This window comes from Papio anubis, chromosome 7 (assembly GCF_008728515.1).
Source record: "Papio anubis isolate 15944 chromosome 7, Panubis1.0, whole genome shotgun sequence".
Classification (NCBI taxonomy): Eukaryota; Metazoa; Chordata; class Mammalia; order Primates; family Cercopithecidae; genus Papio; species Papio anubis.
This window is the reverse complement of record NC_044982.1, coordinates 74360561-74504739: the sequence shown is the minus strand read 5'-3', so window position 1 is coordinate 74504739 and position 144179 is coordinate 74360561. Positions and strand designations below refer to the sequence as shown.

The window sequence follows — 144179 nt, the reverse complement described above, 5'->3', positions numbered from 1 at the left end:
ATGCTGACATACAATGTCGCTGCCCACACACCACTCCTCACTTGGCCTGGGTAAAGACACAGGCTCGGGAAATAGGAGATTTGCCTCTAGTTTTGGAATTTCTGCTGCTGGTTACTTGACTTAAGCAAACCATTTAATATCTGGGCCTCTCATCTCTAAAACAGGGACATTAGGCTAATTCATTATTTCCCAAAGTATGTTCAGTGGTACACTCATGTTACAGGATGTTAATTAACAGGTACACCTGGGAAGAAGGGGTTTTTGTGGCCCAATAACATGGGTATATGGAGCTAAAAATAAGTTATATCAATTTATTCCCTGAAGGATATCTCAGTCTTCTTAATATATGACTGCACAAAATCCTTTATTTGAGAAACATCTCACAGAAGTAGGTTAAGTAGGTTGTTTTTTATGTTAATATTTATTGAGCACATACTATTTGCCAGGCATCATGGCAAGAACATTTCATATGTTAGTTCATTCATTTATGTATTTTAAAAATATTTGTTAAACTTGGCTATGTACAGCGCATTGTTCCTGGCACTGGGGAATACCTCCATGAAAAAGATAAAGTTCCTGATTTTTACCTTGAGGGCGAGGTAGAGGGAAGACGGACAATGAACAAGTAAACAAATACATAAACAAAAAAAAAACTGGCTACATTATCTTATTCTCACAACAACTAGCAAGACAGGGGACTGTTTTATCATGCTTTGTTGTTGTTGTTTTGAGACGGAGCCTCGCTCTGTCTCCCAGGCTGGAGTGCAGTGGCGGGATCTCGGCTCACTGCAAGCTCCGCCTCCCGGGTTCACACCAGTCTCCTGCCTCAGCCTCCCCAGTAGCTGAGACTACAGGCGCCTGCCACCACGCCTGGCTTATTTTTTGTATTTTTAGTAGAGATGGGGTTTCACCATGTTAGCCAGGATGGTCTTGATCTCCTGACCTCGTGATCCGCCTGCCTTGGCCTCCCAAAGTGCTGGGATTACAGGTGTGAGCCACCGCGCCTGGCCTATCATGCTTATTTTATAAATAATGAGACTAAGGATTAGAGAGGGTACCTTATTTAAAAATCAGGAAGGTGGAAATGCCAGAGATAGGACAATATCTGCGTTAAAGTTTACAAATGTTTTTGACATCATGTTCATGGAACTGGATTAATCAGTATCCTAGGTCCATTGCAAGCCTTGTAATTGATCCATCTAAAGCTCATGCCCATAACCAATATGGTCTCAGTCACTCTGATCTATGTCTCTTGCAGCATCCTGAAGACTAGTACTCTGCATAACACCAGTTTGAGAAACAGTGCCCCAGAGAGTCTGGAGAAAGAACCTCTGGCCCTAATAAGACAAGCAGTCGCAAAAGATTTCAATCATACACAGGCTGGACAATCAGAACTCAAATGATTGAGAGGTGATGGAGTTGCAAAGTACTGCATAATGAATGTCTTGTAAATTATGCCTGTCAACAATTCTGAATAGTCTTACATTATTATTCTCTTCTTACCATAACAATTAATTTTTTTCTATAAACAGTAAATGATGTTTATGGAAGTTCTTGCAACTTTAATAGTCTAAAGAGTGACTTGTCAGTGATAAGCTGATTTTAAAAGTGTGTACTTTATCTTGACATCTCCCTTTGAAGAATATAAAAAATCCAGGGCCCAATTTTGATGATCCTTTGGTCTATGTTTTCACTATCAGAAATAATAAAGTAGGGAAAGGAGGATTATACTTTCTGCATATGGCCTATTGAAATGGTCAGGATTGTGGAATGTTAGAACAAAACATCCTTTGAAGGTATAAACCATTTGTATGTAGATATGCTTTAATGAATGCTTTGTTATATTTAGCATTGAAAGACTCCTCTTAAAACTCAATGTAGATCTAATTTGACTTTAAAACTTCCCAACCATAAGGAACTTGGGAGTGTTAAATTTATGTAATATTCCCACAGAAGAGAGAAACATTACACACACACACATGCACACGCACATCATTATTTTTCTTCCACTTCCACTGACTGACTTTCGGCTGGGTTATATTCTTTAGGCATGCATTAGGGAAATGAATGGGAAATGAAAAAAAAAAAGAGCAAGAGAGTCAATGTATTGATCATCTACCATAGACCATGTGTTTTTAAATATATCATCTTGTTTAATAGAGCTGAGGCAGGATCACATGTCTTTGATTTCTGACTGAGACACAGTGAAGCTGACTTAGAATGTGTTAGAGGCCTTGCTGAGAGAATGTCAAAAGCCAACATTTTTATGACTTGCTACTAGCCCCTAATGCAAGCCTCAAAAACTAGTTCCCTGCTTCCCTACAAGACAAAATTGAAATCTGTGTCCACCTATTTTTTAAAAACATAGGTTCTATCAAACACAGAGTAAGTATACAATATTCAAGTAGACGATCAATGGAAATGCATCCCCTGTTCTAAACAGAGCATAACAGAAAGCTAATTGCCGATTATTGCAAAAAGAAAATAGCAAGATATATGGATAGTGAAATAGAAAAACACGTTATAAAGAAAAGGCCATCTCATTTAGTCTTTGACATTATTGATTCGGGATTTCCAGGCCCTGGTTAAGAGGGAGTAAGCATCAAAGTCTTAGTTCTTATCTGGAACAAGGAGAAGACCATTTGCTACCTCTACAAAAATTCTTTGGATACTCACCCAAGCCAGAAAGAAGGGGACAAACCCTTGCAAAGGAAACATTCATCCTAGTAGAATAAAATCAGAATTAGTCCCAGCACATTGAGAGACCAAGACAGGAGGATCATTTGAGACCAAGAGTTTAATACTAGCCTGGGAAACAGAGCAAGACCCCACCTCTACAAAATAATAATAATAATAATAAAAATTAGTCAGGTATGGTGGCACATGCCCAGAGTCCTAGCTACTTGGAAAGCTGAGGCGGAAGGATCACTTGAGCCCAGGTTTGAGGCTACAGTGAACTATGATCATGCCACTGCACGCTAGCCTGTGTGACATAGCAAGACCCTGTCTCTAAAACAACAACAACAACAAACAAATAAATAAATAAATCAGAACGAGAACCATTTTCCAGCCATAACTGGGATAATAGAGATCTGATATTCTCTGCTTTAAAGGAGATTTAATCCAACTAGGCCTCCTATGCTTTGATCCTTTCTACCTCGTTGCCACTAAGGTTAGACCTCCCCAGGGTAAGACACCTACTTGTAGTCTGAAACAACCTACATTTTCATCAGGATAACACAAACACAACACTTCCCACTCTAAAAGTCTCCCTTGTTCATTCAAAGGAACTAATGGAATGACCTGTGATAGTTACAGGTGGCTAATTTTTCCCTTCATTAATTCATCAGACATACATTGAGTAGCTGCCATGTCTCTGCTAGGCCTTCCTTGGGAATAGCAAAGTGAATTAATCCTTACCCTCATAGAGTTTCAGTTTAGTGTGGGTGGTACCTAAAATCATAGGACACCAGAGCCTGGTAGTTAATCGGGGGAAGTCTGGGAACCCAGAGGGGGAGACGCTTAAGAAGACCTTAGGAAGTCGGTGATAGCTACTACAAGTTGCCAAGCAACAATGAGTTGTGAAAAGATGATTCGGAATGGAGTAAAATTCTCCCCTTTAGGCATGTTGTTCTCTTGGTGTCCAAGTGCACAGAAACCCCTTTTAGAAGCCTACCAGATTTTTTTCCCTGACTACCACCACCCTGTCCTGTGGTGAGCTAGATGACTCTAGCCCGAGGACCTGCTGGTGGCCCCTTGCTTACCTTCATTTAGTCTTACAGGTCACATTGGTGGCATGCTGCTCTGCCTCCTTTTCCGGCTTGTTACAAAGCAGTGCTGGGCATAGGTCCAGTTGAAAAGCATGGCCTTCATTGTTGTCTTTTAACCAAAACACATCAGCTTTGTCTCTTTTATGATGCCAAGAGCCTGCACTAATCAAATATAACATTTTTGTCTTTCCTTTTATTTTCCAGTGCTATCATTCTTTTGCTATTTGGTTACCTACTTATTCAGAAGAAACAGTTTTTATCCATGATGGCAGAAGTGGTAGTATAAAATAAGGTGATTGCAAAAGATTTATCTAAATGAGTCATATGAAAGCATTTAATATTAATGCAACAAAAATTGAGTCTATTATGTGCCAAGTATAGGCAATTTAAATTTGGGATACATAATTTAACATATATGCAAATAAATGAATGGATGGATGGGTGAAAGAACAGTCAGATAAGGTAAGTGCCCCAGCCCTCTAGAATCTCACCAAAAGGAAAATAATTCCCTCCCCTCATGGGATATATGCCATAACTACGGTTGCCATGTTGTCTAAATCAAGACTGCCAAGTACTGGCATGCTTATGTGGATGAGCTGACAGGATATTTGAAACTGAAGTTGCCAGAGAGCTAGGTCTGAAGTTCATTCTATCTATAACACAAGACAAAACAAAATCTTAAAAGAACAAAGTAATTCTGACCAGGAAAAGAGTGATGTCTTTACAAGGGAGTTGTTGCTATGTGGGTTGTCTCTGAAGGGTTAGTAGGATTATTCCATTGAACCAAGAAGGACAGAGCATTGAAGCAAACACTTAGCAAGGACATGGAGCTCAAAACACCCGTTACACAGTGGACTGGAGGTTGCAGGGGTGTGCCCTAAGACACTGGAAGCCAAAGCTCGAGAGAGGGATTAGGGCTGTTCTGAAGGAGTTTTTGCTCTGTGGAAAATGAGGAGCCATAGGTGAAGTGGTGCTTTAAACTTAAATGGGAAGGACAGTGAGGAAGTTTAACAATGCATGTTGAGCTCCAGAAGGCCAAAAACCAGGTCTTCTAGTTCAATTGCAGAAGCAAACATTAGAGCTGCAAGGAAGCCTAGGTGTGATCTAGTGTCGAGTCCAATGCCCCTCATCTCCAAATGAGAAAACTTAATGATTTAAATGACTCACCTAACTACTTAAATGACCTTCATATTACTCAGTGATAAAACCAAATTCCTGCCTTTGCTACTCACTGTCTCTGTGGCTTTAGGCAAATCACTTAACCTCTCCAAGTCTTAGTTTTCTCATCCACGAGATAAAAGGCTATTTTGATAACTCTGTGATAATGTATGTAAAGTGCTTAGTCTGACAAATGTCTGACAGATATCTGCAAATGTCTGACATAAAGAAAACTAATATTAACAAATACTATTAACAGCAAAAATAATAACTATAATGTTATTGAAGTTCCCTGATTCTGTCCAATGCTCTTTAATGTATACTGGTAGTGCCCAAACCTAGCTGAACATCTGAGTCACATGGAATGTTATAAATTTCCTGGCCTATCCCAGACCAACTGAATCCAACTGAATCTGAATCTTGACATGGTTGGGGAATCCAAACTTTTAGAAAGCTCCCTAGATGGTCCTAACCACAAGAACAATAATTAGAAACAACTGTCCATATTTACTGCTGTTCAAACTTTATTTTCTTAGTTTTTGAATGAAAACATGAAATTGATCCAGTGGTTAGTCCTTTAGATGTAGGTACAGAAGCTAGGGGTGGAGGGAGAGGTATTTTACATAATGCTGCCATCCCAGAAGGTCAGAAACACACATATCTACGCTCAAAAGAAAGGGAGGATTGGATGCCAGTATTGGGAAATGGGATATTTATCATTGGTAGAAATGATTAATTATGCCCAATTATATGTAGTTTTGCACATACATTTGCATGCTTCTTAATGTAACATATGCAAATATATCTCTAATAGCATGACTTGTTTGCCAATGTTGAGTGCTAACTGTAAATAATTTCTATTTTCTGTAGTGTTTAGGAAACTTCAATATGGCACTTGCTGGCAGACAGTTCCTGTCTTCTGGATTTAGCAACATATTAAATAATCATTACAAAAATATTTTTCACTTACCACTAACAAAAGCAGTCTACACAACAATTTGTGGTTGTCTATAGAAACAGAGGATAGGTAAGACAGAAAAAAATTTAAGTCTATGGAAATTTTTTAAAACATCGCCTTCAGTTTCCATTTTATTTTCCTCTACTAATTTTTGGCTAACGCAGAGTATAACAGATCATTAGAAGTTTCACCCCTCACTTTTTTTTTTTTTTTTTTTTTTTTTTTTTGAGACAGAGCCTTGCTCTGTTGCCCAGCCTGGAATGCAGTAGTGCCATCTCAGCTCACTGAATCTCTGCCTCCCAGGTTCAAGTAATTCTCCTCAGCCTCTTGAGTAGCTGGGATTACAGGCAGGCACCACCATGCTCAGCTAATTTTTGTATTTTTAGTAGAGATGGAGTTTCACCATGTTGGCCAGGCTGGTATCGAACTCCTGACCTCAAGTTATCCACCTACCTCAGCCTCCCACAAGTGATCCACCCACCTCAACTTTCCAACGTGGTGAGATTACAGGCGTGAGCCACTGCGCCTGGCCTCACCCCTTCTTTTAAAATTCTCTTTACCTTTCCTGGTGATGTCATCAACAGCCAAAAAAAAAAAAAAAAAAAAAAAAAAAAGACAGTAGAAGGACTAAGACAGAGAAAATAACTAGGGACTCAAGTAGTCAGTGCCTGGAAATACTGATCTCTGAATATCCACCTGTTGATGTCCTGGCTCCCCGCCCACCTTGTTCTCTCTCAATCTGTAGAAGAATGTAAGAAACTCTTGTTTGACATGCAGATTCCTAGGCTCTACTTCTAGAGTTTCTGATAACAGTATATCTAGGGGTGGACCAAGGAATCTGCACTAATAACCCCTTCACTCCCCCAAACAACCCTATGATTTTTTTATAAATGGTCCTCAGGATATACTTTGAGAAACACTCCCCTGGTTAATGTAGAGCCTTGAAATTCAGTGTGGTTCCTGGGTCAGCAGCATCAATATCAACATCACCTGAGAGTTTTGTTAGGCCTGTAGAATTTCAGCACCCACCCCAGGCCTGTCAATCAGAATCTGCATTCATAGGCACCTTCAAGTTTAAAACGCACTAGTCTAGAGGAGGTATCTTCTTCCCTCTTTGCATCCTTGAACATAATAGTTTTCCCCACAGCATTCTCCTCTTAAATAGCCTAGGATTGATTGCTTAGTTTCTCAAGGTGGTCCTCAGATCTACTGGGTCAGAAACTCTTAGAGGAGGACCCAGCAATGTGTGTTCTAGTAAGCCCTCCAGTCCAGGTGATTCTGATGAATGCTCAAGTGTGTGAACCACGGGCACAATAAATACTATTGGCCTGCATTTAAAAATGAAGTTCACCAGGATACTTAGTATATGCTGGTGTGAATAACAAATAGGCCAATGTCCCCAGATGTAGAACAAATCACATGAACTCTTGCTTCATATTGTCAATCCCCCAGAATCAGTTGATCCTACAAATATCTGTACCTACTGCTTCACAGGTGAAGAGGATGCCTTGTCAAATGAAAGTGTAAGAGGCATCTCTTGTAGTAATCAATGAAATGCCAGGATCTGAGAGCAACCGGGCATATGTGCTACATAATCGTGTCAAGGATGAGTAGCTCAGGCTGTTGAGTTTTCAAAGGAAAAATAACTTCCTGATCCAAATATCTGTGAGGTTATACGTTAGTATTCTTCACTCAGTAGAGACTGACCTGACTGGAACATCATGAATGAAAACTCCAAGGTTGGATGCTGCTGCTCAGAAGAGAGACCCTGAGCATGAATGGAGGGCACAATGTGGTGAAATGTCTGGGAAAATTGACTGGACCTCTGAGCAAATCAGTTTCAGCTGAGTACATCCATCTTCTTTTCACTGTTTCTTGGATTTCCCAATAGATTATTACACTCAAATCCCAACCTAACACTAACTAGCTCTACATTAGAAGTTTTAATTCTCTCTCTGCACCTCTTTCCACATCATCTGTCTTGGGCTCTCTCTGCTTCTCTATCTCTCCCCCTTGTCTCTGTGTCTATTTCTCTCTATCTCTTCATCACAGTCTACATCCTCTGAATCGATTTCTTCCCCCCCGCCCTATTCCAATCTCTTTAATGAAAAGATCCAACATACCTCCCAGGGGATGGGGGTGGTCAGGAGGATTTCAAAAGGGACAAAAGCAAAGAGGCTGCCAATAAGTTTTTGTTGGTACTGTTGATTACTGTTTCTGATGCTGGAGAGTTCTGTGTTATCCAGCTATTTGCCTCTTTTTTAAAATTTGCACGTTTGCCGTAGATTGTTATCATGCTATTTCTCATTGGAACTGGAGTACTAGTTTGTCAAAATGTCAGCATAAAGACCAAAAGTCAAGCAAATTTGCTGCAATAAGGAAAGACTGTAAATTTGCTGTCAGTTAAGAAATCCCTTCTAATTCAAAGTGCAAGCCCAACTGAAAGCATTTTTTAGTAATTGTGACTGAATGAGTGTGAAGTTAGCCCAGTGTGTGTGCACTTTGATCTTGTGCCTTATTAGATTTCTCAGTTTTAATAATTGGGGCCATTGTTTATGCCATGATTCCAGAAGCTATCAGGGAATACTTAAAATATTAAATCAGGTTCATATTGCTAATTTCATTTGTTGAAACTCACATCTATCCCTCTTTTATTCTTTTGGAATGTAAATAATGACGTACCTGGAATAATTTTCTTCTTCAAGTCTTAATTCTAGTTTGGTTGAAAAACTGAACTATTTAACATTGAAAATATTTGGCAAATAAGCTTAAGAAAAATTTTATGCAAATTCTTATCATAATGTCTTGGATATAAGCACAAAGAGATGATGCACATGGAGAAAGACCATGTGACGCACATGGAGAAAGACCTCTTAGAATGTTAAGTCTTTTTGTAATACATGCAACAATGGAATCACAGAAGGAAAAAAAAGATTTCCTCAAATCTAATTATCAAAAAGCAATTCATCTTGCTTGAGTATCTCAATCAACGTATCCCTGAAGCCACTTTCTTACTTCACCCTCCTATCTGGTGTATGAATTTTTTTTGTGTGTATGTGTGTATGATCATTTGGTGAAACCTCTTAGCATATGGTGGGGGAAAAATGCTGTTTTTCTAATTTTGTTTTATTTTTTAATGATCTACTTATCTGCAGCAGCTTTAGTGGAGTGCTTCAAGCTTGGTCTGATTTGTGTGTGTGTGTATGTGTGTGTGTGTGTGTGTGTGAGAGAGAGAGAGAGAGTCCTTTACTCTGTGGCAGTGACTCAGCTGGGATACAGCCAATATGTTTACATGATGGGGTGGGTGGCGGGGAATGCAGCAGCCTCTGCTTTTGCTGCTTTTGCAGAGAGCTTACAATTGTAGACACTCAGAATAAGTGGTATCATTAGTGGGCGTAAAATGCACTAAGGGTATGGGAGTGATTTAGAGCTCTGGGATTCGGCAAAGAGAGAAGCTAGGGGCTCAGGTGTCAGAGGGAACTGGATCCAGAAGTAGCACTGAAATGTGACCTTGGATAAATCACTTGACCTTGATTCTTCACCTCTAAAATAAGGCGAATATATTTTATTGAAATGCTGCAAGTTATCAGGGCAGTATTTGCCAACCACATGGAAATCTTTTCACTTTAAGAGAATTATTTTAGATTGGGTTTTGCAAAAGATTATTCAACATGTGTAGCTTCACATCTAAAATTCTGTATGAATTGTGTGTGTCGTAGAGGACTTCAGCTCCTAACTGAAGGGGTCGTTGACAGAATAATTATTGCGTTATCCTAAAAAGGAAAGATGGGCTTGGCTTTTTGGAAATTTGGTCCTCCAAGACCAAAGTTAAAATTGGGTCAATGATTTAATCAATCAGTAACTTGTAGCCTAGGTCAAAAGATCATGCCACATTAGGTTTTCCATCAAATGTGAAACCCCTTGGTGAATCAATAATACAAAACACAAGTACTCAACGAAGTTCTTTCTGTGTAATCACTGGGTTGTGCACTGCTGGGTTTCCAGAGCTTTAGCTATAGTTCTTGCCCTTGTTTACATTTTAGACAAGCACTCAATAGAACTTTCTATAGCGAAGGAAATGCTCAATAGTGATGCTATCCAGTATAGCTGACACTAGCCGTGGGAGCACTTGAACTGTGGCTAGCGTAACTGAGAAAGTGGTTTATTTGTTTGTTTGTTTGTTTTGAGACGGAGTCTTGCTCTGTCACCTAGGCTGGAGTGTAGTGGTGCCATCTCGGCTCACTGCAACCTCTGCCTCCCAAATTCAAACAATTCCCCTGCCTCAGCCTCCTGAGTAGCTAGAATTACAGGTGCCCACCCCATGCCTGGCTAATTTTTGTATTTTTGGTAGAGCCGGGGTTTCACTATGTTGGCCAGGCTGACCTTAGGTGATCTGCCTGCCTCGGCCTCCCAAAGTACTGGAATGAGCCACCGCACCCAGCAAGAAAGCACATTTTTAATTTCATTTCATTTTAATCAATTTAAGTTTAAATAACTACATGAGGCTACTAACTACTTTATTGGATGACCATTTTAATCAAAGACAAAATTAATGCCGATGAAACTATTTGTGACCACTTAGGAAGAAGCATATGAAGCAATGTTGTTTTGGATGGAGGAGAACTTGAACTGAGCCTTGCAGGCTAGGGTAAGACAGAAGGTGAAAAAGAGAAGGGAGGATGTTCTGGGCTGAAGGGATAATACACCAGTGATCCTGAGGCAAGAAGAGCCTGGTGCTGTTACTGAACAGTTAAAAAGTCACCTTGATGGAAGCTGAAGGTTCTTGCTACACCCAAAGAAAAAAGCGTACTTGGGGCTGGGGTGTGGGATTAATGACAATACTTATTTTGTACTAGGCACTTCACATGTATAATATAATTTAATCCTTCTAACCAACTGATGAAGTAGTTACTACTATTATCCTTATTTTACTCTCAGGAAACAGACTCAGAGAAGTGAAGTAATTTCCCCAAGACCCCACGACTAAAGGGAGCCAAGCTTTAGAATCCAGGCAGCTTTCCTCCAGATGCTGTGGTCCTTAACCACCTCACTTCACTACAGTAGTTGAGAATTTAGACTCTGAAATTATCCAGCTTCTGTCTCTATTAGCTTGTGACCATGAGCATCTATAAATTGAGGACAGAAAAAGTACAACATTTAAAGTTGCTGTGTTAGAGATGCATAAGATATTGCATGGAGAACACCTAACAGTGCCTAGCACAATAAATCTTTGCCTAATCTTATTACTATGTCAGAAATAGACTCAAATGGCAGCAAAGAAATTGGGGGTTGCATGAAAAGGCATTTGGCAACAATTACAGCTTCTTGAACTGACGGATTGATATGTTGAAACCATTATAAAGGATATAGGACAGGAGGGAAAAAGGGGAGGGAAGTTGGTATCCAAGAGTCTCCAAGAGGCAGTTGGCATCTTCACTAGGTCTGGAGGCTCACATTCAATATATGAAAGGAATGCAACTTTATTTTCCCCATAGAAACAGAAATAATACCTGTTGATTGGGAATCATTTTAACGTTCCAGAAAAGGACAAGGAAGAAAATTAAAATCATGAATAATACCATCTCTAAGAGATAATCACCATTAGTTTTTTTGGCATATATCCTTTTATGTTTGTATCTGCGTGTGCTAATTCACTTTTGAAGTTTACTGTATTTACTTACAGTAAAATTCACACTTTTGGGGTACCATTCTATGAGTTTAGATAAACACATATATGCTGTCGTGCAAGTATCAGCACAATCAAGATACAGAACAGTTCTATCACCCTTAAAATATTCCTTTTGCTTCCCTTGTAGTCAAGCCCTGCTCTTATTCCTACTTTCAGCGCCCTGGTGACCAATCTATTTTCCATTCCTATAACATCCCAGAAGTGGAATTATACAGGATGTAGCCCTTTGAGTCTGGCTTATTTCACTTAGCATAAAGCATTTGAGATCCATCCATGTTATTGCACATATGAGTAGTCCACTTCTTTTTATTGCTGAGTAATATTTCATTGTATACATTTTCCACAGCTTGTTTCCATTTGCCAGTTGAAGAACGTTTGCATTGTCTCCAGTTTTTAGCAATTATGAATAAAGCCACAACAACAATCAAGTAAAGGTTTTGTGTGGAAATAAGTTTTCATTTCTCTTGAGTAATAGGAATGTGATTGCTGGATCATATGTTAAGTACATGTTTAATTTTATAAGAAAATGTCTAACTGTTTTTCAGAGTAGCTGTACCATTTATATCCCACCAGCAAGTATAGAGTTTCAGTTGTTCCACACCCTGACCAGCACTCAGTATGATCATTTTTTAAAAAACAATTATAATAGATATGAAGGAATATAATATGGTGGTTTTAATTGCATTTCCCCCAATAACTAATATCATTGAACATCTTTAGATGTATTCATTTATCTTCAGAGAAAATTGTATTATTTCAAATCTATATGCATTTATTTTTTTTCTTACCTTATTGAATTGGCTAGGACCTTCAGTATAATGTTGAATAGAAGTGGTGAGAGTCTTTATCTGGTTTCTGTTCTTGGGGGGAAAGCGTTTAGTCTTTCACCATTCAATATGATGTTAGCCATAGGGTTTTCTGTGAACACCCTTTATTAATCAATAAAGGTTAAGTAATTTCTGTTTGTTTTCTAGTTTGCTGAGAGTATCATGAATGAATGTAGGATTTTCTCAAATGCTTTTGAATGAATATTGAGATGATCATGTGATTTTTCTTCTTTAGTCTGTTGATGTGGCAAATTATATTAATTAACTTTTCAGTGTTAAACCAGGCTTGCATTCCCAGGATAAATCCCACTTAGCCATCATATATTATCCTTCTATATGTTGCTGTATTTGACTTGTATAATGTGTATTTTTTCAAACCAAAAATAGAATGGTACTATATATACTGATTTGTCATCTCTTTTTGAAAAGTCATATTTTTTTAATCTAAAAGAAATTCATAGTTGTAAGAAAAGCTCTTTCTGATTATGCCAGTAGATTTATTTCTTCCCTGTGTTTTCTTATAATAGGGGAGTGGTTCAGGTTCATTAAATTCAAAAACTGGGATGAGAAATTTTCAGCCCCCACACACCAACTCTTCTAATTAGCTGATAAACTCTGAAATAAATTATTTGCATCTTTGACAAACTGTGAAGAGGAAACTGCTGTGAGTTTTGAAGGTCATTATAAATGCTAAGAGCAAGGGGGTGAGCACCAATCTTTGAAATCCAGGCACTCACTCATCAGATGTCTGGTGAGTCCAAAATCTCTGTCTTATGATGATAACCTTAAGTAATAACCTTAAATATACATCAGATAGCTCTGATATTTGTAAAGAAAGTTTTCTTTCTTCCATCAAAAAATACTGTATAGAAAGATATAGATGTGTGTGTATACACACACACTCACACACACACACACATATGGAGAGACAGCATTAACAATCTTTTGAAAACTTTTATGTTGAAACATTTTTCGTTGTGAGGTGTTTCTTCCCTGGACAAGTAAATCTTTTCTTTTCTTTTCTTTTTATACAGATATATGAGTTTTCCCTACTCCAGAAACACGCATTCAAGATTGATTCTCTCTAGGTAGTACCCACTTAAGGCTTATTTTTAGAATTCCAGCAATCTAATTTTTTTTACCCCCAACTTTTACTTTAGAAAAGGCAATCTACTTACTCTTCACATCCTCATAAGGAAATGGACATTGCTTTATTTTATATCTGAGCCAGAGCTTGAGATAATGATAAATCTTGCCAGAGGCCTCAAGGATACTAAGCATGAACTCTGGGAAAAAATTTTTTGTTTGTTTTGTTTTTGGAGGGTGTCCCTCATTCCCAGCCTTGGGTTAAGATGATTCTGTGTTTCTCAAAATGTTTGTACGAGAGGATGAACTTCAATGTTTGCATCATTTCCCCTGTTTTATACTCTCCTCGCATAGACCACAGCTGAGAGTTTTAGAGAAAAGGCGCTTTCGGCAAGTGCAAAGTGGTATTGTCATGTTGCTACTGGAGCTGTCTGTGAGAGCCAAGAAAATAGGACAGAATCAAAAGGAAGTAAAATAAGTCATAGTGAAACCTTCTCCCTTAGAGGAAGGAAAGCAAACATTGAAATATTGCTTTTTTCCTGGCTACTTATTAAAGGAGAAATTTGCCTACTGTGCTGGAAGAGTCTTTTATTCATCGTTTTGTTGATGGGAGGTATCCAACTTGAGGTTTGTTTTTGTCTGTGTAATCCATTCTGTTTTTTAAGGTGAGCTCTACTGAGATAGGTATTGAACAGATTCAGCATTTCTCTGATTAGAAAATATGTTGATTTGCCATAATCATTCAATAATTTAAACTAGACCCAATTTTCTGAAACAGTTCAATTTAAGTGTTTGCTGCAAATCAATTCACATTTATGAAATATCTGAAGTCATTATTTATATGAGAGCCTTATTTTACTTCTAACATGGCTCAGTTTGTTTGCAACAGTATGCTATTTGGATCTTTTGTGGAACTTACATTGTTTGGTCACTTTCAGAAATGTTTAGGTTCAGGGTATTGTAAATTAATCAGCAAATATAAAAATCTAGAGTTTATAGGTATAGAGTTGTAGTGGAACATTATGCAATTAAATACCCCACATCCTATTTTCATAAGTCCGAGGTCATTGGTCTAAATTACAATTATATGATTTCTGTTATGATTGTTAGTGATTGCTATAATTTGACTAATTATTGCCTAAACAATGAAAGTTGGCTGGGACCCAAATTGCAACAAATGCTTTTTTATGTGAGGAGAACAAGGAAACTGAATGCTTTTTTCTTTCGTCATTCGTTCATAGGGACTGCAATTAATCATAAATATTGCACGGGACCGGGGCACGGAGAGTAGAAAGCTTCCTTTATTTTCCAGGATCATCTTTCTTGAATGGGATGGAAGGCAACCCTCCAGAGAAAAATAAATGATCATGTTTAGAGAAACATCATTTTGACTAATTGGAAGGATAGTGGAAAAATCCCACAGGAAATGGTCCGAAGCCTGTGACTTTTATAGTCAATACTCTTCTTAGGCAGAGCAAACATTGTATTTAAATTCAAGGTACCATCTGTCCAACCTTCTAATCTGACCACAGGTTCAAGAAAACCATTGCCAGATAAGGAAATAATAAAAATGTTTCATGAAATATAGGCTGAACTTGTGTCTAGACAATAAGAATGTGATTACAAACAAGGATGCTATCTTTTGAAAAGACACATGCACTTTTAGGCAATTTAATATATTACATAATTTCTGAAACATTCTTAAGCTTTCTAGCCTTTTTCAGTAATTTCTTTGTCTGTTTTGACCACAGCTTTAAATGAATGGATCATAAGAGAAATTGGTCATTGTCACTTTTTGAAGCTTGAGATCTGCATGATTGCAGATAACACAGAACCCCAAAATTCAGAATAGAAAGATTGGGGAAGAAAATAGTGTGCACTGTTTAACTGTGCCCCTAAGATGTTAGGAATTGCACAGGGTTCCTGGGATTCCTTAGCATCTCTTCTCAGGCTGAGAAACACAGGTCCTTAAAGGTGAGGGGTGGACTGCAAGGGTCCCACTGCTGAAGAAGTGCTGCTGGGATATCCCAAGCTCCCTAGTCAGAGTTGGCAAGTTTATTCGAAGCACCTTGAGGCAGTGAGATTTTCCCAGTCAGAGTCATATGAATGAGAATTCTATTTGTCTTATGGCCAGTTCCCCCAAATTTTAGGTAGAGAGTTGCCCTGTCTTCCCCAACCCTTTGCAAGGAGATTTACACCTTGAAATGTGTTCACAGAGGCTGTAATTCCATGCCCCAGAATTCTAGAACCTCAGTGCTAGAGAAATATCTATCAAAAAGAGTAACAGATTGAATAGGGCAAGTAAGCCTTCAATGATAATTTCACATTCCAAACTTAATAGAATGGCTTCTGAAGTACTGAATGAAATAAATTGCCTTTAGTAAAGCACAATGTAGCATAAACTAAAAATATAAGTTCCTTATTTAAATCTCATTTGAACATTTTATGATGCTTACCTTGGAGATTGTCTCATGACCTTGGCAACTAATGATGCATAGGCAGAGATAAGCTAACTGTTGTAGAGTTGGACTTACGGAAACAGAAGAGGAATTTCCTTTCTATTCTTCACTTCTCGAAGGTAGTAAGTATATCATACTTTTTAAACATGTCAAATCTGGAACCCAGATGCCTGGGTTAAATTCTGATTCTGGGCTGGGTGTGGTGGCTCATGCCTATAATCCCAGCACTTTGGGAGGCTAAGAAGGGAGCATCGCTTGAGCTCAGGAGTTCGAGACCAGCCTGGGTAACATAGGGAGATCCCTGTCTCTACAAAATAAAAATAAAAATTAGCTGGGTGCAGTGGCAAGCGCCTATAGTCCCAGCTACTTGGGCGACTAAGGCAGGAGGTTCACTTGAACCCAGAGAGTTGAGGCTGCAGTGAGCCAAGATCATGCCTCTGCATTTCAGCCTGGGTGGCAGAGCAGGACCTTGTCTCAAAAAAAAAAAAAAAAAAAAAAAAAAAAAAAAAAAGCTGATTCTGCCATTACCAGATGTGAATCCTTAGACAAACTGCTTCACTTCTTTTAGCCTCAGTTTACTTCTCTGTAAAACAGAATATATACTTATCCTTAGCTCAAAGGATTGCCATTAGGATTAACCAAGATCATTCATGTCAAAAATTTGATAAATTTTAGCTGCCATTATAATTAATACATTTTATCTACTTTGATAGTCCTTCTTCTTTCTTCTGGACTTTCAGACACCAGAATTATTCAGAATTATTCTTCAGAATTGCTTCGTCTACCAATTTACAAAATAGACACATTACCAACAGAGGCCTGTCTCTGTGTTTCCCTCAACATTATAGAATATCCTTAGACCATAATTATATCCAAAATTGTTTAAGTGGGCCAGAGTCTCTAAGAAATTAGGTAATTAAATGCAAATTTTGCAGGCCAAGTTGCATTGCAGTGATTTCTGAAAGTCATAATTATAGAAGTCCTTGGTCCACTGGGGACATACTTATCTAATTTGTCTTGGTAAAGAGAGCTCTGCAGTTCCACAAGCCCCTTTCAGGCTCACAGAATTGTTTTCTCACTTTAGAAGATGCAGAAAAATGTGAAGGAGGAAGGTGCTTAAGCATCTACAGAGCCCGGTGCCTCACTGGCCTTTGATGGCTTGTCAGTGGTTTGATTCTGATGTTTCATATTTTAGGTTGTGTGTGAATTAGAGGTTATTGGCTGAAATTTTTTTTTAAGTCAGAAAAACACCCAGTTCCTTTGGTTTTTTAAGGCATAGAATTCATGGATGTTATTAAAGATTAGTATACTTATTTTAAAAATTGTTTTTCTTAGAATTTTTGACCTAAAACAGTAATGTTTTCATTTTAACTTCTGAGCTTACTTTACAAGTAAATAGACTGTAGCAATATTATCCTCCTTAGCTGCAGCAGAAAACATTTTATCTTTCTTGGATGCTGCAAAATCATAAACTGAAGAAGTCAAAGTCAATTTATGAACTCTCCAAGATCTTGCTAAAGAAATAGCTAGAAAATACATAGAAAAAGTATATTTATCCCTGTGATACATGCAAAATAATCTCATTACACTTCCCTAAATGACTCTAGTATGCTGTACAGGCTATGTAAGATTATGAATGCACTGAGTTTACTTAATAGAATGCTTTTGGGAATGTGGTATAATTGAAAGCTTTGGAGATAAAACTGGCATTGATTGAGTTGAAAAGTTCCTTTTTAAATAAGAGCTGTTAAATTATACTGCAAAATGTTGGAGGAAATATTACACACTATCTAAATGTGAAATTAATGTTTTTCTCAACATTGCTGTAAGTAGTGCATCTTAACTTAGTTCATAATTGAGTGAATTGTTTCTGTTGTTTCTAGTGATTCAGATTTCCTATGTAATATTACATCTTTTTATTGTCTCTTTCTGCAACCAAATTCTGCTGCCAAATTAGTGTGTTTGAAGAAGCAAATTAGTGGCTCCTGGGAAGGTGTTAATACGTCACAGAGCAAAGAGGAATATTTCAAGGGAGGTAAATATATACACAATTTTCTGAAGGTGCACCAAGTTCACTTTGTGGTTTTCCTCATTGATTTAGAACTATATATTTTTTGCATCAATGGCCTTCCTTCTCCTTTATAACTTGTGACTTCATTTGTGGGACTCATTTCATTAAGTTTGTCTCCATGAACACTAACCACCCAATATGCCATACTGTGAGTATTTTTGTCTAAGATATAAATAAAAAATTCTTAACCTGTGCTTTTAGCATCTAGTGGTGTATTAATATAAATGAAGGGGTACTTTAGTTTTTTAAAAACAAGCTCAAAATAGCTTTGAACTTCAAGAGACTGTTGAAAATTAGAATGAATGATTATGCAAAAACTTGATTTTTTTGCCTTTTAAAATTTTTTTATTTCATGTAGGATTTTGTTTTTTGTTTCTTAAGATGAATAAAGACTTGAGTTTTAAGATTTGAAATACCATATACTTGAAACTTTCTTAGTTACAGGTGCAACTACCAGATTGAGGAAATCCATTGCTAAGCAAACAACAGAATTGCCTTAATGATATAATTTAAGTTATATCTGCTTCCATCTTTGGATTCCCATTTCCTTCTCCCAAACCCATGATATTTGGAAGCACTTTGTTGATATTACAAATTTATAAATAAAGTAGACTTTGCTTCCTACATGTCACCATTGAGATGTTTAGGCTCTATAGATTGTTATTTAAAAATTTGGCTTACTTCAGCCAAATAAAATCATAGGTGTGTGAAACACTTCATTTTACATGTGAGGAAACAAATGCCCACCAAATTCAAAGAAATTATTTGAGTTTTCCTAACTTGTTAGCAACAGAGTTTTACCTATAACCCTAGTCTTCTTTCTGCCAGTGTTTTTTTTTTTTTTTTTTTCCTCAGCTACACTAGACTATCTCATTGACAAAGCTTCGTATATGTTAGAATGAACTGGTTGAGGCAAAGGAATAGTACATTGAGAATTCACAATTCGGGGTAAGGTCAAAGTATGATCTGAGGATCGCCTCTGTTAATCACATGGATGCCTTTTGAAAATGTAGATTCCTAGACTTCCTGGAGTCCCAGACAGATTGAATCTCAATCTCCATGAGTGGGACCGAGGAATATGCCATTTAAACAAGCTCTCTAGATAACTTTTATGTACACTAAGGTTTACATTCCATAGGCCAATGATATCCTATATATTCCTCTAGAATGTTATTTAATATGTTTTAAACTGATGTGTTAACATTTTCCCATTTGGAGAATTTGTACTGTTTTGCACTAGATTCTAAGGACTGGTACAGAGGAGACCTATGGTGAAAGTGAAGGGCATTGAATCTGGGTTCCAATCCAGGCTAACTTTGCTATGTGGGCCTGGGCAACTTACTTACTGAACACTCTAAGTCTTCAATTTTTCTTCTTTGAAATAACTATAATGCCACCCTTGCAGAACTGCTGGGAGATCATAGAAATAAAATATTGTGCAGGCACTGTGCCTGGCCTATTAAAAGCATGCAACTACTAATTACTGTCATTACCTAAGCTAATATAACTATTATTTTCCTCTTCCCTTACCTTGTAAAGTGGAAATACACTGAATTCTTCATTGTTTCAGACCTGGCAACTATTTGTGGATTATTCCTATCTTTGGCTCCTCCTCCTCACCTCTGTGGCTTCCTGCCTACCTCTTGGCCATTTCATTGTTCATTAGTCACCTCCACCAGAAGGAGGAAAGAGAAAATAAGAAATGCAACTCAAAACATCCATGTTCTTCATATGTTATTACTCTTAGTAAAAGACTTGATTTGAAGTGACGAGGCTGAATCACTGGCCAAAATTACATTTTTGTATTTTCTAAGAGTTTAATTTACCTGTTTTTTTAGACAGTTTCCACTCTGGCTCTTATAATGAAATATCCTTTCATTATATCCTTTAATCAACATTGCATGAGAAAATGATATACTAAATGGATCATTTTGAATCTTGTTTCCTTCCTTAAGTTTTAGGGGAACTGAGAAGATTTGGTTGAACAAAGCTCATTAAGATCCTACAGAGATGGAATCTGAGTATGAAGTAGGTCAAATTCAGTCTCCCTGGTAGTGCCCTCCAGGCATTGCTGACGTGGGCTTCTCGCTCAGCAGACGTGGGTTGTGTGTGGATGGATTCCTAGACTGCAGCATGGGCTATAACCTAATAAGAAGGTGCCAGCACAGGGCCTGCAGCCAGAAGTCCTGATTTTCATGTAAAATGCCCTCAGTTCCTTCAAATCTTCAGATTTTTCCTCAGGTAAAGCTTTGTATCCTAGGTACTTGGTATTAGGCATCTGCTGGTTGGAAAGTAAGAGCCACACCCGCAACTGCAAGAGTTGGGAGACTCCAGCGGCAGTAACAACCCAGGGGATCACACAAAGGTGAACATGACAAGAAGGGAAATTTTTTTTCCCCTCTGGCATCCTGGTGTGCCAGGAGGGTGCAGGTAGGGACTGGGGGCTGTCTAGAGACCTGATCTTTTCTCCTCCCCACTCTTCACCTGTTGCCAATCCTGGGTCCTGGAAGAATGTCTGACATGTGCCCTCAGGTTGACTGACAATCTGATGTGTGGCATGACCAATGCAATAGATAGCATCTTCCTGAGGGCAGGTCTTTTTGTCTGCTTTATTCACTGCATTTGGAACTGGGTCTGGCCTGGAGTAGGTACCCAGTAAATATTTATTGAATAAATAGATGAAGTAAACATCAGGGTTAAAAGATGCTCATTGAAAGAAAGGAAGAAGAGGGGAAAAATTGAAAGAGGGAAATCAAATCATGGAATGATAATTGGCTTGATTGAGCCAGTCTGATTATCTGAAGAAAATGCCCTTTTCAGATAAAAGAAGATACTTCTTTGGGAAAAGGCATATGAGTTTCCTGCTATGGCTACACCCTCCAAACAAGGTGTTAGGGCCTACCCCTGGTAGTATTAATGTCAGTCTATTTGAAAAATAATGATAACGGTAGTGATGGTGAGTAACAAAAATAGCAACAGGAGCAACTAACAGTTACATGGCACTTACACCATGTGGATTATCTTCCCCAATCCATTTGTGAAGCTTAATGAATGATAATAGAAGTGTAATGGCACTTTGTCACAGCAATGTGAAACTTAATATATTGTGGTATCAAGGACATTCAGTCACAGGAATATGTTCTTGCAAACAGGTCTTAAGGGCAGCAGGCTAGTATGGTTTCCCTAAACAGACACTGTGTGTATGTGCACATACAAATGCTTTTGTCTGTGTGTACATACATATGCAGATAAATGCACAAAACCTATTCAAAATCATTTTGGTAATAACTTTGATTTTGGGAGTTGGGTGCTATGTAAAGCTAAGTGTAATTTTTGCCCTAATACCACATCCTTTTATTCAAATCATAGTTTTCTGGGAAGTTTCCAAAACAACTAATGCAAATGACATATTCATCTGTAGAAATTTCCCTTTTAGGAGGATGACAATATGCCAACAAAGGTGAAATATAAAGCATATTTTTAAAAGGAGCTTTAACTAGTCCTGCATTTTATAGATCTGTTTTGTGACCCTTATTTTATCATGTCCGTTTGCTGCTTTAATACTTTGGCTCTTGAAGGCAATTTATTTAAATTCAGTGAAGGCAAACTGGAATGAATGGAACCATTAAATCGTAGTGTCCTTGAACATGTTCTCTGTGGAAAGGCCATGGACTTTGGAGGAAGACAGACTTGGATGGTTTAGATTTCAGCTCAGCTAGTGATCACATATATGACCATAGATCACCTTCTTAACAATCAGATTTCTCCTCTGCAAAATAGAGAAAGAAATAACTTCTTGGGGTTGTTGTGAGGATCAACTGAAATAATACATGTATAAATGCTTAACACAATAACATGGCATGATAAGGTGTGAACATAAACAAAACTTCCCTTATTACCTAGTTTTATTTGCCCTCTTAGCATCTAGTTCTAGTCCCCAGAACTAGAATCTCAGATAGCATATGGGTAAACCTTGTATGCTAGCCAGCATTCTACATTGCTGTAACCATTATTTACACATGTGCACACACTCACACACACACAATTATATATACACACACACTTTAAAAAAATAATTTAATTTAATTTTAAATTCCAGGATACATGTATGTGCAGGACATGCAGGTTTGTTACATAGGTAAACGCGTGCCATGGTGGTTTGCTGCACCTATCAACCCATCACCTATGTATTAAGCCCGGCATACATTAGCTGTTTGTTCTGATGCTGTACCTCCCCCACCACACCGACAGGCCCCAGTGTGTGTTGTTCCTTTCCCTATGTTCATGTGTTTTCAGTGTTCAGCTCCCACTTACAAGCGCGCGTGCGCGTGCGCGCACGCGCACACACACACACACACACACACACACACACACACACACACTTTGTATTCTACTTGCTTAGTTTTTTGCAGCTTAGAAGATAAAGGCCAAGCTCCTTGTTGAAGCATGCAAATCTTCTACATCCAGCTTTTGGTCTATTGATTTCTTACAGATCCTGAACTGTTTCTTCAACACCTCTGTGCCTTAGCATATCTTTTTTTGACAGCCTGGAATGCTCTTCCACTCTTCTCCACCCAGTGAATATCCTCTATTCTTTCAAAGTAGAGGTCAAATGTGGTCTCCTCTGTAAAGCATCTCTGGACTGCCTGGAAGCCAAGTCCCCTTTAGCCCTTTCTGGCTCCTACAGCTATTTGTTTATATTGCTATTACAGTAGCATCCTGTAGTAATTAAAATACAAACACAGTTAGCAATGCCACTCTCTGGATGTGTGATCTTGGGCAAGTACCTAACCTCTGTTGGCTTTATTATCCTCATTCGTAAGATGGAGACGATATTAGTATCTACCTGAACAGAGTTGTTTTATGTATTAAATAAAATAACCCACGTAAAGCACATAGTACAGTGTCTAGAACATGGTAACTGTGGTTACTGCTGAACAGTACCTCTACTATCATACAATAATCTCTTTGTAGGCCTATCTTTGTTAGACTCTGAGCTACTTCATCTTCGTACACATAGTATCTAGCACAAAGCCCAGAACACAATAGGTGTTTAATATATGTTTGTTGTAAGGAAAGAAGGAAGCAGACAAAGTACCTTTCATCTATATTTAAAAAGAAGAGAAAATGTTAAACTATATTATAGTTAGGAGGAAGGTTCATTAACTGTCCTTTCTTTCACCTTTGAGTTAATACTCTTAGCTCTTCACTTTTACCAGCTATAAAATGCCAGCCCCAGCTCCCAAAAAAGCTTAGAAGATATAATATGCAAAAAATTACAGGGCCTTAAGGCATCTGGATACTTCTTGGCTATAGAAACTATACCAATACTGCTCCCCAAAAAGAAGAAAAAGTATCTCCCATTATAAGGATGCATATAAACTGTGAAATTAAAAAATGTTGGTAAAATGGAGATCAGATAAGCCATTTGTGTTAGTCTGTTTTGCATTGCTATAAAGGAATACCTGAGACTGCATAATTTATAAAGAAAAGTTTCTTTGGCTCATGGTTCTGCAGCCTGTACAGGAAGCATGGCACTAGCATCTGCTCAGCTTCTGGCGAGGCTTCAGGAAGCTTTTACTTATGATGGAAGGCAAGGAAAGCTAGCATGTCATACAGTGATAAACGGAGCAAGAGAGAGGGAAGAGGGAGGTCTCAGAATCTTTAACAATCAGATCTTACATTAACTGATAGAACAAGAACTCACTTATTACAGCAGTGAGAGCACTATGCCATTCAGAAGGGATCCTGCCCCATGACCCAGACACCTCCCACTCGGTCCCACCTCCAACATTGGGAATCACGTTACAACATGAGATTTGGAGAGGACAAATACCCAAACTATATCATCATTCAACAGCATTTCTAGCATCCTCTATTTTCCATATAGAGTGTCAGTGCTTTTGTTTTCAGGAAAATGTAGTTACCCAATTATCAATACATTTCTCTTCTTAATTAATTGTTAATAAAATGATACTATTGTCTTCTTATACTTGAAGTACAAAATTAAATGATTAAAACAAATACTGTATTTCCTTGTAATGAACTATAGCAGCCTCTTTCTGTCTGTCCAAAAGTAAGTTTTGACAATGTGTTCTAGTTCAGGAGCAAGTGTTGACAAGCCAATTAATCCAGCCAGCCAAGTTTATAGTTTACCATCCTAATAGTGCTGCTGATTATTTCTTAGATGCTTTGAAATTTTGTTAACACAATTTAATATTTTTGCAATTCAAGTTCCTCTTTTGCAAAAAGAAGGTAAAAATACTTACGTGAAGGTATGGAAGTTAAGTGTGAAGGTTAAGTGAATAATGTACATAAAACATCTTAGGTTCAGAGTGAATGGTGCTATTAATAATAAAAAAACTAACATGGTGTGTGGCATGCCAGATTAATATTATTCTCTTTCTCATCAAGATTTTGTTTATGACACCATGTTTTATTCAGATTCACCTGTTAACATATGTGGCTACCCACTGCAATGTAAACTCATCCAAGGCAGGGATTATGTCATATTTATCTTTGGGTTCCCAGTACCCAGCATACTACTTGATGCATAATGGGTATTTAATACATATTTCTGGAAAGCAGGAAGGCAGGAAGAAAGGATAGGATGTGATATGGTTTGGCTGTGTCCCCACCCAAATCTCATGTTGAATTGTAACTCCCACAATTCCCATGTGTTGTGGGAGGAACCAGGTGGGAGGTGATTGAATGATGGGGGCGGGTCTTTCCTATGCTGTTCTCATGATAGCGAGTGAGCCCCATGAGATCTGATGGTTTTACAGGAGTTTCTTTGGACATTCTCTCCCTCTGCCTGCTGCCATCCGTGTAAGATGTGACTCACTCCTCCTTGCCTTCCATCATCATTGTGAGGCCTCTCCAGCCATGTGGAACTACAAATTCTCCATTAAACCTCTTTCTTTTTCTTCCCAGTCTCAGGTATGTCTTTACCAGCAGAGTTAAAACAGACTAATACAGGAGGGAAAAAAAAAGAAAAAAGGGAGGAAATGAGGGAATTAAGTACTAGGTACAACTGGGTACCATGGAACAAAAATCCCTACATAATATGTTATTATAGTTTAGTTATTTATGTATTATCATAATACATCCAATAATTCTAAGAAACGACCAGCATTATACAATATATAGTTGAATACTCCTTTACAATTATGAATGAAAAAAACTGTTATATGTCTCCTTTTGTTTTATGCAAGTATACATGAACAAGCATTATTGAATGAAAATTGCTTGTCAAAAATGTGACAAATGTGAGATGGGGCCATGATTTTGATGGTAGGTGTCATTTATGTCAGCAAAATGTGAGAAGTGTCACTAAATTTCAGAGCTTTTACATGGCACTTAGAAAACTCTGCAGTATGCAATCTACTTCTTCTGTGACCTAGTCAAGGTGATTTATCATAGGTAAAATGCATGTCTTTTATGACTTTTCAGTGACATACTTGACACATAGTACAAAATGATACAATCTGTATAGTATAAAGTTACAGTGCATACCAAAGCAGAGATGTTATGCCTTTGGGTTACCTAATTCAGTGTTTGCAAGTACCTTATCTGATAGCAAGAAAAGAACAAGAAGCTGCTACCAAGATAGTTTTCAACCTTTTCCAATAGACTTCTAGTACCCCTGTCCTAATGTATGCTATGGAACCTAACTCTCTTTATTTTAGGCTTTTTGTTACTGTTGTTCTGTTTTGTTTTGTTGTTGTTATTATTATTATTATTAATAGAGTGAATGTCGTACAATGTTGTCCAGGCTGGTGTTGAACTCTTGGCCTCAAGCGATCCTTCCACCTTGGCCTCCCAAAGTGCTGGGGCCAGTTTGGGTTTTTTTGAACAGATTTTAGGGCAGAGCTCTGGCCTATACCCTGATGTGTTATTGAGTCTAAACTAGACTCTATTCATTCATTTCCGTTTATCAGTTGGCTATTGACTTTTTTTTTTTTTTTTTTTTGAGATGGAGTCTCGCTCTGTCACCCAGACTGGAGTGCAGTGGCATGATCTCAGCCCACTGCAAACTCTGCCTCCCAAGTTCAAGTGATTCTCCTCCTTTAGCCTCCCGAGTAGCTGGGACTATAGGCGAAAGATGCCTGCCATCACGCCTGGCTAATTTTTGTATTTTTATTAGAGACGGGATTTCACCATGTTGGCCGGGCTGGTCTTGAACTCTTGACCTCAGGTGATCCACCTGCCTTGGCCTCCCAAAGTGCTGGGATTACAGGCGTGAGCCACTGCACCCAGCCTGAATTTTTTCTTTTTTCTTTTTTTTTTTTTTTTTTTTGAGACAGGGTCTCACTCTGTCACCCAAGCTGGAGTTCAGTGGCACAGTCACACCTCACTGCAGCCTCTACCTCATAGGCTCAAGTGATCCTCCTATCTCAGTCTCCAGAGTAGCTGGGACTACAGGCACAAGCCACCATATCCGCTAATGTTGTTGTTCTTTTCTCTTGATTAATAATTGATGCATACTGGTTTGGTATGTTTTCTTTCTTTCTTCTTTCCTTTTTTCCTTCCTTCCTTCCTTCCTTCCTTCCTTCTTCCTTCTTTCCTTCTTTCCTTCTTTCCTTCTTTCCTTCTTTCTTTCTTTCTTTCTTTCTTTCTTTCTTTCTTTCTTTCTTTCTTTCTTTCTTTCTTTCTTTCTTTCTTTTTTCTTTCTTTCTTTCTTTTCTTTCTTTCTTTTCTTTCTTTTCTTTCTTTCTTTTCTTGAGATAGGGTCTTGCTCTATTGCTGAAGCTGGAGTGCAGTGGTGCAATCATGACTCCCAGCCTTGGTTGTTTTTGTTTTATGTTTTTTAATTTTAAACAAGCTTTAATCATAAAAACTTAAAAGTGTAAAAGCCTAAGTTACAAATTCCTCTTTGCCATCTCCTTACCCCTTTTCCTTGCACTGTATCCACTTTCCTCTGCAAGTGTGCATCCATCCAAACCTTTTCCCATATATTAAATTTATAGATATATGTTCATATACATATACTTACATAAATGGTTAAAGGACATACCAGTTTTTTGAGTGCCACTTTGAACTGTCTATTGCAACACTTAGTAATAATAGCTCTTTGTTTTGTTATTCTTCCCTGTTTAATAGGAGGTTGGAATTCTACCCTGGTTTAACTGATCCCTCAAATACATTCAGATGTGGTCATAAAGAAGCTTTGGCTTCATAAAGAAGGAAGACAAAGGAATTGCCACTTCTGTTAATTTAATCAGAAAGTTTTAATGATGTCTTATTATTTGGGTTTTTATCATAATGATTTGTTTTAATGCTGAATTCAGTTTCAGTTTTATATTTGTTCTATCTTCTGCCACATCCAAGGATAATTTAACTATTCAAATGAAGTAGTCCCTTAAAAAATTATCCTATGGAATGGATTTGAAGGGGCAGGCAAAAATGGAATAAAGTACTTTCCAGTAGATTAGACAATTGCAATCTAGTTCTATTGAAGCCCCATGACAGGATTGCTGCTAAATTTAATGTATATTTTCTGTTTTTTGTTTGTTTGTTTGTTTGGTTTTTGTTTTTGAGACGGAGTCTTGCTCTGTTGCAGGCTCCAGTGCAATGGCGCAATCTCAGTTCACTACAACCTCCACCTCCCAGGTTCAAGTGATCCTCCTGCCTCAGCCTCCTGAGTAACTGGGATTACCCAGCTAATTTTTTGTATTTTATTAGAGATGGGGTTTCACCATGTTGGCAAGGCTGGTCTCGAACTCCCGAGCTTAAGCAATCTGCCTGCCTTGGCCTCCCAAAGTGCTGGAATTTCAGGGGTGAGCCACTGTGTCCAGCTTGGGGTTTAAAAAAAATGCTTCCATTATTTCATTTCTAATGGATAAAGAGAGACATCTAAGAAGTCTGGAGTTTAAAATGTTGAAAAAATGAGACATTCAGGCTACAACTATAGGGGTCATGTTTTGAATTGTGTTTTTAAATGGCATGGAGTTTTCTAAGAATGGGGATGTATTGCAACCTTTCACATGGAAAGTTATAACTAATGTTCGAAGGGGATTGGGGAACCAGGGCCATAGAATTTTGGAAAAATATTGGAAGATGACTTAACTGTGGGCCATTTGACCATGCTTCCTAGACTTCCTCCTGTATTATCTCTGCACCCTCTCCTACCTAACCTGTTTGCTATAGTCACAAATGCAAGTTAATCTTCTTTATCACTTTTATCATTAGGCCTGTGCTACAGCTTCAGAAATTAGAAAATTTTTAAGTGGAAAAGGGGTCTTTGGAGACTACTGACTCCTTTCCCTGGTCTGAAGCAGTAAAACCATGAGCTAAAGTTCAGTGCAATCACAGTTCATCTTTCCAAATGCTTCCTACTAAGTTTCTTTCTTTTACCTTTTTTTTCATTAAAAAAGGATAGATAATGAGAACAGAATGAAATTAAATCAAAACTAAAAACTGCCCCCACCCTATACCCTCTGGATGAGTGCCTGTCCCTTGGCCCTTCCCTACTCTGTTCACTGTGATGGCTCTTTCTCCTCCTTCAGACTCTGGCTAATCTTCATCTCCTCAGGGAGGCCTTCCTCAGTGCAGCTTCACGCCCAGTGAAAAGTGTTCTAGCATGATTAACACCACAGTTTGATGTTCTCCTGTTTGCCTCTCACATTGAACAATGAGGATAGGGGATTTGTCTCTATCTTAATATCTTCAGCACCAAGCACAATATCCAACACTCAGTAAATATTGGTTACATGGATGGATGAATGAACAATTGACTGAGTAAATTAATTGGACAAACAGTTCTTTCTTAGATGTCATATGTGTATTTCAAACTAGAGGAAGAAGGATGGTTTAGAAGTCCCTGTCTGAATCCATATTAAAGCTATAGTCATTTTATTTATACCTTTTTAAGACTTTGTGTAGAGGAGAATAACCGTTACTTTGGAAAATGACTTCTGCATGATCTAGTGATTGCTGATGGACCAAAAGGCATCATGACAGCAATTGTCCATCCATCGTTTGGTAATTTGCTGGATTCCCCCTCAGCCCATAGAAGTGATTCCAGAGGCTTATTGCAGGGTCCTCTGATCAATTGGACTGGGCCAAAATGATGTATAAACATTTTCTGGGGCACCTGTACCAAGAAGCATTTCAAAATTTGTGTGCGATCACGTTTAGGTTTGATTGCCCTTTTTATTTGTTAGGATGATTATAAGAATGATAAGATCTGTATCAGAACTAAGTATGTTGTAAAAACTGCTAAACAGTGACATTTGGAAAACACGATTAAGTGTGTGTGCTTTTTGTAAAAGTGATGAAAGTAAAACAGGATTAGCAAAAATTGGGGATTCAAGATTAGCATAGAAATTAATTTCTGAACAAACAAGTTGTCTTGTTTCATTTAATTACTTCCTGTGTGATTATATAAAGCTGAAGTTAATTTCTGAACTTTCTTTCTTTTAGTCTTTAAAACTATAGTAGTGTTTCTCAACTAAAGAGTTGAGAAGTTTTATTTGTGTCTATGTCTAGAATCCTGTTTGGCGTCCTCTTCATCGTGCAGTGGCCAATCAATGCCTGTTTATACCCTTGTGAGCTTCTAATGAGTTGCTTCTGACCCTAATTATCTCATGCAGCACTTTCCAGTTTGTATCTCAACCATTCCCTACTCAGTATATTTTTGAAGAAAATCCTCCTCTGCTGATTCCGCCAAGCAATCCTGGGAAAGCTTCTTGAAGAGACTGCTCAGCAGCCTTAAATCTGCAAGTGCTTAATCAGTATGCAAAACTTGCTCCTCTGGTTTGAAGAGTCAGTTTCCATAAAAGCATCTATCTCCACACAGCAGGGTGACTGTGAAGGGGGCTGACCCCTTATAGGGCCTACAATGTGGTCCAGTCTTTCTACTTCATTCAGAAATGAGACAAGGTAAAAAGAAGGGCAGGCTGAGATGACAGATGTCTCAATGCCATACTCCCTGGCTTTGCGGAATTGTTCTAGGTTTAAGTTCCTCATTTCTGAGGCTCTATTTTTCTCCTTGCCATGGCCAGCTAAACCCCTGGACCTTTATCATGCTTATCTTAGCTTGACATGACTTCTTAGCTTCGTAATGCAATGTTTTATACCTGGGTGAAATATAAACACACTAAGCCCTTGTTAAACTGGTACTGGTTTATTCTGGACAGTAGTTCCATTGCTCCAAATTGAAAGCTACTCTTCTTCCTGGTACAGTGAGTGCTCAGGTGCTTTTAAAACACTGTCTATCCCAAATTTCTGAGTAGAAATCTCTTCGTTTCTAGACTCCCAGTATTTTAAGACAAACATGTTTTCCTGTAATTAGGTTTTACAATGATACAGTAAATGTATTCCTATGGCTGTCTGAATATCCATTGAGAGTACAAAATGATCAAGAAAAAGGAGAAATCTGTGCATGGCATTTAGATATTAAATATGTGTGTTTGTGTATAAAGTCATGTTGGTTTTGTATATAAATACACTTTAGGAAAAACGTGGTCAAAAGGATAAAATAAATGCTAATGATAGCTCTGGAATTGTATTACTGAAGGAAAGTAAACATATCAAATAGCTCTATAAACATTAGCATTAAATGCGACTTGATATTTTTAAATTAAAAAGTGTAATAATTCATTGAAATTTACTGAGAAAGTACTTATTAGAATTTTATAAACTCATTTACTCTCAAAATTTTCTTGCAGATGCTATTTACATAAGTAATAATAATATTAAATCAATATTTTAAGGTATAATTCAACTTCAGTGTTTAAAAAACAGACAAACTTCGATATAGCAGTTACTATATTTTAATCAATTATAATCAAATAGCATAAACTAGAAAAATACTGTGTTAATAGTAATCAGTAATTATGAAAGTGTTAATTTTACAGAAGAAAATCACCAATTATTATTTCAATAATTTATTACTATGAAGAGAGCATAAACAGATTATTTTAGTGTTCTTTGCAGAAATTACTTCCTAATGAGAGCACTGTTCTGGTTTCTGTCACTGACTTCCTGTGTGATCTTTTGGATAGACTTCAATGTTTCCATATAAAATATAATGATAAAAATGTTGAAACCTAATTTTAAGATGTACTGACTGTTATGGTCTGATGTTTGTGTCCCCTCAAAATTCATATGTAGAATTAAGCAGTGGGTCCTTTTGGAGGTGACTAGTTCATGAGGGTGAAATCCTCCTGAATGGGATTAATCCCTTTATAAAAGAGGCCCAAGGGAGCTTGTTTGCCCCTTCTGCCATGTAAGGACATAGTGAGAAGGTGCTATCTATGAGGAATGAGCCCTTATCAGGCACCAAATCTGCTGGCATCCTGATCTTGGATTCCCAGTCTCTAGAATTGTAAAGAATAATCTGTTAGTAATTATCCAGTTAGTAGTGTTTTTGTTATATTAGCCCAAATAGACTAAGACATTGCCTAAATGAAATATAAAAGATAAAGCATTAAGAATAGTCATGCTTGGCCATGCGAGGTGGCTCATGCCTGTAATCCCAGCACTTTCAGAGGCCAAAGCAGACAGATCACTTGAGGTCAGGAGTTCAAGACAAGCCTGGCCAACATGGTGAAACCTCATCTCTACTAAAAATACAAAAATTAGTAGGGCATGTTGGTGCATGCCTGTCATCCCACCTATTCAGGAGACTGAGGCAGGAGAATCTCCTGAACCCTGGAGGCAGAGATTGCAGTGACCTGCGATCGTGTCACTGGACTCCAGCCTGGGAGACAGAGCAGACTCCATCTCAAAAACACAAAACAAAACAAAGCAACAAAAAAAAGAATAGTCATGCTTAATATTTATAATGGGTTCACTAAACATAAATGTATAGGAATATTGATAGCAATTTCCCTAGCATGAAAAACATTAATATTGCCACATATTGACATTTACATCCACATATGACATTTAAATTTACTGTGTGTGGTTGCTAAATAAAGGGCTTGATATAATCAAAGAAATTTTAGAGCTCAAAGGATTCTGAAAGAGCAGCCAGTCCGTTCAACCTCCTTATTTTATGGATGCGAAAATTAAGATTCAGAGAGAAGATATGTTCATATGTGTTCAGGGAGTTACTGCAGATCCAGGTCTCCTCAGCTCTGGGTGTTATTTTGAACCTGTTGATCCAGATCCCTGAGACTTTTGCTAGGAATCCTTATATATGCCTGCCGAGCATTGTCTGGAGACTTCACATACAGTGTCCCACAGGCACTATTTTTCAAATGTACCTAAATGTCACTAGAATGAACAAAATCTGCTCATTTTAAAATGATAAGAAATTTGTGAGTTTTTTTTGTCATTTTGTATTTGTCCCATATTTTGTCAAAACACAAAATAGCACATGGAAACTACTGAAATTTCTTGAAGTGAATATGAAAGGTTTGGTAGCCATGGCACAGCATCCCTTCTTCTGCCTGTTTATTAAACTTTGGATGATTCAAAATGTTACAAATATGTTGTTACCTGAGCAGGTGTAGGTTTTAAAAAAAGTTACAAATATGGAATGGGATGATGACTTAATCCTTCATTTATTATTATTATTTATCATTATTATTATTAACTATGGGGACAGAGGACCTGTAGTACTGTTGCAAAGATTAATCTGAGACCAAGGACTCAGACAGAGAACCCAATGAAATGTTATAATATGACAAGTACTTTGATATCGGTATGTACAATGTGCCACTAGAGCACTATTTACCATGAGCTTATACCAAGTGAAAGGTAATTTCTCCTTGTTTTATAGGTATGTTAAGATACATTGAACATTTGGTTTTAATGGCATTTTTCACTTAACTCCATAGGAACATATACCGTCTTTTATCCTGACTTACTAGCAGCACACCTGACTTTCTCTGATTTTTTAAAACACCTCTAGAGAAGCCTACAAAACCCTGTGGAGTCTAATCTTTACACTTAGCACTGTCAGGACATTCTTTTTTTCTTTTTAACTTTATGGGAGTCTAAGCTCATTTCCTTTTGTTCATCACAGCATCCGTCATATTCTTAAAAATAGTCTTCTTTTTCTCAAGCAAAAGAATTCAAGTTACTCCAGTTCTTACAGAGCATATTTCCCATAATTTAGTGTACTCAGAAGTATTTGTATTAAATTGTGTTTAAGTCTGGGTGCGATGGCTCACATCTGTAATCTCAGCACTTGGGAGACCGAGGGTCAAGGATCACTTGAACTCAGGAGTTCAAGGCCAGCCTCGACAACATAGTGAGACCCCCATCTCTACAAAAAAATTAAAAATTAGGTGTGGTGGTATGCACCTGTGGTCCCAGCTATTTGGGAGGCTGAGATGGGAGAATCACTTGAGCCCAGGAGGTCCAGACTGCAGTGAGCTGAAACTGTGCCACTGCACTCCAGCCTGGGCAACAGAGCAAGACTCTGTCTCAAAAATAATAAAAATAAATTGTGTTCAGTGAAGAGACAGTGAGCAGCAGCATATCACTACAACAAAACATCCTGCCATGAGCCTGTACAAAGACAGAATTGGAAAAAACATGCCAACGCTTTTTCCCAGATGAAACGAGGACCAGAATAAAACGCTTATTACCATTCAGCAAACCAACTAGACAGTCACAATCAGAATGTTCTCAGTGTCTCCTCTGCTATTATATTCTGTGAGTTCCATGCTCGCCTTGATGTATGTGCTTCATAACCATTAATTTTCATGAGTTTAACTATCACATCAGAAGAGACTGACTCCCGTATGGGGAGCTGCCATTAGCGAAATTTCTCAGGAAACAAGTTGCCGCGGGAGTAATGTTTTATTGAAATACAGCCAGAGTTTTCTTTTTTCTTAATTAAAATTTTTTTTTTTAAGTAACAAGGTCTCACTCTATTGCCCAGGCTGAAGCTCAGTGGTATAATCATAGCTCACTGCAGCCTTGAAACATGTGGGCTCAAGAGATCCTCCTATCAGCCTCCTCAGTAGCTGGGACTACAGGCATACACCACAGCACCTAGATAATTTTATTTATTTTTTAAATAGAGATGAAGGGGTCTCACTTTGTTGCCCAGGTTGGTCTCAAACTCAGGCCTCGAGCGATCCTCCCACTTTGGTCTCCCAAAGTGCCAGAATTATGGGTATTACCTACCACACCAAGCCAAGGTCTTCTTTAAGGCTTTCTCTCCATAGCAGAATCTGTCCCTCAGTTTCTCTTTGCATTAATTGAGACAGAGTCTCACTCAGTCACCCAGGTGGGAATGCAGTGGCACTATCATGGCTCACTGCAGCCTCGACCTCCCTGGGCTCAAGTGATTCTCCTGCTTCAGCCTCCCAGGTAGCTAGGACTACAGGTGTGCACCACCAAACCCAACTAATTTTTTAATTTTTTGTACAGACAGGGTTTCACCATGTTGCCCAGGCTGGTCTTGAATTCCTGGGGTCAAGAGATTCTCCCACCTTGGCCTCCCAAAGTGCTGGAATTACAGGTGTGAGCCACTGCACCTGGCCTCTCTTTGCATTTAAAATGTTTAGAGTGCAGATAAATTTTTGCACTTAAAAGAAAAACAGGTTGGGTGCAGTGGCTCACACCTGTAATCCCAGCAATCTGGGAGGCTGAGATGGGCAGATCACCTGAGGTCAGGAGTTCGAGACCAGCCTGACCAACATGGTGAAACCCCATCTCTACTAAAAATACAAAAATTAGCTGGGTGTGGTGGTGTGTGCCTGTAATGCCAGCTACTCAGGAGACTGAGGCAGGAGAATCGCTTGAATCTGGGAGGAGGAGGTTGCAGTGAGCCGAGTTCACATCGCTGCACTCCAGCCTGGGCGACAGAGTGAGACTCTGTCTCTCACACACACACACAGACACATACACACACACACACACAGAAAATGAAAGAAAAACAGATTTTTAGGCTAAAAATTGGGGAACACAGAAAAAGAGTTTTTGTTTAAACTGAGAAATAGCACATATTATTAAAGAATTATGACTATTACTTGTATTAAATCAACCAACACATATACAAGTGTTGATATTTTTAATTCTGAAATTTCCTAAAGTCATTTAAAAATTTGATGTTTTAAGTGTTTGACTATATTATGATTTTTATTTTCTATACTACTATCACCACTGATTCCGCTGCTACTACTGTACTGTTAATACCACTAGGAGGACTTGTGGATGAATTCTGTGTTTTGCTTGTCTTAAAACACCTCCCTTCATAACTTTTCTTGGAATGTCCTGCTAAAAATTTTAGTTACATTGAAAGAAATGGAAACAGTATATGAAGAAGGGATGGCTGTTAGGAAATGGAATTTGTGGAATGCTCTTATGTTGGATGAGTTGCAGACATTCAAATTCCACAGAAACCCAAATAAAAATAGTTACATGCCAGTTAAAACAATATTTCACTCAGTCTCAGAATGGCCTGTATGTCATTTGGTGGCATGGCGCTAACCTTAATGACTACAAAAAACAAAACCATGAGTCTACAAATCTGACAGTAGAAAAGAAAAACAACAGAGTTGATTCAAAGTGCTTCTAACATTCAGAATGTGAGTTTTGAAAACACACTAATCACATAAGTAATTTGAGCAAGTTAGTTGGTCAATTTGATAAAGTATTATTTTCTATTCAAATTTGTCACTCTCCAAGACTCTATTATCTATCTATCTATCATCTATCATCTCTTTTTTATCATGCTTGTCATGTTTAAAATGATAAATTGTAAATGATGAAGCTATTATACTGTAACAAATATAATCTATGGGCCAGTTTCTCAGTTAAGATCCAATCCTAGAACATGAAAATGAGCTTGTTGCAGGCAGGCATCATGGCTTTCATCTTTATGCATCTGGCTTGAGCATAGTCTTTGTCTCATAGTGGGTGCAAATTGATAGTTGTTGAATCAGAGAATGTCTCCAAGTAATACCCTAAAGAGAAAGTCTACCTAGGATTCCAAAGTCATGTTGATTGTATTCTATCAATCATTGTAATTTTAAGGAATGTTTTAAATGAGAAGACATGATTAACATGTGCAGCATTAAAAAACACCCTCTTTTTTAAATTCTAAAAAAGTATAAAGATGTATAAAAACATATATATGAAAGTAAAATGAATATATAAGAAAATATATAAGCTGAATATATTTTAAAGAAAATTACCCAGAGATAGTCACTGTTAATATTTTGATATATTTCTTTCCAGGCTATTTAACCTTTTTTTTTCCTTTCCTTTTTTCTTTTCTTTTTTTTTCTTTTTTTTTTTTTTGAGACAGGGTCTCACTCCCATAACCCAGGCTGGAATGCAGCCACGTGATCTGAGCTCACTGTAGCCTCAACCTCCTGGCTCAAGCTATCCTCTTACCTCAGCCTCCTGAGTAGCTGGGAGTACAGGCACGCACCACCACTCCTGACTAATTTTTATATATTTTTGTAAAGATGGGGTTTCGCCATGTTTCCCAGGCCATATTTATTTTTAATATTTGTATAAATTTGGGACCGTATGGAATTTCCAGAATATATAAAACCACAAGTAGATCTCATATATAAAATAATGCAGAATAAACTAAAACAAATCACCCTATTACCAGTTTATACTTAACACATACCACTTTAAAACAAGAGCTCTCAACAAAATTAAAGTAAAAACTAAAACTAAGTAAGATCTGGATCAACGTAATAGGACTTGGGGACTGAGGAGTATTCCTAGAGCTCTAGATTGTCAGTATTCCTAAAGTGTTTCTACTTTGTAGGAAGACTCCACTTTCAAATGAGGACATTTCCTTTTAGTAACTTACAGAGTATTCTCTGAGTTTTAGGAGAGTTTGACAGACAAGAGTTTTCACTAAGTTGCAGGTGTACATAATGGCAGCTGATCAAAAAGTACCTTTGCCGATATCTATTGTGATGATTTAGCTAAAAATGCTTATCGGAATGGTGGATTGGGACAGTTGATTACACTGAGTTAACTGATGAGGCGACTAGTGGAGAAGTGGGGTAGGGTGACGAGTTTTACCCTCAGGTAAATTCAAAGAATTGTCAGCAGCCTGTTCCATTACAAAGCAAACATACAGAATACTGGCAAAACCAGAGCTCTTTTATTAGAATTAGGATGGCACTTGGGATGCTAGCCACAATAATATGAACCTGCAGGCCACACTGCAGATGTACACACAGTAAATCAGAAGTGAGTATCCAAACTGCAGTAGCCTCTTTTCTTTCTAATTCCTAAATCACTGTGGCACATGATTTCTTTGGGGCCAAGAAGTTGCCTCACACCACAAAATATTAAAAGGCATGGCATTATTTTGAGGTATCAAATGAAAAGATAACTTTTAACTACTACTAAATTTGTATTCTCTTGGCTTAAAAGAGTTAACTCACTTTCAGAGACATTTACTAACTGAAAATGAATTAGGCATCAAGGAAAAGAAGGTTAAGGGTAGTCACTCAGTTTTGATTGATAGGTCCCAAAAATCCTGCTCAAGGCTCATGTTATTGAGATGGAGAATCCAATTGTAAGTGGATCAGGTAGCATATTCCTCACTGTTTAATAGTTCTTCGCCTGGATTTTCTGATAGAATGAATGCACTGCTTCTACAACAAAATCAAATAGGGTAACTGGCATGAGGCTATCCTGTTTGAGGAAGGAAGAATAAGGGAAGGTCTAAACAACCACATGTTACTAGTGAAGTAGAATGACTGTAATAATGCCCTCAGAGAGAGTATTCTACTCAATGCCATTGTATCTTTAATAACTTTTTGCAATTTGGGGAAAAGAAGTACTGCTAATGCAAGAAAATGATTCTTGGGAAGTGGTACAGGGAACATATTAAAATAAAGTCATCTGCCGGGCACGGTGGCTCACGCCTGTAATCCCAGCACTTTTGGAGGCTGAGTGGGGCAGATCACCTGAGGTCAAGAGTTTCAGACCAGTCTGGCCAACATGGTGAAACCCCATCTCTACTAAAAATACAAAAATTAGTTGGGCGTGGTGGTGTGCACCTGTAGTCCCAGCTACTCCAGAGGCTGAGGCAGGAAAATCACTTGAACCTGGGAGATGGAGGTTGCAGTGAGCCGAGATCGCGCCACTGGACTCCAGCCTGGGCAACAGAGGGAGACTCCATCTCAAAAAATAAAATAAATTAAATTTTTAAAAAAGTCATCACTGCATTAAGAAAAAAAAAATTTTAAGGATTTGTTTTAAAAATTCAGTCAAAGAATTTGCAATTCAAGGAAGCTCAGCTCAATTATAAGACTGACTTCCCAATTTTAAAATGGGCAAAAGATTTGAATAGATAACTTATCAAAAAAGAAATACCAATGGCTAATAGTCACATAAAAAGATGCTAAACATCATTTGTCATATAGGGAGATATGAATTAAAACTACAATGAGAGGCTGGACGCTGTGGCTCACACCTGTAGTCCTGGTACTTTGAAAGGCTGAGGTGGGAGGATCACTTGAGGCCAAGAGGTCGAGATCAGTTTGGGCAACATAAGTGAGACCCTGTCTCTGCAAAAAAACTATTTTTAAATTGGCCAGTTGTGGCAGCACATGCCTGTAGTCCTAGCTAATCAGGAGGCCAAGGTGGGAAAATCACTTGAGCCCAGGAGTTTGAGGCTGCAGTGAGCTATGATCATGCCACTGCACTCCAGCCTGGGCAACAGGGGGAGACCCTGTTTCTAAGATAGATAGATAGATAGATAGATAGATAGATAGATAGATAGATAGATAGATAAAACTACAATAAGATACCACTTCATATCCACTAGAATGGCTATCACAAAAAAGATAGACAACAACAAGTGTTGGCCATATTATATTATAGATTATAGAGAAACTAGACCCCTTATACATTGCTGGTGGTAATATAAAATGATACAGCCATTTTGAAAAAATGTTTGGCATTTTCTAATAAGGTTAAACATAAATTGACATAGGATCCATCAATTCTACCTGTAAGTATCTACTCAAGAGAAATTAAAACACATGAACACAAATATTTGGTTGCTCAGAGCAACATTATCCATAATTGCCAAAAAGTGGAAACAAGCTAAACATCAGTTAAGTGGTGAATGGATAAACAAATTCTGTATATCCATGCAATGGAATACTATTCAGCAATGAAAATGAAGGAACCACTGAAGCATCCTAAAACATTTATGAACCTCAAACATATTATGCTAAGTAAAATAAGCCGGATCCCTAAGATCACATATTGTATGATTCAGTTTATACAAAATATCCAGAATAGGCAAATTTCTCAAGACAGAAAGTAGAGTAGTGGTTGCCTGAGGTTGAGGATGAAAATGGGACTAGCTATAAACGAGCCTAAGGGACAAAAGATACGGCCTGAATAGATTAGTAAACAGAGTTATATAGGGGGCCCAGGATGGATTGTTGGATGCTCTGGATTGTACTGTTGGGGTGGGGTGAGGGGGCAAAGTGATGAATAAATTTAGAAAATTTAAAGAACCATGGGCTTAGAAAGTACAAGGCAACCTTTTGGCAAGGAAGGTCCAGAATCACCGGCTTTATAACATGAATGGGACAGGTTTGTTGTGGGAAATCCGGAGATCCAAATCTAATGAAATAGACTTTAGGTGTGGGATTTGGATGAATATCAATTTACTTGGCTTCATGTGTATAGTAATAAAAAATTATCTTTGTGGAGGGGGATGGGGTAACGGTCATAGACAAAACCAAAGGTGGAGCAAAAGGTAACAGATTTGTTCTAGGTGTGGTAGTGAATATAGGTGGGTGTTAAATTTAGGGTAAACCAGGAAGAAGGGAAGCCTTGTCTTTGGGCAAAATCAATTCAAACTAAATAATATTAGAGCTTCAAAGGGACCATTTTGTGGATGAGGAAACCAGCTCAGGGAGATTCAGTGACTTCTGAAGATCACACAGTATTTGCATTTGAAGAAAATGCAGAAATGTGAATTGGCAAAACAAGTATTTACCATCTATTGTAGCTTAAAATAATAGGGAAAACTAACAGAGACTTAACTGTGAAGTGATTAGCCACCTAGCCACCACTATCTCAGGTTTCAGAACCTGAGATAAAATTCAGGTTTCTTGATTCCCCAGTTCAGTGGTCTTTCCACTACAGACTACTGTGTATGTAATAATTCCTTTGCACTGTAGTCAGACAGTTTTACCTTTTCTTTAAGCTGGTAATTGACTGTGCTCTACTAAGGAGAATGTAGTAGATAGAGGAGGAGCTCTACTAAAGAAATGCCCCAACTTGGAAACGCAACCATTAGTTACTGATGTGGTGGAATTCAAAAGTAACTCAAGTGTCAACAAATCCAAATGGGACACATTTTATTATAAACCTTGTGGTCCAAAAAGGAAAGACTAAAGCAGGTGGAAAAATCAGCTCAGCTTTATCAGCACTGGAGAAAACTACCTATTGTCTATATCTGAAAACTTTTCAACACAGTTACAGTGAGACCACCTACAATATAGGCAATGCCACTAATTGGCACATTTACATAATTAAAAACAAAAGGATAATAAAATGTATGTTCTTTGCTTAGTATGTTTTGCTTTGAAAGAATTTTTTAAAAGGTCATTAAAGTCAATACAATCCAGTGGCGGCAAGAAGATGTTTGCATAGACCATTTCATGCCAGGCAATATTACAGATATTGTGCTGCAAACAGAACCAGACAATACCTAATGTGGCCTGTAAGAGGCCCAAGAGATAATTAAGAGAGAAGGAAAAGAAGACAGATAATTAAAAAGTAAAAGGAAAGGACGAAGGAAAAAACACCTAAAGTAGGAGTAAGAGGGGGTTAAAAAAAGAGAGGAAAAGAGAAGGGTAAAAGAGAAAATGGAGACATACCTGGTAGGCAGCCAGTTGCTTCAAGACAATTTACCTCATCCTGCCTTACACAGTGTCTCTTTGTCTTTCTCAACTTTCAACCCTACTGTAATTCAAATTTTTATTGTACAAGGAATACCATGTTCATTGTAGAAAATTAGAAAACACAGACAGGGAAAAAAATAAACATTACCTATAATCTCACCATCTAGTTAAAATCTCTATTAACGTGTTGGTCAATAATACTGTCATCTTGTTTTCAGACATTTTCTTTTTATAAGAATCATACACCTTTTAAGGCCGGGAACGGTGGCTCACGCCTGTAATCCCAGCACTTTGGGAGGCCGAGGCAGGCAGATTACGAGGTCAAGAGATGAAGACCATCCTAGCTAACACGGTGAAAACCCATCTCTACTAAAAATATAAAATTAGCCAGGCATGTTGGTGGGCGCCTGTAGTTCCAGCTACTTGGGAGGCTAAGGCAGGAGAATGCCGTGAACCCAGGAGGCAGAGCTTGCAGTGAGCTGAGATCGAGATTTTGCTATTGCACTCCAGCCTGGGTGACAGAGCGAGACTCCATCTCAAACAACAAAAACAACAACAACAACAACAACAACAAAAACATACAGCTTTTATTGCTTTGTACTATTTTTTTCCACATAAAGTATTATGGCTATTTTTCTACCTCAATAAATACATGCTTCTAAAATATCATTTTAAATAATTGCTTCCTTTTAAATTTAATTCTATAAGAATTTAATTTATAGGATACATATAGCTGTTTATGTAGCTTTTGCTACATCAGTTTTACATTATTGTCATGTTTGTAAAATATCAGAATAACTAATATTTTGTGGCACAGCATAAAAAACAGCTATTTAATGTCTATTCCTATAAGAATTAGAACCAGAAACAAATGATGTATGTGATATAGGCCTGTCCTGAGCTGTGCTGAAGAGGAGTAAGAAGCCTAGTTGGAGAAAGAAGGTGACTATTCCTATTCCTCACTGTATAACAGATGTATATGAAAGAAGCTATGTGTTCATCAAAAGAATCACATTGTAATTTGAGACATACAGAAATACAGATGCACCTCAACTTATGATGGGGTTACTTCCCAATAAACACATCATAAATTGTAATACTGTAAAGTCAAAAATGCATTTAATACACCTAACCTACCAAACATCATAGCTTAGCCTAGCCTAACTTAAACATCGTCAGAACACTTACATTAGCCTACAGTCAGGTAAAATCATCTAACACAAAGCCTATTTTATAATAAAATTTGTTGAATATTTCATGTAATGTATTGAATACTGTTCTGAAAGTGAAAAAAAAATGGTTGTATGAGTGCTTAAAGTACAGTTCGTACCAAATGCCGTCACTATTGCTTTCGTACCATCATAAAGACAAAAAATCTTAAGTTGGACCATCGTAAGTCAGGGACCTTCTGTATTTAGAAGTATGTACGTATTCATTGAACTAGAAAAATAGTTGTATTTTTGCCTTTTTGAAGAAAATGCAAAGTGTGAATTGGCAAAATAAGTATTTACCATCTACTGTAGTTTAAAATAATAGGGAAAACTGATAGAGACTTAATTGCGAAGTGATTAGCTACCTTACTGTTGGCTTCAGAAACTATACTGCACCAGTTCTTTAGAATGCTTCCAGGTGTTTCAGACCCATAGTTATTTGTTGTTAGTAACACACATTTACCTACTAGAGAGATGTTATGTGGAGATATGTCTATTGTACTTGAAGAAGGACATCTAACTCAACGTTCACAGGTGAATTCAGTGATTTCTTTAAATGATTTGTATTTTCCAAAGTGATTATCTCAGCTGGCACTTCAAAATATAAAGCCTTCTGTTAGCAACAAATCCACAGAAATCCATAAAACCTAGAGTGTTTCATTTTATATTATCAAACATTTTATATTATCAAACATTCTACTAAACATCTTCTAGTTATTATATAGAGCCAAATATTCATTTTGTTATTCCTACGTAGAGAGACTCACAATCTAAATTTGGTCTAAAGAGAGTGGGAAATTCACAAAAATTATGTTCATGAGGTTAAACAGTCAAGCAATGCAAGTTCCTGTTTCCCATTGTAATGATTTACAAATGACAGTGGTAACAATCTCAAAGAGAGAATTCAAATCCTTCAGTTAGCAACCCTTGCAATTATTTTTTTAGCTTTATGGGGTTAACTTTATTGGGGTTGATTAAATTCAAGCTGTGATCTTTCATAAAAACTCAATAGAGGGTCCAGATGGCCCAACAATACCTCTTTTTGTGAGACGAAATAACTTGAAGATTTTTGTCTAATTAAAGTATTTGTGCTGGTGGGATCTGAATGAATTGTTTTTCCTTTAAAAGGAGTCTGCATTACAAATAATCTTTACAAAATACTAATTATTTAAAAATAGTGTGCTGCTTTCACTATTTCAGTTATGTCCTAGGACTAGAGTTGCATGAGAATGACATTTTGAAGCTAGACTCTGATACCATCTTTGGGATTTCAGTCTGAAAATACAGTTCTGGAATATCAACAGAACAAGGCTCTGTGGAACAAAATGCCAAGAAGGTCAATGCACTACTTTCCTCCTGTTCCAGTCCCATGCTCACAATTACCTTAACTCTTGTCAAAATATTTTCTACAGTAATAGCCAAGACATAATTAGCACCTTTTCTTCATGTTGAAAATATCATTGGTAGCCATAAAACAAATTTGGGGAAAGCCCTTAAGCACCTTAACACAGCAAATGGCTATTGGGGATTGATACACCATTATTAGACTACCTGAAGGATTAACATCCCATCTTATCCTGCCTTTTTTTCCTCCCCCCAAGTAGGCCTAATTGTATGAGATAGAAAAAGAGAAGTCTAGGCAGGAGATGGGGATAAGGTAAAGAGTGGAAATACAGTTGGAAATTAAGCAAATATCTTAAAAGTGTTTTGGCTATTTAGTTATTTGCATCATTATTCTCCATCCTGTGTATTTTGTCTGTAATCAAGGTGATATTCTGAGATAGGTTGTTCTCCAAAAGCCTGTCTTGTATGAGACAGGCTAAAGTATTGGTCGATTCTGTCATGAGTGGTAAGGCCCTTTTTTGGCTTTTCATATGTTCTTGATTGAGACTACAGAAGCCAAAGTTGTTATGATCAAAGATTTCCAGCAGGGGGTGTAGCCGCCTCTATAGGGTAAGTTCTTTTGAAGCCACATCATATGAAACATTTGAATACTGCAGTATTACCACTAATGGTAGAAGCTGGGATTATGATAACTTTTTTTATGACTGTCATGTCTTTTGATCTCAAAAAGACCATGCATATTAATACTTTATCAGGATATGATGAAGAACTAGAGATTTATGAAGAAAATTTAAATTAAAAACCTAAAATGTCTGACAAATCTTATTCTAATTTTTTCAAAGTAAATGAGGAACAAAGAGTCCAGTTATTTTAATCATCCGGTACAGCAGAACAGTGGCTTAACTTTTTTATTCTAGATAAGAAGAGTAGTTGATTTGAGAGGGCTCGTTAATATTTATTCCATTTCTCTCCCATATTTCTGTGTGCACGCGTGCATGTGTGTAAATAAGTTACTTATTTTCTTAAAAATTCTCCTTTTGAGTAGGGAGGGTGGGTGTTTTAAAACTTTTTCTCTGAAGTCTTGGCTCCTGATCAATTTTTAAAGATGCCATCTTATATATTTTTCCTCCTGCTCCTTAATGCCTTTCATTTATAGATATATAAGCATTATTAGCTACAGAATTCTGGCCCCCAATTCCCATTTCAGATTTTTATTGATATAGAAAACTCTATTTTTTGAGAAGAGCAAATTACATACAATAACTTATTTGTACTGGTAAGCACCTTTAGACTATTAGTATTGATAAGAAACAAAGTCCTACATTTCCAGGCTCCCTAAATCAAGATAAAGAACTGAAAATAATGTCGACTATGAAAATCATTGTTTGGAAATCGTGATCTTTTTTTTTTTTTTTTAAAGTCTTCTGGTGTCTTCATTATAAGAAAATAAACGAGATTTCAAGTCTTCCCCGCCTCCAGTATCATGACCTATAACTGAACATTACACCTTTTTAATGTTTTCTTTAGAAGCCCTGATTTATTTGGCTTTTGTTTATGTTGATACATGTCCATGGTTATTAAAATTTCTGATTATTTAGGACATAATTTTTAAAGTATCTTTAGGGTATACACTGTATAGTACTTAACATCTTATTCAGGTTATGACTTTGAACTACATCATTATAACACTAAAAAAGCAACCTTGGCAAACTTCAGTACCTTACATAACATAAGAAATAAAGAATAGCTTGAATTTAAAATACTTTCTATATGTTTACTTCAGGTATTCTTAAGGGCTTTTAGTACAAAGATAAAAACATGCGTTGGAGTGCATTAACTTTCCAACTTATATAAATGGTGTAGATACCTATGGCATTAATACCACATTTTGATGGTTGGATCACCCACCAAATTCCCTTCTCTCCTTTTTTACTTTTTTCTGTTTACTTTCATTGCAAGTTTCTTTCCGTACCCTTCTTTCCCACCTACAATTTGTAACTGAAAGAAAGAAGTAGCTACAGACCTTACCTAACCTACACTTAACCTACTTGGTAGGGAGGATTCAGATGCTAGAATAAGGGATTTTAGTCATGCCTTTTAGAAATTAGGGAGCAAGAGATATATAGAAAAATTAGAAATGTCTCTTCTACCTTTATTAAGTTTACCTTTGAGAAATATGAAGAGGGGCAGAAGGACGGAAAAACGAACAGAACTTCTGCTGGAATATTGTGACAGATTTACTGACAAATATTTTCTAACAGATTTTTACCAACAGGCAGTTTTTGTTTTCTTTACTGACAGACCGTAAATGTACTTCTGGTTGGCAGCAGCTGCATCATTATAACACTAAAAAGCAACCTTGGCTAACTTCATTACCTTATGTAACGTAAAAAATAAAGAATAACTTGAATTTAAAATACTTTTTATATGTTTACTAACAAACTATTTTCAATGCAGGAAATAAATCTTTCCCCAAAGAGGAATCCCCCCTCAATTACTTTCTTTTAGACTTAACAAATTGGCGTAGATGTGGTTTTGCTCATTCTTTTATCTGCTGGCAACTATTTTAAGTCTCCTGTGTAAGGCAGATTCCGATGACCTCGGGAAAGTCACAGGACCTCAGTTTCTTCAATGGTAAAAGCAAAGGCAGTGGTTTCGACCGTCCTTTCTCACTGCACCATTCAGCGCCAGTGCCCTCATGAGAAACACACCCAAAGCCCAGTGTGCTCTATCTCGAGACCTGTGAAATTTCTAGAGTCTCAAAGTATGTTTAAGGCGGTATAATAAATAAAAGCCAGGTGGCCGACAGTTCCTAAAGTTAGGCTGGTAGTGGCGTGAACAGGGTCTTTTGGGCCACCCTGAGACCCGCCCCAAGTCTTGGCTTCTCGCTCCACTTCCACAGAACGTACTGAATCAGGGGCCTGCATCCCCGCGTCGTGCCGACGGAGAAATGGACTCCTTTTCTCGCTCCCGTGGAGTTTCGTCTTCTGGGTGAGTGTGGCACCGGGTCCTGGGCGAGTGATGTCTGTAGTTGGCAAGCGATCCTCAGCCAGAAAACTGGCCGCGCACACAGGCGCAGACACGCGAGCATGTTCCTGCGAACCAGCTTCGGCGCATGTTTTCCTCCCTTGCATTCTCTAATGCTCAGAGACCGTAAGGGGATTTATCGAGAAGCATTCGGTGCCCATGCCCGGTTTGAAACCGCGAGCACAATATCTGGTTCCTTTGCAGTACGGTGGTTTGCTCCTGAGTTACGACCAGAAACCGGAACAGAAGGAAAGGGAGAAAGCAGGGGAGGTTCAGGGACGACGGCGCTCCGGGCAGCAAGGCAGCAGCTTCCAAAGCGTGGAGGATGGGACTAAGGAGGAACGGAATACGGAGAAAGAGGGAAGCTGAGGAAAAATACTCACGCCAATGGGTAAAAGGGAAAAGGTGAGAAGGAATGGAGTAGGAGAGGGAACCAATGGTGGGAGAGGCGGAGGAAGAAGGGGGAGGGGCAGAAGCCAATGGGGGAGCGGAGAGGAGGGGGAAGCAGAGGGGAGGAGGGAGCGGGGACGCGAGCGAGGACGCGGTCCCGCGCGCTCGCCCCCTCCCTCCGACTGGATCGCTCGCGCCTTCCCAGGCTCCCGGGAGACCAGGGCAGGGGCGGGGCCGTGCCGGGCGCGCGGCGCGGGAGGCGTCGCGAGGTGAGGGGGCGGGGGCGGGGGATTGTGGGGCCGGCAGCGCGGGTGCGCGCGCGCGCGCGTCCCGTCCAGGCTGCGCCGCCGCTCCGCCCCCGGTCTGGTGTGTGGCTGCGCGCGCCGGGAGAGATGCTGAGGTAAAGTTCGGGGAGAGAGGGAGAGAAATCCGTCAGCGCGAGGGAGCCCGAGTGGCCGCCATTACTGAGCCCGGCGCGGCGGCGGGCGCTGGGGAAGGGGGGAGGGACGGGGCCAAGGCTGGTGGCGGGAGGGCGGGAGGGAGGGTGGGTGAGCTGGCTGCGGGAGCCGTGGGGCTCAGGGTTTCGGGGCGTGTGTGTCGGGGAGGGCGGGGGGAGGTGGCTGAAGGGACGCGCCGCTCGGTGAACGCGCCGGGGAAGAGAGGCGAGCAGAGAGTGGAGGAGGAGGCGGCGGCGGCGGGAGCGCTCCCCAGGAATGTCGCTGCCGCCGCCACCGCCGGGGCCGCTGCCGTTGAGGTGGAGACGGAGGAGACCGACGTTGTTAGGTAGGACCTTGCGGCTCCCGCTCCTCCGAGCCTGCCTGCCCCCTCCCGGACGGGGACCCTCCTGCGGCTAGCTTCCCCGCTCGGTCGCCGCTGCCGGTTGTAACCAGTTGAAGGGGCTGGGGCCCCGCGGCCGCCGAAGGGAGCCTGGCGTTGCATTCGGTTTTCGCAGGCCGGGCGGGCAGCAGCTGCAGCGTTAGGGATACGGTCGGCGTGAAGGGCAGAGAGGCCGGGGGAGGGGCTGCTTTCTCCACAGGTGACGGGGCCAGGGTCGGCGGAGGCCTGGTGCTGGCCGGGGATCGCCGGCCCCGCCAGGCGTCCGCTCTCGCCCGTCGCCTCACTTGCTCGGGTCTCGGGTGGTCCATCGGGAGGGGAGGTGGCGGTGTCCGTTGGCCGGGTTGCTGCTGTTAACGAGTTCCACCTGGAAGGGGGTACACGGGGCGGGTGGAGATTCTCGGAAACAGTCTCGGTTGCAAACTTAAACGCCTTGTAGGGGGATCGGCCCTTTCACTTTCCCTCATCTCCCCGACTCCTCCCTGGGTTCTCTTCACCAATTTTCCATCCGCTTTGAAGCTTGGAGTAAGATCTGAGAAGTTGTACTGCGCAACCAGAGCCCAGAGTCCTATGGACTGACTGCGACTGGGTTGAGGCTTTGATACTGAGTTTTCGCTAGAATAACCTCCAGATTCTTCTTCTCTTTCCACTAAAGAAAAGTATCGGGATGGGGGTGGGGAGCCGCGCGGGAGCGCGCGCGCACTTATCCACACAGAAATACTCCCTCTCACCCTCCCTCTCCAGCGTTATTAGAAATGCAGGAGAGCTGAAGGCACGGGGGTAGCTGAGGTTGAAAGGTGCACGGAAGTAAGGGCAAACTGTTATTAGGACATTTAGTAAAATCCCGAGAAAGTTGTAGGGGAGACGCTTATACTTCTACCATGTGATAGAAATTCGGATTTGGCCATAGCTTAATAAATGGGAATTCAAATATTTTGAGACAGAGCAAGATACGCATATAGATGGGTTTGTGCTCACGTTTTATGTTTAAATTCTCATCGATCATTTACTTTTTCCTTTGTGATAGGTAGGAAACTGAATTTTTTAAAAAAAATATTCAGGTGTAAAAGAGCAAAATGCTTCGCTGTATTTACTAGTACTTACTTATGTTGCCTTCTACAGGTGGCGGGTGGCGGGGGGGTCGAGTTTGTCAGTTCCACTTAAGTCCAGAACCAGTATTCAGTTAGAACAGTTAGATGTTAGGTGGTGTTTATCCGCCTGAAGGATCTGGTTCACTTCATGGGAGATTGCTCTACATTTCCATTTAAAATGGTTCTCCTAACAAAAATTTCATCTAGATGCAACGATTAGACATTTGGAATAATGTTTGGTTTAAAAATATGTTAATGAAACCTTTTGCTGTTAATTCCAGTTTATTTGTACTTTAATACCATAAAACGGTATTCTTATTCAGTGTTTGTAGATAACCATACTAACCGTATAGGTAACCTACTGGACAGTTTTCTGAGTAAGATTTTGCTTTCATTTTAAATTCCTTTCTCATTTTTTGCTTTCATCTATCCTTTGTATACTAATTGACCTCCATTACCTTTATCTATAGTACAAAGAGTGGTAAGTATGTGTCACCAAAAACTTGCAAAGATACTGGAGCAATTTATGACTAAACACACTGGAGTGAAAGGCTGCGCATACCTATGCTTGTAACTTTCAAGAAATAGCACTATTGATCTAATTGACTTAAAGCAGAATCAGACGGTACAGATGATTAAATAACTATTGATTTGGTTGTCTTGTGTAGGCTACGTTTTTAAACCCAGATCAACATGTCTTATTTTGCCATTCCCTGTGCATTAATTATTAAGAGTACTGGGGAGTGAAGTGGGTTACCCTTTGATGTAAGAATTGTGGCAGAATTCTGTTATCTTTATGAGTTTTGTAGTGCCCCTCCCCATTTAAACGACCTTAGCAATTTTTAAAATGTGTTCCAAAATTATTACCTTAATTATGTCACAAAATCCTTATCTTAAGTGTTTTGAAAACCATCTTCCCTTCTTTCTTGTGTTTGAAAAGCGTATTAGCACATTTTTTTGGAGAGTTATTTTGACCTTGAAAGGTAAGATTATTTAAGGAATGAATATTGTATTTGCATTCCATTTTTGGATTTGAAGTAGCGATACAGCTTATAATAAGTTTTCTAACTCACTTTTTTAATTGAAGAAAAAGGTCTCATAAAGACTTTACTAAACTTTTCCATCATTAGCAGGATGTAAGATGAGTGTTGGCCTTTAGTGATCACTTCCTAAATATGAAATGGCATAATAGAGATTTTCTTGGTAGCTACAGAATAAGTTTTGTCACAACTCTAGTTTCCATAGATACTATTTTAAGAACTATTTATTTGGGTTGTATGGTCCGCAGTTTTTTCTTTGCATACCAAGAAGGTGTGCAGTAATATAATTGGCTGAAGAAGCATTGTACAATGTTCTGTTTTAGTGATGTCTATGTCTCTAAAAGATACTTGTAATATATATTTAAAGTACACCAAGGGAATTTAATTTCTAAAAGAACTCTGAAGAAACATCAATAAAGTGATTCATCATTCAGTAATTTGAGTAATCAGGCTCTTAAGTGCAGGCTTTTGTCGATCATTTTATTGAAGTAGGAAAAACCATATTAGAAATTAAGAAAAACGCTTCAATGCTAAGAATTTTAAGTACGAACTTTAATTGGTTTTCAAGCTCTGTTCCTTGGATTCCTGTGGGTTTTTTCCTAGATTCCTTGAGACTTCCTATGACAACCCACCCTCCCAAACCAGGACAGCTTTTGTTTTTATGTATTAAATGTATTGTATTTAAATATAAGAATATTTAACTTAATTAAATATAAGAAAAATATTTATTATTTAAATATAAGAAAAATAGCTAATGGGTACTAGGCTTAATACCTGGGTAACAACAAACCCCCTTGACATGAGTTTACCTTTATAACAAACTGCACGTGTGCCCCTGAACTTAAAGTTTAAGAAAAAGCCCCTAAAAAAAAAAAAAAAATCTACATTAACTTTTTTAAAGTCTCTGTTTTGTTATTCATTAGTTCAGATTACTTTTATTTAGCGCTTACTATGTGCCAACCCTGGAATTACCAAGATAAATTAGATACAGGTATAATAGCTCAAGCTGTGTAAAGGAGTAAATAGTTAAAAGTATTAAGATGTGAAGAAAAAAGAATGCCTGTTTTTCTCAGGACCTCTGGGAATCCTTCATAGAAGAAGAAACATTTTGAGTTTTAATTGCAAGTAGGAGTTTAGATGTAAGAGAGAACCAAAAAGGATAATCTTTTTTTTTTCCCCCTACTGTGTTTTGGAAGCTGTCTACAATACTTAGATTTGCGGTGAAATGAAACAGATTGTTAATGCTTGGTCATATATGTATGTTTTACTTCGTAGAATTATTACTTGGGAAAAAGAGCATAACCTTGTAATTTCATGGTTAAAATTTGACTAGTATGTCACTTGCTTAGAGTCTCAAGCTTTTCATCATGAAGAGTTAATGGTAAAAATAGATATTCATTTTTCTAGTGTTAGATTAGCCTTAGCCTGTTTTATTATCCCTGACCAATATTTTATTGAGCAGCGAGGCACTGAGTGATACAAAAAGTATAAAATATTACTCCCTTAAAAGATCTTTTAACTTTTGTGGAGAGACAGCGAGCATGACACTTTAAGAATTTGAGGTATATACAGGGAAATACATACTGATTTAAAAGTTAGTAGAAAGGAATTTAGCTAAAGGAAGTATTACTTGGATTACATACTGATTTAAAGGTTAGTAGAAAGGTATTTAGCTAAAGGAAGTATTACTTGGAAGTAGCACACAATTGGGGTAGTGAAGGGGGAAAAAGACATTTAGGTAAGTTAATGACAGTGTGGACTGAAAGCACAGATAAGTAGAGGACAGATTAGCAGATGGGAAGAAAATATAATATAAAAATGTGTAGTCCCAGCTATTCGGGAGGCTGAGGCAGTAGAATGTGGTGTGAACCCGGGAGGCGGAGCTTGCAGTGAGCAGAGATTGCGCCCCTGCACTCCAGCCCGGGTGACAGAGCGAGACTCCGTTTCAAAAAAAAAGGTAAAAATGAAAGAGCATCAGTTTTGTATCTTATGAGCCAGAGTGAAAGATTTGGGGAAGGTATCAATGCAAGAGTGATAGAAGGGGTGATGTGGAAATAAACACGTAACATTGGCATAACTATTTGTCTAGTTACTGTATTTGGCTTGTCAAACAGCCTTGGAAAAACTCTTACCTTGGCTTCTGATATGGCATAATTTGTTTATTTTCTTTCTGTTGATCATGTTCTTTTACTGATTCAAAATTGTTTGTTTCTTTTTATACTTACCTTTTGAGAGCCACGGTAATACCTCTTTTAGAGAACTAATAAAAAATTAACATTACTATAATCTAGAGCCGCGATCCTTTTTGGTACCAGGGACTGGTTTTGTGGAAGACAGTTTTTTCATGGAATTGGGGGCGTGGTTTTGGGATGAAACTGTTCCACTTCATGTCATCAGGCATTAATTAGTTAGATTCACAAAGGGAGCAAGCAATCTACAGTTCTTGCTCCTCTGAGAATCTACTGCTGCTGTGGAGGTGGAGCTCAGGTGGTAATGCCCACTTTCCAGGCCACCCCTCACCTCCTGCTGTGCAGCCCAGTTCCTAATAAGCCACAGATGGGTACCAGTCTGGGGTTGGGGACCCCTGATCTAGAGAATTTAAGATCTAGATTTCTACTCTTCTGTATTAAACAAGTATCTAATTCTTCATATATTTTGTTTAGAAAATAAGAGTATTACACCAAATGGTCTCATAGGTAATTTTCTAAAGTTTATGATGCTGAAATTTGTGTTAATAATCCTAAACTTGCCTTGTTTCATTACCGAAGTTTCATCTGTCTTTGGAAATAACACCTGAAAGTCAAATGAACCACCATCTATTGCTGAAACTGATTAGTTTTTCATTAAGAAACACTGGCTTAATGTGTTGTCTTTTATTTCTTATGTCTAGTAGCCAGTTCCCAAGCTCTCTTTCTCTTGCATTGCTCATTTATTTATTTATTTATTTGAGATGGGGTCTTGCTCTGTCACCCAGGCTGGAGTGCAGTGGCGCTCAGCTCACTGTAACCCCCGCCTCCTGGGTTCAAGCTATTCTCCTGCCTCAGCCTCCTGAGTAGTTAAGATTACAGGCACATGCCATCACACCTGGCTAATTTTTGTATTTTTAGTAGAGATGGAGTTTCACCATCTTGGTCGGCCTGGTCTTGACCTCCTGACCTCAAGTGATCTGCCCACCTTGGCCTCCCAAAGTGTTGAGATTACAGGCGTGAGCCGCCACGCCAGCTGGATTGCTCTTCTAAATTCTATGATAGTTCGAGAGCTTTTAGCCTGTAGTATTTTTCTGTCTCTTGGGCTGTGTGCCCAGTGTTGTATTCCTCTTCTAGACTAATCTGTAGTGCTTCTCTATTGCTTATGACAAGGTCTAACTCTTGTTTTCCCTTGAGACCTAGGGTCATAACTTATGTGTTCAAAACAGTATTTCTTTCCAACATGGGTACCGTGCTCAGCCATTCTACCCTAATTGTACACCTGGAGAGACGACTTTACAATCCAAATCTCGTCTGTTTTTTAAGGCTTACTCAAATCCTTCCTCATCATTGAAACCATTCATCTGTTTCAGGGATCTGCAAACTATGGCTTCTGGGCCAAATCTTACCTGCTCTCTATTTTTGTAAAATGGCTTTCTGCATTTTGAAATGGTTGGGGGGCAAATTAAAAGAATAATATTTTGTGATATGTGAAAATTACATGAAATTCAGATTTTCCTAAGTAAAGTTTACTATAACATAACCATGGTCATTCATTTAAGTATAGTCTATGACTGCTTTTGCAGTATGACAGCAGAGTTGAGTAGTGTGACAGACACTGTGCAACATGCAAAGCCTAAAATATTTACTGCCTGGCCCTTTACAGAAAAAGTTTTCCAAACCCTGAGTTGTTTCAACTTGCACTTTCTTTTCTTTGAATTCCTGTTGCATTTATTAATACCATGGTATAACACATTGCCTTTATCTCCTCAGCTATGGTACTATTTATTATTATGCATTTTAATAATATAGTGTGGAAAGTGCTTTTCAGTTTTTTGGTTTTTTTTTCTTAATGCATACTTACTTTAAAGCTTATACCTCTTGTTGATATTCTTTTTCAATCAGGTGCTCTCATTTTAAAAATTGTTAAGCCTTACCTAAAGTTGTTTGTATAATGAAAATGATGGTTCCTCTAGTATATGGCATTGTAATATTGCATGTCAAATTATGCCCTTCTCCCCACTTCTCAGTTCTCCAAGGTGGAGAGAAAAGGACCCAGACACTGGAAGGGAGGTGAACTACCAAGCCATAGTTACTGGCTTGGTAGACTTTCCTATATGTACCTTCATACATTGGAAATCCCTGACAAAGTTAAACTGATAGTAGCTAAGCACAGTAAATAAATACTACGGTTGTTTACCTAGGTTGATGAACATGGGATGACCTTTGGTCCTTCTGTTTTCCATACTGAAATGAAAGAATTTAGAATGACTTGCACACCAAGGCCTCAGGGAAATAACATGTTATCAGAGTAGGGTGTAGATTAAATAATAGGGTGGAAGTTAATGTGTTTGGGAATAGTTTTGGTCATTGGTTTTTTGCATATTTTCAGCAGTGAAGTTTTTTTTTCCAACAAATTGAAATATCAGAAGATAAAAATAGGTAAAAGCAGAATTACCTTTGCTGTGTGGGTTTGCCAAACTCCCAGAGTACTTTCCAGTTGGACCCTCGAAGTACTACAAACCTTTAGGCTTACTGTTTATATACCCATAATGTGTGTTAATGATCACATTATAGTCTTAGGGGAAAAAACTGGACTTTTTATGTTAGTATATTTTGCTGTACTAGATGTAATGGGCCCAAAGCAGTACGTAATTGTTGTTAAGTGTTCAGGATTATTTAGTGGTTTGGAAGCTGAGTATTCTTAGTCTGGAGATTAAGTCATTTATTCATCAAATATTTACTGAGCACTCGCTGTGTGTCAGGCACTGTTGCTGGAGATATGATTCCAAAACAAAAATCCCAATGCTTCTAGGTTATTTAGTCACCACATAATTTGTTCAAAGTTTTGACAGGTTGGTTCTCTCTTCATTTGCCTGATTATATGTTTCAAGACTAATTCATAGGAATAATGACTTTTTAGGGCGCATTTCAGCATAAAAATTGTGTGTTTTGTGGTATAAACTGTGGTTCAAAGGTGAAGTATTATTTTGAATTCAGGACTTTGAGACCACAACATAGTGAGACTCCCTACAAAAAAATTTAAAAATTACCTATGTGTGGTGGTGCACATCTGTATTCACAGCTGCTTAGAAGGCTGAGAAAGGAGGATCATTTGAGCCCAGGCATTTGAGGCTGCAGTAAGCTATGATCCTGCCACTGCACTGCACTCCAGACTGGGTGACAGTGAGACCCTATTTAAAAAAAAAAGAGAGATTATGGAATATGAGTTCCTCTCCTACAGGTATTACATTGTTGAATTACTTAGCTATTTTATGTGTGTTAAAATGACTTTTTGATTTCTTCTCACTTTTCACAGCATTGATAAATTTACCAGAAATAGCAACATTAAGAAAAGGCAGGCTGGGAGGTGGCTTACGTCTGTAATCCCCATACCTTGGGAGGCTAATGGAAGAGGATTGCTTGAGCCCAGGAGTTTGAGACCAGCCTGGGGAACATAAGGAGAACCCCTCTCTACAAAATAATTTTTAAATATTAGCTGGGTGTGGTGGTGCATACCTATAGTCCTAACTAGACAGGAGGCTGAGATGAGAGGATCACCTGAGCGCAGGAGTTCAGGGCTGCCGTGAGCTATGATCATGCCACTGCATTCCAGCCTAGATGACAGATTAAGAGGCCTATCTCAAAACAAACAAAAAACAGAAAAGTAATGCATCAGTATTACACTCTGTTCATCTTTTTTTGTTGTTGTTTTCTATTGCTGCTGAACAAATTACTCATCTTTTAGTGTGCAGTTGATTATTTTATTCTTCAACTGTTTCTGACAAGTTTGCCTAAGGTTGTAGAATATATGATAATCTTTGGGCTTTGTTCTTGTTTCTTTTGAATATTTGTTTACATAAGGGATATTTATTTGATTTAAAGAAGATAGAGCATGTAATTACAAAGTTCCTTCTGTGTAATTAGGTCTTGGAAATGTAATTTCTTATCATAAATTTTGTGATTCTGCAAAAGTCTATAAATAGCCAAAAATTTTGAATTAACTATATTTGGGGTTGCACTCAACTTAACTTTTGAAAAAAAATTTTTTTAAGATGTCATAAATTAAAATTAGATTGTTATGCTGGCTAAATACATTATTATAGATTATAGTTAGCTTTCGTTCTCATGGTTTCATTTTTGACTAAGTATTTGAGTTTAAATTAGGATTTATGCATTGAATTAGTAGCTATTATGTGGGAGGCACTATTGTAGGCTTTTGATATACTGGTGAAATGAAGATTTGTGCCTTGTGACTCTTTTATTACGAGTGGGATGCAGAGAGGGATAGAGTTAATGACATAATAAGGTGTATAGGAAGTTAGGAGGGTAAAGAGTTACCAGTGGGGTCTTTGGGGATATTGTGAAAAGTTTAGTGCAAAGGCAAGAACATGCCTTAGCATGTTGTCTTCCTCCAGTGTGATTGAAGCAGAATGAGAAGGGTAGAATAGTATTAGGGGAAGCCAGAGAGGTAAGAGAGGGTTGGAGAAGATCTTGTAGTAAGCCATTGAAAGGACTTGCTTTTTATTTTTAGCAGTACTCGAGAGTTTTAAACAAAAGAGTGGGAAGCTCTGATTTATGTTTTAAAAGGAGCACTCTGGCTGCTCTGATATGAATAGACTGGGAACAGGGAGCAGGAGTGAAGGAGAGGAGTTAGTTTAGAAGACTTTGGAGTAATCTTGGGCCAGAGATATTGATGGGTGAGAGCAGTAAAAGTAGAAAAAACTGAAAAGTTAAGGATATATTTTAAAGATAGGATCGTTAGGAATTTCCTGACATGGTATAATAATTTAAAAGCATAAAATATTTTTAAATACATACCTTTTATTAATGAATGCATCAGTTTGTGAAAAGGTACGTATTTTAGTTTGTTCTGATTTATTGAGATTTTTAAAAAATTTTTTTTGATTCCTTGTAGAACTTTTTTTTCTTGATTTGCAAAGGACGATGCGGTGTTTCAATGGTCTAGTAAAATATCTTAGAAAACTTAGTTGTGAAGATAGTTTCATTTTGACACAATTTTAATTTCTATAAGGAATTCTATATAAATAATTTCTATAAGATTATCCTAAAGATAATCTTAAAGGCAGAATGAGAGACTGTACTGCAAGCTATTAAAAGCAGCACTATTGCTTAAAAAAGTAAAAGATTGGAAATAAAGAGATTTTCCTTCTAACCTTGTAATTTCTAATAGGTTATTGCTACTTTTGTCTTGGTTTCTTCATCAGTAAAAATAAACATGATGCTAGAAGAGCAAGTTGCATGAAAGTAAGCTTATGTCAAAAATAGAAAAGATGTGCATGATTGACATAGATATTAAGACTGAAAGGAGTTTTTGAATTAACTCAAATAGCCTTCATATAATTGAAGACACTGGCCATTAGTTTATTAATGGGAGCATGAAAAAAACATAATTTTTTTTTGTTCTTAGCACTGAAAAAAAAAATTGCTTGAAGAGGACAGTTTTGATCTGGATGTAAGGGGCCAATGGATAATTTGTATATATATATGAACTATCTCAGTGTTTGAAATGAAATTCCCTTAAAACGTGTTACAGCCAACTTCATGAGATCCTTTGTCCATTGAGGTGATAATACCATACTCATTCAAACAAATAGCCAAATGCTTTTGAGGGCAAGATGACAACAATTTTTTTTTGTGGTTTCTCAAACTCTTCTACCCACTCCCCTACCTTTTTTTGGTTTTGTTTTCAAACCAAAGCCTCTTGAATTAAGTAAACCTATAAATCAGATAAGGAAGGCACCCCTCTGGTGAGAGCTGGAAAGACTCTTCCAGCACCCTTCCCACATCTAGGTGGAAGAATTTTTCTGTCACAGTTTGAAAATCACTATATGGTGACTCATGACATAAGCTCTGGAGTTGATTTCAAAATACCAGCAGGTAGTCTGCTTAACAGCCTTGTTAGAAGGATAAGGATGTTCCTCCCTGTATCTAATGGGCATTTTACTGTGAATTGTTGTGGAAACCATAGAAGTCATGTGAAATTACCTTATTTTTAATTTAAACATGAACACTTAAGATTCAAATTGCCAGTGTCAAATGAATGAGGATGTGTTGAAGCCTTAGTATTAAATTTTAACCTCATTATAGTTTTTATTTCTGTCAAATAAAAAGCTTTCCAGTTTTCAGTGACCAATGAAAGAGTGATGACTTAATGCCTCCATTCTTCATTTAAGACCCTTTTGTTTCTGAAACTTTAAAAATACATTTTATGAGAGAGTATTTTCATTTCTGCTTTACCTTTCTATCTTAACATATAGAGTATATCTCAGTGTTTTGGGGTTTATGCTATTGGAGAGCAGAAGTGAGTCTTAATCAGTAATAGTATTCAGAATTACATTATTTGGGTAAGCATATATGACTTGAAGACAAGGGATGGTTTTACTTTTAAAAACGTCTTTGAATTACTGTTAGTTTTCAGAATAGATGTTTGTTTAATAAAGAGTTGTATTTCATTATGTAACTGTAGTGTTTTTACTGTACTGTAAAAATTCCCCAAAGTAATCACCAGATAAGTCTTCTTTTGATAAGTATATCATCTGCAGGTTTTGCTTTTCTAATGAAAAGGAATAGATCTTGTATTCGCTTGTGTTTTCAACATTTTGCAATTAATTAATTGTTAGGTATGGAATCATTGTGCTGTTTTCCATACTAAGTTCCCTTTATGTCACTGTATATATAACTTTGTTGTCCAGAATACACTATGTTTTCTTCTCTGTAATATCCATAAATAAAGTGTTCACTTGTTCTTTTACACAGTTCAGGTAAAGAATGTTAAAGTTGATGCTAGGTACAAATTTTCACTTTGGCCAGATTAAGATTTGTAAAAATTTTACTTAATAAAAAAAGTTAATAGGATTGGATGGGACTGCCCTAGTTTCCTTTACTACATGTATACACTGCTGTCACATAAATATTTGTGAGTCACAAGTCTCATCACATTATTTTTCATAAATCTTAAGCAGCTTCCCATGGTTCCAAGAATCAAATAAAGACCTGGAACTAATATTTATTAAGCCTCTTCACTAGGCACTTCACATTTTAAAAAATGATTTATAGATATAGCCCTGTTTTATAGATGAAGGAACTATGTCTTAAGAGTTTTAGGGCTTTACTGTTGTCATCAACTAGTGAATGATAGGAGTCCGATTTTGAAATCAGTTGTATTTACACATAGTTTCCACTTCCTTGTATTGCTGCTTCAATATAGTAATATTTACTACAAAAGTGAACCTAATATATATTTTGTTTGACTGTCAGATGGCTATTAAAGTTAATATTTACTTGAGATTGATGGAATAAGCTTCTAAAATGCGAGAATAAATCTGAAATTTTATTTTTAAAAATTATGTATTATAATTTTACCAGAAATATTAGTCAAGATTTTAAATTATGAGCACAGTTTATCTTCACCATTAGTTAGTATAACATATGTTCGGTGTAATTGAAATAGATGTTTACTTACAACAGAGGTCAGTGGACTAGCAGGTATTTGTGGGAGAGGGGAGGAAGTGGTCTTTTCTTACTTTTCTTAGATTTTTTTTGTTTGTTCTTTGTCTGAATTGAGGATACTTTTCATATGTGCTGATGTACATTGCTAGTGATTTTTTCCTATCTTGTGAAATTTGGCGGTGGAAATGATGTAGTTCTTTTAATTTGTTCTCAAAAGAATGTGAAGAATCTCTTAAAAACTTTTTTAAAAGACCAATTTATTACCTACATGAAAAGTAATCAAAATTGAATTTTATGGAATTCTTACAAGTTATCTTGTGTTGCTAGCATATCAAATAATTCTAAAAGATTGTCTCAGATATATCATTTTTAAATTATTTGGCTTGGTGCTACTCAAAATGTGGTCCTTGTGCCCTTTGTAACTATTTTGAGAGGAAATATATCCAGGAATTAAGAGCATTTAGGATCAGTTTGGCAGTTTTAGGTTTCTTGAATCTAACAAAAATCAAGGCTTCGATGTAAAAATAAATTTCATTATATTTTGCAGTTGGTCTTGTAGATTTGAAATAAAATTTGGTCCTTAGAGAGTTTAAGAAGCAGTGATGTATGGAAATGCCATCATTATTTGTATTGTGTTCACTCATTTCTGTTTTCTCTGTTTAAGTATTTAAATAGTCAATTTTTGGGGGGCATAACATTTGGTAGTTTTTTTTTAAAGACTATTGAAATTTATTGAAAAAAATTTTATATTCTAAAATCTTATCAAATTCTTATGAAATTCTGTTTTAAGGAATAAGTTTTGAGGAACCCTGTAATAGAAAAAGCAGGTTGTTTTGTATTTTTAAGTTGTGAGGGAGTTGCAAGGCAACTAGTACATTTTGGTTATTACCAGCATAGCCTCCAGTGACAGAAGGCAGGAAAATTAAGGGAGTGGAAAGGACTAGCTGTTTTTTCAAACTCACAGGAAGGGGTAATTAGAGGCTAAATGTACATTTAGTTTAATAGAGGTTTATTTTAAAGTTTGTGAGACATTACATTAGATTTTGTATTTTGTTAGGTTTGCCTTATGTTTTGAGGTCATCGTGTATTTATAACAGTAAGTCATAAACTGTTTATGTAGTTACCTCTTAAAATACATGTATCATTATTATTAACTTGTATGGTGCTTTGTTGTAAACATCTTTGTTATTTGTAATTCAGTGTATGTAATTTGTGATTAAGATTTGTTTTTTCCCCCCCCCTCTTTATAGGAAGATGATCCCTATGATCTTGAAGATGTTTCTGCACAGAAATGAGGGAAATACAAAGAACCAAATACAGTTCTGAAATTTGGGATCTGTATTTTGAGATGATTTTATTTTCAGAATGAGAAGCATATCTGGTTACCTTTATGAATGTAGAGACATGAGAAGAGAGTTATGATGGCAAAAAACAAAGAGCCTCGTCCCCCATCCTATACCATCAGTGTAGTTGGACTCTCTGGGACTGAAAAAGACAAAGGTAACTGTGGAGTTGGAAAGTCTTGTTTGTGCAATAGATTTGTACGCTCAAAAGCAGATGAGTATTATCCAGAGCATACTTCTGTGCTTAGCACCATTGACTTTGGAGGACGAGTAGTAAACAATGATCACTTTTTGTACTGGGGTGACATAATACAAAATGGTGAAGATGGAGTAGAATGCAAAATTCATGTCATTGAACAAACAGAGTTCATTGATGACCAGACTTTCTTGCCTCATCGGAGTACGAATTTGCAACCATATATAAAACGTGCAGCTGCATCTAAATTGCAGTCAGCAGAAAAGCTAATGTACATTTGCACTGATCAACTAGGCTTAGAACAAGACTTTGAACAGAAGCAAATGCCTGAAGGGAAGCTCAATGTAGATGGATTTTTATTATGCATTGATGTAAGTCAGGGATGCAATAGGAAGTTTGATGATCAACTTAAATTTGTGAATAACCTTTTTGTCCAGTTATCAAAATCAAAAAAACCTGTAATAATAGCAGCAACTAAATGTGATGAATGTGTGGATCATTATCTTAGAGAAGTTCAGGCATTTGCTTCAAACAAAAAGAACCTTCTTGTAGTGGAAACATCAGCACGATTTAATGTCAACATTGAAACATGTTTCACTGCACTGGTACAAATGTTGGATAAAACTCGTAGCAAGCCTAAAATTATTCCCTATTTGGATGCTTATAAAACACAGAGACAACTTGTTGTCACAGCAACAGATAAGTTTGAAAAACTTGTGCAGACTGTGAGAGATTATCATGCAACTTGGAAAACTGTTAGTAATAAATTAAAAAATCATCCTGATTATGAAGAATACATCAACTTGGAGGGAACAAGAAAGGCCAGAAATGCATTCTCAAAACATATAGAACAACTTAAACAGGAACACATAAGAAAAAGGAGAGAAGAGTATATAAACACTTTACCAAGAGCTTTTAACACTCTTTTGCCAAATCTAGAAGAGATTGAACATTTGAATTGGTCAGAAGCTTTGAAGTTAATGGAAAAGAGAGCAGATTTCCAGTTATGTTTTGTGGTGCTAGAAAAAACACCTTGGGATGAAACTGACCATATAGACAAAATTAATGATAGGCGGATTCCATTTGACCTCCTGAGCACTTTAGAAGCTGAAAAAGTCTATCAGAACCATGTACAACATCTAATATCCGAGAAGAGGAGGGTAGAAATGAAGGAAAAATTCAAAAAGACTTTGGAAAAAATTCAGTTCATTTCACCTGGGCAGCCGTGGGAGGAAGTTATGTGCTTTGTTATGGAGGATGAAGCCTTCAAATATATCACTGAGGCTGATAGCAAAGAGGTATATGGTAGGCATCAGCGAGAAATAGTTGAAAAAGCCAAAGAAGAGTTTCAAGAAATGCTTTTTGAGCATTCTGAACTTTTTTATGATTTAGATCTTAATGCAACACCCAGTTCAGATAAAATGAGTGAAATTCATACAGTTCTGAGTGAAGAACCTAGATATAAAGCTTTACAGAAACTTGCACCTGATAGGGAATCTCTTCTACTTAAGCATATAGGATTTGTTTATCATCCCACTAAAGAAACATGTCTTAGTGGTCAAAATTGTACAGACATTAAAGTGGAGCAGTTACTTGCTAGTAGTCTTTTACAGTTGGATCACGGCCGCTTAAGATTATATCACGATAGTACCAGTATAGATAAAGTTAACCTTTTTATTTTAGGGAAGGATGGCCTTGCCCAAGAACTAGCAAATGAGATAAGGACACAGTCCACTGATGATGAGTATGCCTTAGATGGAAAAATTTATGAACTTGATCTTCGGCCGGTTGATGCCAAATCGCCTTACTTTTTGAGTCAGTTATGGACTGCCGCCTTTAAACCACATGGGTGCTTCTGTGTATTTAATTCCATTGAGTCATTGAGTTTTATTGGGGAATTTATTGGGAAAATAAGAACTGAAGCTTCTCAGATCAGAAAAGATAAATACATGGCTAATCTTCCATTTACATTAATTCTGGCTAATCAGAGAGATTCCATTAGTAAGAATCTACCAATTCTCAGGCACCAAGGGCAGCAGTTGGCAAACAAGTTACAATGTCCTTTTGTAGATGTACCTGCTGGTACGTATCCTCGTAAATTTAATGAAACCCAAATAAAACAAGCTCTAAGAGGAGTATTGGAATCAGTTAAACACAATTTGGATATGGTGAGCCCAGTTCCTGCCAATAAGGACATATCAGAAGCTGACCTGAGAATTGTCATGTGCGCCATGTGTGGAGATCCATTTAGTGTGGATCTTATTCTTTCACCCTTCCTTGATTCTCATTCTTGCAGTGCTGCTCAAGCTGGACAGAATAATTCCCTAATGCTTGATAAAATCATTGGTGAAAAAAGGAGGCGAATACAGATCACAATATTATCATACCACTCTTCAATTGGAGTAAGAAAAGATGAACTAGTTCATGGGTATATATTAGTTTACTCTGCAAAACGGAAAGCATCAATGGGAATGCTTCGAGCATTTCTATCAGAAGTTCAGGACACCATTCCTGTACAGCTGGTGGCAGTTACTGACAGCCAAGCAGATTTTTTTGAAAATGAGGCTATCAAAGAGTTAATGACTGAAGGAGAACACATTGCAACTGAGATCACTGCTAAATTTACAGCATTGTATTCTTTATCTCAGTATCATCGGCAAACTGAGGTCTTTACTCTGTTTTTTAGTGATGTTCTAGAGAAAAAAAATATGATAGAAAATTCTTATTTGTCTGATAATACAAGGGAATCAACCCATCAAAGTGAAGATGTTTTTCTACCATCTCCCAGAGACTGTTTTCCCTATAATAACTACCCTGATTCAGATGATGACACAGAAGCACCACCTCCTTATAGTCCAATTGGGGATGATGTACAGTTGCTTCCAACACCTAGTGACCGTTCCAGATATAGATTAGATTTGGAAGGAAATGAATATCCCATTCATAGTACCCCAAACTGTCATGACCATGAACGCAACCATAAAGTGCCTCCACCTATTAAACCTAAACCAGTTGTACCTAAGACAAATGTGAAAAAACTGGATCCAAACCTTTTAAAAACAATTGAAGCTGGTATTGGTAAAAATCCAAGAAAGCAGACTTCCCGGGTGCCTTTGGCACATCCTGAAGATATGGATCCTTCAGATAACTATGCGGAACCCATTGATACAATTTTCAAACAGAAGGGCTATTCTGATGAGATTTATGTTGTCCCAGATGATAGTCAAAATCGCATTAAAATTCGAAACTCATTTGTAAATAATACCCAAGGAGATGAAGAAAACGGATTTTCTGATAGAACCTCAAAAAGTCATGGGGAACGGAGGCCTTCAAAATACAAATACAAATCTAAAACCTTGTTTAGTAAAGCCAAGTCATACTATAGAAGAACACATTCAGATGCCAGTGATGATGAGGCTTTCACCACTTCTAAAACAAAAAGAAAAGGAAGACATCGTGGAAGTGAAGAAGATCCACTTCTTTCTCCTGTTGAAACTTGGAAAGGTGGTATTGATAATCCTGCAATCACTTCTGACCAGGAGTTAGATGATAAGAAGATGAAGAAGAAAACCCACAAAGTGAAAGAAGATAAAAAGGTAAGGTTAACTTAAGGTCAGTGATGTTTATAAAAATGCTTGTTGTTGCGTTTTTAAAATACATCAGTGTTAGAATTTAGTCTTATTCATTCCATATGTGGAATTATTAGCCCTTTTTAATTTTCTGAGTATTTTGTGGGGATAAGTGATTTTTTGTTATTTTTGTGCTTTATTGGGATAGAGTTTGATTTCATATTCTTCAGCATAAAAATTCTGGGTGAATGTGTTTTTTCTTTTTACAGAAACCCAGATATGAAGTGATTTTGTTCTTAATTTTTCCATTTGTAAATCATCCTATTTTTCTGTTTTTCCCTTTTGCCCTACCATTTTGCAGTGTTAATTTGGCATACCTGTCTCACTCAAGGATATTAATAATACAATAAAATTGTAACAGTTTATAGTCTTGGATATTTATTAACTTTTCCAGGCAGCTTCTTTGCAGATGGTGGTATACTGCCTGAAGGTGGACAGAAAGGTTTCTGAAATTTGAATTGAAGAATTCTAACCAAATTAAAAGAAAGAAAGCAAGCATTCTTTCATCTTTTACATTTTCAGTAGGTGCTAATCCATCTGATGGTATTAAGCATTTGAAACCTAAATATGAATGCTGTTAAAGTTGTATTTAATAATTTTGACTTTTATTAGATATTTTTCACAGTGGTATTTTAGCAACTTCACTTCTAATACTGTTTGACACTTAATTGCACACAAACTTTTATTTAAGGATTTTATGGTCTCAAGATAGCATTCAGTAGGCTTTTATGCTAATGTACTGGTAATTTCTTCATAGGTTAAGTCCATAATCTTGTAAATTGTCAATACTTATTTTCTATAGCTGACTGCTGTTTATCAGACCCAATTAAAGATGTGGATATTTTGAGTAAGCTTAGTCTAGGTAATTTTCCTAAATATAGTAACTCCCCATTATAGTTGGATAGACTCTGCTTTATTTTCTAAGTTTAAGTTAAAGTATTATGTTTTTTTGTCATTAGCAAATTTTCTGGAGGAGGCATGTAACCTTTTTTAAAATTTTTGTTTTTGAGATGGAGTTCCACTCTTGTTTCCCAGGCTGGAGCGCAGTGGCACGATCTTGGCTCACCGCAACCTCCACCTCCCGAGTTCAAGCGATTCTCCTGCCTCACCCTTCCTGAGTAGCTGGGATTACAGGCATGTGCCAGCATGCCTGGCTAATTTTGTATTTTTAGTAGAGACAGGGGTTTCTCCATGTTGGTCAGACTGGTCTTGAACTCCCCACCTCAGATGATCCGAGGCCCGCCTCAGCCTCACAAAGTCCTGGGATTACAGCCGTGAGCCACCGCGCCCAGCTGTAAACTTTTAAAAATATACTGATCTAGACTTACAGCACATACTCAACTCATAACATGCTACTCTCTGGCATCTCTTCACACTTACCCTATTATCACTAGTTCCATTTTATCACTAACAAAAAACTTTAATGTTTTTCTGTTAATTGGTTTATATTATTAAAACTACTTAATGTTTATTAACAAAAATAAAACACAGCCTTTCCATTTTTAAATTGCTTTTATTTTTGTGGATTTTTTTTCCATTTTTGTTCACAAGCCTAATTGCTTTGGTAACCTTTTATTTTGATGTAATTTCAGTGAAAGTTGGAGGAATAGTAAAGGGGAATCCATATATCCTTTACCCATATTTGCCAATTATCTACATTTTGCCCCACTTGATGGAGCTGTGTGTATGCACGTGCGTGTGTGTGTGTGTTTTTGTGTCTATTGGTTTGTTTTATTTTTTTAAGCCCTTTGAGATTAAGTTGGAGATAATGGACTCTTTTTGCTATTAAATATTTCATTGTGTATTTCCTAAGACCAGAAACATTCTCTTTAATAGCAGTAGTACAATCATATTTTTCCATACTGCCACATAGTCCTTCTAATTACAGTATTAGTGTAATTTTGTATACTTTTAGTCAGGAGGCAGATGTAGGCATTCATTTGTAAAGTAGTAGAGTTACAGAGACCATGTGAAAAATAAAGGCTAAAAGCTGATTTTATTTGAAAAGACTAAAAAATAGAATAGACAAACCTCTGGTAATAGTGATGTGAGAAAAAAGAAGGCATAAACAAACACTGAATAAAAAGGAGAACATAATTACAGATAGATCAGATTAAAAGATAATAGAGAATACTATCAACAATTCCGTGCCACAAGTTTGAAAGTTTAAACAAAATGAATAAAGTGCTGGAAAAATGTAATTGACCTAAACAAAAATGCTTCAAATAATCCTGTAAGTATTAAGTAAATTGTGAAGTAGTAGTAAAAGCCAAAAAAGATTAGTATTACTAAAGTAGTATTTATCTACTGATAAATTATTAGTTAACAAAATAGCTTGATATAAGATCAGTAATCAAAGATAGGTTGCATTTCTATATATTAGCAGCAGAAAACTAGAGAAAGTCATTACAGAAGACACCATTTACAAAAACATGGCAGATTATCAAGTCCCCAGGAATAATGAATGTGTAACCTCTGTGTTGGAAAAGTATAAAATGTTATTGAAAGACATTAAAAAGACCTAAATAAATGACAGAGCTATTGTCTTCCTGTCCATGAATATGGCATATCATAGAGAAGTCACTGTTCTTCAGACTGAGCTCTAGATTCAGTGTTGTTTCATTGGAAGTTTCAAAAGTTTTTAAGAAATTTCACATGCTGATTTGATAGCATGGACACTTCTGAAGAAGAAAGGCAGGGTGGAATGGTGGTAGTGTGTATGCTCATTCTATCATATAATATAAAACTTCAAGACAGTGTGTTACTGGCACAGAGGTAGGCATATCGACCAATAGAATACAGTCTGGAAACAAACAGACCTCTGGTTTACTGCTGTCTTTCAAACATGTTAGCCACATGGGGCTATCGGACACTTGAAATGTGGCTAGTTGAATTAGGATGTGTTAGTCTAAATGGTGAGGAAAGGCCTTCTTGAAAAGTCATTTTTAGTCAGATCTGATAGCTACATAGTTAACTGGGGGTTGGTGATATGTAATGGAGAGTATTTAATGCTGAATAAATAGGATGTACATACGGTGGGAGAGGAACATAGTATGTTCTTAAAGGAGGTCAATGTGTTTAGTCATTGATCTAGGGCAGACATTGATAAACTTTCTGTAAAGGGCCTGATAGTAAATGTTTTAGGCTTTGAGGGTCCTATAGTCTGTTGCACCTGGTCATATCTATTGTATTGTGAAAGCAGCGATAGACCATATGTAAACAGATGAACATAGCTGTGTTCTAATAAACCAAAATAGATTTGTAGTCTATTACAGTGAAAAAAGAAGTACTTTTTTACTTAAAATCGGAATTAATTTAGTAACCTACTAGTGTTCAAAAAGCAGCCCTTTAAGAGAACTGCTTGAAATTTCCTGAGAAAATCTGAGTTGTATTAATAATAAAATTGCCAGTTTTTAACACATTCAAGGAATGTGTTAAACACCTGTGTTTAAGTTGGTTTGATTTTTCTTCAGTATCTATTTTGTCTATTTTATTTTTAGCTTGATTCAGATAAATAGTAAAGTACTTGAATTTTATGGTGTATTAGTATAAGCTGGTATTCAGATGATTTTTTTATTTTTAACTTCTTTTTAAATTGTTTTCATGTCTTATTCCAGGCCCTGAATATTTTCCTCCTTTTTGTATTAGTAATTACCAACTTGTATTCCTCCTAGTCAGTGTTTTTTTCTTTGTATTTTACTGCTCTCTTCTTATCTAAATCCACCATCAATTAGTGTCTTAAAAGATTTTGCTGCTTTAGCCACTGTAATGGGGTTTGGAGACTGGCAGAAGAATAAAACCAAAATAAGTATGTTTTAGATAGATACTAATATGTATATATTGAGTCACAAGGTATTAATTTGATATTAGCAAATCATAACTTCATACCATGCTATTTTATTAATGTAGTAAATCTTAGGTTTAGCATTGTTTGACTTCTGATTTCTAGAACCTCACTCTATCTGTAAATTGTTCATTCCAGATATAAAAGTAATGAAATATATGGAAATGTTTCTGTTGTCATTTGTCTATATCAGAATGCATAAATAATGAGAAAGTTGTTTTTTAGTGTGTATCATTTAACCTCTTGACAGTCATTAGGTTGACTGCTGGTGTTCACATCTGAGAGAAATCAGGTTCTTGAAAGAATTTTGTGAAGGCTAAAAAAAAAAAACTGGATATAAAAAAGCTTACTATATAGAAAGAGCAGACAGGGTGCGGTGGCTCACACCTGTAATCCTAGCACTTTGGGAGGGCAAGGCAGGCGGATCACTTGAGGTCAGAACACAAGACCAGCCTGGCCATCATGGTGAAAACCTGTCTCTACTGAAAATATAAAAATTAGCCACGAGGGGTGGTGTGTACTTGTAATCCCAGCTACTCGGGAGGCTGAGGCAGGAGAGTCGCCTAAACCGAGAAGGTGGAGGTTGCAGTGAGCCAAGATCGTGCCACTGCACTCCAGCCTGGGTGACAGAGCGAGACTCTGTCTCCAAAAAAAAAAAAAAAAGCTTACTATAGGAAGGCAGTACTTACAGATCTGAAGGGATAGGCTTACACTTCGTTGAATGAGCAAAGATTCTTTATTCAACAAAGTCTTGAACTGCTTGAAAATTTCAGATTTTCTTTTTTGTACTTATTTTCTTGCTTAATTTCTTCAGAGTTGATACGGAATATTCATTGTATCCATTGTTACCTTGAAAACATCCCCTTAGGGAAGAAAGTGAGAGTCACCTTTGTACAGGAAGTGTGTTTAGGAGAATGAGAAAGGTTCCTTTGTAGAACCTTCAACCAGCATCTTTTCTAGTCTGCCTTGAGTTAGGTCCTGCATCTATTCCTAACCAATACAGTCTGTCAAGGGGAGTAGAATTATCCAACTAAATTTAGGTCCAACCCACCTGGGCAACATAGTGAGACACCATCCGTACAAAAATGTAAAAATTCAGCTGGGCATAGTGATGAGCCCCGAAGGATCACTTGAACCCAAGAGTTTGAGATTGCAGTGAACTGTGACTGCACCACTGCATTCCAGCCTGTGCAACAGAGCGAGACCCTGTCTCGGAAAAAAAAAGAAAAATGAGTTTAGGTTTCACTCTTTATCCTGAGAGCTCTGGGTGAAATTGGCTTTCTGTGAAATTGAGGTAATTTCTAAGGTAGGAAAACCACAATGTCTACTGCAGGCAAGATTTGTATCTTGTTTATAGTTGATCTCTGTGGCCTAGCACAGTACTCTGTGTTGTACTGTGATCAGTTGAAGTCAGCATAAATGTATGGCCTTTGTTTTTGTAAAAGAACTGTTCATGTGTTTAATTACAATTTATTTTGACTCAAGCAAATTCATTTTATTCAACAAGCATTTTGGTAAATGCCTGCTATGCCTGAACACTGTTAGAAACTAATATGGGGATGACTTGGTCATTCATGGCTCTGCTCTCAAGAAGTTCAGTCTAATAAAATTGATTTTGCTGAAAATTAAATATGTTTTATATTTTCAACAAGTTTAGCCGGACTTCTGGTTCTTTCTCTTATCTCATCTCGTGTGGAAAGAATTTACTTAGGCTTTCCTCAGTACTGTTTCTATTGCTTTCTTCCTGGCTAACCAGCTAAATTGGTCTACCTGATTAACTAGATCTATGGTGTTTCTATAATTTCTCATAAAGTTAAAATTTGTTTCTTCAGCAGCATTTTTGGTGCTGGCTACACCAATTTATGGTAACAAGTGTGGATATATAGTGCAAGTATTTCTGGCAGGATTTTACTATTTGCCGTTTCTTTGAATTCTGTGTTGTTCATTTGACCTTGATTTATTGCTTTTCAAATTCAGACAGAAATGTAATTGGATGGTTAATTTTTAAAGTATATTTCTGATTTATACATTTTGTTGAGATTTAATTTGAAAAATTATGTTGGTGGCATACATTTTCGCTAATTTAAATTTAGCTTTCTATACAAACTTTTTCTTAGTGTTTATAGCAGCGTACTGAATATTTAGTAAAAGCATAGTACAGATTATTGAAGTTACTCATTTCTGCAGCGGATTAATAGTAAATGTTAAGTATGTTTCATGGAGGCACTTCTATAACGTAGATAATTGTGTTCTTATATTAATGGACAGTTGTTACTATTGCAAGACTAATAGGTAAATTTATAGGTTTGCTAATTTATGTACACCAAAATTTTATGTACTACAAATTGTGTCACTCCTAGAAGAGGTATTTTACAGTAGATGCAGTGTTATGATTTCTTGCTCTGTAATGTTTTCCTGTCGTCTCCGCTAATATGTGGATGGAGTACTCGAGTCAATAGGGCTTAATCTGTGACTTTTAAAGAAGAGAAACCCCAGAGCATAGGAGAGTTGCTTTTTAAAAATAGTAGTAATTTTTGATGTTTAGAATCCTTACAATAAAACATAAGGATACAACAAAAGAGATCTTATGATTGTATCTTAGTCAAAATAAAGGGTACAACTTGCATACATTGTATAACATGATTGTTTTGAACTTTTTGGAAATTCCTCTTAGCCTTGGAAGATCTGAGTAAAGGTTTGGGTATTTTCCCTAGAAAAATGCACATGCACAAAATGTTACTGGAGTTTTAATGCTTTCCAAATACTTCCTAAAAGCCTGTGGACCCCAGTTTAAGAAACTCCTTTTATAAGATGAGAGGGAGGAGGAAGACAGTGAAATTTGGGGAAGCTGGGTAGAAATCCACCCGTTCACTTGAATAGTTAGTTGCTTTGCTAGAACTTTCTGTGACTCCAGGTTTAGTTTTTGTTAAGTTGTTAATGGCATTAATAAAATATGTGCCACATATATATGTTGAAATGCTTTTTAGGAAGGTGTTATCTTAGAGAATTAAAGGTTCCTGAGTCAAGGTTACAGTTAGTTTGCCTGATAAGTATGTGCAAGAACCTAGATCACATTTATTTACACTCTGTTGTTTTTTATTTCCTCTTTTCACCTAGTGTTAGCATAAAGAGTGTGAGAGAGTCTTCACAATGTAAGTTTTCTGAAGTGTGTTTGGACTTTCAGCCAGCACTTACAGCTTTTATAGGCTTAAAAAGGGGATTAAATAAACCTTTACAGTGCTGGGTCCCCTGAAGGCTTCTTTCTTATACCAGTGTGTTAAACTATAATGTAATGCTGCTTCTCACTGCCTGATCACTTTATATTGTAGCTTAATTTTGTTTTTCTCACTATGTTACAACCTTTTTGAGGGCAGTTATGGTTATCATTCAGCTTTGTATAACCTGCAGTATTGTTTCTCAGTCTTGAGTCGTGTGGACCTTTTTTAAAGTTAAAATTCTCAGGCTTTTCAGAAATACATCTGTAGCTATTTCCCAAACTTGAGTTATTGGTCTTTGTTTTTACTAGTCTAGCACAGTGGCTATCAACCAGGGTCACTTTGGCCCTCCAGGAAGCATATGGCAGTGTCTAGAGACGTTTTCGGGTGTCACAGCTGGAAGTAGGAGGTTGCTACTGGCATCTAGTGGGTAGAAGCCAGGGTTACTGCTAAACATTGCAGAATTCACAGGCCATTTTCCACAACAAAGGATTATATAGCCCAAAGTGCCAATAATCTTGAAATTGAGAAACCCTCGTGTAGGAGACTGTGTCTTGAAGAAAATGTCTCTGAAGTTCTAGAAGTCAGTAATACAAGGCATGTTTGTATCTGTTCAATAAGAAAGGTAGGGTTTTCCATATAGGTCATAGCGTTTTCTTCCCCAGCCTCACCATGATTGAGTAAGAATATATTTTCAGCATTATGTTAACTGTGGGCCAGAGCTACATGCTGTTGTCATTTATCATACTCAACTGTTTATCATTCATTATTCTGCTATAAAATATGTTGCTTCCATTCCATTTTCATAATACTAGTTGAGATTGTCATTACTTCTTACCTGCATTATCACAAAGACCTTTTTCTTAAAGAAATAAAGATTTTATTTTGAGCTAATTGTTGATTCACATACTATTGTTTAAAAACAAACAAACAAAAACGGCAGAGACCTCGTGCTCTTTGCCCATTTTCCCACAATGGTAGCATCCTGCAAAACTAGTACAATATCACAACCAGCATATTGACATTAATATGATCTACAGATCTTATTCAGATTTCCCCAGTTTTACTTGTGCTAATTTGTACATATGTATGTTTCGTTCTTTGCAGTTTTTCATGTGTATAGGTTTGTGCGTCCCTCCCATAGTCAAGATGTAAAACAGTTCCATCACTTGCAAATTACTTGTTTTGTCTTTTTATAACTACATGCTTTTCCTTCTCCTCACCCATCGCTAACCACTGACAGCCACTAATCTGTTTTTCATTTCTATAATTTTGTCATTTCAAGAATGTTGTATAAATGGAATCACAGGGCATATAACTTTTTGGGATTGACTTTCATTTAGCATAATGCCCTTGAGATTCAGCCAAGTTGTTGCATGTATCAACAGTTTGTTCTTTTTATTGCTGAATAATATTCCATAATATGGATACATCAGTGTTTTAACCTGTTGAAGGACATCAGGTCATTCCAGTTTTTGTCCATCTTGAATAAAGTTGTCATGAACGTTCAAATACAGGATAAGAAACTGCCAAACTGTTTTCCAGAGTGGGTATACTACTTATTTATTTTTTGAGATGGAGTCTCGCTCTTTTGCCCAGGCTGGAGTGCAGTGGCAACCTCCACCTCCCAAGTTCAAGCAGTTCTCTGCCTCAGCCTCCTGCGTATCTGGGATTATAGGGGCCCACCACCATGCCCAGCTAATTTTTGTATTTTTAGTAGAGACGGGGTTTCACCATCTTGGCCAGGCTGGTCTTGAACTCCTGACCTCGTGATCCACCCGCCTCAGCCTCCCAAAGTGCTGGGATTACAGGCGTGAGCTGCTGCATCCTCACCAATATTTGTGGTACAGTAACTTTTTAATTAAGTATCTGTGTTCCATTCACCAATTTTTTCAAACTGGTATTTATGTTGCTTTCTGGGGGGCAGTGCTAAAATAGAAGTGCCTGATCCCTGTCCTTACAAAGTATATTTGTAACCTCTGTATAAAGTTCCAAATACCTGAGTTAGGCATCAAAAGCCATTTGCAGTATGGCCCTTGCTGACGTTTTTAACCTTATTCGTTTCCACGCATACTCTTAAGCTCCAGGTATGTCAAAATAGACGGAAAATAGTAGCTGGCTCAGAGCCATTGTGAAGATTAAGATTATGCACATAGTATTAACAAGTGCCTAATAGATAGTAAGCAGTAAATGGCAGTTTCTGGTGATTTCATAGTCTTCATCCCGACATACAATAGGCACCCAAATGTTTAAATGAGGAAATTACTTACACACTATACCCTTTCTAACTTCCGAAAATGTCCCTGACATTATCCATTCCTATATAAGTTCTACACTTTGAATCTAGATTTAAGTCTTACATTTATTTTGGCATTTAATCACATATTATTTTGTATGTGCTATTAATGACTAGTAGCGAGGTGTTTTTTCATTATAACAGATTATATGTTTCTCAAGGGCATTAAATTCCACTGATTTTGAATATCCTTTACAGTAAACTAACATGCTCTGCTCATCGTATAGTGATTTCTTCAGTTCTTAGAGACTGTTGAAAGTACATCACCTTTTTTCCGAGTGAATTCACATAGAGTTGGCTATTCTTCCTATAACTTGATGATGTGAGTAGTCATTATTTCATATGAATCCTGATTAGGTTAGGATGCTTAAGCTTAGACATACCTGTCTAGTAACCCCTACAGGAATGAAGAATTAGGTAAGTGAAACTGTTACTGTAAATCGTATGTAAACCAATAGTACTTTATATATTAACAGAAATCTTACGTGGTGAAGGCTTTCCTCTGGTGCCTGTTTTTAGTTGTTTGCGTCTGTCAATGTTTATTGAGTATCTACCATGTGCTATATATATTGTGCCAGTTACAGGAACCAAAAGGAAATGTGACCAGATTTTAAATAGTATTTTGGAAGTTGTACCAATAGGGCTTGTGATATGTTTGCTGTGGAGAGTGAAGGAAAAGAGAAAACCAAGGTTGACTCCTAGGTTTATGGTTTGAGCAGTTGGGTAGATTTACTAAGATAGCAAAGACTAAGGGTGAAAGGATTCAGACTAGAGAGAATAAAGACATCTGTGCTTTTTATGTTTAAAATATCTATGTTGACCTATAAGTGGAAGTGGCAAAGTCTAAAATTTAGGTGTATGAGTGTGGTACTCAGGAAGAGTTATCAAGATGTATAAAGTATTTAAAGTTTTGGGATTAGATAAATTCACATAAGGGGAGAGTTACAGTTAGAGAACAAGGGAGAACTCAGAACTGAGTGTGGGTAGAAGAGTTATTGGTAGATGAGACTGAAAGGAAATCCTTAGTGGGAAAAGAGAAAAGCTAGTGAAGAGTATGATACGGGAGCCAACAGAGCAAGTGTTCAAGGAGAAAGTTCAAGAAAGAATGTTGCCAAGAAATCAAGGATAAAGAAAAAATTTTCTTATTCATTTGATAGTATCTGGTCTTGACAAGTGGGTTAAGGGAATGGTAGGGAAAGCTAGATGGAAGTGGGTTAAAGAGTTACTGGGATGGGAAAAGTAGAGACAATGGATGTCTGACATATTCAAGAAGTTTTGCTGTGAAAGGGAGCAAGAATTGGGGCAGTAACTAGAAGGCAATGTGGGATCAAAGGAGGGTTTTTGTGTTTGTTTTTAAAGATGAGAGAAATTGGAGAGTATTTGTATGTTCATAAGGATGACCCAGGAGAGGGACAAATTGATGCTATAGGAGAAAAGTGATGGGGAATAGGAGTGATTCTGAAGGAGAAGAAAGAGAGGAAGGAGAATCAGGATTTAGGTGATGTGTAATCCTGTGATCAGGATTTGGGTACTGCAGTTATTATAGAGGGAAAAGATGAAATATTTCGAGTAGGGTTATAGTTAGATTGGTCCTGGCAATAATATGAGGGAGTTCCTATTTTTTCTGTTTCTCAATTAAATGTGATTTCAGGCCATTAGGAAGGGAGAGGAAGGTAGGTAGTGCATGTATTACTTGGGTTTTTTTAATTGCAGAATATGCTGGGATATGTGGAGAATCTCAAGTATGAGACAGTATATAGGGACCAGAGGAAACTCAAATTGGAAGTCATTGGAGTAAAATATGATTTCAGACCTTTTTCCTTTTTGAAAAGAGAAGGGTTAAAATTTACAATTTTTGCTATACTTACATGAACATAAATGATGTTATAGAAATGGGATTATACTGTTTATAAGACTTAAAATTTATCTAGTGTATGTGTGAATCTATTAAAATCAACATTCAGTGCTTATTCTTAATTTGGGCATACTTGAGCTGACAAAGTAAAGGAGATCCTTTAAAATTTCTGACTCTTTGTTTCCATAGATGTTTACTTATTTCTGCTATAATTTGTTGTTGCTGCCTGATAGATTGAATTCTAGATCATTGTCAAGTGAGTCTGTTTGTATGGTTAAAGGCTTTTTGCCTTAACAACTCCAGTGTTAATACTGCTCTTTTAAAATATACATATATATTACTTAACTCTTTGGAGTCCTTTGTTTAAATGGCATGTGGTTGGTTGAGTTTACTTTTTCACTAAGCCCGATAATCTTTTTGTTATAGTTGATCCTGTTATATTTATATTTATGTTACAAGTTTTGGCTTGCTATTTTCTTGTTTTCTAGTTTTTATTCTTCATTAGCAAAGAAAAAAAGGAAGGAGCTATTAATTTATGTACTTCATATTTTTATCTTTAAATATATTGAACTCCTATTTCAATTTATCATCTTTATTCCACCTTCCAAATAGTATATTATCATACCTGTTGTGCACTAGTGTAATTATATCTTATATCTCATCCCTCCTCCCCCTGTATACAGGGTAGGTTGAGGCTTTTAGTTCTGGCCTGTTATCAAATTATTTTTACATTTTATAGCTTTACCTGAAAAATTATAAATTAATAGCCATAACACTGTTAATTAGAATTAGTTTTACAATATTCAGTGTTCACTCTTACATTTTTCATAGCATAAATTCTCCAGTGTAAGTTTTTTTAACTGATTTTTTATCATGTGGTTAAGATTTTTCAGGAGTTTGAGACTTATAATTTAAATATAATTATTATATATTTGCAGACTTTTTAAAAAAAACGTGTTACGAGTTATACATACCTGAATAACATACTGGTTAAGAATTCTCGACACTTGTTTCCCATGAACATTCCTGTACATGAATCTTCTGGCTTCCAGTTTTCCAGACAACTCTGAGGCTGTCCTGCCTTTTTTTCCCCCCCACTGTTGGTCATTTGTTTCTTCTGCCTGGATGCTTTTAAGATTCTTTGTAGCTTACCAAGTTCAGCATGATATGCCCCTAACTTGTTGATTCACTCTTATTTGTTGTTTATTTTTCCTAGTACATAGTAAGGTCGTTTAATCTACAAATTAAGCTCATTATGTTAGAAGAGACCCCAAGTATCTCTTTCTGGACCATTTGTACTAATTTATTTCATAGTATTCCAGATGTTTGAGGTATGTTTATGAACAAAGCAGATAAAAATTCCTGCCCTTGTGTAGAGCTTAAATTGTAGCAGGGGGAGCCCAAAAATAAAAAATAAAAAATAAAATATAAAAAGATGATACATGAGTAGTTAACATAGTGTTGTGGGGAGAAAAGGCAGGGTAAGAGGAGCAGAGTACTGGGGAGGGGCTGGGAAATACAGCAGTAGGATTGCTTTTTTTTCTTTTTCTTTTTTTTTTTATTTAAGAGATGGGATCTTGCCGTGTTGCCCAGGCTGGAATTTAAACTCCTAAGCTCAAGCTGTGCTTCCATCGCAGCCTCCCAAGTAGCTGGGATTGGATTACAATTTTTAATAGGGTGGTCAGTGTAGGCTTCATTGAGAAGGTAAAGGGAACGGCCACTACAAAAGTGCTAAGGCAGGAGCATCCCTGGCATATTAAAATAGCAAGGAAAACTTGTGACTTGAGGGAGGAGTAAGTGATGAGGGAAATTAGGTCAAAATGTAAAGGAGCAGAATCCAAGGCATGCAGATTGTATATGTCTATTCAAGGAGCCAACATTCTAGCTCTCTGTAGAGGATGGCCTCTACGGAATGATGGTAGAAGCAGGGGATATTAAGCAGGTGTTGCAGTAATCCATATATGTGAAATGATGATAGCCTTATGGGCCAGGGAGTTAACAATGAAGATGGTAAAAAGTAAGTAGATTCTGTATCTATCCATTTGCTTAACAGTTGGAAGTAGGGTATGAGAGAAAAAGGAGATCGAGGATGACTCCAAGATTTTTATTCCAAGCAACTGAAAGGATAGAATTCCCAAAAACTGAGATGGAGAAGGCTGCAGATTGATTACATTTTAAGGAAAGCATGAGAGGTTTTTCTTAGACTTTAAACTGATGTTAGGATGTTTTACATTAGTTTAGGCTTCAGGAGAAAGAACTGCGTTGGAAATAATAATTTAGCTTATCAGCATATAGATGATGTTACCAAGAGGGTGAGTATAGATAGAGAAAAGAAGACAATCAGGGCCTAGCGCTGTGGCTCAACCTGTAATCCCAGCACTTTGGGGGACCAAGGCCAAAGAATTACTTAAGGCCAAAGTGTTCGAGGCTACAGTGAGCTATAATCGTGCCACTGCACTACAGCCTGAGTACAGAGCAAGATGCTGTCTCAAATAACAGCAGCAAAAGACAGAGACTGATTAGAATATTCACAGCATTACAGTGTTGATGAGGAGAGACCAGAAAAGAAGACTAAAAAGGGAAGAGTGAGTGAGATAACAGGGGTGGGTCTCTTTAGAAGTCCAGTGAAGAGAGTGACTGCTGAAGAGTCAAGATGATAACTGAGAGCTAGTTATGGAAAACAGTCTTTGGTGACCTTAATAAGAGCAGATTGATTTAGTGGAATTTTGAGGGTGATAACTAATTTGAGTGCATTTAGGAATGAATGGAAGGAGAGAAATTGGGACATCTTGTATAGATTACTTGTATATAGTTTGTCTGCAAAAAGGAGTAGAAGATTGAGACTTTTTTAAATGAGAGCAAAACCCAGCATTTTGTGGTGTATAATAGGAATGATATAGCAGGAAAAGGAACTCTCTGATGGTGTTTTCCATTTTATTTTGATCTTTGCAAATATATTGAATCTTTTATTTGCTACTTCTAAGTAGGTTTTTGTTTCTGTGATGAGTTTTTTGTTTCAGTTTCTTTACATTTCATCTCCTGTTGTCACGCTGCTGCTTTGATTTTTTTTTATTTTATTTTATTTATTTTTTTGGTGGAGTCTCGCTCTATCACTAGGCTGGAGTGCAGTGGCACAATCTCAGCTCACTGTAACCTCCGCCTCCCGGGTTCAAGCGATTCTCCTGCCTCAGCCTCCCAAGTAGCTGGGACTACAGGCTCAGGCCACCACACCCAGCTAATTTTTGTATTTTTAATAGAGATGGGGTTTCACCATGTTGGCCAGGATGGTCTCGATCTCCTGACCTTGTGACCACCCATTTCGGGTTCCTGAAGTTCTGGGATTACAGGCGTGAGCCACCACGCCTGGCCTCTTTGATTTTTTTAATTTCAAGAATCACATGTAAGAAAATAGAGATCCGGTTTTCTTGTTTCTGGAATTGGTTCTTTGAGCGTCGAGTCAACTGCATTTCGCTGCTTAAGTTTTGTTCAATTTTTGGTTACTGGTGAAGTAATTTGAGGTGTTTGGTTTTTTAAAAATGTTACTGTAGTATTTATTTGAAGATGTTGCTTAGGTGACCCCTTGTGTTGCTGATATTACTGAAGTAGGAAGAGCAGTTCTGGAAAGGGCTGTTTTCTTCTTCCTAGTCCTGTTTACGTACACAAATGAGAGTTTTTAATATGTTGGACACTTAATGAGATGTAATTGCTGAATGGAATGTTTGTTTTACTGTGATGTGCTTTTGCAGATAAGAAATTTGCTTAAGTGGCTAGAGAAAAGGCTGGGCATTTGCATTTAAGTAAAAGTTGAAATACGAATGAATGTAGTAATGAATCAAAAATTGGCTTTTCGATCAGGCGCGGTGGCTCACACCTATAATCCCTGTACTTTGGGAGGCCGAGGTGGGCGGATCACGAGGTCAGGAGATAGAGACCATCCTGGCTAACATGGTGAAACCCTGTCTCTACTAAAAATACAAAAAATTAGCCAGGCATAGTGGCGGGCGCTTGTAGTCCCAGCTACTCAGGAGGCTGAGGCAGGAGAATGCTGTGAACCTGGGAGGCAGAGCTTGCAGTGAGCTGAGATCACGCCACTGCACTCCAGCCTGGGCGACAGAGCAAGACTCCCTGAAAAAAAAAAAAAAAAAATCTACGTGTACTCTTTCAACACTGCATTTATCTCCAAACAGAAAACATCTTTGCTTCAGTTTTCATTTTTCTAATCAAATGATAATATAGCTAATAGTTGGCAGGCTACAAAGCACCTTTGTGTTTCTGAGAAAGAAAAGAACTCAGCCCCCGTACCCCTGCCTCAACTTTGAGGTTATAGTCTCTTCATTTCCACTTTGCACATTGTTCTGTTTTGGTGGTAGTGGAAGTGGAGTGATCATTTAAGGAATAAGGATCCACACCACTTGACTTGCACTTGGCTTGCTGAGTTAGGTCTTGAGCCAGAAACAAACACTCCAGTGCCCCCTTGATAACATTCCAGACACCTAGTTGTGTTTGGTCTAATCCTCACTTAACAGGGTTGCATATAATCTGCATCACCAGAGAATGATGGTGGGTGATTTAGAAGTCAGATTTCATGAGCTCTGAGAGTTTGCTGGATGGAGTGACCTGAAATTGAAAGGATTTAATTAAGTACTTAAGATATTTAAGATATTCAGAGACTCAGAAGAATACGTTGAAGTATGCATTCAAAAGAAAGACTTCCAGAAATAATGAGAAACTAAGATGAAGACCATTGTTTTTAGGCATTGAAAGCCCTGCCTGTGCTCCCTTCCTCTGCCCACACATATACATTTTTCTGATTAAAAATGATACATATTTGTCCAATTTGAAAACCAGTATGACAAATATGACAAATATTAATAGATTTGTGATTTACGCCAGAGAAAATAAAAATTTGTAGATAAAACTAACCTCAAAAACAAGGACTGTCAATAAAAGTACCGTAATATCCTCTGAATTTCTGAAAACTTGTCCATCTTCCTATACTTCAGAAACTCTCAATGGGATGTGCACAGTAGAGTCATCTGTAGGAATCCTTGCTATACCCTAGAGAGTGAATCAGAATCTCCTCAGTAGTTTGATTCCCAAAAATACTTCCTTAAGTTTTTGAGGTGTTCATTCTTTGGTTAAGATTCATTTTCCCTCTAATGCTACTTTGAAGTTAAACTGTGAAAATTCATATTTAATTTTGTTTTTTTAACTATCGTTAAAACGTTTTGTACATTACTTCTGAATGTTATCCTAACACTTAAAGCATCTGGCTGGGAGTGGTGGCGCACACCTGTAATACCAGCACTTTGGGAGGCCAAGGCGGGTGGATCCCGAGGTCAGGAGATCGAGACCATCCTGACTAACACGGTGAAACGTGAAACCGCATCTCTACTAAAAAAAATACAAAAGGCCGGGCGCGGTGGCTCAAGCCTGTAATCCCAGCACTTTGGGAGGCCGAGACGGGCGGATCACGAGGTCAGGAGATCGAGACCATCCTGGCTAACACAGTGAAACCTCGTCTCTACTAAAAATACAAAAAAAACTTAGCCGGGCGAGGTCGCAGGCGCCTGTAGTCCCAGCTACTCGGGAGGCTGAGGCAGGAGAATGGCGTGAACCCGGGAGGCGGAGGTTGCAGTGAGCTGAGATCCGGCCACTGCACTCCAGCCTGGGTGACAGAGCGAGACTCCGTCTCAAAAAAAAAAAAAAAAAATACAAAAAAATTAGCTGGGCATTGTGGTGGGCACCTGTAGTCCCCACTACTCAGTAGGCTGAGGCAGGAGAATGGTGTAAACCTGGGAGGCGTTCCACAGTGAGCTGAGATCGCGCCACTGCACTCCAGCCTGGGTGGCAGCCAGACTCCCTCGCAAAAAAAGAAAAAAAAAAGCCATCGACTGGGCGCTGTGGCTCATGCATGTAGTCCCAGCATTTGGGGAGGCTGAGGCAGGCGAATCATGAGACCAGCCTGGCCAACATGGTGAAACCCCATCTCTACTAAAAATACAAAAAAAAAAAAAAAAAATTAGCAGGCATGGTGGTGCATGCCTGTAATCCCAGGTACTTGGAAGGCTTGCTTGAACCCGGGAGGCAGAGGTTGCAGTGAGCCGAGATTGCACCACTCTTCTCCAACCTGGGTGACAGAGCAAGATTCAGTCTAAAAAGAAAAAAATAAAAAACTGCTGGGCACAGTAGCTGACGCCTGTAATCCCAGCACTTTGGAAGGCCAAGGTGGGTGGATCACGAGGTCAGGAGATCAAGACCATCCTGACTAACATGGTGAAACCCCCTCTCTACTAAAAATACAAAAAAATTAGCCGGGCGTGGTGGCGGGCGCCTGTAGTCCCAGCTACTTGGGAGGCTGAGGGGGAGAATGGCGTCAACCCGGGAGGCGGAGCTTGCAGTGAGCTGAGATCACGCCACTGCACTCCAGCCTGGGCGGCAGAGCGAGACTTCGTCTGTAAAAAATGAAAAGCATCCCTAGGTAGGAAAAAAATGGAAAAATAAGGGACAAATGATGGACGGTTCATGGAGTTATATAGCATCATTATACAATCAATAATTAGAACTTTTATGTTCTTACAAATATAGACAGACACAAAAACTCACTTGGACCTGCCTCCAGAGACCAAATGAAATTACTATATCACACCTAAACTGAATCAGGTATTGCTTACCCCTAGTGTGTCCCTTGTGTTGGCATTGAAAAGTGCTATTTTCTAATCTCTCCCGACCTATCAAGTCTTCTGTCATTTTCCAAAGAGAACATTTTCTTCCAATAAGCCATTTTTTTTCTGTTCACTTATGTCTCCAATCAAGTTGCTACTTCTGGCAAAATTAGTGAGTCATACTGGTGGACATTTAGGTTGGATGTGGCTTTATAATTTTTCTTTTGATCCGAACTGTGTATTTACATTGCTTATTACTATTATTCTGAAATTAATTTTAATAGTGTTAACTTAAATATGTTTTCTTATAGCAGAAAAAGAAAACTAAGAACTTCAATCCACCAACACGTAGAAATTGGGAAAGTAATTACTTTGGGATGCCCCTCCAGGATCTGGTTACAGCTGAGAAGCCCATACCACTATTTGTTGAGAAATGTGTGGAATTTATTGAAGATACAGGTAGGATAGAAGAATCATTGCAAGAGATTTGATTTTAAATTTCACTTTTGATACACCAATAGTTTGTCTAACGTTTGTGATTTGTTAAAAATAAATTTTGAAAGCGGTATATAGTTTTCATTATTAGGATTGTTTTATATTAACTCCATCTGATCAGGTAACCATCTGATATTTGAAAGAAGTTTTTGTTGACCAATAATGCTTTTATTGGACTTCTCCTGAAGTAATAAATGGCAAAGTTGAATACTAAACTGTTAAGCTTACCTTATTCTGGGATTTAGAATAACTTTATTAAGTTAGGCTATTTAATGAAGAGATACAGTTATGGTTTGAATAATTTGGAAGTGTCCCATATTTTTAAGTCCAATACTGTTTACTTGCATTACCCATTTTACATATGGATTTTTCTTTTAAAACTTAGAGCAATAGTTGTAAATGTGTAAAAGGCAGCTTGTTCTATTTGTGATGCTACTGTTTATTCAACAGTTCTAGCTTGACATTTATATGATTTGTGTTGTATTTTTAAGGAATGCGTAGATATCCTCATTATTTTAAAAGCAAACCTGCTCTTACGTTTACTTTGCCTCATATAATCTCAAAACTAAAAAAATAGGCAAGTTAAAGGTGGAAAATAGGGACAGAAGATTGTTTTTGAGTGCATTTAAAACAAACACAAGTTAACTATGTAACCTTAGTGACTGAATGTACTACACATTTTAATGGCTTGAAAACATGAGCTAAGTCAGTTTCGGCTTTATTTGTTACTAATGATCCCTTGATAGATAAGCATTGTTTGAAAAACAAAGTAGGATACTCTTGTCCTCGCTAAAAAATCAGGCTCATTTTTATTCACATGTACACCTTGCCCTTTGGTTTATCAACTAAGTTGTATATATATTGAGTTATCTATTTGGTAATAGATATTATTATAAGGAATGTTGACTTTCAGTCTTAATGAGAGGATAGAATGCGCAGTGGCTCACGCCTGTAATCCCAGCACTTTGGGAGGCCGAGGTGGGCAGATCACAAGCTCAGGAGATCGAGACCATCCTGGCCAACAGGGTGAAACCACATCTCTACTAAAATTACAAAAATTAGCTGGGCATGGTGGTGCGTGCTTGTAGTCCCAGCTACTTGGGAGGCTGAGGCAGGAGAATTTCTTGAACCCGGGAGGTGAAGGTTACAGTGAGCCGAGATTGCACCACTGCACTCCAGCCTGGTGACAGAGTGAGACTCCATCTCAAAAAAAAAAGAAAAAAGAAATTGCATTATCCACTAGTTTTGTAGTTGAAATGGCATGTGTCTTCTGCCTTCAGTTAATAAGTGTTAATTTATAGAGGCTACATTTGGATATGCTCTTTATCATTTATTTTTCCCTTCAAGAAATACTTGAGAAGTGTTATTAGATAAATTTCTTGTCTATTTTTCTGTCCATCTTTAATGTAGCAGAAATGCAAAGGTTCTTAAAATACTAACTTCCTGCTTTGGATTTAAAGAATTCTGATTTTCTCTAGTATTATAATTAAGCGTAGGGATACAACTGAACAATTAGAAAATACTTTCCTTTAGTGATCGAAAAGCAATAATAAAATTACAGATTAGCGTTTTGTACATTTATTATTTAAAATTTCCGTTTCTTGAATATTTCATAGTAGTTGAGTGATTCGGTTTGAGGAAAAGAAATGAATTCTAAATATAGGATAAAATGCAGGTCTAGTCCAATTCTTAACACAACTTGAATTAGTTTAGGTCAACTCTTAGGTAATTTATATATTTAAGTACTTTGGTAGAAAGATTACATAGACCATAGAATAGAATAAAAGATTAAACTAGTTATTTTGTTGTCATTGTAATATATTGCTTGATTTTATTACTAATTTTAAAACTACTAAGTGGTTTTAGCAGAAACTCTTAATTGCCTACAAGGTTGTTTGTGTCTTTTGAGGAATTCGTTCATTTCATCTAAATTTCATAAATTTACAGCTCTCAAAATGGACTGTAGCATAACCATCTTATATTTAAAGTTCAACTTGTAAATATATTGCAGATACCCATTTCTTAAAAATTGTGATATTTTGCTGTTTATAGATCCTTAGATGTAATGATATAAATGATCAGTAATTGTGTTGTTATAATCAGTCCTCTTGTTTAAAAGACTAATCTTTCTTGAACAACCCTGGAGAAAATATTGACAGTTTAAAAAATCAGCTTTATTGATATAATTTACATACAATAAAATTCACTAATTTGAATTGTACAGTATGAATTTTTATAATCTATAGTCATATAACTGCCACCACAATCAAGATTTAAGTTATTTTCATCACCCCCAAAAGCATCTGGTCTTTTATTATGAAGTATAATGTTAGCTGTTGGATTTTTGTAGATGAACTTTATCTGGTTGAGAAAGTACTATGACATTCCCAGTTTGCTGAGTTTTTATACAAAATAGGTGTTGATTTTGTCACGTGGTTTTCTGCATCTGTTGAGGTTATCTTAATGATTGTTTTTTGCTGTGGATGGTGAATTACATTGATTTTCACATGTTAAACTAACCTTACATCCCTGGGATAAATACCACTTGGTCATGTTTTATCCTTTTTATGTATTGCTGAATTCATTTTCTAAAATGAAGGATTTTAGTCTGTAGTTTTCTTTTCTTGCAATGTCTTTGTCTGGTTGATATCAGACTAAAAAGCTGGCATCATAGATTAAGTTTATTTTCTGGAAGAGTTTGTGTAGAATTGGTAATATTTCTTTCTTTAATTTTAGTAGAATTCACCAGTGAAATGATTTTGACCTGGAATTTGTTCGTGAGGAGGTTTTTAATTTAAATTTCTTTAGTAGATATAGGGCTATTCAGATTTTTTATTTCTTCTTGAGTAAGCATTGGTTGTTTGTGTGTTTTGAGGAATGCATTCATCTAAATTGACAAGGTTTTTAATAAAATTCCTTTTTCTTTTAGTGCCTTGTAGCATCTGTAGTGATCTTTCTACCCTGATGTTACTAAATTGTGTCTTTTTTGGTATGGTTGAGGTTTATCAATTTTATTGATCACTTCAAAGAACCAGCTTTTGCTTTTATTGATTTTCCTTTTTTTTCCCATTTTTTAATTTATTGAATTCTACTTCTTGTTTCTTTCTTCTTTGGTTTCTCTGAAGTTTCTTAAAATAGGAATCTAGATTACTGTGTTAGACCAGTTTTCTTTTCCACTGTAAATATTTAATGGTCCAGATTTTCCTCTAAGCATTGTTTTAGCTATATTCCATATAGATATGTTGTGTTCCGGTTTTGTTTAATTCAAAATACTTTGTAATTTCCCTTTTTCAAAAAAACAGTTTAACTCATCGGTTATTAGATTTCTAAATATTTGGTGGTTTTCCACATCTTTTTTGTTCATTTCTAGTTTAATTATTTTGCATTTGAAAAACAAAGAGTTTGATTCCAGGTTAAGTTTATTGAGACTTGTTTTATGGCCCAGAATATGGTCTCTTTTGAATAGTTTAATGAGACCTTGAACTGAATGTTTATTATAGTGTGAAGAGTTCTATAAATGTCAGATCAAATTCTTTGAGCCTGTTGGGCAAGTCTTGTATATCCTATTTTTCTTGTTTACTTTTGTAAAATTAAGGAATACTGTTGAAATCTGCAATCATGATTGTAGATTGTGTGTTTCTTCTTTCAGTTCTATTAGATTTTACATCATGTATTTTGAAGATCTGTTAATTTCATACATATTTGGGATTATGTCTTTTTTTTTTTTTTGGAGACAGGGTTCTCTCTCTTAACACCCAGGCTGAAGTGCACAGGTGTAATCTCAGCTAGCTGCGACCTCCGCCTCCCTGACTCAGGCAATCCTCCCACCTCAGTCTCCCGAATAGCTGGGACTGCCACCACACCCAGTCAACTTTTTTGGTTTTAGTAGAGACAGGGTTTTGCCATTTTCCCCAGCCTGGTCTCAAACTCCTGAGCTCAAGCAATCTTCCCACCTAAGTCCCCGCAAAGTGCTGGGATTACAGGTGTGAGCCACCATGCCTGGCCAGGATTGTCTTAAGAACTGACGTATTATCATTATAAAAAATTTCTTTTTATGTTTTGCCATATTTTTTGTTCTGAAGTCTACTTTGCCTAGTATTAATATAGCCAATGTTTTTTACTTTGAGTAGTGTTTGTGATATATCTTTTTCTTTACTTATGCTTTTATAGATCTTCATTTCTTATGTGGTATACATCTTTATAGTTTACCTTCAAGTGATATACCACTTTAATGTGTTTTATAAGAACCTTAGAACGATATACTTCCTTCATGCCTTGTTCTGTTGTTATATATTTTAAATCTATAATGTTTTAAAATCACAATACATGTTTATAATTTTTGCTTTAAACAGATTGTTGTCCTTGTTTTTGAAAGATACTTTCTTAGATTAGAATTCTTTTATGTAATAGCTTAATTGAAATATAATTCACGTTATACAATACACCCATTTAAAGTGTAGTTTATTCACAGAGTTGTACCAGCATCAGCACAATCAATTTTAGAACATTTTCATCATCCCAAGAAGAAAGAGTATACTGATTAAGCAATCACTTTCTATTCCCCACTTTTACTCCCCATCAATTTCTGCCTTTACAGACTTGCCTATTCCTGGATATTTCATATAAATTGAATCATATATAATGTGGTCTTTTGTGATTGGCTTCTTTCATTTAACATAGTTTTCGAGTTATTCATATTGTATCATCTATCAGTACTTAATTTCTTTTTATTGCTGAATAATTATCCATTGATGGACACTTGGTTTGTTTCTACTTTTTAACTCTTGTGAAGAGTGCTGCTGTGAACATTACTGTCAGAGTTTGTGTGTAGACATATGTTTTCACCTCTTGGGTATATACTTAGAGTAGAATTGTTGGATCTATGTTTAACCTTTTAAGGAACTACCAGACTGTTTCAAAGAGGTGGCACCACTTGACATTCCCATCAGCAGTGTGAGTTCCAATTTCTCCACATTTTGCCAATGTTTATTTTTCTTTTTGATTATAGTCGAGTAAGTGGTAATGTGAAATGTATCTCATATAATTTTGATTTGCATTTCCCTGATGACTAATGAAGCAAAACATCTTTTTAAGTGCTTTATTGGCTTTTTGTATACATCTCTGAAGAAATATCTATTCAGATCCTTTGCCCACTTTTTAGTTGGATTGTTTGTCTTACTGTTGAGTTTAAGGGCTCTTTGTATATTTTGGATACAAATTGTTTACAAATACGATTTGCTAAAATATTCCCCATTCTGTGGGTAGTTTTGTACAATTTCTTGATGATATGCTCTGAAGCATAAAGTTTTCCATTTTGATGAAGTATGTTTTGTCTGTTTCTAAAATTTTGTTGCTGTGTGCATGATGTCGTGTCTGAGAAGGTTTTTGCCTAATCCAGGGTCACAAAGATTTATCTATCTTCCAAGAGTTTTAATGGTTTTAGCACATACATTTAGGTCTGTGATCCATTTTGACTTAATTTTTGTGTGTGGTTTAAGGAAAGGCTTCAGCTTGATCTTTTGCATGTGGATATCCATTTTATAAGCATTATTTATTAAAAAGACTATTTTACTGAATTTCCTTGGCACAGTTGTTCAAAATCAGTTGACCATAAATGTGAAGGTTTATTTCTGGACTCACTTATATTCTATTGATCTATATATCTGTCTATACATGCTGTTATCTGTCCGTTTTCATTATTGTTTTGTAGTAAGTTTTAAAATCAAGAAATGTGACTGTTTCAAACTTTGTTCTTCTGGGTATAGAGTTTTAGGCTGATGTTGTCTTTTTTCCCTTTTCATTCATCTCTTTAAAGACTACTTATTATGGTATCTCATACCTAATGAGATTTCTGCTGTCATTCTTATCTGTGTTCTTCTGACTGTGATGTATTCTCTTTTCTCCCTCAACTCCCAACTACTTCAAGATTATTCTCTCTAGTTTTCAGCAATTTTATTAAAAATAATAAAATTATCACATGATTTTAATCTTAGTATGTGTATTTTTTAAAAAACTACATCTGCTTGAGGTTTCTGGAGCATCTCAGCTCTCTTAGTTTATATTTTTCGAATTTGGAAAATTTGGGGCCATTATTTCCTAAAGTATTTTTTTCTCTTCTTCCATTTCTCACTCCTTATTCGTGTATTAGACCTCTAGGAATTCTTTAAAACTTTTTTTTTCTGTATGGCCAAATGTAGAAATGCCATTTAAGTCTTTCTTTTTATGTATTCATTTCTATACCTATTATATTGATGTTTTCCCGTGTATATATGTCTTTGGGCGTATATGATTTATAATAGCTATTTTAAGATTTTTGGTTTACAAATTATGTCGTATATCATTTCTGGGTCTCTTTCTGTTGTTTTTGTTGTTTTGTGGGTTATATTTTTCTCCTTCTTGTTTTGATAGTTTTGATGTCAGAATTCTGAATTTTATATTATTTAGTCTTCTGAATTTTTAATTGGATGATGTTACTAGTGTTTCTTTAAAGAATGTTAGATTTGCTCGGTGCTTCTGCTTGGCTGGTGGAGAAAAAGAAAAAATGTTTGATTTGTTTTTTCATATGTTAATTATCTTGTGAATCAGTTTGGTCCTTTCTAAGATGGATTGTAAGTTTGTATGGCAGATCTAAAGCAGCCTTTATTCTGATACTTGTTTATACCTACAATAAAACAAGATTTGACCCTATGCCCCATATATGAAAAAGGTTTTCTGAGAATAAAACTTGAACTATTCTCAGCTCTTGGCCTCAGGAAGTTTTATCTCATACATGTGCAGTATTCAACCAGAGAACCCAGAGACTCTTCTGCATATCCGATACTCTTTCTCTCTGTATTTCTTCATCTTTTTGGTATTCTACCCCACAAATTCTAGCCTTCTCAGTCTTTCCGAACTCCCATATCTCCTCCGCTTTGGTAGACCTTTGTGATTCCACCTCCCATCACTAACTACCATCTCAGAACTCTCCAGACATTACGTTGGGGCATTCAGACAGCTTGCCTCATTTGCCGCTTTTTCCCTCATGGATCGTGGTTCTGAACTATGATTAGTGTTCATGTTCAGTGATCAATGTTAAGTGTCTGAAAACTGGTGTTTCATACAATTTTTCGAGTCTTTAGTTTTTCACTGTGGAAGGGCAATTTCCATAGCAATCAGGGCATCATGGTGGAAGCATATGTCCTTATTTTTATAATAGTACTATCTTAATAAGTTGTGCTAGGTTCCAGTTGGGAAATGACCCTTGAAATATTGGTAATAAGTTTACAGTAGACAAAAAGGGATAGTGCGGAAGAGAGCAACTGAAGAGAAAGGGAATAATAGGTCTTACTGAAGAGTTAATAAGGATGATAAACCTGATAGATATTGAGTTGAAAGAGGGCTCAGAAGTGCCTCTCAGATTGCTCTATTAGGGTAACTGTAGATGGCATTCCATTAATGAAAATAGAAGTTATAATAAGAAATGGCAGTTTCATAATGGATTCATGTTTGGACATGTTAAATCTTCCAAGGTGCCTGTGGGACATATAAAAGCCTGAGACTCAGTTGTATATATGACTATGGATCTCTAGAAAGTGGTTTTGTCTTTAGATATGATTTTAGTAATTGTCAGTGTCTAGATATTAATGAAAGCTATATGTTGACATAATTCAGGTTAGACATCTAGGGTGGGAAGAAATGTTCACAGTGCAAACAGGCTATACAAGAGTGGAGCCCTAAAACACTAGGGAGAAGAAAAATTATAGTAAGAAAGAAGCATGATTATCAACATTTGAGTGAGAATGATTTTTTTACATTGCTTTTTCTGAGGTGCAGTTCATAAATAACATAAAACTAACCATTTTGAAGTGTACAGTTCAGTGGCAGGTAGTATATTCACAATGTTGGATAACCACCACCTCATCTAGTTCCAGAACATTTTCATTTACCCCGAAGAAAACCCTGTACACGTTAAGCAGTTACTTCTTATTTTCCTCCTACTCCAGTCCCTGGCAGTAACCAGTCTGCTTTATGTCTCTCTGAATTTACTGATTCTGGATATTTCATATCAGTAGAATCACACAATGTATGACCTTTTGTTCTGCTTCTTAGCATTATTGTTTTGAGGTTCATCTGTGTTATAACATGTATCATTATGTGTATATACATACATGCACACACACACATTTTGCTTATTCAGTCGTTGTTTGGTGGACATTTGGGTTATTTCCACCTTTTGGCTATTGTGAACAGTCTGCTGTGAACATTCGTGTATACAATGATTCGTTCAAGTACCTGTTTTCAATTATTTGGGGTACCTAGGGGTAGAATACTGGATCATATGATAATTCTGTGTTTAACTTTTTGAGGGACTGTCAGATTGTTTCCACAGTGGATATACCATTTTACTTCCCACCAGCAATGTGCAAGGGTTCAAATTTCTCCATGTTTTTGCCAACACTTGTGTGTGTTCTGTGTATGTTTTAATTCTAGCTGTCTTATCCATTTTGAAAAGGATTCCATTTAATCACCAAGTAAGTTTCTTTGGCAGTATTGTGATTTTTGCAATATTAAGTCTTTGAATCCATGAATGCTTGATGTCTTTTTTATTTAAGTCTTTAATTTCTTTCAGTACTGTTTTGTAGTTTTCGGTGTTCAAGTCTTGCCCTGGTTGACTTTATTCCTATGTATTTTATTGGAATGTTATTGTAAATGGAGTTTACTTAGTTTAATTTTCAGGATGTTTATGGTGGTGTGTAGAACTGATTTTTGTGTGTTGATCTTGTATCCTGAAATTTTGCCGAATTATTAGCTCTATTTTTTGTGTGTATTTGGGGATTTTATATATGTTTGTCTTCTGTGAATAGGGATACCTTTACTTTCCAATCTCAATGCTTTCTGTTTCTCTGTCTTGCCTAATTGCTGTGGCTTGAACTCCCAGTGCAATGTCGAATAGCAGTTGTGAAAGGAGCACACCCTTGTCTTGTTCCTTATCTCAGGGGAAGCTTTTATTCTTTCATCATGGAATATGATATCAGCTGTGGGTTTTAATGTTCTTTGTCATGTTGAGGAAGTTCCTTTCTGTCTTATTTTCTTGTGGCTGCCATAGTGAAGTCCTGCAAGGTGGATAGCTTTAAAGAACAGGTATTTATTGTCTCATAGTTCTGAAAGCTGGAAGTCTGAAAGCGAGCCATGCTCCCTCTGAGACTCTAGGTAAATCTTCCTTGCTTCTTTCTTGCTTCCGGTGGTGGCTGTCAATCCTTAGTGTTCCATGGTTTGCAGCTGTATTACTACAATCTCTGCCTTTGGCATTCTCCATGTGCGTGCACGTGCAGGGGTGTGTGTGTGTGTGTGTTTTCTCTTCTTTTCATAAGGACATCAGTCGTATTGGGTTAAGGACCCCACCCTACTCCAGTATGACCACATCTTACCTTAACTAACTACATCTGCAATGATCCTATTCCAAGTAAGATCACTTTCTAAGGTATTAGGGGTTAAGACTTCAACATATCTTTTTAGGAGGCAAAATTCAACTCATAATACCTTTCATTCCTAGTTTGTTGAGTGATGACAGTGATTATTATTATGAAAGGGCATTGGATTTTATTGAATTACTTTTCTGTGTCAGTTGAGATAATCATATTATTTTTCTTTTCTTTCATTTATTGATGTATTACATGGATTGCTTTTTCTTATATTAAACCCCCTTGCATTCCTGGAATAAATACTTTTGGGGTTATGGTATATAATCCCTTTAACATGCTGTTAGATTCTATTTACTAGTATTTTGTTGAAGACTTTTATATCTATATTCATAAAAGATACTGGTCTGTTTTGTTTTCTTGTGGTGTTTTTGTCTAAATTTAATGTCAGGATGCTGCTGACCTCATAGGAGTTAGGAAGTATTTCTACTTTTAGAATGGTGTATTTAATGACTGTGTTCCCTGGTTTTAAAAGTGTGCTGTCTTCAGAATCTATTGAGGCATTCTTGTGTTAGATACTTATGCGTTCTAAATTTTTTTCTGCATTTTTAGTTTTTCAGCCTCCTGCTTTATTGTCAATATACCTCCTGCTACTGTGTATCTCATTTTTGCTTTTCCAGTTTGCAACTTCTAATCTGCTGTGAGTCAGGAAAACATATGGCAGAGTTAAATTGTGCTTTTGGTTAGGTTAAATAGAATCTGTGGAAAAACCTAAGGTGTTTCTCTTACAAGTGAAATAATATATTTTAGTGGAAAGGCTTTGTGACATCTTATTGGCTATTTGTAGTCCTTTCTGTTCCCATTTTTTTTCAGTTATGATAGAGTAGGTGATCAGGTGACCAAATTCCAGATAGGTGAGGTATTACTCTATTTGCCAGAATTTTTATTTGCATGTGGTTGCAGTTAATCTGGAACACCCCACTGTTACAGATGAATTATAAAGAAACAGAGACTGTCTTTAAAGCATAGTGGTTATATTTTTGGTAAAAGTGGATTAGAAGGATAAACATTAATAGCATTCTTTGTATATTGGTCTAAAACTTGTGTGTAGTTTCACCACACCAATATGGGATGAAAATGGATGAATGAATCTTTGTGTTATTGCTAATGTAAATACAACTTCCTTAAGTAAAACCTCTTTGTTTAAACTTCAACTTTCCCACTTGATGCTTTCAAGAACTACCCGCTGCCTTTTTTTTTTTTTTTTTTTTTTTTTGGTATCACTACAATACTTTTTCACTAAATATCAATCCCTTGTTTCTCCTGCCCTATCTTGTCTGGATATTTTTCAATCAATTTTTATGTTTACTCCCTTGCATACTTCCTCAAAACTTCCACCATTTTATTCACTTGGCAAAACCTCAACTTTGGTTAAACCCTCTGGTTACTCTGTGTTTGAAACAGAACAGGGGATCATGGCTATAGAAAAACAAACCATGCAGTTCACTTGGACTGTATGACCACACTTCCAGGCACAGTGGCTCACACCTGTAATACCAGTACTTTTGGGAAGCCAAGGCGAAAGGATTGCCTTATCCCAGGAATTCGAGGTTGCAGTGAGCCATGATCACAGTACTGCATTCCAGCCTGGGTAACAAAGTGAGACGGAGACTCTACCTCTGAAATAAATATATATATATATCTCCCCACATATCTTAAGCAGCTTAATCATCTTATATTTCCAATTTACCTAGTAAATTTGTTTGTTGAATCCCTTGCATTCATAAGGGTTTTTTTTTTTTTTTTTTTTTTTTTTTTTTTGAGACGGAGTCTTGCTCTGTACCCTAGGCTGGAGTGTAGTGGCGTGATCTTGGCTCACTGCAGCCTCTACCTCAGGTAGAGTGATTCTTCCTGAGGTTCGAGTGATTCTTGTGCCTCAGCCTCCTGAATAGCTGGGATTACAGGTGCCCGCTATCACACCTGGCTAATTTTTGGATTTTTTTTTTTAGTAAGAGAAGGGGTTTCATCATGTTGCCAGGCTGATCTCGAACTCCTGACCTCAAGTCATCCTTCCACCTCAGCCTCTCAAAGTACTGGGATTACAGGTGTGAGCTACCACACCCAGCCCAGGATTTATTTATTTTTTTTGAGATGGAGTCTTGCTTTGTCACGCAGTCTGGAGTACAGTAGTGTAATCTCAGCTCACTGCAACATCTGCCTCCTGGGTTCAGGCGATTCTCCTGCCTCAGCCTCCTGAGTAAGCTGAGACTACAGGCACGCACCACCATACCCTGCTAATTTTTGTATTTTTAGTAGAGATGGGATTTCACCATATTGGCCAGGCTGGTCTCGAACTCCTGGCCTTGTGATCCGCCTGGCTCAGCCTCCCAAAGTGCTGGGATTACAGGCATGAGCCTCCACGCCCAACCTGTTTTTCTTTATTTTCTCACATTTTTCAAAATTTTGGGATCCTTAGAAATGTTACAATAATAATATTATTGAGCATTTGTTTACCCTTACCTAGCTTCACCAAGTAAACTTTTTACCACAGTTCTTCTCCAACTTTTTGGGAGTTTCGTGGGAGGTGCCGAACAATGTGAAATTCAGTTGAAAATGGCATGACACTTCACCTCAAAGTCATTTAGCATAGATTTCCCCACTAATAAGGGCATTCTTTTCACATAACTGCAAAATAAATACCATGTTTAGGAAATTTAATATTGATACAATTCTATTGTCTAATATAATATCTGTATTCAAATTATCCCAATTGTCTCAACAGTGTCCTCTTAGAGCTTTTTTGTTGTATCAATCCAAGATCCAAGCAATGATTACGTATTACTTTTCTTGTCATACTTCTTTGGTCTTCTTTAATTTAGAATAGTTTTCTAATCTTGTGTGTTTGTTTTCATGTCACTTATATTTTTTGAAAATTCAAAGCCTTTTTTTTTTGCAGAATATTCTTAAATTTATTTGACTGGAAAGTAGTGACACTTTTCAGTTCACTAAACTGAACTCGTAATAATATATATATATCCCCTCCCCACATGGAATTTTAAGAAACTTGTTTTTGATAAATTGAGAAAAGAAAATACTGCCTTTTCATCTTATTCCTGTAATGGCATTGTGCCTGAAATGTCAAGTATCACCACAAAAAACTCTTGCTCTATTGATGTTACTTCATCCCTATCAGCTTTTTAGCATGTGAAAAATCTCACTTCACTTAGCTTAAGTGAAGCCCCATTAGTAATGCATCATTAAAAACAGCATGAACACATTTACTTCAGCTGTTGTTGTAAAACTCAGAATAGCTGGCCTATTGAACTATACAATATCAGGGACAATATATTTTATGTATTTGTATATTTTATGTAACAATATATCACACATATGTACTGTAAATACAGCACATAGTGGGCACTTAAACATTAAATCTTGTTTGAAATCAAAATATCACAATGTCTCATCATAGTATGTCTTCATGTGTTTATCTTTTGCTTCTCCTGAGTACATCTTTAGTTTGAGTAATTTATAGCCATTCCATTTACTGTCGATGTCATTTATGCGTATCTGATTTACTTTGCTATTGGGTCTGAGCCATCACATTTACAAGAATGACTCCCAGATCTTTATCTCTCACATTCCAGAGTGTTCTTATATTTCATTCTTATATTTAATTCTCCCAATTGTCCAGGCCTCAGGTATCTCACTAATCTGTCTTTTTCACCCATTGTGCCCACATACCATTAATTGCCCATCCTTGTCCATTCCTAGCAATATTTGTCTTAACATCTGTTTTACAGGGAAGACTCAGTATATTATAGCATTTATTTTGTTCCTTCCAATCCAGTTGTCTCATCACTCCCAAATATTTTTCCTGCTAAAAAGTATTGAGTGCCTAGAAAGAAAAAAGACCAAATTTTCATTGCTTAGGAATTGAGGCTTTTTTGGTTTAAATTATTTTAGTTGCTAGTCAGCAAAACACTAATGCAAAAATTACATTTAACTGGAATGAAGGTAGAGAAGCTGAAAGCAGTTCATCTATTGGGCCAGAATCAGGCAGTGTTCTCTTTTCACTTCTCTGTCTTGTCTTTGTCTAGACTCACCTGGTCTGTTCGCAGATCCTAGATTTTTAGGTCTAAGTTGTTTCTTTGTTTGAGGCAGAGTCTCTTCCTGTTGCCCAGGCTGGAGCACAGTGGCGTGATCTCACCTCACTGCAACCTCTGCCTCCCAGGTTCAAGCAATTCTCCTGCCTCAGCTTCCCGAGTAGCTGGGATTATAGGCACATGCCACCACACACAGCTAATTTTTGAAGTAGAGACAGGATTTCACCATGTTGGCCAGGCTGGTCTCAAACTCCTGACCTCAGATGATCCACCCACCTTGGCCTCCCAAAGTGCTGGGATTACATGTGCAAGCCACCACTCCCGGCCAATTTTTAGGTCTAAGTTTTAACCACATGCTAAGCCTAACCAGGTATCTTTGAATTCTAATTCCAAATTTCCAGAAGAGAGAATCTGATGAGTACAGTATAGTGAACATAGTGCCTAGTTAATTTTTAATTTTACATTACCAAATAATTATTTAATTTTCAATAACTGATGAATGTAGGATATGTTTTACTGTGTTAAAATGCATATTGCATTGTGCAGTTTTCTTGAAATACGATTTTTACCATTTACTCATGGATCTCCTGTAGTCTTTATACTTATATCAAACGTAAGAATGTACTTTTAATTCAGTGGGAGCTAGGTTCAATAAGCTTATCTACTATTAGTTCTTGTTTTGTTTTTTTCTTCCCAGCATGGGCTTTTAGAATTATTTTGAGGTAAAATTTATATAACATAAGGTTAATCATTTTAAAGTATATAATTCAGAGGCATTTAGTATACTCACAATGTTGTGCAGCTGTCACCTCTGGTTGCAAAATATTTTAATTGCTCCAAAAGGAGATCCTGTACCCATTAAACAGTCATTCCTCAATTCATTCCTCTCACAGCCCTTGCAACCAATCTGTTTTCTCTATAAGTTGCTCATTCTGGGAATTTCATGTTCTGAAATCACAAAATGTGACCTTTTGTGTATGGCTCTTTCATTTAGCATATTATTTAGACTTATCCTCATTATAGCATGTATCAGTACATTATTTCTTTTTATGATTTATAAATTCCATTATATAGCTGTACCACATTTATCCGTTTATTCATTGACAAATATTTGGATTGTTTTCATTCTTTTGGCTCTTGTGAATAGTGCTGCTGTGAACGTTTGTGTATATTTGTTTTAGTACCTGTTTTGAGTTCTTGAGAGTATATGCCTAGGAGTGGAATTGCTGGATCATACGGTAATTCTATGTTTAACTTAGTAGAGAATCACCACCACATTGTTTTCTACAGTAGCTGCACTATTTTACATTCTTGACAGCAATGTACAAGTGTTTCAGTTTCTCCACATCCTCACCAACACTTGCTGTTTTCCATTTTTAAATTATGGCCATCCTTAGTAAATATGAAGTAATACCTCATTGTGATTTTGATTTCCATTTCCTGTTGACTAATGATGTGGAGCATCTTTTCATGTGCTTCTTGGCCATTTGTACCTTCTTTGAAGAACTCTTTTTTTAAGTCTTTTGCCCTTTTTAAATTGGGTTATCTTTTGTTAAGTTGTTTGTATTTCCTAGTACCGGACGTTTATCAGGTAAGTGATTTGCAAATATTTTCTCCCATTCTGTAGGTTGTCTTTCTTGATAATATCTTTTAATGTATAAAAGTTTTAAATGTTAATGAAATCCAATTTATTTTTAAATAAATTGGATGTATATTGTTGCTCGTGCTGTTGGCATCATAAATAAGAATTTATTGGCAAAATAAAGGTCATGAAGATTTATCACTTTTTCCTTTATCCCTAGGTTTTATAGGGTTTGCTCTTACATTTAGGTCTTTAATATATTTTTGTATATAGTATGACGTAGAGATCTAAATTCGTTCTTAGACATGTGGATATTCACCTGTCTCTGCACTATTTATTGCAGAGTATCCTTTTCTCATTAAATGGTCTTGACATCCTTGTTGAAAATCAGTTGGCCATAGATATATGGGCTTATTTCTGGACTCTAAATTCTATTCCATTGATCTGTATATTGTACTTTTGCTAGTACTACACTGTTTTGGTTACTGTAATTTCGTAGTAAGTTTTGAAATCAGAAAGCATAGAGTTCTTTGGTTCTTTCTCCTTTTTCAAGATTCCTTTAGCTACAGAGTTTCCTGCAATTGAATGTGAATTTGAGAATTTTCCTTTCCATTTCTGCAAAAACGGCCAATTGGATTTTGATAAAAATTACATTGAACCTATAGATCAATTTGGGTAGAAGTTGCCATTTTAAAAATATTTAGCCTTCCGGGCTGGGCGTGGTGACTCACGCCTGTAATCCCAGCACTTTGGGAGGTTGAGGTGGGTGGATCACCTGAAGTCAGGAGTTCAAGACCAGCCTGGCCAACATGGTGAAACCCTGTCTCTACTAAAAATACAAAAACTAGCCAGAAGTGGTGGCAGGCGCCTGTAATCCCAGGTACTCGGGAGGCTGAGATAGGAGAATCCCTTGAACCCAGGAGGTGGAGGTGAGCCAAGATCATGCCATTGCACTCCAGCTTAGGGACAAGAGCGAGACTTTATCTCAAAAAAAACAAACAAAAATTTCGCCTTCCAATCCACAAACACAGGATATCTTTTATTTAGATCTTTAGTTTCTGTCAACACTATTTTGTCATTTTCATTGTACAAGTGTTGTACCTTCTTGGTCAAATTTATTCCTAGATATTTTATTCTTTTGGATGCTGTTGTAAATGGAATTGTTTTCTTGATTTCATCTTCGGATTGCTCATTGCTAGAGTATAAAAATACAGCTAACTTTTATGTGTTGATCTTGTAACCTGCAATTTTGCTGAATTTTGTATTAACTCTACTAGTTTTTGTTTGTTTGTGGTTTTTTTTGTTTCGTTTTTTGAGGCAGAGTCTCATTCTGTTGCCCAGGCTGGAGTGCAGTAGTACAGTATCTGCTGACTGCAACCTCCACCTCCTGGGTTCAAGCAATTCTCCTGCCTCAGCTTCCTGAGTAGCTGGGATTACAGGTGGATGCCACTGCGCCTGGCTACTTTTTGTATTTCTAGTAGAGATGGGGTTTCACCATGTTGGCTAGACTGGTCTCGGACTCCTAAGCTCAAGTGATCTGCCCGCCTCAGCCTCCCAAAGTGCTGGGATTACAGGCGTGAGCCCTGTGGCTAGCCAACTCTACTGGTATTTTTTGCTGATTCTTTAGGATTTTCTGCATGTAAGTCATGTAATCTGTAAATAGGGATAATTTTACTTCGTTTTTTTCCAACTTGGATATTATTTATTTTTCCTTGCCTACAACTCCAGTGTAATGTTAAATGGAAGTGGCAAAAACAGACATACTCGTTTTGTTCTTGATCTTAGGGGAAAACTGATTCTTTTACCATATTTCATCACAGCTAATAAGTATATTAGCTGTGGATTTTTCATAAATGTCCTTGATCATGTTGAAGAAGATACTTTCTGTTCCTAGTTTAAGTGACTTTATCATGAAAGGGTGATGAATTTTGTCAAATGCTTTTTCTACATCAGTTGAGATGATCATATGGTTCCCCCCACCCCCTGCCAATTTATTCTATTAATGTGGCCCATCAGACTAATTGTTTTCCATATTTCAAACTACCCTTGCTTTCTTTGGATAAATCCTACTTGGTCATGATGTATAATCTTCTTAATACTCTGCTTGATTTGGTTTGGTAGTATTTTGTTGAAGATTTTAAAAATCTGTATATGTAGGGGATATTGGCCTGTAGTTTTCACTTTGTGTTTTTAATCTGGCTATGGGGCATTAGGGTAATCACAGCTTCATAGGAAGTGTTTCTCTTCTGTTTTTTAGAAGAGTTTGAGATCAATTATTGTTAATACTTTTTTAAGGGTTTGGCATAATTCTTCAGTGAAAACATCTTGTATTGGGCTTTTTTGTTTTTGTGAGTTTTTGATTACTAGGTCAATCTCATTATTTGTTATAGATCTGTTGAGATTTTCCATTTCTTGAATCAGTTTTGGTAGTTGCTATATTTCTAAAACGTTGTTTATTTCATTTAACTTACCTAATTTGATGGCATACAATTGTTCATAGTATTCTCTTGTAACCCTTTTTATCTTTATATTTCAGTAGTAATGTGTCTCCTTTCATTCTGATTTTAGTAATTGGAGTCTCCTTTTTTTTTTTCCCTTGGTAAATCTAGCTAAAGGTTTGTCAATTTAATCAGTCTTTTCAGAGAACCAACTTTTGGTTTTGTTTGACTCTCCCTATTGTTTTTCTACTTTCTATTTTATCTGCATATTAATTTTTATTATTTCTTTCATTCTGGTAGCTTTAGGTTTAGCTTTGTCTTCTTTTTCTAGTTCCTTAAAGTTGAAATCTTTTTTAATGAAGGCTTTTACAGATGCAGGTTCCCTCTGAAAATCTTTTGGCTGCATCCCATAGGTTTTGGTATATTGTTCTTTTTGTTCATGTCAAAGTATTTTCTAATTGTAATTTCTTCTTTGTTCCATTAGCTGTTAAAGAATGTGTTGTTTGGCCGGGCACGGTGGCTCACGCCTGTAATTCCAGCACTTTGGGAGGCCAAGGCGGGCAGATCACGAAGTCAGGAGATCAAGACCATCCTGGCTAAGACAGTGAAACCCCGTCTCTACTAAAAATACAAAAAAAAAAAAAAAATTAGCCGGGTGTGGTGGCGGGCACCTATAGTCCTAGCTACTGGGGAGGCTGAGGCAGGAGAATGGCGTGAACCCAGGAGGCGGAGCTTGCAGTGAGCCGAGATCACACCACTGCACTCCAGCCTGGGCGACAGTGCGAGACTCCTTCTCAAAAAAAAAAAAGTTGTTTAATTTTCACATATTTATTAATTTTCCTTTTGTTACTTATTTCTGTTTTCATTCCCTTGTGATCAGAGAACATATTCTGTATTATTTCAGGCCTTTAAAATGTATTTAAACTTATTCTGTGTCCTAACATACAGTGTTTCCTCCAGAATGTTACATGTGCATTTAAAGAGAATGTATATTGTGCTGTTGTTAGATGGAGTGTTCTGTATGTCTGTTTGGTCTAGTCGGTTTACAGTGTTCAAAGTCTCTGTTTTCCTTGGTAATCTTCTGTCTAGTTCTGTTCATTATTGCAGTGGACTATTATCGTCTCCAACTTTTATAGTTGAAATGTTTATTCCTCCCTTCAATTCTGTCAGTTTTTGCCTCATATATTTTGGACTCTTGTTAGGTGCATATGTGTTTATAATTATATCTTACTGATGGATTCTCCCTGTTATTGATGTATAATGTCCTTCTATGCTCTTGTAACAGTTTTTGTCTTAAAGTGTATTTTTTCTGATACTAGGATAGCTACTCCGACTGTCTTATTAATTACTATTTATATGGAATATACTTTTCTATTCTTTTACGTTCAACATATTGTGTCTTTGGTACTGTAGCGATTGTCTTATAGACTGTGTATAGTTGGATGCTGTTTTTCTCTTTTATCCATTCTACCAGTCTCTGTCTTAATAGATTTCAAATTATTTTCTTAGTCATTACCCTGCAGTTTACAGTTAACATATTTATAATAATCATGTTTTAATTGAAAGCACCTTTTTTTCAAAAGTGTACAAAAACTGCTCATTTACAGCTTCATTTCCCATCCTTGTTATTGTCAGAAATTACATCTTTATATATTTTATGCCCGTTAACATAGACTTGTAATTATTGTTTTATGTACTTCTAAAATCATACGAGGACAAAAAGGAGTTATGAGTAAAACATGAAGTACTGCTGGCTTATTTGCTTGGCTGTCTTGCTGCCATAACCTATGGCTTCAAGTTGCTGTCTAGTGCCCTTTCATTTCAGCTTAGAGAACTTCCTTATTCTCTTTGCCATATCTTGTAGGACATGTATACTAGTGATAAACTCTCTCAACTTTCATTTATCTAAGAGTATCTTAATTTCTCCTTCATTTTTGAAGCGTAGTTTTACCAGACACAGAATTTTTGGTTTGCAGGGTTTTTTTTTTTCTTTAAGCACTTTAAATAATATCATTCTACTGCCTTCCAATCTGCATGGTTTCTAAAGATCAAGTAGGCTGTTAATCTTATTGAATATACCTTATATGTGACAGTTGCTTCTTTCTTGTTTTTTCATTCATTCCTCTTTTCTCCTCAGACTGGATAATCTCAACCGGTCTTTAAAAATTCACTGATTACTCCTTCTGACTGCTCATATCTGCTGTTAACCTCTCTGGTGAAGTTTTCTTTTGGTTTATTGTACTTTTCAATTACAAAATTTCTTTTTAGGGTCTTTTTATAATTTCTGTGTACGTATTGATATTCAGTTCATTGAGTCATCATTCTCCTGGTTTCCTTTAGTTCTTTGTTCATGGTTTCCTTTAGCTCTTTGTGATTTTTTTAAAAATTCTTTTGATTTAAAGTCTTTGTCTAGTAAATGCAATGACTGGGCCTCATTGTGGGCAGTTTCTCTAAATTTCTTTTTTTCCTGTAATAAACTCTACTTTCTTCTTGCTTTGTATGCCTCTTTTTTGTTGAAAATAAAGACATTTAAAAGATTATAATATGGCAACCCTGGAAATGAAATTCTTTCCCCTCACCAGGGTTTGCTTTTGCTGTGTGTTGGTTATGTTGTTTGCTTGTTTAGAGACTTCTGTAAACTATTTTTGTGAAGTCTGTATTCTTTGTCTTTTGCTGCCACTGAAGTCTGTTCTGTTCACTTGGTGGTGATTTGTTAGTTTCTTTAAATATCTGGAGCCAAAGGAAAAACAACACTTTCCAAGTCTTGTGGGTGAAACAAAGGCAAGCCCTTATACTTTTCCTTCAGAGAGCCAAAAGACAGGTTGAAATCCATGACCACAGTTCTTTCAGAATAAGGTTCATATTGCTCTCTGGCACTCGTGTAACCTGCACCCACAGTGCAGGCTACTGTCCTCATGATTGTCACTAATCTCGGGTATAGGGAATGGTAGGTAATTTAAAGCTTTCTTCACCAAGACTACTTCTGGTTGTAATTTTTTAATAGATTAAGGAGTTCTGCAAATGTTGATTCTGACCCTTCTGGCAGCTCATTAGTCGCTGGAATTCTCTTCTCCACCACTTTTGGTGACATCACTCCCCATGGACATATTTATCAAATTTATGGATTATTTACACACCTTGCATCTCTGTTACCCTTTGTAATCTATTTTAATAATGACTTAAATAATTATGTCATCCTGAAGGTGTAGGGGAACAGGCAGTGAAACCCTAGTTTTGTATCTGTTAGCAACTCAAATAAAACTTAGGCCATTCTAAAACTTCAGATATCAGTAATATTCTGGGTTACTTAAGGGGTAGTGACCTTTTCTAATGAAAGGGAAAAAAGGTACTCAATTAAAAGGCAATATTATTTTATTTTTTGTTTTTTATTATTATTATTTTTTTTTTTGAGACGGAGACTTGCTCTGTCACTCGGGCTGGAGTGCAGTGGCATGATCTCGGCACACTGCAACCCCTGCCTCCTGGGTTCAAGCAATTCTCCTGCCTCAGCCTCCCAAGTAGCTGGGACTACAGGCGTCCGCCAGCACGCCCAGCTAATTTTTTTTGTATTTTTAGTAGAGACGGTGTTTCACCGTGTTATCCAGGATGGTCTCAATCTCCTGACCTCGTGATCCCCCCGCCTCGGCCTCCCAAAGTGCTGGGATTACAGGCATGAGCTACCGTGGCTGGCCAAAAAGCAACATTATTTTAAATTACTAAAATTTTATATTTAGTTTGGGAATGTTGGGATTGGTTTCTAATCCCTTTATTGCTTGGAGGTCCAGGATAGATACTTTGGGTGATTTAAGGCCACATAAAACTTGGATAATTCACAGCTGGATAATTTAGTCTGTGTTTTTGTTCTTTGAAATCACTGTTAATAGTGAGTAAAGGGCAAGATTTTAGTGTGGGTAGTTAAGGGCCTTATAATCTCCATTTAACAAATAATAATAAATGTTTATCACTGTGGAAGGGGTTTCCCAACCTCAGCATTATTGACATTTGAGGCTATTTAATTCTTTGTTGTTAGAGGCTATCCTGTGCATTCTAGTGTGTTTAACAGCATTCCTGGTCTCTGCCTGTTAGATAGCCCTCCTCCAGTTTTGACAACCAAAAATATCTCTAGGCATTACCAAGTGTTCCCTGAGATGCATGCTGCCCCCAGCTGAGAACCACTGTATTATGTGAAGAACCCTGGGGATGGAAAGGTACTGCTATGACTTTTACTGAGTGGTGATAGAGCTATAGATAAAGTGCTACAGGAGTTCAAAGGGAAAAAAATTGCGTCTAATTGGAGATAGCAGGGAATGTGTCAATGAGGAAGAAATGTTTCAACTGGGGCATATAGATAGACGTGGAGTAATAAGAATTCTGTAAAAGAATGCTTTCACAAAGTCAGGATAAATGTTATCTAGAGAACAATGAGGTTTAGTTATTTTGAGGTAAGATTACAGGTGTGAGCTACCATGCCTGGCTTAAAATTGGGTAATTTTTGTTGATTTATCTTCAAGTTCAGTTATTATTATTGTTGTTATTTTGGTCATCTTTATCTTGCTATTGAGCCCGTTTGGTGAGTTGTTTCTGTCACTGTATTTCTTCGTTCTGAAATTTCTATTCATTTATTTATTTATATATTTTTTATTTATTTATTTTTGAGGAGTCTCGCTCTGTCACCTAGGCTGGAGTGCAGTGGTGTGATCTCGGCTCACTGCAACCTCTGCCTCCTGGGTTCAAGTGATTCTCCTGCCTTAGCCTCCTAAGTGGCTGAGATTACAGGCGCCCACCACCACGCCTAGCTAATTTTTGTATTTTTAGTAGAGGTGGGGTTTCAACATGTTGGCCAGGCTTGTCTCAAACTCCTGACCTCAAGTGATCCACCCACTTCAGCTTCCCAAAGTGCTGGGATTACAGGCGGGAGCCACCACTCCCGGCCTAAAATTTCCATTTAGTTATTCCTTATATATTCTATTTCTTTGCTGAAACTTCCATGTTTCAAGTGTGTTTGTAATTGCACATTGAAGTATTTTATAATAACTGCTTTAAAGTCCTGTTCAATAATTCCATAATTGCCACCATTGAGTTAGTGTCTGTTAAATGTCATTTATCATTCAAGTTGACATTTTTCTTGGTTTTTGATGTGAGGGATTTTTGTTTTATTATTGTATCATAGACACTTTGGATATCACGTTCAGAGACTTTGGAATATTACTAAAATCTATTTTAGCAGGCCTCCTCTGATGTTGCACCAACAGGGGAGGAGGGCTGCAAGGTGGGAGTGGAAGTTAAGACTCCTTGTTGGCTTCCACTGGCCTTCACTGATAATAGCATGGTGTGGTAGGTAGGACATCTCTTACCTAGGATTGGTGGTGGAAGTTTAGGCTCTCTACTCAGCCTCTGCTGACACTCCAGAAAGGGTAAAGAACTCCTTGTTACTGATCGGCAGAGGTAGAAGTGTAGGCTTTCAAGTTGGCCTCCACTGACAAGAGTGAGGAGGGATTCCATGCTCTGTGGCTTGAGGAGGGCAATTATAGTCAAAAAGGTTTTGTTTTGCTAGGCTATACCTCTTCTAATCCTTTCACTAGGGAAAGCAGACTTCTTGTTGCTGTTGTTGTTGGGTTTTATTTTTTTGTTTTTGTTAGTTTTGGGTGTGGTGGTGGTGGTGGTGGTGGTGGTGGTGGTGGTGGTGGTGGTGGTAGTCTTGTTGTTTTTGCCTTTGCTCATTAGTATTTCTGGGTTGCAGGCCTCTCCAATGCCCAGTCACAATATGAGCCTCTCCCTGCCCCCTCAAAAATCAGGGAACTTACTGTCATGTCGTTCTTCAAGTTCTAAGTCATTAGCCAGTTCACCTTCTTCTCTCTACCATTCACAGAATACTTATGTTTGGTTTTTTTACATGTTAGGTTCAGGGTTTTTAGCTGTATTTAGTGGGAGAGTAGGGAGAAATAAGTCTATTCATTTTGTCTGGAGCCGAATGTCCTAAATGGTTTAAAATAGAAAATAGTCCACTAAGAACTTACTTTTTTAAAATGCTCAAAAAATATTTTATTCTTAAAAATATTTTACCACTATAAATTTGTAACTAAATTGTACATAAGATTAAGCACATTTATTGTTATAGATATATATGGGTTTTTTGTTTGGTTGGTTGGGGTTTTTTTTTGGGAGACAGGGTCTTGCTCTCTTGCCTTGACCTCCCAAGCTCAGGTGATCCCCCTGCCTCAGCCTCCCGGGTAGCTGGGGCTACAGGTGCATGCCACCATGCCCAGCTAAGTTTTTGTTTATTATTTGTAGAGACAGAGTCTCCCTATGTTGCCCAGGCTAGGCTCAAACTCCTGGGCCAAGCAGTTCTCCCACCTTGGCCCCCCAGAGTGCTGGGATTACAAACATGAGCCACTGTGCCCAGCCATGTGGATATATATGTGTTTATTAAAGTATGTATATTTCTTTATTCTCTTAGGGTTATGTACCGAAGGACTCTACCGTGTTAGCGGGAACAAAACTGACCAAGACAATATTCAAAAGCAGTTTGATCAAGGTAAGAAGATAATTATGTGAAATAAAATTGTTGTTTTATGTTTTACTTATTAGAATTCATGGTGAGAAGATTGATTTTCATTTGAAAACTTCATAAGGATATGGATGTTGAGGAGAGAGGATTTTGAAGTGGGATTAGAAGCACTAAGTAGAATAGATACCACAGTAAAGGTACAAAGCAGCTAGGGAAAGTCTATTTTCTTTACACTAGCAAGGAAGTCACTGATTACTTTTAGAGCCTTTGAATTAAGGGGCCTCAGTACTAGGGATTTGTAAGAGGAAGCAGATGATATGAACTTTTTAAAATACAATTGCAATAGAAGAAAAGATTGAAAACAAGAGGCAGTTGAGTCAAGAAAATACAATATTGTATATATTTTTAATGTAAGTATGAAGACAGAAGAGGATTTAGTAAATAAGAAAGGAGGTACTGGAAAAGTATTGAAGCAAAGTCCATCAGGCCCGGAAGGAATGGAATGCAGTAGAATAAATTTTGTTTTTGAAATAACAAGAAACTAACTCTTACCCTAAGACTGAAGGGAATACTATAAAATATTTTGATGTAAGATTAGGTATTTTATGGCCCATATACTCTGAGTTTCTTCCCAAATTTCATATTCCTAATACATTAAACAATCTCACAAGTAAAAGACTGTGACTGTACCTATATAAATCCATCACCAGAGTTAGAAAAGCAATAATTTGACTTCTGATTGACAGCCATTAGGAGTAAAAAAAGCCAAATTTTCTACTCAGTAAACTCTATGTGCAATTAAAGATTTAAATGTAAAAAATGAAAAACATAAGTACCAGAGAGAAAAATGAGTGAATATTTTTGTAGTCTTAGAGTAAAGAAAAGCCTAAACTTGATATGAAACCTAGAAAGCTTGAACACAAGTTGATAGACTGGACTGTGTACATGCTAAAATTTTACAAAAATGTAAAAATTCTGTATGACATGTGGCTAAAACAGGGTGTGACATACCTAGCTTAAGTAATTCCCATCAGAAGAGAGCAACCAATAAATAAATGAAAATATGCTTAGCTTCTATTAATGATAAAAATTAAAGGATTATATTTGTTTGTTTTATTTGAATGAAAAGAATTGTTAGTAGAGCGTAGGTAAGCATGTAGCTTGTACACTGTTGGTTGTAGGTGCCTTTTGAGAGGCAGTTTGTGAATATCAGGATTCAGATAGCTTTGCTAGAGAAATTCCACTTCTAGGAATTTGTTATAGAAGTCTTTGCATAAGCATGCCAAGATATACTTACAAGGCTCTTCCTTGCAGTATTGTTTTTTTTTTAAAGGGGTGTTGGGGGGATACCACTCGGGTCTCATAAGTAGAATGAATACTAAGAAGCCACATAAAATAAAGATTTATGCCTGTTGAAATGTCAAAACGTCAGTTGTTGTGTGTGTGTGACTGTGTGTTTACAAAAACACACCTTGTTGCCAAAGAGTATCGTATAGTCTAGTATCCCATTTTTTAAAAATATTGCCCGGTCACAGTGGCTGACGCCTATAATCCTAGCACTTTGGGAGGCCAAGGTGGGCAAATTGCCTGAGCTCAGGAGTTCGAGACCAGCCTGGGCAACATAGTGAAACCCCATCTGTACTAAAATGCAAAAAATTAGCCAGACATGGTGGCGCACACCTGTAATCCCAGCTACTTGGGAGGCTGAGGCAGGAGAATCACTTGAACCCAGGAGGGGGAGGTTACAGGGAGCTGAGATCGTACCATTGCACTCCAGCCTGGGTAACAGAGCGAGACTGCATCTAAAAAAAAAAAAAAATTCTTTCTCTTTCTCTCTCTCTGTATATATAGTATTTAAAAAACTGTTTAGACTTAATGATATTAAATTGGTGAAGTTGGCTTCCCGTGTGAATGCGACAGGCCGAGGTCTCGGCTCTGCCGCCCAGGCTGGAATGCAATGAGATCCAGCTCGCACCGCTCATGCCTCCCGGGATGCGCCATTCTCCTGCCTCAGCCTCCAGTAACTGGGACCTGGCGCCCGCCACCTGTGGCCTAGTTTTCTGTATTTTTAGTAGAGGCGAGGGGTTTCACCCGTGTCGGCTCCAGGCTGGTCGATCTCGGCCTGTCAGCGTCTCGGCCTCCCAGAAGTGCTGGATGAGCTTGAGCCACCGCGCCCGGCATGAATGCATTTTTGTAGTTAATACCAAGGCTCTTGAGTTTGACTTTCTTGTTTTATTTTCTGGTCCTGCCACTACTGCCACTATTTTTGTGTCTCTGGCAAGTTAATCTTTCTAAATCTCAATTTCTTCATGTCTAGTATGGGAATGATGAGAGTAACTATAAGGATAATGGGATAATGCATATGAAGAGTTTTCTGTCCGAGCACCATATTAAATGTTCATTGGGTAGCTATTACTACAAAGAATGTAGCCTAAGGAAATAAGCTTATATGTATTAAAGCATAGTATCATATCATTTTCATATTATTGTAATATATTTAAATGAAATAAATCTAAATGTTCAGTAATAGAATATTATGTAAATTGTATAATCTAAGGAAATATTTCACAGCCATTAAAATTGTTTATGTAGGGCAAAATGTTAACAATTGATTTGGCAATTTTTTTAATGAACAGAGAAAGGCTGAAAGGAAACATGCTAAACTGTAAGCAGTGCTTGTCTAGGTGATGGGGAAATTTTTTTTCTTTTTGCTGGCCTATTTTTTATATTAAAGTGATTTACTGATAGCAAATTAACCTTATACACTTTTAGTATGTTCTAGTCTTGATTTTTTTAGTCGGAACTTCACCAACTATTTAAATTTAAACTGTTTTACATGAAATTTTAAACTGTAAGCTTAAAAAGTCCAAATGAGAATTTATACAAATTGAGTATCTCTTATTCAAAATTCTTGGGGCCCAGAAGTATTTCGGATTTCAGATTTTTTTCAAATTTTGGAATATGTGTATTTTACTTGGTGTTTATGCCAGATATGAAATGTTCCAGTGAACAAGTTTCAGATCCACCTGTATGCATATTTCTTTTTTCTTTCTAGTTATTTATGGCCTCTTTTTTTTTCCCCCTCCTCCAAAGAAATAGGGTCTCACTATGTTGCCCAGGCTAGACTTAAACTCCTGGGCTCAAGTGATCTTCTCACCTTAGTTTCCTGAGTAGCTGGGACTATAGGTACGCACCACCTCACCTGCCTCTTGTGGCCTCTTTTAAATAGCTGTATAAACCAAAAAAAGATAGATATTATTAAAGTTCCTCAATATACTAATAAACCTAACAGCATTTTTTAAATTATAACAGAAAAGACTTATTGCTTGGTTGTCTTTTCCCAAATCCATGTAGTTTGTCAGCCTAAAAAGAAAAGTGGGGCCGGGCGCCATGGCTCACACCTGTAATTTCAGCACTTTGGGAGGCTGAGGCAGGTGGATCACCTGAGGTCAGAAGTTCGAGACCAGCCTGGCCAACATGGTGAAACCCCTTCTCTGCTAAAAATATAAAAAATTAGCTGGGTGTGGTGACGGTCGCCTGTAATCCCAGCTACTCAGGAGGCTGAGGCAGGAGAATCACTTGAACCCGGGAGGTAGAGGTTCCAGTGAGGTGTACTCCAGCCGGGGCAACAAAAGCAAAATTCAGTCTCAAAAAAAAAAAGAAAAAGAAAAGTAGCCCACGACTTAAAGTTATCTTTTGATCTAAAAGTAACCGTTTAGCTTACTTCTATAATAAAGTTTTATTATGTAATTTAAAATGTTAATTTTTGTCTTGTAGATCATAGTATCAATCTGGTGTCAATGGAAGTAACAGTAAATGCTGTAGCTGGAGCCCTTAAAGCTTTCTTTGCAGATCTGCCAGATCCTTTAATTCCATATTCTCTTCATCCGGAGCTATTGGAAGCAGCAAGTAAGTATAAACCTCCTTTTTATGAGAGGGTTGATAGTGGCAGTTTTTGGATATCGATTGCTAAGTGTTAAAATCGTCATGTGCTAGAATATGTAGCTAATAAAAATTAACTTACTAGAACTCTATTTCTTAAAGGTATTTTCCTCTAAATTAAAATCAGAATCCCTGAAGATGGCCTCCAGGAATATTCTGTTTTAGTTAGCCCCCTAGGTGACTTAAATGCTCCTAGAAATTAGATCATTGTACTAGAAGTTTGAGGTTTGTGTTTTTAATTCAAACTTAAGGGCATTGTAAGAAAAATAAATTCTTCAAATTGTAAGTCAAAGAAATTTACTTTGGCCTTGTCTACCTGTTTTATGTTGCTGTAACAGAATATTACAGACTGCATAATTTATAAAGTAATTTATTTCTTACAGTTCTAGAGGCCAGTAAGTTCAGGGTCAAGGAGGCCTCATCGGGTGAGGGCCTTTTTGCAAAGGCATTCCATGCCCAAAGGTGGAAGGGCAAGAGAGCACACTCAGAGAGTAAGAGACAGGAAGGGACCTGAACTTACTCTTTTATCAGGAATTCATTCCCAAAATAGCTAACTCACTTAAGAGGTAACAGTGTTAATCTGTTCACAAGGACAAAACCCTCATGATATAGTCACCTCTTAAAGATCCCACCTCTCAACACTGTTGCCTTGGGGATTAAGTTTCCCACACAAGAACTTTGGGGGAAACATTCAAACCATAGCAGACCACATGTTGTAAGTCATTTTGGGAAAGAACATGATATTTATTTAGTATTTATTCCTACTTTGGCATCTTTCATTCAGATGTTTCCACTAAACAGATATTCATTTATCCGGAAAATGAGACCTAAAGTCTGTTTGGGCATCATTTTCATTCATGTGATTTCTCAGTGACAAAAAAATTAACATAATTGCTAAATACTTCTGTCTACTATTTCCTTTTGGTTGCAAGTCCTCAAGTTCTTTTAGGTGAGACTACTTTGTACAGTTCTGATTATAAGTTCTCAGTGATTTTTTTTTTTTAATTCAGTATATTGTCACAAGGTATAGTTGCCTTATACATACTCTCAGGTAAAGTGGGAAAATGGTTTAATTGATAGTTTAGATGTTCTTATCTATTGACCATTAATAGGAACCTCAGGACTGTCCTACTTAGGAAATTTTTGAGGACCGATTTAGAAGTAATGTGTAACAAATGAAATTTTGTTAGTAATTGGTTTTGCTACCATAATGATGTGGTATGCACACTGGTCTCCAAAATAAAGAAGAGGAGGAAAGCACCCTCTATCTCATTTATTTCAGGGCCACATTTTAGTTACTCTGTTTCATAATTGCGTAGATGTGGAGAGTAAGTTAAATACTTAAACTACCTGTAAAGGAAAATCTCTGATAAGCAAAATGGATTACAAGTAATTGTAGTATAGACAAATCTATAGCCCAAGGGCCATATTTAGGCTATCGCCAGTTTTGGGCAGACTTTTGAGCTGAGAATCGTTTTTACACCAAGAGAAAAGAAAATTTCATGACACATTAAAATTACATGAAATTCAAATTTCAGAAGTTTTATTGGAGTATAGCCACTCGCATTTGTTATGCCTGTTACTGCTTTTGTGCTACAACACGGGGTTGAGTAAGTGTGCCCACAAAGCCTAAAATAGTTACTCTCTGTAGCATAAATGTTAAGAGCCTAACAGATTTGTAAGTAATTAATTATACATCAGTATCTAGTTACGTAAATTGCTAATATACCATTTCCCATTTTGTCAATGCTGAGTCACTTTGGTCTTCAGTGATTAGCTTTCCTTATAAAAAGGCTATAGTAATAAATGATAACATTAATAGAAATAGATAATGTTACTTGAAGTGATTTCTTAATTTACATAATTTAGCAGGTTCTTTTGAACAGGGATCTCCAACCCCTAGGCCACACAGCCTGGCTTGTTAGGAACCAGGCCTCACAGCAGAAGGTGAGCAGTTGGGTAAGGGAAGCTGAGCTCCACCTTCTGTCAGATCAGGAGCAGCATTAGATTCTCATAGGAGTGGGAACCCTATTGTGGACTGCGCATGTGGGGGATCTAGGTTGTGCACTTCTTATAATCTAATGGTAAATGTAATGCACTTGAATCATCCTGAAACCATCCCCCTACCCATCTGTGAAAAAACTGTCTTCCACAAAACTGGTCCCTGGTGCCAAAAAGGCTGGGGACTGCTGCTTTAGACCATTTTCTTTGATTTTGTTTACCTATCCTAATATGCTTTAAACACATTCTTGATTGTTACAGTAAATATAGCAGGAAGCTTTATCAAATATTTTTAAATGTGTTTTACACAAACTCTTCACTTTTAATTTTACAGAAATCCCGGATAAAACAGAACGTCTTCATGCCTTGAAAGAAATTGTTAAGAAATTTCATCCTGTAAACTATGATGTATTCAGATATGTGATAACACATCTAAACAGGTATTTTTTTTTTTTTTTTTTTTAGGGATTTTTGGCAAATAAAATGCACTACACATTTCAAACATGTAAACTTTATAAATTGGGTAATTATCAGATAGAAAAGGGGACTCAGACTAAACATACAGTTGAATTTTGGTTTTCTAATTTATATCTAAAAAGATATGTGATTAGTATTGTAATGAAATGATTATATAAATAGTAAGTGTGGTGAGTATATTTTCTTTTTTACCACATTCTCTGTAGGATCTTAGAATTTTAGATATGAAATGACACTTAGATAATTAACCAGATTGACCTATTTGGAGTTGAAACAGGGTTTGGTTTGAAAAATTACTAGTTCTGTGACCTTGGGTAAATGACTTATTCTTGCTAAGTCTTGATTGTCTCAACTACAAACATGAGAATAACAGCACTTCACAAAGTTGTTCTGAGGACTGAATGGAACTGTTAGCATGTGTGCTAATTGTTTCAAAAGTCTTCTCATAATATTTTCTACTGACATTTTAGTGAACTGTATTTTTTTTTAATAAACTAATAGTATCAACACCCAAACCAAGTACGTTTCAGCCTGTACCTCCTAAAAGAGGATTAACCGATGTTTAAAGCTTACTTTTTACTAGCAATGTGGTATAAAACCGTGTTAACATTTCTTATAACCTTTCCCTGAGAAAATACCATGGAAACATGGTGAAACCCCATCTCCACTAAAAATACAAAAATTAGCTGGGTGTGGTGGTGAGCGTCTGTAATCCTAGCTACTCAGGAGGCTTGGGGTGGGAGAATTGCTTGAGCCCGGGAGGCAGAGGTTGCAGTAAGCCAAGATCATGCCATTGCACTCCAGCCTGGCCGACAGAGCAAGACTCTGTCTCAAAAAAAAAAAAACAAAAAAAAAAAAAAAAAAAAAAAAAACCAAAAAAGATTGTTTTGTGGAATGCTAGCAACCAGTGTTTGCTTTTTTTTTTTTGAGATGGAGTCTCGCTCTGTCACCAGGCTGGAGTTCAGTGGCACGATCTCAGCTCACTGCAACCTCCACCTCCTGGGTTCAAGCAGTTCTCTTGCCTCAGCTTCCCGAGTAGCTGGGATTACAGATGCATACCACCACGCCCAGCTAAATTTAGTATTTTTAGTAGAGACAGGGTATCACCATGTTGACCAGGATGGTCTCGATCTCTTGACCTTGTGATCTGCCCTCGTCAGCCTCCCAAAGTGCTGGAGTTACAGACGTGAGCCACTGCTCCTGCTGCAACCGGGTTTTTTGAAAGTTAAAAATTCTCCCTGGATGTGGTGGCTCAACACTTTGGGAGGCTGGAGGATCTCTTGAGGCCAGGAGTTTGAGACCAGTCTGAGCAACATAGTGAGACTTGATTCTCCAAAAAAAAAAAAAGGAAGGGAAGAGAAAGAAAAAGAAAAGGGAGAGATAAAAAAGAGAGGAAGAGGGGGAGGAAGGAAGGGAAAATTAGCCTGACATTAGTGTCAAACGCCTTTGGTAGTAATTTTTCCAAAGCTGGTTGAGAGAGAGAGCATACTCTGGTTTATCTTTACATCTCTCATAGTAGTCAAAGAAGTTACATATACAATTAGAATTTGTTGTTTCTGTTGCCAAAAACTCACTACAATTTGTCACATCAGGAAAGGTTTTTTGTTGTTGTTTTTGAGACGGAGTTTCACTTCACTATTGTTGCCCAGGCTGGAGTGTAATGGCGCGATCTCCACTCACCACAACCCCCGCCTCCCAGGTTCAAGCGATTCTCCTGCCTCAGCCTTCCAAGTAGCTGGAATTACAGGCTGTGTCACTACGCCTGGCTAATTTTGTATTTTTAGTAGAGATGGGGTTTCTCCATGTTAGTCCTGCTGGTCTCGAACTCCCGACCTCAGGTGATCCACCTGCCTCAGCCTCCCGATGTGCTGGGATTACAGGTGTGAGCCACTGCACCTGGCCCAGGAAAAGTTTTTTACATACGAATTAAAGATGCTTCTTTATGCAAATTTTTAAACCCCAGGTTTGAAGTAGGATAAAAGGTAACGTTAAATCTGAGATCATTTCTAGCTCTGGAATTCTGTGATTGTAATGAGTTTTGATTTCTAAATGTTTTTTCCTTTCATAATTTCAGGGTTAGTCAGCAAAATAAAATCAACCTAATGACAGCAGACAACTTATCCATCTGTTTTTGGCCAACCTTGATGAGACCTGATTTTGAAAATCGAGAGTTTCTGTCTACTACTAAGATTCATCAATCTGTTGTTGAAACATTCATTCAACAGTGTCAGTTTTTCTTTTACAATGGAGAAATTGTAGAAACGACAAACATTGTGGCTCCTCCACCACCTTCAAACCCAGGACAGTTGGTGGAACCAATGGTACCACTTCAGTTGCCACCACCATTGCAACCTCAGCTGATACAACCACAATTACAAACGGATCCTCTTGGTATTATATGAATAGGAGGTGATTGCAGACAGGCTGGATTTGGACAAAAAGCAAATCTAGACATGCATGTTTCAGGGTTCAGTAGTATACTTCATGTTTCATACAGATAAGTCACATTCAAAATTACATTTTCTCTTTGAACTAGATGGTATTCCTTATTCACTTACATTACAAATCTAAGACCATGTGATAAGCATGACTGGAGAGGTTTAATTTTTATAAACAAAAATAGCTATAAAATACAAAGCTGCTGCTGCATGCAACCTTATCGCAATCAGTATATATCATTCCTGTGGCAATTTCTGTCACATTATATTGTGAATAAAATTTTTCTATAGAAATTAAATGATTTAAAAACTCACCTATATGAAACATTTAATGCTTTTCAGCCTGCTTTCTGGCTGATTTTGTTATTTGATATGCTAATTTGGGCAATGTAATTTACATTCTGGCAGTCAGTGTAGATAACTAAAAGCCCAGTTAAGTATTTTATAATTTCAGGCTACTGAGGCCATGCTTGGGATGTTGTTTGAAAGAAAAAAAATACACTTGACATATTTCACATTTCTGTACCTTCATCTATACTTCCAAGTAAACATGTGGATGATTTGATGAGGGATAAATGAACCTATTTCTTTTACACACATACCAAGGACATGCTTGTGGCTAAAGTGAGTTGATAATGTTGTGCAAAGGATAGTTGTCACCAACTCATTTCTTTATGGTCCATAATGAAATAAACATTTTGTATACTGTTAATTCTGTAAACAGATGCATGTTCAAAAGATCTATGATGGTCTTGTAATCTTAATCTAATATATTTTAGATATTTTAATTTTTTCCCTCTTGGGGAACACATTTAGTATAGTGTAGAAAATACTTCATTACATTTTCATATAAGGTTATATAACTTTTCATACATAAACATGAAATTTGTTGTAGAAAATTCTTTAAACCAAACATTTAAATCTAGGACTTCAATTTAATTTGTTTCTTGAATCTATTTTTATGTGGCCCTTAAAAACATATCCAAAAAACCCATTGCTAATATAGCAATAAAAATACTTTGGGTACTGACAGACTCTTTGGAGTGTTTATATTACAAATTTGTATTCATGTTCTTTTCTGTGATGCGTTGTACTAAAATCCAAAATGGCTTGTGCACCATTTTTAAGCCAGTTTTTCCTTTGATGTTGGTACCAGAATTACTATAAATGACTGCTGCTTTTGGGGGTAAACATTTTGTTAGTGAAGATAAAACCAGAACACTAAATTATGGATAAAATTTTCAGAATAGGTGGCACAGGTAAATTTCACTAGGTTATATTTTGTGTAGTAAAGAAAAAAATTCTTTGGTCAATGTTATCTTAATTCAGACTACAATTTTAAGATTATCTTATATGTATTATAGTAAATAGATTTTCAGATTCAAGGCTCCTAAGAGTTTGATTTGCTCTGTTTTTTCCTAAAATAAATATTGTCTTTCCCAACTGTTAAGTTCTAGGTATTGTACTTCCAATTTTAACTTCAGAACCAAGATGTTGGCATGAACCAGGCTGCTGTTGAAGTACATGTATATTATAAATTATCTTATTTGTGTTATACTCTTACATGTTATCTTTTCTAAGAAAACAAAGTCCCTATTATTCCTATTGCAAAGCACACAGGAATTAAGAAAGTACAGTAATTTTTAAAAAAAAATCCGGTAAATGTAGTATTCTTAACCTCTTCTATATTACTTATACTTATTGTCTATATAGCTTTAATTTATAGTTGTCAGTTTAACTATTGGCATGTCTGGCAAAGAAAATTAAACTTTAAGAGTTTTATAAACTTTCTAGGTTGCTAAAGAATTTATTTTTCTACTATATATGGTATAGACAAAGCATCAAACTATGTACAGGAAAAAAGCCTGACTATTTCTATTGGAAGTGGGCTGAAAAGAGAGTTTTCAAAACTTCGTGTCTTCAGTTCATTCTGTCATAACTTTGCTATTGTAATATGTGAATACCAGTTTATTTAAGCTATTCTCTTTTATACTGTATTAATTTAATGTTCATCTGCATTTAGTACCATTTTTGTTACTAAAACTGGCATTTACCATTTTTCACATTAACCTACCTTGCACCTTCTCCCAAACTTATCTCCACTTTTCTATGCATTCTATCATTGATTTGACACACTTCATAGTGAGTCATTTAAATATTCTACATTTGGTTCAATTAACCAGTAGGTTACAGTTATTGAAAATTAAAGTACAGCTTAAAGCTCAGTCTGTTACACTGAATTGTGTTTGTTTTTGCCAAGGATTTAAATATGTTTTTAAATATTAGAAACATCTAAGAACAGAATAACATAATTAAACTTTTTTCTGGTAAGTTACTGGAAGGTTTCACTGTTTAGGGACCTATCATCTGAGACTTCGTAAAGGATTAAAATAGGAGGATAGTCTCATAATTGTGAGTAAGCATCAAGGCATTATATTTTACAATAATAAAATTTCATCTACACACACGTTGCCATTGTTTCATTTAAGGTTCAGTGCTTATAGTTACTACAATATTGGACCTAACAGGATCTAGATTAGCAGTATAAAGAAGCATAGTGGTACTCGCTTTCACACTTTCAGTAGATTTATTAGAAGTCAAATTCTATTCAACAGACACTTCTTAGGATATACAACTAATTTAAGAATAAAATTCCAGACACAATATATTTTTTTTTAAATGGTATTTGTTAGTAGTGCTTCTTCCCCTTAACATTTACAGTGTAAATACTGCAGGTAACAGCAATCTAAGTTAGTCAAAAAGCAGCTTTTTTTCCCATACTGTATGTAAATAATGTAGACCTGGGTATTTTTGTTTGTTTGGGTTTTTCTTTTTTTTTTTTTAAGGTACTGGAATCTAATTAATAATATCTCTTAGATATAAACAAAAGGGAACAATTGGAATGAGAATTTAGGCCTTAGCTTCCATGGTGATTTTTAGTTTTTTATACAGTAATAATTGTGATGCTATTTGTCAACTGGATATAAATATATATATAATTTTTAAAAGTCAAAAGTGCTTTTGTTTCTTTGTTTAATGTAATTTTTGTGCTTCACCCACAGGATGCTGCAGTAAATTAAATTTCAGTGAAGCTTCTGATGTATAAAGAATGCTATGAATAAAACATTAAGAAGCTGTGTAATTTTAAGTTATAGTTGCCTCTATTTTTACCATTTCATTGGTAAAAATTAGCTAATTTTTTTCAAGTGAAATATGAAAAATAAAAATATAAATTTATCAATATGATGGAAATTTTATAAGGAGATGTATTATTGAGTTTTCACTGTACCTGGAAAGGAGATTCAAAATTTTTTCTGGGGGTGTATATAAGTGAAAATCTGATATTTTTAATTGTCAGGAAAACAAGATAATGCACAGATTTCTAAGACTCAGATCTTACCTGGATGTGATTTTTGAGCTGGGGATAGACATGCTTTGGAGCCACTGGAAATATTTTGAAAACTATTCTAGTTACAGCACAGCTGCTAATGTTAAAGAATATATTTATGTGTTCATGGTTTGTGACTTAGGCCAAATTTTATGGCATGTGTTGTCAATCTGGATCTGGTGAGGTCTGTTTGACATGAATCTTTGTGTTATCTTGAATTTAATAGTTTCAAGGTACTTAAATTCTTAGACTTAACAGTTTCTAATTTGTTTCAATGCATATGGGACATGCTTGTTTTTTTTTTTACCGTATTAGGACTCGAAGTTCTTAGCCTTTTCAGGTTATCAAATACCTGAAAGTAAAATTTTCTAAGATTTGATAAGGGAAGGTACTATTCAAATCATTTTCTTAGGATAGCATCTTTACATACGATGAGAGGATTGTACAAGCATTAATCTCATATTCCAACATCCAGTTACTGGATGTGATCCAAGTACCCTGGTCTTTTTAAAGCAGTTAAAATCTAATTAATTAACTTTGGGAGTCTTCACTTTTCAGTTGATCCTCATCATTGTCCTATTTGTATGACTCCATTTTTTCCTCCACTATATGAGTTTTCTTTGTCGGGGAGAGGAGTGGGGAGAGCCACAGAATCTCATATTCACATCTTAATTAAATTGTGTAATATTAGTCTTTTGTGGAAATTCTGTAGGCAGTGAGAATGATTTTGAAAAGCTAACCAATGATAATTAGCATTTTAGTTATTACTAAATGCATAAAATTATAACCCTTGAAATTAATTTGGTGCTGGCAGTTCTGGTTTAGTCATTTTTACCAGTAGTTAGTAGTATTAAGACCTGCAGTATATGCACTTTTTGAGTAGCTGTCAAAGAATTGTACTTGAGACACAACTTGTTTATTCTTACAATTCAGATTTTCTATTCAATTTTGTCTCAAATAGTAAAAGTTATTGTGAACAATTTAACAATGGCCTCCTAGTTTGCCTAACATTTCAGTTAAGATTTAGTGTTTTAACCTATTTTTTTCAAGTTTATTTTTTGTATTAGATTTTATTTGCATAAGTTATGTGGGTTTAGTAATTGACTTATTTATTCATTGCTTCACTAATTCATCCAGATTAGTTTTAAGTGTGTATATGTATTTGCTCACCAGTTCATTTTCTTGGGACCTTGAACTGTGAATGTTTTGTCCTAACAATTTAATATTTTCTAGGTACTTGCTGCAAGTTCTTGAACTATTTTACCAGCTTTAACTTTGGGGCTCTTAGTTCCTTTTCTCCAGATTCTTGTTATTTTATTTTATCCAAATAAATATTTAGGTGTTCTAAGAAGTAGACTTCTGTTTAATTCCCTAAAATACGTAAAATCAGAAGCTGTGCACACTATCATACTGTTATTTGTGTAGGACTTGGATTATTTATAAATGTAGGTGAAAAGATAAAAAATATCTGTCTGAGAGAACATAGTCTTTAGATATCCTCCTTGGAAATTTGACTTCGAAATTTTTCATTTGTTGGCAGTCACAGGCATAGCTGCTGAATGTCTTTTGGTTTGTAATATTTGAAATGAGAGAAACTATTACCAGCAATGTACTTTTAAAAATACAAACTAAAGCCAGGCATGGTTTCTCATGCCTGTAATCCCAGCACTTTGGGAGGCTGAGGCAGGCGCATCGCTTGAGGTCAGGAGTTTAAGACCAGTCTGCCAATATACATGATGCCAATATGACAAAACCCCATCTCTACTAAAAATACAAAATTTAGCTGGGCATGGTGGTAGGCGCCTGTAGTCCCGGCTACTCAGGAGGCTGAGGCATGAGAATAGCTTGAACCTCAGGTTGCGGAGGTTGCAGTGAACCAAAATCAAGCCACTACATTCCAGCCTGAGAGACAAAGGGAGACCCTGTCTCAAAAAACATAAATACAAACTAAAATGTTATATCTAGTACTTTAATTAAAAAATGACTGTTGTGTACCTTAGAATCCATTTAGATTATTTTTATGGAGTTAGCAAACTTTTTGGGGAAAGGAGAGATAGTGTCTTAGGCTTTGCAGGCCATATGATCTCTGTGACACTTCTCTGCTGTCATGCACAAAGAGCCATAATGCAGAAATGAAATATTACTGTATTCCAATAAAATTGTGTCTGTAAAAAACTAGCAGCAGACCAGATTTGGCCCACAGACATTATTGGCTGGTCTCTGGCATAGATTGTTAATGAAATTAGCTCCTCCAACTTTTATCTTTGTGGAATATTTTATGATAGATAATTCAAAATAGTATTGTTTGGAGTGAAATTTTACGCAGGACAATTACCCTCTGTTCCTATTACCATTGTTTCCAAAGGAAATTCTCTGTTTTCATTTACTTAGTAATAAGTAAATAAGGAGAGCTATGTGAAATGATTATTTTAAAAGCTTTTAGTAACATTAAAAACTGCATCTGGAAGGTAGGACTGGTGATACAGTTGTACACATCAGAACTGATTTGTTTTCAACAACCTTATTAAGGATAACAAATATTTTTCAGGACAGTAATTACATCTCCACATTCTGTACATTAATCATGACCACATAGTATTTCAATAAATTGTGGCATAGACTAATGAAGTTATTAACACTTAACAAAATCATGCCCATAATCGATCTAAAAGCATGTGATTATTATTTAATTGGTCGTCTCTCCAAGGTATAGGCATCACTAACCAGTCTACTCAGGTTCCTTCGGAGAATGCATATAGAAGGGAAACTATATGTGTACCGATTGTTGGCAGGCCTTTATTCAGAAGATAAATTTGATGAAAGGTCAGAATTCATAATAGAGAGAAACATAAATGTAGTAATTGTGGGAAGTTCTTCGAAGTCACACCTAAGTCAATGTCGGCAAACATCCCAGAAAGAAATTTTATAATGGTCCTGACTTCGACTGGTTTGACTCAAGATTTTTCAACTTTACAGTGGTGCGAAAACCATACACATTCAGTGCACTCCTTGACTTACAATGGGTTTATCAGAACTTGATCCCATTGTAAAGTGAGGAATATATATGTGTTAAATATTGCAGGGGAAAAGGTCAACAGATTACATATCTATATGCCATAATGCTCAGGCTGGAGAGACCTACGAATGTATTGAAAGGGCTTTCACCTATAAATTGGTCTGATTGCATATCAGAGCATTCACTCTGGCCAGAAGTCACAATTGAGTGTACACCGTAATGTCATACTGAAGGCAAAAAGCTGTCAACCACAAATTAAACTTGCTTATTGAATGGTAGCCAGCCTTCATGATGGCCCCCAATGATCCTAGCTCCTAGTTAACTTATTGCATAGTCCCCTAACTTCAGTGTACCAAAATTGGTCTGTGTGACCTCAAGCATTTTTTGTGAATACTCAAATGGAATTTAAAAGAAGCCAAATTGGTTTACACATTTTTTCTTAAACCACAACTTCCAGATATTTACAGCTGTCTCAGACCACCTTTACTTGGAGAAAGCCAAATTCCTATATAGTTAGAATACAAGTGACTTACAGCAACAAGAAGGGATTTCCACTTATAGTAATAGAAGATGATTTGGACCAACCCTCCAACTGAGGGCATTGAGACAAAATGGAGAAAATTATTTCAAAAAAAAAAAGTCAATTTGAAGGCCATTAGCCAGTAAGCACAAAATTACAACCAGAAGTTGGAAGAGAAAATAACATCCAAATAGGTGAGCCTGTTTTGGGGGCCACTTTCTCGAGTTTTTTTGGCGAATTCTGGAGGAGGTATCCAAGAGGCTGACAATACATCTGATGCACATCCTACAGGCATAGGTGAATAGGAATTGGAGTTAAAGGCCTTTTAAAGCTTTAAAGTACTTCTATACTTTTGCAAACGATGTTTACCACAAAATAACAAGGCATGTGTGGAGACAAGACAACATGAATCAAATACAACACAGATTTTAAAATATGCTTGTTCAATCGAAGGAGACAAAAGTCAAGATGAAGAATTTAGCAGATATCTGGAAAATACAGAAAAGTTTCCAATGTTATAGAGCCAAACATAATATTAGCTGAAATCAAGAACTCATTGTTCTTGTGGCAGGTTACTCACAGCTGAAGATAGAATTCGTGAACTGAAAGACTGATGAGAAGAAAATAGAATAAAACAGGAACAGAAAATACAGAAGATAAATGTTTATCAAATTTAATACCCCAGGAAAACAGCAGAGAGAGGCAAAAGCAATATATTAATAGATAATTACTGAGATCTTTCCACAGCTGTCAAGATAAGCAACTGATCTGGGGAGGCTTCTGAATCAATCCCAAGCAAGAAAGAAAAATTCATACCTAAGCATATTATAATAAAACTGAAAACCAGAGAGAAAAAAATCTTAAAAGCAACCAGTGAGAAAAAAATTACCTTCAAAATTGTACCACTTCACTAAAAGCTACTTAATCAAAACAGAAACCAAATAATAATGAAGTGGTGTCTTTACCTAGAATTTAATGTCTAACAAAAATAACCTTTAAAAATGTAAAAGTTGTTTTCAAGAAAAGTAGAAAATTCTCCTACAATGAAATACTGAGTTATACTTTTATAAATCTGAGGGTTTATTAGGAATAATACTGAAAAGAGATTTTCAGGCAAGAGAACTATCCCCAGGTGGAATGTTGATATGTAAGAATGAATACAAAGCAACAGAAATGGCCAATATGTGGTTAAATCTAAGTGCTAATATGAAAAAACAAAGATGTATTATGGATTTAAATACATAATGAACTAAAATAAGGCATCTAAATTGGAAGAGGTGTAACTGGAGTTCATGTTGGAAAGTCCTTGCTTCTCCCAGAGGAGGGTAATACCAATTAATGTTAGATTTTGTTAAGTCAAGGATGCATGTAATTTCTATTGAAACCACTAAAATAATAGTAAAAAGAATGTAGCATTCAAAGTAGTAAGAATGAAAAAAATTGAATAATAGAAAATGTTTAAAGGGGAGAAAAGAAAAGGAAACAACAGTGACAAATAGAACAAAAATATAATATTGTATATTTAAACCCAAACATTGCATCAAATTAAAAAATAAATGTTTTAATGGGACATCAGATCATCAGATGAGTCAAAAACAAAAACAAAAAAACAGGAAAATTACAGGCTATTCACAAGGGCCATACCAAAATTACAAGAATACAGAGAGGTTTAGAGGAAGAAGATGGTATTATAAACAATGCTAATATATTTGAATTGTTACTACCCTCTTGGACAAGCAAGAACTTTTCAACGTGAACTCTGAGAGAAATAGGAAAATTCCCCCAAAAGCACAACCTATCAAAACTTACATAAAAAGAGTAGAACGCACAAATAGTCTGATACCTATTAAACTGAATTTGTGATTTCATAGTTTGCTCACACAGGCCCACGTGACTTTGCAAGTGGATTTTATTAAATAAGGAATAACACAAATCCTTTATAAAGGTTTCAGTAGAACAACAACAAAAAAGAAAAAGCACTTTAACTCATTTTATGAGGCCAGCATAATCTTGATAATCAAATTTAAAGAGGAAGTAAATTATAAGGTACCTTCATGAATATAAATGCCATTTCGAATATTAGTGCTTAGCAAGGTATTAAAAGGAAAAAATAAGTTGGTTTAACTTCAAAAATCAGTCGTAACTCATCACATTTACAGAATAAGGAGAAAGTATGTGCTGACAGATAAAGTGTTTTATAAAAAGATAATACAAATACTAGCAAACTGGTGTTGCCATACTATTATGACGCAGAGTCCAATGCCTCATAATGGTGAAGCAAAAAGCATCACTAGAGGTGGAGAACGTTTGATAATGATAAAAGTATCAACTCAGGAGGAAGATACAGCAATTCTAAATTTGTAGCATCTGATAACAGCATTGAAGTGTTAATCTGTGACTGAGCAATAGGGACACAGAACCCAATTAAGCTGCATGAGCAAGTAGTCCAGACCCCCATCTCATCAATCACTATTGCACTAGTGCCTCTTCCTCAGCTCAAAACCACATCCATGGGGCACTCTGTAACAACATGGGATTTAATACTGTGGCATGCCCCAGGGGATGGGGCAAACTAGGGTGGCCATTAGAAGCCCAAAGAAAGCCATAACCCACAGTGAGCAAAATTGAAATGCCTGAGTTGCCATGGCAGACAGTGAAGGAAATGATTAAAAGGTTCAGGAGCATAAGCATGCTGGAAAAGATCATTTATGTAAGGCCAGACCCACCAGAGTAGTATGTTTCATGGGAGGATCCAGAGAACACCTTACTCACCTGGGCCTAATTCTCCATCAGACACAGTAGGCACAGTGCCTACGACCCATAACACTTTAGGGGCCCACAAAAATGTTTTATTTTATTTTAAAATCAGAAGAAAAAAACAACATTTAGGTCAAATAAAATGTTTTAATATATAATACTAGTATTTTTGTATTTATACCAGTAAAAATATAATTTTTAATACTTAGGTAGAACAGGGCCTATGAAAATCATAATACAGTTATTCATTATGGGCTGGGAATGATGATAGGAGAGGTGATCACAGAATTTGCTCGTTAGCAGCAATAGGAACAATAGTGCTGGAGAGCAGGTGGCACACTGAATTACCAAAGCCACAGGCCATAGTTACCATAATAACCTACAAAGTTGGAGGGACAGCCATAGAAGCTTGACCTGCAGGGAATTGGGGAGATGGTTTATAGGACATGACATCACTAGGGCAAAAGAGATGGACATTCAATGTTGGTACTGTTTAATGTCTCAAATTGTTGTAGTAGTAGTAGTAGTAGTAGTAGTAGTAGTAGTAGTATTGAGACGGAGTCTTGCTCTATCACCTAGGCTGGAGTGCAGTGGTGCCATCTCAGCTCACTGAAACCTCCGCCTCCTGGGTTCAAACTACGCTTGTGCCTCAGCCTCCTGGGTAGCTGGGACTACAGGTGCATGCCACCACACCTGGCTCACTTTTGTCTTTTTAGTAGAGATGGGGTTTCACCATATTGGCCAAGCTGGTCTCGACCTCCTGGCCTCAAGTGATCTGCCTGCCTCAGCTTCCCAAAGTACTGGAATTACAGGTATGAGCCACCATGCCCAGCTGAATGTCTGAAATTTTAAAAAGAGAAAGTATGGAGAAGCAAGAGGCCAAGGGCAACCGCTGCAATAAAAGTTGAAATCTCTTGCTCAGTTCCCTAACCTGAGCCAGTGTTCAGACCCAGCCAGCTGAAAAGGCGAACAGGTCTCAAGGAAAGACCATACAACACCCCAGCAAGTACATACTGTAAGATTTTTCCCGGCCTTTTCCGCAGTGATCTAGGCCTTTTACTCAGATGATTATACATTTGGGACAGAGAAGTATCTTACATTTTGAGCAATGTTGGACATAGGGACTGAGTTGACGTTCAATACCTGGAAACCCAAAGAATCATCACCACCCCTTTATTGAAATGGAGATATCTAGGGGCCAAGTAATACATGGATTCCTGGCCAAAGTCCAGCTTAGAGTGGGTTCGTTGTTTCCACAGAACCCACTTTAAGTGGTTATTTGACCAGGTCTAAGTGTTGAAGTAACCTCCACATGGTCATTGGCCTGTTGGGGTAAAAGCCATTATAGTGGGGATGGCCACGTGGAAGCTTATGACATTATCTTCAAGACCCAGCCAAGAACGTAAACCAGAAATATTACATCCCGCAGATAGGGGTGGCAGAGATTAGTGCCACCCATAAAATGCAAAGACTGCAGAGGGGCTGGTCTCTATCATACCTCTGTTTAATTCACTAGTCTGGCCCCTGAAGAAGCGGTATGGATCCTGGATAATGACTATAAACTTGTAAGCTCAGCCAAGTGGTGGTACTAATCACAGAAGTAATGACAGACATGATATCATTGATAGAGCAGATTAATGAGGACTCAGGTACATGTTATATGGTCACTGATTTGGCAAGTAAGAGAATACATTTCAATTAGGAAAGAAAACCTGAAACAGTTTGACATCATGTGAAGCAGACAACAGTATTCACTTATAGTTTTACCTCATGACTTATGTTAACTGTCCTATCATAATACATTTTGAAGAGATAAGAGTGTCTGGACATTCCATGGAACATCACTTTGATCTATTAAATTAATGACATGCTCATTGGGCAGAATGATCAAGAGATAGCTAGCAGGCTGGAGTCCTTGATAAGACAATGCACTCCAGAGACAGGGGAGAGCCCTGTGAAGATCAGGGAACTGCCACTTTGGTAGAGCTTTTAGGGGTTCAGTGGTCAGGCATGTGCCAGGAGAGCCCCTCTAAAGGATGAAAGATGTGTTGGATCTTGCATCCCTACAGCACCTGGCAGGCCTCCTCAGGCCTTAAAGGCAACACATTCTACATGAGGCTTTTTCAGCTTTGGTGCTATTGGCATTTTGGGCCAGATAGTTCCTTGTGTAGAGAGGCATCCTGTGCATTGTAGAATGGGATGTTGTCTTAGTCTGTGTACTGTTGCTATAACAAAATACCTGAGACTGTGTAATTTATAAAAAGAAGAGGTTTATTTAGTGTATGGTTCTTTAGACTTGGAAGTTTAAGGGGCATGGCCCCAGCATCTGCTCAGCTTTTGGTGAGGGACTTCATATTGTGTCATAATATGGTGGAAAGTCAAAGGGGAAGTGGACAGATGTGAAGAGGCAAAACCCGAGGGGCTCTTGTGGGAACCAATCCATGAGATGAGTGAGAACACATGTGAAGGAGCAAAAACTGGCTCTTGTGGGAACTAATCCATTCCCTCCAGAACGAATCCAGTCTCTCAACAGCAAGAACTTACTCAGTCCCTCGAGAGTGGCATCAAGACATTCATGAGGATTCACCCCTATGACAAAACACCTCCCACTAGGCTCCACCGCCCAACTTTGTTACATTGGCAATTAAATTTCAACATGAGTTTTCACAGGGACAAATCACATCCAAACCAGAGAAGATGTTTAGCAGCATCCTTAGCGTCTACCCAAATTGATGTCAATAGCACTCCCTCTACCCCAGTCACAAAAATAAAAAATGGCTCCAGACTTTGCCAAGTGTCCCTTGGGGAACAAAATTATCTCTGGTTTAGAATCAGTATTCTACATCTAGGAATTCTGCTTTGACCCATATACCAAGTAAAAGGGAAGGCTGCCAGATTTCAGGGCGGTCCAGACAGGAAAAGAACTCTGCAGAAGGTCATGACTTTTATTACAAGCAACTCTGCTGCCTGGACCATAGAATCCAGCAGACCCTAAGGTATTACAGTGTCAATAGTGGAAAGATGTAATGTAGAAATTATGGAAAGCCCCATGGGGACAATTACAACAGAAGCCCCTGGGGTTCTGGAGCAAGGCCACACCAGCTACAGTGGAGATTCTCAGGTCTTTGAAAAACAGCTCCTGGTATGTTCCCGGACCCTAGTAGAGAAATGAACATTGGCCATGTGTCTGGAGTGGCCCATAATGAGTGGGTTTTGTTAGACCCATGAATTCATAAAGATAGGCAGGCCCAGCAGCAATCCATTGTAAGATGGAAATCGTACATCTGGGATTGCACCTAAGCAGGACTACCCTGCACTAGTAAGCTATTTAGGTTGGTGCAAAACTAATTGTAGTTTTCGCCATTACTTTTTTTTTTTTTTTTTGAGACAGTCTTGCTCTGTTGCCCAGGCTGCACTGCAGTGGCATGATCTTGGCTCATTGCAACTTCTACCTCTCGAATTTAAGCAATTCTCTCCTGTCTCAGCCTCTGGAGTAACTGGGATTACAGGCTCACACCACCACGCCTGGCTAATTTATTTTTGTATTTTTAGTAGAGACAGGGTTTCACCATGTTGGCCAGGCTGGTCTTGAACTCCTGACCTCGTGATCCACCTGCTTTGGCCTCCCAAAGTACTGGGATTACAGGTGTGAGCTACTGCATCTAGCCTTCGCCATTACTTTTAATGGTGAAAACCGCAATTACTTTTGCCTCAACCTGATACATAAGCAGGCAGATCACCCACCACCACTACTCATGTTTACCTCCCTCAGTTCACCCCTATGGTTGTATGAGGGGCCTCCTATGATGAGATAAAGGAGGAGAAAAAACCCAAGCTTGATTTACAAGATGGGAACATATCTTTGATACACAAACTAACCAATCCAGAGCCATGCCTCCTCTATCCTGCCCATACTCCCCAGGAAACAATATTCCCCTGCCTTAATCATTCAAGGGCGGATGTTAACTAGTTGAGTCATTCTGTGTAATTGGTTGTTTAGTGCCTCTTCCATGGCATATGCGCTCTGATGGACATCAACACCCAATACAAAGATCTTCACATTTTGTATCCACTTCAGTAAGTCCATCCACATGTCTCTGCCCCAGGCATCTGTGTTCCTAATATTTTAATCCTTGATCATTTGTCATTGCCCGTGGGTCAGTATATATGTACCAGACAGCTAGGGACCACTCCAGTAGCTTAGAGTCCACCCAAATTATTGAAATTAGCCAGTGCTCAACTGTGCACCTTGCCCTGCCTTGCCATTCGCACAGAAACCCCAATAAAGGTTCTGACCTAATGCTTTCCCCTCGCGTCTGTTTTCTGCCTTCTGGCTATACTGGCATCTTTCCCATGTGGCCCTGCATAGCACGCCATGCCTCCTGTCTCTAGGACCTGTGAGTACAATGAACTTTGTTTTCCTGAGCCTCTCCTGTGTCTCCCCTTGCAGCCACACCTGACTGACCATTACATAAAAGAAAAGGAAATAGACACTGTCAGGAGTGGCTTTGAAAGACGGTGATGAAGGAAAGTGTTCTCAATGGGCAGAGGTATAAGTGGTACTCCTGGCCATCCATCTTGTATAGAGGAGAAGTAGCCTGAGGTGAGAACATTTATGGATTTACAGGCAGTAGCAAATAGCTGACTGGCTGGCTCAGGGCCTGGAAGAGAAAGGGCTTGAAAATCCGTGACAAGGAGGTCTGGGGTATAGGAATATAGATGGCCATATGGGAATGAGCATGAAGTATAAATTTTGGAGGGTATATTACATAGTAATGCTCACCAGAAAGCATAAACCATAGTCAAGTCTCTGACTAACCAAACAGACAGCATGACTCAGCCAGTTGACATTAGCCAGTTTTTGTCATTAGTCACCCCTGTGGCACAATGTGCTCATGAGCAGAGTGGCCACTGAGGCAGTGGCGGAGGCTATATACTGGCCTAATTGCATAGCTTTCACTGAACAAGCCTGATCTAGTTACTGAATCAGGCTGGTTCAGCTCCTCTGGATATCCAATCTACCAGCAAGAGAGACCAAAGGTGAGTCTCCAATATGGAACTGTTCTTGAGGAGACCAACCAGCTACCTACTGACATTTTGATTACATTTGGCTTCTTCTGTCCTGGAAGGGTCAGGATTCATTTGTCCAAGAATAAACATTAATTTGTCTTTTCCTATCCCCCGAACCTCAGCAGCGCCACTATCTGAGGACTTAATGGAATGCTAGGTCAATAAGCATGAAATCCCACATAACATAGCATCCAGTGAAAAAAGTGCAGGAATGCACCATGACCATGGGACCCTCTGGTTGTATCAGTTATCACATCATCCAGAAGCTCCTGGCCTAACAGGCTTTCCCTGCCTACTCTTGCTCCCACTTCTCTTTATCTTTCACGGGAGTTACCCTCAATAAATACCTTGCATTTCCAACTCCGTCTTGGTGTCCACTTCTCAGAGACTTCACCCTAACATAGGCTGCGTAGGGAGGACCCACATAACCAGATGATGGAAGAGGAAAAAAAAAAACCTAGGCTCATTTCGTAAGTGCGTTGTCTTTGTATGTAGGTACAAACCAAAAGTGAACTGAAACTTCCTTTCAGCTTCGTTTGGGAGTGGCATTAATAGGTAGCAGTGAGAGGAAATCCTCTTGGTGGGCAGAGATTCAGGTGGTTTACCTGGTTATTCATTTTCATAAAAAAAGAAGTGGCTCAAGTTCAGCATATATACAGACCCATGGGCAATGACAAATGATCAAGGATTAAAATATTAGGAACACAGATGCCTGGGGCAGAGACATGTGGATGGACTTACTGAAGTGGATACAAAATGTGAAGATCTTTGTATTGGGTGTTGATGTCCATCAGAGCGCATATGCCGTGGAAGAGGCACTAAACAACCAATTACACAGAATGACTGGACTAGTTAACATCGGCCAGCCTCTGCCACTGGCCACTCCAGTGCTGGCACAACGAATACACAAACCGAATGGCCATGATGGCAGGGCTGGAGGCTATTCATGGACCTAACCACACACGATCCCAATTACGAAGTTTGATCTAACCACCACTGCTTCCAAATCTCCAACCTGTCCAGTCTTCTAGCAACAGAGTCCACAGTCCCATTTTTCAAGGAGATAATCTTTCAAAAAGACCAATCAACTACTTGGTAGCATATTGATTATCTTGTACCACTCTGAAAGGGGTAGTGACTCATTTTGATTGGAAAAGACACATTTTCTCAGTATGGATTCACTGAGTGATGCAGTGTTTGATCCACCAATAATAGGAAGAATGTGTGAGTTCAGAAACCTCGGGGTTGCTCCTAGTGATCACCTTGGGGAGTTTGTGTTTCCTGTTCCTATAACTTTGGGCTCTGTGAATTTAGAGGTTGTGTTTCCAAAAGGGTGAATGCTTACACTGTTGAAATGTAAGCTACGGCTACCACCAGTGACTTAAGGCTTCAATGCCAAGTGATCCAGCAGACAAGAAGAATAATCACCATCCTGACAGGGGTAATTAATCTTAATCATCAGGGGGAAGGAGAAGTGCTGTTATACAGTAGGGCCAGGAAGGAATATGTTTGGCGCTCAAGTGATCTACCTGAGTGTCTCTTAGTACTCCTTTTTTAGTACCACCTGAGTACTAGTACTACCTGAGGTGCTAGCTCAGGGTGAGGGCAATCTGCAATGGACTGTAGAGGAGAAAGACTAGGATGATCGTTTGTGTCTTCAAGAATGACTGTAGTTTCTATAGACACTAGAGTCCCACTGCTAATCTTCTTATAAGTTTTCCCCCAGAAAAAAAAAGCCCACTACAAAGCAAGAATAGATGCTCCTAGAACTTATAAGGAAATATGATCTGAGCTGTGAAAGGGTGGGCTGTGGTGGATGCCATGTCACACTGCCCACATCCCCACTGTAGCAGTGAAAAAACTCAGTTCTCTAACTTCTGAGAGTGATGCCTAGTAACAAGACTTCACCTTCACCCCAACTTGGGATAATACTGAAGGGCCATATTGGTTTCAGACCTCCTGGTGCAGTTGGCTGAGGCCTGTGTTGTGATTGCCTCATAGCCCACCTCCTCCCTCTGTTCAATCCTGCTTTCTTCTTTTTCGTCATTGGCAAGGGGATCCTGGAGCTGGTTTGTACTGCATTATGGGAGCCAATTGTTGAATTTGCAGGGATTTTGCAAGCTGACTGATGTCAAGTTGGCGGCTTAAAATCAGTCATGGTATTTATACCATGGACATCAGCAAACCCTGCAAATCAGCAAAACCAACATGCCACTGCCCACAGGTGTTGATCACAAGAGCACTCCATAATAAAATTCCTATGTGCTAATCTGTGTCTGGGTCAGCTTCCCAGGGAATCTGATTTCTGACACACATATTCAGGCAGTAATAGATCTTTGTATCAACAATCTCCTACATAGCAATGAGGCACAAGAAGAGGTCCTTGAATGAAGGCACAAATTCAAATCAGAACTTAGTAAGAAGACAACCTGGCTTGCTGAATCAGCATGACAAACTCATTCTGGTTTGTGCAAGACTTTCCTGGATTTAGCATGGAAAGTCCCACATTCCAGGAAAGTCCTACATCCTTGCAGTCCCAGGTAAACCGGGACTGTTGGTCACCCTAGTACACAAGTAGGAATCTAGAGCAAGGAAAGCAAAGCCTCAGGTGTGGGACTGACTGCTGATCAGGGGAGGTGTTTTGAGACGGCATGGGAAAGATGCATTTGGAGAGACTAGGGATGGCTGTAAGTAATAGTCTGACCAACCTCTAAGAAGAATGCATGCTGCTGTGGAACTGGGTTCAAGGTAAGGACTCTAGTACCCCAGAGTATTAGCAAGGGAAAGATAAGGCCCAAGTGACGGAATAGTAGAGCAGAAAATGAAAAAAAATGACACAAGGCAGGCTTTTAGATACTGGAACTAGAATTCAGGCAATGGCTTAATCACAAGGAACTGCATGTGAGCCTAATGTCTAGAAGCTATGGATAGTTTGAGGTAGGACAATTTACTAAACTGGGTTGATTCAGAGCTGCTATATGTTAGTTCAGGGATTCCTTAATTAATTCACCCATCCTTGAATATGAGGTAAAGCTGAGCCTGTAGGAGAAAGCTAAATGACCCTGGCTTTAGATTTTAGATAGCTTCGGTGACTGCAGATAATGAGTATTAAAGTTCCTTTCTTTTCTTTTCTTTTTTTTTTTTTTTTTTTTGAGACGGAGTTTTGCTTTTGTCACCCAGGCTGGAGTGCAGTGGCATGATCTCAGCTCACTGCAACCTCCGCCTCCCAGGTTCAAGCAAGTCTCCTGCCTCAGCCTCCCGAGTAGCTGGGATTACAGGTGCCCACCACCACGCCCGGCTAAATTTTTTTTTGTACCTTTAGTAGAGACAGGGTTTCACCATGTTGGCCAGGCTGATCTTGAACTTCTGACCTCAGATGATCCACCCACCTTGGCCTCCCAAAGTGCTGGGATTACAGGTGTAAGCCACCACGCCCGGCCTTGAAGTTTTTTTTCACAACGTCCAGAGATTTAAGTGTACCTATTTTACGAGAGTGGAAACTTGAGACCCTGTCTTAGGTAATAAATTCCAGAGTCTGGGGCTCAAGTTTGTACAGAATACAATTCATGTCAAAAATCCAAATGCATCATCTATCGCAGTGAGGCCATGGCCAAATCAGAATGAATTCTCAATCTTGTAATCAACCACAAGGCGTACTATCTCTTTACGACCATCTGCTCTCCAACAGGAAATACCAGCCAGGCTGGAGGCTTGGCAGACATTTCCTTCATCTTCTTTGTTCTCATTCTCCCTTTTTAAGCTTTCTCGATTCCTTACTAACAGAACTTTTCAAATTTTGATACCTGGCATTTTAATTTTCATTTTCCCAGTCTAGAATAACTCTAGTCAAATGCAAGTAACATTTTAAAGTATCAATATTCAAAAGCATTTTATAACATTATGACTAAATTGATGATTCTCTATATTGGACAACAGTCTCTTGAGTCGGAAATGTATTTTATCTTTGTAGTAAGAAAACTCAGGATTGTTCTGGGATAGCAAAGAGTGAAGAGAACCAACCAATGAGAGTAGATGTAGAAAGTGGCTCATAACTAATGCATTAAGTATGTGTTCTTCCCTCCACCCACACACCCGACTCCATTGTGGGGAGGAAGGCTGCACAGTAAGATGTTGGACTGTCATATTATATAGAGAGAAAAACACTAAAGATCTCCAACATTTCACCCCAAGACAGCTGAGTCCAGAGACATAACTGCTTTAAGCAGTTATCACCAGCTTATTGAGTCTCTCACGTCCTAAATTGAAAATGATTGCATTGTGCCTATGGGACAGTGTTGCACACAGTTCTTGGGGTGTTTAGTACTATTGTGGCAAAACATTTTAGTTTAAAGAGGCTTTTGTGGGCTGGTTCGATAAGACTTTCTCTTTCATAATGTATTCTGAGCACCCCCAAACTCCCCTACAAACACATTCGAACACTGGGAACTGCCTACTGTATGTGTGGGTATGTGTGTGAGGTGTGTGTTACGGGCTCTCGGCCACAGGAGAAAATCTTACTCCCTGGCCCATGTACTGGGCAAGAAATCCAAATCTCTCTACCAATTCACACGAAGCTGCAGCTTTCATTTCAAATGATCAAGATCCAAAAGTTCCAAAAGTAATACTTTGACATTATGACCCACTATGCATATGTGCGCACACACCTATACACTCGCGCGCATGACACAGATGTGAACGTTTCCCAAACGCCTTCCCTTACTATATATTTTGCTCTCTAATGTTTTTCTGTATGTTTTTAGTATTGATATAACGAACTAATTGTCATCACAATCCTCTTCAGCAGGTTGTGACTTCACAACCCAGTAACAGGTTAAGTTCCACAGTTTAAAAAAATGCCGATGTTGAGAGTTACAGGCCTAGAAATTCTAGACTCTAATATAACTTGATATCAATATGTACTCAAAGATTAACTTGTCAGATATGAACTATTTCTTGAAAGTCTGTTGTTTAGACTGGGAATACATTTCCCATAACAGGGGAATATATTTTTAAAGATATAAAGCAGACCAGTCCCACAAAAGTGTCTTTCCATGTATTTATTGACATAAAAAGAATACCACAGGGGCAGCTTTGGCTGGGCACAGTGGCTCACACCTGTAATCCTAGCATTTTGGGAGGCCAAGGCGGGTGGATCATCTGAGGTCAGGAGTTCAAGACCAGCCTGGCCGACATGGTGAAACCCTGTCTCTACTAAAAATACGAAAAAATTAGCTGGGCGTGGTGGTGGGCACCTGTAATCCCAGCTACTCGGGAGGCTGAGGTAGGAGAATCACTTGAACCGGGGAGGCAGAGGTTGCAGTGAGTCGAGATTGTGCCACTGCACTCCAGCCTGGGTGACAAGAGCAAAACTCTGTCTCAAACACACACACACACACACACACATGCACACACACACACGCACACCCCATAGGCGCAGCTTCTTGGTTGTGAGAAGCCAGCCACTTCAATGATGCTCCTGTGTCTTCTTCCACAACCACTTAGAAAGCAGGATATTCTCTTTTATACTAACCAGACTAAAATGTTAACCAGCCTCCTGGGAAGTGTGATAAACCAAAAACGCAATATTTCTGGAAACTGAACCTTTTATCCAAACAATAGGATTACTAAATATGTGATGTATAGAATTTCCTAGGCGAGATCCCACGGGAAGCATCCACTTAGAAACATGTTCATCTCCACCAACACTGAGAAGGGGCAGGGACAAGAACTTATTATAGAACATCTACAGACTAAACACTTTCTGTACTGGGTCTAGAAATCCTATCAGCGACGCTATATTCATACAACCATGCAAAATATTTGGTGAGTTTGAACCCTGGTTCGTCTGACTTTGAAACCCCTGTTTTGCACAGTGTCATCCACTTCTCCAATCATTTGATTTGGTGATTGGGTAGAGCTGTTTCTCCCGAAACAGTCATGTTTCTACCCAATTGTTTCTACCAATTGTTAATTGGGTAGAGCTGTTGCTACCCAAAACAGTCATGTGATAACGTCCACAATGCTCTGAATTCTTACTGCATCAGGAAGTGACAGGTAAGACTGCCAAGCTGATATTGCTTCAGTTTTGATGAAACTGGAAAAAAATCCAACTCTAAAATTAAGGCTGAAACTTTTGAATTTCTGAGGTTGCACAAAATAATGAAAAGAAAATGAGCAGTGGTGTATTCTTTCACTAAGAACACTAATAGAATTCTTGTGGTGCTTTTCATGGTTGACGGGGTGGGTGCTGATGTTTAGTCCTTTCCCACCTCACTCCTACCCTCAGATAATATTTGTCTTTCCACACACTAAGAGACGCCTAGCATGAAACTTCAGAATTCTGTCAGTCTTTCCTTTTCTGGTCAGGAAGTACTCAAAAAATCTTGGAGGATCATCTAAATGATAACTGAAGGAGATCCCTTCTTTGGTGTGAGCCTGAATATTCTTAGTGAATTTCCAATTTACACCATTCTGTAATCATATCAATCTGATAGGATTAAGAATTTTTTTTCCTGAATGTATGTCCTTCACATAAGTTTACAAATTTATTGGCACAAAGTTTTTCATAATTTGTATTATTGCTAAATCTATAATGTCCCCCCTTATATTCTAAACATAATTATTTGTGGCTGAGTACGGTGGCTCACGCCTGTAATCCCAGCACTTTGGGAGAATGAAGAAGGTGGATCACCTGAGGTCAGGAGTTCAAGACCAGCTTTGCCAACAAGGTGAAACTCCATCTCTACTAAATATACAAAAATTAGCTGGGCATGATGGTGGGCACCTGATCCCAGCTACTCGGGAGGCTGAGGCAGGAGAATTGCTTGAACCTGGGAGGCAGACATTGCAGTGAGCTGAGATCACGCCACTGCACTCCAGACTGGGGTGGCAAAGTGAGACTCTGTCTCAAAAAAAAAAAAAAAAAAAAAATTATTTGTACCTATTTTGTCTCACCAAAAGTATGCTGATATTATTGTTTCTATTTATTTATTCATTTTTAGAGATGGGGTCTTTTTCTGACGCTCAGGCTGGAGTACAGCGACTCAAACTCCTGACTTCAAGCGATCCTCCCACCTTGGCTTCCCAAAGTGCTTGGATTATAGGTGTGAGTCACCTCGCCCGGCCTGTTAGTGTTTCTTAAAACTTAACCTTTCACTTTATTCGTTCTTCCTACTGTGTCTTTGTTTTCATTTAATTATTTTCTGCTTTTATCTTTATCATTTCCCTCCTACTTGCTTTGGGGTTGTCATGTTATTTTTCTAATTCCTCAAGTTGTTTGCTGAGACAATTAATTTTTAGTTCTTCTATTCTCTTTAATATGCACTTAAAATAAGTTTTCCTGTTGGTCGCACATTAGCTGTAGCTCATAAATTTTGATATGTTTTTAATCATTGTTTATTTTGAAATATTTTCTAATTTCTATGTTCGTTGGAAGCATTTTAATATTTTATGTACAGAAGATTTGTAGTTATATTTTTATGGTTTCTAGTTTAATTTTTTAGAGACCACAGTCTTTCTAATATCAGTTCTTTGAAATTAGCTGAGATATATTTTACGTATGTGGTCACTTTTCTTTCCACAGGCACTTGGAAAGATGTGAGGTGTCTAATTCTTGGATGCAGTGGCCTACACGTGTTCATTATACTAAGTTCATTCAATTGTGGTGTCCTTCAACCTTTGATACTTTTACAGAATTTTTTTGCCTATTGCTATCAGTTACTAGGATAAGTCTGCTAAATTTTTCCATGTGATTACAGAACTGGAGTTTGCCAGCTGCTCCTTAGGTTTTGTCATTTTTTACTTTACATAATTTGACGTCCTTTTATTAGGTACGTAAAAACGCATAATTGTTAGAACTTCTTGGTAGATAATACTATTGTCCTATAATATCTCTCCATAGCTCTGTTTCTCCCTTTTGACATAAAATCTGTTTTGTTCATTATTAAGTTCTGCTGCTTTCTTTTGGTTAACATTTGCTGGGTATGTCTTTTTTTACCCTTGACTTTCAAGCATAGTGTGTCCTCAAACTTTAGATGCTGCTTGTGTAAATGGCATAGAGATGAAGTTTTGTTTAACCCTGGGTAACAGTTTTTTTATATTTGGATTAAAAAGTCCTGTTTATATGTCTTGTAATCATTTATGTGCTTGAATTCCTATTTACCATTTCGTTTTATGCTTTCCACTTGTTCCATGTTCTCTGCCTCTTTGTCTTTTTTCTTGCCTTCTTTTGGCTTTGACTGAATTTTTTTTCACCTCCACTAATTGTAAATTTGTACATTCTATGTCTATTTTTTTGTGTTATTCTTGAAATTTTAACATTTTCTTAGCAAATTCCAAAGTTAGTCAATACATTTATCCTTTTCTTGATCATTATAAGAGCTTAGAATAATCTATAACTCTGATCACCCCCATCCCCACATACACGTTACTGTTTTCCAGTATTTTATCTTTAATTTATAATCTTATAAGGTAATCAACATTATTGTTATAACATTTGTTTTTATTTACTCACATATTTATCTTCTTGGCTCACCATTCTTTTTTTCATCTCAGATCTTCCTTCTGGATTCATTTTTATTCTTCCTGGAATATATTCTTTTGAATTTCCCTTAGAAATAATTTTTAAGTTTTAGTTTGTCAGGAAATAGATATTGCACTTGTTGTTAAAAAATAGTTTCACTAGGTATTCATGTCTAGGTTCACAGTTGATTTCTAAAATTTTAAATAACTTTAGGGAATAAAAGTGCAGTTTTGTAGCATGGTTATATTGCATGGTGAATTCTGGGATTTCACTGTAACTATCACCCAAATAGTGTACATTGTATCCATTAAGTAATTTTTCATCCTCCACTCCCTTCCAGCCACTTACAGTTCTAGGTCCTCAGTGTGTCAGTCTACACCCTATGTCTATGTGTACACATTATTTAGCTCCCACTTATAAAGTAGAATATGCAGTATTTGACTTTGTTTCTGAGTTATTTCACTTAATAGCCTTCAATTCCATCCACATGCTGCAAAAGACATGATTTCATTATTTTTGATGACTTAGTAGTATTCCATGGGGTGTGTGTGTGTGTGTGTGTGTGTGTATGTATGTATGTATGTATGTGTGTATGTATGTATATCACATTTTCTTCATCCAGTGTTGTTGATGGACACGTAGGTTGATTCCATATCTTTGCTATTGTGAATAGCACTGCTATAAATATAAGAGTGCCAGTATCTTCTTGATATAATGATTTATTTTCCTGTGAGTATATACCCAATAGTAGGATTGCTAGATCAAATGGTAGTTCTATTTTTTAATTCATTGAGAAATCTCCATACTGTTTTCCATAGAAATTGTACTAATTTACATTCCCAGCAACAGTGTATAAGCATTTCCTTTTCTCCACATCCTCACCAATATCTATTTTTTTTCACTTTTTAATGATACCCATTCTGACTGATGTAAGATCATATCTCATTTTGATCTTAATTTGCATTTCTCTGATGATTAGATGTGTTGAACATTTTTTCATATGCTTGTTGGCAATTTGCATGTCTTCTTTTGAAAAATGTTTGTTCAAGTCCTTTGCCCACTTTTTAATGGGGTTATTTTGTTGTTGCGCTGCTTGAATTCCTTGTGGATTCTGGATATCTGTCCTTTGTTTGATGCATAGTGTGAAAATAATTGCTACCATTCTTGAGATTGTCTGTTCACTCCATTGATTATTTCTTTTTCTGCACAGAAGCTTTTTAATTTAATTAAGTCCCATTCATCTACTTTTGTTTTGTTGCATTTGCCTTTGAGGTGTCACTCATGAATTCTTTGCCTAGCCCAGTATCCAGAAGAGTTTTTCCTAGGTTTTCTTCAAATATTTCTGTAGTTTCAGGTCTTAAGTTAATTTTTATATAAGGTGAGAGATAGGGATCCAGTTTCATTCTTCTTTTTTTTTTTTTTTTTTTTTTTGAGACGGAGTCTCACTGTGTCTCCCAGGCTGGAGTGCAGTGGCGCGATCTCGGCTCACAGCAAGCTCCGCCCCCCGGGTTCACGCCATTCTCCCGCCTCAGCCTCCCAAGTAGCTGGGACTACAGGCGCCCGCTACCGCGCCGGGCTAGTTTTTTGTATTTTTTTAGTAGAGACGGGGTTTCACCATGTTAGCCAGGATAGTCTCGATCTCCTGACCTTGTGATCCACCCGCCTCGGCCTCCCAAAGTGCTGGGATTACAGGCTTGAGCCACCGCGCCCGGCCTTCATTCTTCTATATATGGCAATTCAGTTTTCCCAGCACCGTTTATTGAATAGGGTGTCCTTTTTCCAGTGAATGTTTTTGTCTACTTTGTCAAAGATCAGTTGGCTGTAGGCATATGGCTTTATTTCTGGGTTCTCTATTCTGTTCTGTTAATCTATGTGTCTCTTTTTATACCAGCACCATTCTGTTTTGGTTACTATGGCCCTGTAGTATAATTTGAAGTCAGGTAATGTGAGGCCTCCAGCTTTGTTCTTTTTGCTTAGGATTGTTTTGGCTATTCGGGCTCTTTTTTGGTTCCATATGAAGTGGAGGATTGCTTTTCTAATTCTATGAAAAATGACATTGGTATTTTGATAGGAATTGCATTGAATTTGTAGATTGCTTTGGACAGTATGGTCATTTTAACAACGTTGACTCTTGTAATCCATAAGCATGAAATGTTTTTCCATTGTTTGTGTCTCTTTCTTTAGTGTTTTGTAATTTTCCTTGTAGAGATCATTCACCTCCTTGGTTAAATATATTCCTAGGTGGGTTTTTAATTTTTTGTGGTAGCTATTATACTTGGGATTGACCTCTTGATTTGGCTGTCAGCTTGATTGTTGTTGGTGTATAGATATGCTACTGATTTTCATACCTTGATTTTGTACCCTGAAACTGCACTGAATTCATTTATCGAATCTAGGAGTCTTTTGGAGGACTCTTTAGGGGGTTTCTAGATATAAGATTATATAATCAGCAAACAGATAATTTGACTTCCTCTTTTTCAATTTGCGTGCCTTTTATTTCTTTATCTTACCTGATTGCTCTGGCTAAAACTTCCAATATACTATATATTGAATAGGAGTGGTGAAAGTAGGCATCCTTATCTTGTTTTGGCTCTTAGGGGGAATGCTTCCAAGTTGCCCATTCAGTATGATGCTGGCTGTGAGTTTGTCATAGATGGCTTTTATTATTTTTGAGGTATGTTCCTTCTACACCTTATTTGTTGAGGGCTTTTTATCATGAAGAAATACTGAACTTTTTCAGATGCTTTTTTATGCATCAATTGACATAGTTTTTGTTTTTAATTATGTTTATGTGGTGAATCACATTTATTGATTTGCAAATGTTGAACCATCCTTGGATCCCTAGAATAAGACTCACTTGATTGTGGTGGATTATCTTTTTGATGTGCTGTTGGATTCAGTTTGCTATCATTTTGTTGAGGACTTTTGCATCTTTGTTCATCAGGGATATTAGTCTCTAGTTTTCTTTTTTTGTTGTGTCCTTGTCTGGCTTTGGCATGGGGGTGATGCTGGCTTTGTAGAAATAGTTAGAGAGAATTTCTTCCTCCTCAAGTTTTTGGAAGAGTTTCAGGAGGACTGGTACCGGTACTTTTTTTACAGGATAAAATTCAGTTGTGAGTCCATTTCATCCTGGGATTTTTGTTGCTATTGGGAGATTTTTTTATTACTGATTCACTCTCACTATTCATTATTAGTCTGTTCAGGATTTCCATTTGTTCCTGGTTCAGTCTTGAGAGGTTGTATGTTTGCAAGAATTTATCAGTTTCCCCTAGGTTTTCTAGTTTGTGGGTATATAGTTGTTCTTAGTAGTCTCTGAGGTTCTTTTGTATTTATGTGGTATCAATTGTAATGTCTCTTTTTTCATTGCTGATTATGTTTATTTAGATCTTCTCTCTTCTTGGTTAGTCTAGCCAGCCTATCAATTCTATCACTTCAAAGAACCAACTTTTTGTTTCATTGATCGTTTGTATTCTTTTGTTCTCAATTTCGTTTAGTTCTGCTCTGATCTTTGTTAGTTCTTCTCTTCTGCTAGCTTTGAGTTTGGTTTGTTCTTGTTTTTCTGGCTCCTTGAGGTGAGATGTTAGGTTGTTAATCTGTGATATTTCTATTCTTTTGGTTTAGGCATTTAACACTATAAACTTCCCTCTTAGCAGTGCTTTTGCTGTATCCCAGAGGTTTTGGTATGTTGTATCTCCATTTTCACTTGTTTCAAGAAAAATATTTAAATTTTCATCTTTATTTTGTCCTTTGTTCAAAAATCATTCAGGAATAGTTTGCTTAATTTCCGTGTATTTATATAATTTTGAGAGCTCCTCTTGGAATTGACTTCTAGTTTTATTCCATGGTAGTCTCAGAAAATATTCAGTATGATTTTGATTTTTTGAAAATTTACTGAGACTTGTGTTTTGACCTAATATACAGTCTGTCTTGGAGACTGTTCCCTGTGCTCATGAGAACTATGTATATTCTGCTGTTGTTGGATAGAATGTTTTGTAAATGTCTGTTAGGTCCTTTAGGTCTAATATTTAGGCCCAGTGTTTCTTTGTTGATTTTCTGTCTCAGTGATCTGTCTACTGCTGTCAGTGGAATGTTGAGGCCCTTCCCCACTGTGACTGTGTTGCTGTCTATATGTCTTTATTTAGGTCAAGTAGTGTTTGTTTTGTGAATCTGGGTGCTCCAGTGAGTGGTTGGGTACATTCTTGCTTAGAATTGTATCTTCTTGTTGAATTGATCTCTTTCTCATTATATAATGACTTTATCTTTTTTTTTCTTTTTCTTTTTTTTTTTTTTTTTTTTTTACTGTTATTGGTTTAAAGTCTGTTTTGTCTGATATAACTACTCCTGCTCAATTTTGCTTTCTGTTTATGTGCAGTATCTTTTTCCCCCCTTTGCCTTCAGTCTGTGTCTTCACCAGTAAGGTGAGTTCTTGTAAGCAGCATATAGTTGATTTTTTTTTTTTTAATTTTTTGTGGGCACATAGTAGGTATACATATTTATGGGTTCATGACATGTTTTGATACAGGCATGCAATGTGTAACAATCACATCAGAGTAAATGAAGTATCAATCACCTCAAGCATTTATCCTTTGTGTTACAAATAATCCAATTATATGCTTTAAGTTATTTTTAAACTTACAATAAAATTATTTTTGTCTATAGTCAGTCACCCTGTTGTGCTAAAAATACTAGGTCTTATTCATTCTTTCTAATTATTTTTTGTACCCATTAACCCCACTTCTTATTCACCCTCCCCACCATTACCCTTCCCAGCCTTTGGTAACCATCCTTCTATTCTCTATCTCCATGAGTTCAATTGTTTTAAATGTTAGCTCCCCCAAAGAGTGAAAACATGCAGTTTGTCTTTCTGTGCAAGCATTATTTCACTTAACATAATGACATCCAGTTCCATCCATGTTGTTGCAAATGACAAGATCTCATTTTTTTTATGGCTGACTAGTACTCCATTGTGTATATGTACCACATTTTGTTTTTCCAATCATCCGTTGATAGACAGCCTACTTACAAATCTTGGCTTTTGTGAAGTGCTG

The 144179-nt window shown here is 37.3% G+C and overlaps 3 protein-coding genes across 8 annotated transcripts in view; 2 read left to right on the top strand and 1 right to left on the bottom strand.

The window, feature by feature from the left end:
* The window catches only part of NUBPL (nucleotide binding protein like), a 445280-nt gene extending 443192 nt beyond the window's left edge, over positions 1 to 2088 (top strand). For both annotated transcript variants that reach the window (XR_004184955.1, XR_004184957.1), the window contains exon 14: positions 1259 to 2088. The gene's annotated coding sequence lies outside the window, so the exon portion shown is untranslated. The remainder of the gene's footprint in view (positions 1 to 1258) is intronic.
* A 43526-nt stretch (positions 2089 to 45614) lies between these two features.
* On the bottom strand, positions 45615 to 46872 carry LOC103886178. The gene has a single exon (XM_009211371.4). The coding sequence runs from the start codon at positions 46522 to 46524 to the stop codon at positions 46150 to 46152; it is 375 nt and encodes a 124-aa protein (XP_009209635.1). The 5' UTR covers positions 46525 to 46872; the 3' UTR covers positions 45615 to 46149.
* ARHGAP5 (Rho GTPase activating protein 5) lies at positions 46728 to 118874 on the top strand. 5 transcript variants are annotated; one of them, XM_031668188.1, is made up of 7 exons: positions 46728 to 46822; positions 60682 to 64566; positions 82789 to 82933; positions 106951 to 107028; positions 110779 to 110910; positions 113279 to 113384; positions 115496 to 118322. In XM_031668188.1, the coding sequence occupies exons 2-7, from the start codon at positions 60850 to 60852 to the stop codon at positions 115821 to 115823; spliced, it is 4506 nt and encodes a 1501-aa protein (XP_031524048.1). In that variant the 5' UTR covers positions 46728 to 46822; positions 60682 to 60849; the 3' UTR covers positions 115824 to 118322. The 5 variants fall into 5 exon arrangements, with proteins under 5 accessions (XP_031524048.1, XP_017816586.2, XP_003901741.2 ...); XM_017961097.2 differs by having other exon boundaries at positions 82786 to 82933; XM_003901692.5 differs by lacking the exon at positions 46728 to 46822 and adding an exon at positions 47107 to 47207 and having other exon boundaries at positions 82786 to 82933.
* Positions 118875 to 144179: the final 25305 nt, after the last annotated feature.

Bases quoted from the DNA above. Each gene is read 5' to 3' on its own strand.
- LOC103886178 (XM_009211371.4), bottom strand. From the start codon at position 46,524: ATGCAAGGGAGGAAAACATGCGCCGAAGCTGGTTCGCAGGAACATGCT.
- ARHGAP5 (XM_003901691.5), top strand. From the start codon at position 60,850: ATGATGGCAAAAAACAAAGAGCCTCGTCCCCCATCCTATACCATCAGT. The intron at 82,934-106,950 runs GTAGGATAGAAG...TTATTCTCTTAG, and splicing joins GGAATTTATTGAAGATACAG to GGTTATGTACCGAAGGACTC. The intron at 113,385-115,495 runs GTATTTTTTTTT...TCATAATTTCAG, and splicing joins GTGATAACACATCTAAACAG to GGTTAGTCAGCAAAATAAAA.